The 121,896-nt window shown below is 41.2% G+C and overlaps 4 protein-coding genes and 1 long non-coding RNA gene across 11 annotated transcripts; 2 read left to right on the top strand and 3 right to left on the bottom strand.

Moving 5' to 3' along the window:
• The first annotated feature begins 351 nt into the window (after positions 1-351).
• LOC118227980 lies at positions 352-12,677 on the top strand. The gene is made up of 3 exons (XR_004765390.1): positions 352-2,769; positions 6,819-6,866; positions 12,508-12,677. It is a non-coding gene; the product is annotated as an uncharacterized LOC118227980 (long non-coding RNA).
• Positions 9,383-19,019, bottom strand: fbxo8 (F-box protein 8). The gene is made up of 6 exons (XM_035419123.1): positions 18,735-19,019; positions 14,703-15,057; positions 13,925-14,051; positions 13,355-13,473; positions 12,675-12,871; positions 9,383-11,459 (listed from the first exon to the last, which is right to left on the bottom strand). The coding sequence occupies exons 2-6, from the start codon at positions 15,047-15,049 to the stop codon at positions 11,272-11,274; spliced, it is 978 nt and encodes a 325-aa protein (XP_035275014.1). The 5' UTR covers positions 15,050-15,057; positions 18,735-19,019; the 3' UTR covers positions 9,383-11,271.
• Positions 19,020-19,061: 42 nt separating this feature from the next.
• cep44 (centrosomal protein 44) lies at positions 19,062-29,381 on the top strand. 5 transcript variants are annotated; one of them, XM_035419118.1, is made up of 12 exons: positions 19,062-19,353; positions 19,682-19,785; positions 22,135-22,282; positions 24,433-24,579; positions 25,463-25,570; positions 26,136-26,273; positions 26,633-26,833; positions 27,408-27,477; positions 27,701-27,807; positions 28,540-28,577; positions 28,732-28,776; positions 28,999-29,381. In XM_035419118.1, the coding sequence occupies exons 2-12, from the start codon at positions 19,697-19,699 to the stop codon at positions 29,015-29,017; spliced, it is 1,110 nt and encodes a 369-aa protein (XP_035275009.1). In that variant the 5' UTR covers positions 19,062-19,353; positions 19,682-19,696; the 3' UTR covers positions 29,018-29,381. The 5 variants fall into 5 exon arrangements, with proteins under 5 accessions (XP_035275009.1, XP_035275008.1, XP_035275010.1 ...); XM_035419117.1 differs by having other exon boundaries at positions 26,630-26,833; XM_035419119.1 differs by having other exon boundaries at positions 26,630-26,833; positions 28,732-28,802.
• An 8,874-nt stretch (positions 29,382-38,255) lies between these two features.
• Positions 38,256-51,428, bottom strand: hpgd (15-hydroxyprostaglandin dehydrogenase). Of its 2 annotated transcripts, XM_035419443.1 has the most exons (7): positions 51,189-51,428; positions 50,878-51,001; positions 50,192-50,298; positions 49,614-49,710; positions 42,622-42,698; positions 41,856-42,019; positions 38,256-40,218 (listed from the first exon to the last, which is right to left on the bottom strand). In XM_035419443.1, the coding sequence occupies exons 1-7, from the start codon at positions 51,279-51,281 to the stop codon at positions 40,095-40,097; spliced, it is 786 nt and encodes a 261-aa protein (XP_035275334.1). In that variant the 5' UTR covers positions 51,282-51,428; the 3' UTR covers positions 38,256-40,094. The 2 variants fall into 2 exon arrangements, with proteins under 2 accessions (XP_035275334.1, XP_035275336.1); XM_035419445.1 differs by lacking the exons at positions 50,878-51,001; positions 51,189-51,428 and adding an exon at positions 50,640-50,765.
• Positions 51,429-53,785: 2,357 nt separating this feature from the next.
• glra3 (glycine receptor, alpha 3) lies at positions 53,786-99,504 on the bottom strand. 2 transcript variants are annotated; one of them, XM_035416868.1, is made up of 10 exons: positions 99,053-99,504; positions 87,282-87,296; positions 80,081-80,208; positions 79,449-79,516; positions 75,982-76,205; positions 74,958-75,040; positions 72,619-72,756; positions 64,048-64,262; positions 63,539-63,682; positions 53,786-57,768 (listed from the first exon to the last, which is right to left on the bottom strand). In XM_035416868.1, exons 1-10 carry the CDS (start codon positions 99,121-99,123, stop codon positions 57,460-57,462), a joined length of 1,395 nt encoding a protein of 464 aa, XP_035272759.1. In that variant the 5' UTR covers positions 99,124-99,504; the 3' UTR covers positions 53,786-57,459. The 2 variants fall into 2 exon arrangements, with proteins under 2 accessions (XP_035272759.1, XP_035272760.1); XM_035416869.1 differs by lacking the exon at positions 87,282-87,296.
• Between the last annotated feature and the right edge of the window lie 22,392 nt (positions 99,505-121,896).

Below are 121,896 nucleotides of genomic sequence, written 5' to 3'. Positions count from 1 at the left end.
GAGAGCAATTCACCTCTTAGTCTTCTACCGATAAGGGGAAATCACCCTGTAATGACGCAATTAATCACCGTGCGAGTATGTATTTCAGTAGCCAAACGCCACTGCTGCACATCATCCAATGTTCCAAATCTAGATTTACGCCGAAGCTTTTGTACAAATATTAAACAATCAAAACGACCATGCTTCATTAGTTCTTACTACAGAGACATATCGGAACGAAACTAAGAGAAACAGACTTTACATAACTTGAAACCATGTAAACAAAGGATTATGCTCATTTAAAATAAAGCTTCTAGAATTGCTGGGTTGCTGTTGTGAACACTTTTCCATTACAGAAACAGTAGACAAAAAATTGCCAACTAAATTATCGCTAAAGTGTTTTTTTTTTTTTTCCTTCGGAATTTACAGTAGGAATAAAGGAGCCTCTGGTAGGCAAAATTAAAATTCCCATAATTTCCTCATTTGATTATCTCACGTTATTGTTTACATTAAGCGTGGCAATTAAAAAAATGTGAGCAATTTTTGCTGTCAATAAAAGGAAATAAGAAATAGATTTTTGAAATGATCCTGTAGTGTAAGATTGAAATAGCACGGGATAAACACTCGAAAGGGAAGACTAAATACGCCGCTCAATTGGGTCTGAGTCCATATTTCTCGAACCCCCAAAGATCAAACGGTTTGACATTGCCGAAATGTGCGCTTTTAAGTGAGGGATCTCGTTGGTGTTGTAGATGGTGGCCACGGGATGTTATGACCGAGTAATTATGTTCCTCGGACAGATGCATTAACCAGGCTCAGAGCTGGAGCCACTGGATATTATTTTAGCCCGAGGGCGCGAGGAACCAAGCCGTTCCCCGAGAGAAAGTCGGTCAGGGTCTTGCCCCCAGTCTTCTTCAAATGAGCGAGTTTGGGTCCAACTGGGACTGAGGCTGATAAACATTCTCGGTTCAGAACGTCAACTTCCGTTATTCACGGTCAAATGGAGGCTGTTCAATCCTGGTCACTATGATGCTACTCGGTCCATGCCATTTTCTTTATCGTTCTTGTTTGCTTTAATAATTACAAATAACCGAATAAATAAAAGCATGCAGCCCTTCTGTGTCCCCCTTGGCCTTCGAATGCAGAAAACTGCTGAAGAGTAAAAGCAGATCACACCTTAGATTATACTTCCGCACTCTCCAAAGAACTTCCGGACCTTTTTTTCTGTAAAAGAGCCGCCGAACAGGCCCAGTTCATATTAGGCCGCTGACGCAATGTAATGCTAACACGAGACGTTAAGGAAGCAAACATAGTATTTGGTCATTTAAGCCCAGTTGGGTGTTATAGGGTTTCAGTCAAATCTGATTTCTAGTTCTGTATACCTTGATCACATGAGGAACATCTGAGAGAATTTGCAAAGATTGTGAGACCAGAAACTTCACTCGCTTCCCTAGCCATGGTACAAGACAAGTGTTTACTTAGTAGACTCTGCCTTATACAAATGCCAAGCAGAGTGCCTTCTTTTTTTCTCCATTCAGTGCTGGGGAGGAAATGTTAAATCCTGCAGGGAGGTAGTTGCTGGCAGCACAGTTTAATATGTTTCGCTTCTAAGCATCAGTGCCTTGTGTTAGGAGTACACCATGAACCTTTCCCAATTAGTTGGTGCCCCCACCCAATCCCCTACACTTCGAAAATATCCATCCACCCACATATTGTTAGGATTCAATGCCTCTAGCAAGGACAGAAAGAGCTCTGACCCCTTAAACACTAAAAAACATTTATAAACAATACCACTAAACTAAAATGAGTAGGCCTACGGCCATCTTTCTGACCCATCAAGAATTTAACTTAATAAGGCCTGCATTCAATCTAACCTTCATACGCTTTGACCTTAACTCTACATCAGCCCTTAGCCATAATTTTGTTAGCATTTATGAAGTATGCTCAGCTTTTTCAACACTGCACAATATCACATGGTGGTAGCTGGACTAAGCAAAAAGTGTCCATTTTGCTAAAATTCACTGCGCAAACTAAAGGACAAGCACAATAAAATAAAAATTAAATTAAGTTCTATGAACTGTCATAAATGATCTTCCCTTTTGTTCTTTTCTCCAGCATTCTTTATTCTGCCCATGTGCTTGACTGTCCTGGACAGCTACTTGCTCCTGCAGAGCAAAATGAAATATAAGAAGACAGATTGCACTCGTGTTACATGGAATTGTTCAGCAGCCACAGGACGACTCTATTCCTAATCCTACAAGTGTCAGACACCACAGAACCTCGTATAAAACTCAGAGCACCCTTTGCTCACACTGTTGTAGTGAAGGGAAGCCTCATTGAGTTGTCAAAGCGATGTCCTTCCATTATAAACATATCATAAAATATGTTCACGGCACTTACCTCATAAACTGCTTATTCAAGTTTTTCATCTCAGGCCCTTAAATAGCATACATATAAAACACTCAAGTGAAGGACATTCTCAGTCAAACTTTTCATTTCATGCACACACACACACACACACACACACACACACACACACACACACCTGCATGCCCAGAGCTCATGCCCTTGCTCAACCTCACCTCGCCTCAGACAGGCGCAGCTCCAACGCTTCCACTGCTAAGCGCCCCACCTTGGCGCAGGTAAAACGTCAGTCCACAGGTTTCTGCTTTGACGGGTTCAGAGCGCGCCGGCCAAGACGTCCCAAAACAGCTGCTCCACAGCTGCCCGGAGCTGCAAGATGTGCCAGTGCCTCAATCCACTAGACCACGCAGACTGGAGGAGACAGAGGTGAGTGATGGGGCGACCCCAACTCTCTTTTATGCTGGGCTTCTATCACATGCTGTGGAGCGGCTCTGTTAGCTGCACTCACAGAGTTTGATCTCACCCCATTAAAGAAGGACCTTACAATGTGCAGCTATAAATAAAATCCCTCTGAAGATCTGAGTAATTCTCTATTGGTACCTCTTAAGTGATTATGTATGTTCTTATGATCCATTTGTGCATTCTGAGCAATAATGCATGCACGTTGTTCTAAAATGTTCTTGTTTAGTAGATGCTGTCGATGTTTATGGCACAAAACACAGTAGCGCTTATAGTGCTTGTCTGACCCCAGATTCTGTTTACATGGATATCCCATAGTCATACAAACACTAGAAGCTGTGAGCTGTCCTTTTTGCATATCATATTTCCATAGATTCCTACTTACCATTGTTTCACGAGCAATGGAAGTAACTTAATTTTCCTAAAACCTTTCTAAACCGTTATGCTGTGTCCCACTCGTGAATTAAAGGTATTTCCCTGACCTCAATACATTCTTACCTGTTGCAGACGCACGCACGCGTAACACATGCACGTGCATTACTATTTTATTGAGAAGGACAATATATATAAACACTTTTTATATAGGCCTATGACTCGTATGCAAAAAAGTCTCAGTATCGTGAGTATCGCCTACTAAAGTATTAAACTACAAATGGTTAAAATTACTTGTGTCCGTGTACTGGTGCATCTCTCACTGTCAACCCCTGACAATACCTGACATTTCAAAGAAACCAGGTCCTATATACTCACATTTGCACGCAGTTCACCGAAGAATAATAGAGAAAAATATATTGATAGGAAAAAAACTATTGGGTTATCGCAAATTATTTCTCGCGCAATAATAGCGAGACAACACTACTTATGCTTTTATTTATATTGTTTTTTTTTAAGCATTTGTGAATTCGCCGTTCGTCATACCGGAGATTCAGACTTGAAGCTCGAAATTGGCCCATTTGATTTTCATTTCAATGATACATGACTGGGGTAGTATGCCAACCTAAACAGTAATCCAGTACTTTTAAATGATGGACGTTCCGAAGGCGGATTGTAGTATAGGCCGTAGCTGAGGAGGGCACAGGAAACAATTAAACAAACAGAGGCACTCCCATTTTACCTCCTGTCTCTGGATTACATAGAGATTATGAATAAAGACACCAAGAGTGACAAACAGCCCATCAAATCAGTTTGACATAGAAACACTCGGACGCCCAGAATCACTCATACAGCTTTAGGCTACAGTTTTGTCTATAGGCTGGCCTATTTCTTGAAAAATATGCACTGGATGATTTGAAATAATTTTCGCTGATTTCCTAGAACAGCCGAAAGGTAGAATGCCTCCCTCCCCATGCAAGTCCCACAAGTCTGTTCCATACGCGTGAGGGTGTTGTCTGAGATAATACTGCTAAGCAGATGTTAGGTATGTGTAGGCCTAACCATAATCTCACATTTGTAAATATAATCCTCTGTTGAGAATGTTTCAGACAGTCATGAGGAAATCCCCCACAAAACACAAAACAAATTACAATTAATCTTTACAGTGGCTGCTATTTAATTGGTTGTGACATGATGCACAAGTGACATGCGTTGACAATTTTTTAAAACATGTTTTACTTCTCCCACTAGTAGGTCTAAATGTTAATAGCCTTAAACGGGATTATGACCACCAACCAACACAACGCATATTGCCACATAACTCCAAAACAAGACGATGGTTAGAAGTTAAACTAAATTACAAATCATCTTCAAAATTGTGCTTGCTTGACTTGCCGAAATATGACGACGCATCGCGTGAGAGAAACACACATAAAAGCTTAAACGTGCGTTTAAAATAGTCGGAATAAACCATAAAAAATGTTTCTTTACCAAATAGTTAAATAGAGATGCATACGGTGCAATTTTCCCATTTTCGACAGTGATGTAATGGACTGTGTTCCAAAATGTCCGTTGTGTTTCTGATTATGATAATGAAAGCAGGATGATAACAGTCAGAACGTGATGGTCAGTTCACCACAGCTGCCATACCTAAGAAAACACGTGATGTCACCTTCATATAATTTATCTGCATTAATAATAATAATAATAATAATAATAATATCAGAATTTTTTGGTAGATTTTAGCAAGGTGGATATAACTAAATTGTATTAAAATGACACTCGTGTGGTAAGTGTAGCCTTATATTTAAATTCAATAGCAATTACTGCTCTGTTTGCCGTATTGTGCGCAGCTAATAATAATAATAATAATTATTATTATTATTATTATTATTATTATTATTGTAGCCTATTATACTAACTGAAGTGCTACCCGCTACTGGAATAGGCATACTTGGAATTTTCTGTAATATCCGAGGATTTCGAGGCTCGATGGCAGAACTAAACGATTGGTTAAGACATATTATTATTAAGAGGAAAGCAAAATCAAATGTCATTTAAAAAAATATCTTGCGGTACATAAACTGCAATTTAAGGAGTTTAGATGTATTATTATTAATATTAATAATAATAATAATCATGCATTATGTAGATATTATGTAAAACAGTATGTAGACCACATGTTTGTAAAATATAGATGGTTGTGATACTGAGGACTGATGATGATGATGATAACTTCTGCATTAGCCCTATTTTCATATGTTTTTGCATATTTACCGGTTGGCACATTATTAGTTGTATTTATTTTTAGTGACATTTCCGAAACATTTAGTTTTGCATGATATTACATTTTACGTTCATTTTACATTATTATTATTATTATTATTATTATTATACAATTTTGTATTTTATTTTTATGTCATACAATTTTTATATTTCTGGAAATATTTTCCTCGTGTACATTCCTCAGACTTTGAAAGATCGCTTGAAACACGCTGTCAAAAAACATGAAGATATTTCCATTGACATGTACCTGGCACCAATTTCTTGGTTTATTTTTATCTTGAAAAGGCATTTGCAGACGACGGAGAGGCGTCCCAGTGGCCAGGTTGTTGTGTTGACAAACTGCAGTGATGCCGAATCCGACGACTTAGGCTGAAGCTCATCAATCATGCTAATTTAAACCCAAACCACCGTGTCAGCCATCATGAGCAAAATAATGTTACCTGTATAAACAATATCAATCTACTGAAAAGCTGACAGTTGTTCTTTTGCACAAAAAAAAAAAAAAAAAAGAATATGATCATAGAAAATGAAAAATTAATAACATTGATCCGGATTTGTACTAGAAAAGAAAATACGTAGACATATAATTGCTTATCCGATTGTTGCCATGATCTGTAATGGAATGAATGATGTATCAGTAAACCTAGTAAAAAATATAAATCACAACATGTACAAACATAGGCTACTTTAAATAAATACATGTAAATCAGGATCTTCCTTTTTATTTGTCCGGGTAGATATACTGTCTGTAAAGATTATTGTTGCTCGCTATTTTTATTCAGTTATAGCCTATATTTAAATTAACATAGTGTAATTAAATGAAAGCATATTAATAAAATAATATATTTATTGGAATCCATAAAGATACGACGTGTTAAAATGACATTGTTAATTAAGCATTGAATTGAAAACCTTTGTACGCTGTTTATTTATTTATTTATTTATTTATTTATTTATTTTATTTATATATATATATATATATATATATATATATATATATATATATAAATAAAATAAATAAATATATATATATATATATATATATTCTATATATATATATATATATATGTTAAACAATTCGATACAACACATCATAAAACATTGGAAATAAACGAACATGAATTCAGTCGAACTTTGTTGATTGTGAAGAGAGATGTATTTGTTGTATGACAAATTGATTGACTAGGCCAGTGAGTGCCAATGGATTAAGCATAATTTTAAAATAATAACGAGTTGTGCTATCGATACAGCTCCTGCTGTACAGAAATTCAGCTATATACGCACACCAGTTGTTCTGTAATTTTTGAGGAGGTATCAGTTATCCTTCTTGTAACTTGATGTACTTGTTTGTGCCACAGAGGTCCTGGTGCTGATTTGCTGGAAGAGTATCTGTCAAACTTTGAAATGTAAGTCTGATTTAAAGCTTGTGCATAGCAGACTAAGCTTAAATTCATTTGCAGAAAAAAAAAAAAAAAAACTTATCCTCCTAGCTCTGATAATCTCAATGGAAATGGTGGACTGGTGTAAAATAATCATTCAGGTCAGGGAATCTGGAAACTGCACTGTAATGAAGCAGTGATGGCAGATGAAAAGAACAGCACTGCATAGAGTATATGGTTAAAAAAATGCTTTTAAGTAGCAGCTCGGACTGTTCCTAAAAATGTCAGATGATTGACAGATGACTGCTTTGGACCGTATGCTAAAAAACAGCTGGATTATTTGAGGATGCAATGAACGAACAATTGCTGCCATCAACATGTAGTGTTTCCATGTCAGAACATTTACGTGTTTTACATTACTTACATTTTTACATGGCAACATACCAAAATGTGACATGAAAAAACAAAATAGAAAACTATATTATCTTCAGTGTTCATAAACTGATGTGCAGAAAATAATTTGTGCTACTTTCAGCCTATCATATGAAGGCCAGGATAATGCCATGTATTTGTAGTATGGACATATATGCTTGTTATCACATCAAGACATAACTGTAGATTGATAAATCAATGTCATATGATAATTTAACATACATACTGTACACCCTCATGTTTTGCACACTTAAAATCTAGACATGTTTTTTTATTATTTTTTTTTTACACAGGGGGGTTAGTGAACAGTGCTGACATGGTGGAGAATAATAAGGTGTACACCAATGCATGTCCTAGTTTTTCCTCTGCATAGAAACACACTGTCCCCTGATGCTATGGCTCGCGTGAGAGAGTACAGCGCTACCTTCATGCACAACCTTGCCCACTGCATGAGGCTCTTTAAGAGTGCTTGTTTTCCTAAAACATGAAGCCCTTATAGTGTCCTCAGGACCTTTTATCTAATGGCCGTCTGCTTGGGAACACACATCCATTTAACTAATAGCACTTAAAATGGCATGCTGCTCCGGGGGTCAAATGGCATGTTGTGTCTGGGGGCGAGGCTTTGGAATATCCATCTCACGACAGATACAAATGGCGCTCTTAGCTCCACGATACTTCAGACCGTCTCACACATTCAGAAAGCGCAGAGGGAAACTGGGGGCTATGCGCACCCCAAGATTTCCCTCCGCATGGTAAACTATGCTACTCTCAGTCACTGTTGGGAGAATCCTGGCAGATATAGGGTCATTAAAAAGTTTCAAAATTCCTTCAATGACATGTACTGTAGAATATGATCAATGTAAAATCAACTTTAGGTCCCTGTTGTATATTCATATATTGAAGTTTAGAGCTGAAATAAAGAAAGTAAAAAAAAAGAGAAGCATTTTAAGGTTGTATTATGGAATCACGATCACAAGAACACTGACACATTTAATAGTTCTGAAGCTTTCATTAGACAGGAAAGAGAATGACCGGACTAAGACCAATGATAGTCCACACCAAAACAGATCACTTTTTCCCCAAGAAGGAATGAATCAATCATTGCATTGGGCCGGACATGAAGTCAGGGAACTACGTGACGCTGTATCCCATCGTCAGACACGAGGCACAGCTCATCACCGTGCACCATATCGCACATGTCAGTGCAGAGGTTCTCGACCTGACTCAGGGGTATCTGATACAAGAACCCAGGGCAGCTAAAAAAATAAAACGTGAAGATGTTTGCTTCCTTGTTCTTTGGTTTCTTGTATGAAGTTCATTACTCAGTATCTCCAAAATACAGACGATTCCCTCTTCAAAATATGATTGTTTTGTAAGGGCTTAGGATAGCTAATATCTTTCCAAAGTACAAAAATATAGTTTTGATTTTATGTGAGGATTCATTTTATAAGAGTAGGCGTCACCTTATAAAATGGTGGATATCTTTGTTTTGCAACGAAACCCGTCACGTCGATATAAACTCCCACTTCAGGGCATAAATCACATAAATCACCCCATCTCATGACTCATTTCTGATTTTAATTGGGAGGAAAGGAGGAGGAAGTTCTGTTTTCAGGCAACCCCAGGCAAAAAATGTGGAATATATCCTTCAGGAAAATTATCCCACAGGTTTGGTAAGAGCAAGGTGTGGATTTCAGAACTTCACTTTCATATGTACTAGAAGGACGGCCTCACCAACATGGTCTCACCAAATACAGAAGTGCAAACCTGATTCTGGCAGATCAAAATTCCACTTGTTGGTCCTTTGTGAATTCAAGCTGGCATCCAGAATGCAAATAGGTGAGGGACGAAGTACAGAAGTGCCATAGTGTCAGTTTATACATGTATGCACACATGGTGAAAGGCCGTTGGAGACAAAGACGTTCAATCTAACTGCAATGCACTCCGGATTCCACATAAAGATTTACAGGTTTAAACAACCGATTTAAATCAGAGCTAACAAGACAGTAGCTTTCAATTTACACTTTTAAGAGTTAAAGACAAAATGCTTTGCAGTTAGATTTTTAATTCAGGCCAAACGTACTCAGAGTAAAGCACACAATAGGCATGGCTAACCACACTGGGGTCTTTTGTCTCATCATTTTATTAATGAATTTATTTTACAATCTAGAAAGGTTTTTTCCAGTGTTTTAATTCAGACTAATCATTCGCATACCCTTTTTTTGTTACTAGTTTTAATTAGATCAGTTAGACAAAATTCTGACTTCTCTGTCATACCTGGAGGATTCTGAATGATCCTATGCAAAAGGCAGGTTATAAAACAAAATCAAATCAAACTCATTAGGTTTCAGTTCTTTATATTTTTAGGACAAACTGCATTTACTTTACCACTTTTAAAATATGATAATAATCACAAATTAATTCTTAATGATGGTTGCAAATTCCAAATAAAGCATTTTAATGCAGTCGAGTGCTCAAATAATTGTTTTCTGTTAACAAACATCATAGAAGTGCAAAAAGAAACAATTCACTCAATTTATAGAGAAAACAACATCTTTTGATAAAATACTTCAAAATAAAATTATACTTTATAAATCTCTATACTTAACTATATACATGATGTGCAAATAAAATAGTCAGGGTTTCATTAATTAATTATTCATTGCAAAGCCAATATTTTCCTATTCCACTTTACTTGTCAGTTTTCTAATTTTCTTATTTGACTATTGGCACTTTACTGTGCAACACAGAGGAACAAGAAAAAAAAAGAAAAAGATCCACACATGGTGACTAAGGAGTCCTTCAGTCCTATGCAACAGCTAAGTAACAAGGAAAAAACTTACTGATTTTTAAATTTTTATGTGTCCGCAGGTTAAATCGGTCATTTGATGCAAAATGGACTGAGTGAAATCCTGTTTACCAAAAAGGCTGACAAAGCAGTGGGTAAAACAGAAAGCGTTCGTGACATTATCTGCACAGAGTGGCTGGTTTGTGGCTTACATAAAATAAAGCCACTATTTAAGTGCACTGGAGGAGAAAGAGCGAGAGAGGGAGAGAGAGGGATGGGGACACAGGTAGGGAGGGAGGGGGTGGGCAGAGAGAGAGAGTCAGAGAAGGGAAGAGAAGCAGAGAGAGAGGGAGGAGAAAGTGGGAGATGGAGATGGAGGAGGAGGGAAGGAGGGGGGAGTTAGACGGAGGGGAAATGGGCTGGGAAATTTGGGAGAGTGAAAAGAAACACAAGGATTGTCATCAAGACACCTCAGTGTGTGCTAGAAACCACAGCTTCAGAGATTTTAGGGTTATTAGTCCATCATCCCAAGGAAAAAATAAAAATATATCACACATTCAAATGCAAAAAATGTCACCTGATCTGCAAAGGATGATGGGAAAGACACACATTCAAAATATGCCTGTGCAAACCAGCAGTCAACTGCTTCTCATTTTAATGGTTTAGTGAGCTTCTTCATCACGGAAGGGAAAACGAAAGGTAAACAAAACACAAGTCTTCATTAACCAACTAAACTTTGCTTGTCATGGAGAATCGGTAAAAAAAAAAATTTAAGACATCAAAATCAAAACATAAAAATTTGTGGACAAAAGCATATGCGAAAACCCACAAACAGAAACAATAGTAGTGTTTACTTAAAGAAAAGTATATGTGAACCATACGTGATAATATCAGTTGCTGTAATATTAATTTCTACCTGCTTTTCTTAGCATATGTTTGGATATTGATCTGAATGCAGCTACAGTTTTGTGTAGTAAATACAAATTGATCACAGTCAGTTGCCCTGTGCGCTAGCTAGCTCTGGATATGGACTGCGTTTGTGTGCAAGCGTCGCCCCGGTAGCTGTGCTGTGCGCCGCGTGAGTCGTGGCAACGTGATCGCTCGAGTAGCTTTGGTCAAAAACGACCGGTTTAATGTTCCAACCCCGGGCCCGTTCGCAGAATCGTCCGTTTTCCGATGTCGTCTCGTCGGTCGAGAGCACGCTAGGCCGCGCTAGGCCGCCACGTGGCCGATAAGATAGATGTTGTCGTAGAGGTGACCCACAAAGTCCTCGCTGATGTTCTGGGCGGCGCGGCGTGTGTTCCGGATGAACTCCCTCTTGGACATTTTGTTTTTCACGTGCGGGCTGGTCAGATCGATGGACAGCAGGATGAGGGAGTAGCACAGCACGTACACAGCATCTGAGAATGAGTGCACAGAGAAGCAGGTTAGGAAAATACACCCACAATGCACTGTGGTCTCACCCTCACCTCTACCAACAGGTTTAAACAAGTGCTTCTTTGTCGTCGTCACCGCGTCTGTTCTGAAGCCATTTGCATGTTATTTTCATTTTTGTAAAACTCAGCGACTGCTGGGTGTGTAATATTGCATAAATAACCAGAGTTGCGCTTGCCTGGACTTGTACTCCCGCATAAACTGCAGTGTTGCTGGACCGAGGAGTTCTAGGCTCTAGGCCTAAGCGTTTTTAGCTCGCATTCCCCCCGTGGGAAAACTGCTCGAGCTCGTTCCGGCGGTCCGAGGCGGGAAGACGCGCGTCGCGTGAAGAGCGGCGCTCCGCGGCCTCCGTTTTATCGCGAGTTTACAATAAATCACCCCCCCCGTTCTCCTCCGAGGTGACTGCCCTGGCCGGGCCGCGCCAGATGTTATTACAACAAACGGCCGCGATTGGCCGGAGCGCCGCGCTCCTTCGCTAACGCTTTAAGCCTCGGAGATTACCGCGGCTTTGGAGGCCAATGACAGTTGCTAGTACGCGGATTTCCCACACGTTCCGTTCGCGGGCGAGAACGGGTCCCGATGCCTCTTGCATCGGTCCCGTGGGAAGATTCCGGGTTAACCGTTAAAAGTTAAATCGTCAAAACCCGAACCCCGCATTTTACAGTTTAAACAAATCCCAAATGAATAGCTCATGGGTGCCAAGTTATTAAACAGAGGCCAAGGCTGGAAGACAAGGGAAAGTGCAGCTCTGAATACAGGCTAATAGAAGCTTCCCCACAGATGAGATGAGATGCTTGACAAACATCATTCTATGATTTACATAATATCCATGTACACAACTGCTTATTTACTCAAACAGAAAAAAAGAAAAGAAACCCAACAGATTTATGCTAGCTGAGTTCAAAGGCTGTCTTCTGGAATATACTTAGTAGTGTGCCGTATAATTTGAACTGATGACTGCTCTAACCAAATCTTCACAGTTCTTTATTTTCACAATGTGCTTCTCTTTCCTAGACCGAGGGAAGAATCTCTCTCCCAAAAGAATCAGGCCATAAACTCCATGATGACCCAGAACCCCACTCTCTCTCACCTGGACAAAGCTAAGGTATGGTCACAGACGCAGAAACACTGGTGGCCTACAGCAGTATGTTGTCACGGCGACCCCCTCCACCCTCACTCACCCGGACTGAGGCCCATCTCCCGGACCAGGGCGGGGTTGCAGGCGCAGAAGCGGTGGGAGAACTTGGTGATGAGGGTCTCCAGGTACTCCCCGCGCTCCTCGGGGGCGTGGATGTGCCTGAAGAATTCCCGCAGCGCGTTGGGGAGGAACTGGTTGCTGAAGTTGTGCAGTGTGACCAGCTCGTCCAGGACGTCCCTCCTGCAGGAACAGAAACGACACTCAGGTTAGCGCCTGCTACAATTATTAGATGAGTCCGTCAGTCTAACAGCAAAAGCTGCAATCAATAAGATATTTATACATAGGTGAAAGTCACAGGTGGAGATAGACAACCTCAGAGAGAACAGGATTGTGTTGGAAGTACTTTACTATAAACACAAGAAACAACAAAGTACAACATATTCAACATATGGCAAAGCAAGCTAATAAAGACTTTTTTATGTCTGTTCCTGGCTTTAGCAAGCCAATTACTGCTGATGACTTCATTCTTTTCCTGGGAAGCAGATGACTCTCAAAGTGCCAATACTCTGCAAGCCCAGGTCTTACGGCGAGATGGGGAGCATACAACTAACCTGCCGCCCGCAAAACTGGACTGGTATGATATATCAAACTGCTATGCTTCAAGAGTGCATTTCCATTACCCCAGCCAAGTACCTCAGTACCCTGTATGCCACCACCTCGTACCTTTCGTCCAGGTAAATCCTCAACATCTTCCAGTTGAGCGTTCGGGTGTAGAAGATAAACTTGGCCAGTTCCTTCGGGTGGTCAACCAGGATGCCCCTGGACATGAAGTAGCCAATACCCTGCCGAGAACAAAGGCCACAAATGTAAACAGAAACGGCTTACCCATATATGCTTGCAGAGCCGGACAGAAGGCCTCCATTATCAACCAACAACCACCACCAACCACAGCCATTTCAATGTACTTCAATTAGTCATAAATGACAAAAAGGAGGCAAAATATCATATTATAAATGCTATGCTATCGTTATCGACCTGCTTTCACCTTCTTGGCAATTCATGGCCATTTCTAAGGTTTCAAGTGGAGGCCCCTGTTGTACCTGAAAGCATGAAGCTTAGCCTTTTTTCGTTAATAAGTATTCGACCGCCAAACAGCTGAACTACATAAACGCTGGAATATCTGAACCATGCTGTGCAATATAGAAGTCTGAAACACACTTTTTGCATGGTATCGCTCCATGGTAGAGGTAGCCTAGATATCGCAAAAACAGGAAACTGAGGCCTGCTATTTACCTCCTGTGGGTTAGCGTTGAAAGTCAGACTTCCTTCATCGAGCTGCATGTACAGCCTTCTATAGGAGAATCCAGAGGGAAGTCTCCTATTGTATATGGAACAGTGACCCCAAGTGGACTTGCACAGCCTGAAGCAGAGGTAGGACGGACACAAGGAACACATTCACTCACAGCAGGGGAAAAAAAAAATTCTGCAAGCTTTCTACGCAACTTGCAAGGTCCACAGACTGCAAAGTACACTGAGCACAGATTAATTTCTCCTGATCAGGTTTCATTTATTTATTCAGCAAACTAGCATTTTATTAATTCATTAGCGTAACATTTGTAAGTGCATTTAAAATCAACTTTATGTTAGTTATTACTTAAAACAAGCCATATGTTCCTCACACATTCAAATGAAAATTATTTTATGATATTTTATTTTACACTGTATTTTTCTATTAAATATATTTAACCAGAAACACTGTGCAGATATGAAGCAAGTAAATAGAATCCTAAACAGAAATAATACCATAGATGGTAGGCCAGGCATGCCTTATCGTCACTGTAACATTTGGTTTTCACGCAAACCTTTTCCTTCACTGACCATCAAACTCGTGTAAAACCCAAAAACAAACATAACCCATTTAAATTTGTTCATTGGACATAACATAAGCACAAACCCACAACGCAGCGCATACTTTATTTTCCTTAAACAAAGGCACTCGCTTAAATGGCAAATTTGCATTAACTCCGCTCTTCCGAGCAAGGGCAGAGGTGGATGACGGAGTTAAACTCACCCCTGCCAGAGGTACTCGTCGTTCCCCAGCTCCTGCCACACGCAGGAGGCCAGGCACAGGTCCGTGGCGTTCAGGTAGGAGAGGATGGTGATGCCCAGCTCCGGCGGGAGCATCTCCAGGTCGATGAAGCCGCGCTCCTCCTTGCCCTTGCGAGCCCGGAGCAGCTGGTAGATGTCCGTGCTGCCCTGGCAGTGCCGCCGGTGGTTGAGGTTGTCGGTGGCGCCAGCGTCAGCGGCGGCGGCGGCGGCCATCCTCCTGCCGCGCTCCCGCTGGAGGTACTGGCACTGTTCGCCGTACTCCTGCTGCAGCTGCTGGTTCCGAGCGACCCTCCAAAGACCCTGACCCATCTGCGGAACTGGAGAACACCGACTGTCAGAAACGCCTCGAGAAGAAACCCGACCCAAAAGTGGGGCTTCAACATACCTCAAAAAAACTCCAACCCATCTGTAACACTGGAGCACATCTGACCTAACAAGAACCTCTGAGGAATTTTGACCAATGTTTAGAGCTGGAAACTGAGAGTAATAAGACCGCTCAAAGAACCCTGACCCTAAACACACCTGACCGTCAGAACACCCTCCAAAAAAGACCTTGGCCCATCTGAGGAGCCGGAGCAGAACTGACGATCATGAGAGCCGTCTATACCCAAATGGTCCCATTGTCAGGAGGGACGTGCCCTCCTCAAGCAGGCAATGTCAGAGAGGGAATATCCGCTATCAAAACTGTCAAGCACAAGAGGAATCCAGCCTTCGATGGTGTAATCCCCCAACGGGCTGGTCTCCCCTCCAATGACCCAACCCGCCAGATGGGAAACTAACCCTTAAATGATCTAAAAGGGAAATCATTTATCGACCCTCGCAGGGTTACAACCTCCAAACAGATCCAAGACTTTGAAGATGGCAGAGCAGTGTAACGGGTCGGAAACTGGAATAGTAATTCAGAGGTTGCAGGTTTAATGCCCAGATGGGACACTTCTATTGTGCAGTTGAGCAAAGTACTTAACCTGAATTGCTTCAGTGATATCTGGCAGTACACATGGGCTTTATCTAGTAAGCTGCTGTGGAAAAGAGTGTCTGCTAAATCCCTAAATGTTATGCAATGAAGAATCTACCCTGAAATGGCCCAACCATTAAAAGCAGAACGGACAGTGTCAGAAACAGGGAGACGGGCCTGTTGGGAGATTCACCCCACATCGAGCAAGCCACAACTATCAACTCTGACAACATAGGTAGCCGCAGTCCAAGAGATTTATCACTTCATAAGGGGCAGCGCTTATCGTAATGGGCAAGGCTTATCATAATGAGCGTCTCATTACGTGCACATTTCCTGCTCCAGCCGAACCGAGATGGATAGATTGGGGAACGTTAAATAATCGCACTACATCATCCATAACCAGCGCTGGCTGAGTGAGTCACCGCAGGCACAGGCACTGCAGCTCAGAGTTCTGCTGACTGAAGCGCACGGATTGATCCGGTGTTTCCAATTACGAAGAGGCCCCATTCATGAAAAAAGGGACTCCTGCTTCACGGCAGGGAACTCTCCGAGCTGTATTAAATCCACCCCGTAATTATGGATGAAGCCAACCCCGCAATGTGAGTCATAAAAAAGAATGAATGGATGACGAATTACTTAATTAATAATTGAAGGAATGAATGAATTAATTAATAACAGTTTTGTTTACTGCAAGACATTCTACTAACAAATGACTCAGCGGTGGGTTGAGTGTGCTGGGGGCTTGGCCAATTCCGTACAATGGGATCCTTCACTACAAGTTCAATTGGATGCAAAATAAACAGTGCAATTGTGCTTGTCCTATTGACACCCTGAAGTGATTTGCGAATGGTGCCGTATGGTCACGCACAGTCATAGAGCACTCCTGACCACAACATTCTCTACCAACATGCAGGTCACTGCGCATCATCCAACACATTAATATAACAAGCGCCAGCTTGGACTGGACTACTTTGAGGTATGATGCTGCTTGCATGCTCAACCAGCTGGTTATAATAATACATGGTCAACAGAAGTGTTGACCAACTGGACACAAACACATTCTAAAAAAATAAATAGCACCACACACAATTAGAAGTGGTGACTGTGTTGATGCCATCTCAACAGTGAGTTCTCACAAGTGTTTCCAGTGGTTTTGTGTTGTATCATTAAATGATTAGTGGTCTGTGTGGCTCACAATCAGGAAGCAAAAAAAAAAAGTACATTTTCAAGGCTAGCAGCATTCGTTTTCCACTTAGATAAAATTAACTGAAACTGAATGCCTTTTCACCAGAGCACATGGGTTTTTTTCTTTTTGAATAGGATCCATATCTTTTCCCTCGTTTAGTTAAGGTTAAACCGTTTAGGCCTACATCTTCTAATGCCATCAGAGTGGTTTCCCCTCCCTTTATAAAGCACAAATAGCAGGCACTAGATTTATTTTCAGTTCACCATCACTAATCCTCTTAAGGATATAGCCTACGTCAAAACCTTTCATATTACAACCCGATGCCACTCTCACTTGCTTAATGGCATTTTTGAAGTGTTCAACCAGGTTTCCAGTTCTCCTCGCTGCTCAGAATCCAAATTACCCAGTTATCCTCGCTGGATTCCCTCACATGTTTTCAATTGTTTTCCATGTGATGTGGGCATGTCTACTGTAATGTTGTTGCAATGCCATCACACTGGTTATACAACATTCACCACAGGGGTTGGGCCTGAATGATATTCTTAATGCCTCACTCCTTTGAGCACAGCGCACAGAAATGTTGCAGATTTCCGTCAGAAATACAAACATGGTTTCATTCTCACAGATAAAATAATGTATTGTTTTATAATGCACTGCTCTCTGGCTTTTTTGGACAATGTGACTATTTAAAATATTCAAACGTAATGGATGATCAAGCGTACAAAAAAAAAAAAAAGTATTGGTGATTAATGTCAAATAGCATGAAGGGCTAACCTTAAAAGTCAAATAATCTGTTATGGGTATTTGTAATGATTATAACGTAGGCCTACAGTTTCCCCATTCAGTTTTAATTGTCACGAGATAGCACTATTACCACAGAAACTAGATGACTACTCTTACGCGTGAAAAACTGATTTACGCTAGGCACTGCGTTGCTCTCAAGGGTCTGCAGGAAAGGCAATTTCAGAGAAAGGCATAATATTGTGCGGACATTTTTGCAGAATCTGCTAGTAGACATGCGCTGTTGTGTATGTACACTCACCGTGCAGCTGGGTCTTATACTTTGGTTAACTGGGCAGTCTGCAACCTGGTCACTATTAAAAACCGTGTGTTAAACCCGGGAATATCAGAAAACGGGCGTGAGGCTGACATTGTTTAAAACAAGGCTACAAAACAAAGTTAATGAGGTGACGGCTTTGATACACAATGATGCACTAAGTAAATAAATAAATATTGCAGGCCTTGACCACAAAGGTAATGATCAGTCCAGAAACTGTAGGTTTCCACAGTAACTTAAATCAAGAGACACCACCAGCATAAACCTTTAGTACATGCCATGGTGGAAATATAAAAGTAAAAACACATGGGTCAAAATAAAACTTGGAAAAGTATCGCATACAGTTAAATCAACATTGTAACCACACACTATAATATAAATCTAATTGCTGCTTGTCAGCCTTAGCCAGAAAGCTGTTGCTGACAAACAAAAGACTTGGACCCCTGAAGCTGGCCTGGATTTTCACATCGTCAACATCCAACCATCAGAATTCAGCCAAAACCAATTACATGTTACGTGTTTTATGAAAGTGTCGAAATCTGGAAATAACGTTCAACAACATGGGACAAACGTAACTATTTTAGTTCTGTTTGCGAAACTGATCTCTCAAAGCAGTTGAACATATTTTCCCATCAAGCTTGACTGATGGAAAAACCCGCCTGTTTCTGACGTGATTGGTCAGAGCATGTCCTCAATTAATATACACGAACTAGGATTGGCTCGATGGAGTGGCATTTCAAAAACATGGGATACCCTATGCTAGATTGATTTTGTTACTAAAACCAGCGCCACCTACCTGTTTTAATGAAACTATTCTACCGCCGCCGCGACGACACAGGGAAGCACAACAACAACTTTTGCAGGAATAGTTATCCTTGGTTTATCGGTTTCAAGAACCAGTCATATTAACTGAACGAAGGATCAGATGTTCCCCCGTCGCCTCCCTTCCAGAAAGAAGCTGCACAGCGACACGAAAGCTTTAATCTCCCCCTATCAGCCCTTTTTTGTGCTTCCCCTACTCCTCCTCCAGCCTCAGCCTCGTATCACACGCACTGTTGTCGAGTTTGACGTTTCTTGTTGTTGGTGGAAATGACGTAACAACACTAGTGAGTAAATTCATCTGGCTATGCACTTTGGGGAAATCCACAGACGATCTTAAATGTGTATATTAATATTTGGAACACGCATTTCATTGATATTTTACAGTTTTTTTGTAGGTTTGATTATTTTATTAGCGAAGGACTGATTGCAACTAGCGTTGTTTTCTAGGTAGCTTTCGCTTTGCAGCCGTGAATGTGCTACTTCAAATCTGCAGATTGCATTTTTACAACCAATCGCGGCATTCCACTGTATTTCGCCGGCAAAAACAAAAGAGGGAGTTTGTGAACGTTTACTATATCGACGGTTTTCATAAGGTAACAGTATACTAGTGCAAAATTAACGTTAGCTGTCAAAGAGGCTACTTAAAAATATATATGTTTACATTTTCTTACCGACGATAATATCAGGACTGGCTATCATAGGCAACAACGAACCACGTTAGCCACCTAGATTAGCTGAGGCTTACAAATTAACTTTGTTCTAGTTGTATTATGCTAACTATGAAGTTATCTGGTTATGTTAGATAGCCATAATACAAAATAAATAATAAAAAAACTCATAACGTTAGAGTGCACTTAGCTAACTGATCATAGTTAGCGCTAAATAACGTTGGTCTAGTTTCATTTCTTTATTTATACCAAGATTGCAGTTGTAACTATGACAACTGGCGATTTAAGAGGATGCCTGCGGAAACTTGAACTTCATCTTAGATCCTTGAAGTACCCCAAAGAAGTTGATTATGCCGGGTAAGGATTGCACTAATGTTACATAATCTGTCATCCTCCTTCAAGAAGACCATTATCTTGAATTGGGTATTAACTTCTGTCATTTGCACACATTTTGGGACAATAATACAGTATTCATTCTTTCCATTTGAGAGACAGTGTGCAGGTTTTTGTTGTTACAAATACAATTTATTAAAACAATTGATTGAACAATTACCTTAACTTGTTTCTCCGATTGCAATTGTTGCTGATGAAAACATAAATTAACCACCTTGAGGTAGTCCAGGGCAGGACTGAAAACCACAACTCCAGGGCCTTAAAGGTCTAAACAACGTTGTATACTAATCCATGCGTCTCTTTATGCGTAATTCAGTCATTTATGTAATTATTCTTACCACTGTAGATTGACAATGATGCTTTTCATTAATTAAAAAAATACAGTAACATATGTTTTCTATTTTCGGATACTGTGTTGTGCATTATTTACAAAACATGTTTATGTTTTCCATACCAATGAAGCAAACTGAATTTGAATTCTTGATTGAATTGACCTACGTTTTTCGTGGTCGACATGCATATATGCCTTGCTCTCCTATGGGCTCTTTAGAGACCGTTCACTCATCTTCTAGATTGCACTTCCCCATATAAACACAGGGGTTCGCTGTTCTTGTCCTAAGATCACTGTTTAATGACCTTCTGGTCTCCTACTCAATGGATTAGTGCTAAAACTGCTGCAGCACCCAGACGTTTTAGCGCGTGACAATGTGACAACTATAAACTGCTGCTTTTTTTTCTTTTCTTTTTTAAGCAAGTATGACCGACTAAATGTTTAAGTGAGCATCACAAGTGTACATATTAGTTTTGTTGTATTTATCTGCTCGTAGGATATCTTGGAGCGGGGGGCACCTTTAATATCAATGATACAAGATACAAGAAACTTTCTGGTTTAGCTGTTTGGGTTACTTTTTTTTTTAAATAAAAAAGGGACATTGCTAGTTATTATAGTTGGCTGTTACTGCCATTGCATAAATCTTGTTATGCTTTGCTGGCATGAATTGTTGAAAGTTAACATTTGCTACTATAAAACGACTTCCCTTAAATTAAAGCCCAGAAATTTGGGCGTCTTTTAGTGAAAGTAAATTTAAAAAATAAATAAATAATTTTAAAAAATGAATTATATTTTGTGGTTTTCTTTAGGCAGTATGGGCATGACAAATAACAGAAATATTACTGTACACATGTAGAGTTTGTACACTGCATACACTAAAATGAACATTTTGCATGTCAGCACATTTTACATTTTACGTTGTTTACATCTTGCTATATTTTGCATTTGAAGTTTCAGTGTGCAAATTATCTCTGCAGTATCTGAACTGACATCTCAGTGTTTGGATACATCTCAGCGCTTGTATACATTTGCGTTCACCTTTATGTTTACATTTATTCATTTTTGTTTTTGCCGCAGCCACAAATTAATTCCAGAATAGACATATTCCTCTCTTTGAGAGAAGTCGAAATGCTGGAACAAAAAAAAATAAATACATTTTTCTTGGGGATACAATGAACTCTTTTGGCCAGCAATGTTATGGTTTACATCCCTTTAAAATCATTTTCATTTGCAGTCGACCGCAACAGTGTGCACGGTATGTAATTTATGAGACAATATTCTGGCTCGGAGTCTAAACATCTTGACTTCTGTAAACAGCCCGTTTTAGCTTTTATAGCGTTTCATTTCTCATGTTTGTTTTGAAGTCTCGGCAGCGCAGGAGTGTCCGGGTTCCTCCCGTGCGGGACTGTTTTTGTAAACAGGATTACATTAACCAGCTCCTTCGTCTGAACGGACCCGAACGCTCAGATCTCAAGCACGACAATGTGTTTGAAGTATCGAAAGCAACATGTTTGAAAATGGGGTGGGAGTGGGGGGGGGGGATACATTTGGCTCAAATATGTGGAAGACACCCCTGGAAGGATGCCAGTTTTTACGTCATGGTACACAGAGAAGGTCTATGAAACTTTTTAATCTAACATTGTATAAATTTAATATTGAAAGAAGTATTTGATCAGTTGAGTTTGGGTTTTGATGAGAATGTGGTGTTGTGTTTCTTTTGGATTGTAATTGTTAAAGCTTTGAACTCAGTCACAAAAATCTGGCTCAGTTTCAGTAGACATTTGTCATCATTTGTGAATGAGAAATGTCATTTGTATTAATGTATATACTTGTTTTACATTTTTGTCATCATTTGTTGATAGCAAACGGCACCTGATTTTCTGAAAATATATTCTCAAAACAGAGCTATAGCATATAATATATAACATCACATTTGTTTAAGCCTAAAATTGACAGTTTTTTTTAACACATTTTTTTCACAGTTTGGCCAAAGGTGATTCATCATCTTTTTTGCCAGTTCTGAATTACGCATTCCTATCCCATTCCTCATATCTTGCCGAAGAACTCATAGGATTTGGAGTTGAACTTGCCGGAAAGAATGACCATAGATTTCTTGAAGCTGTCTACAAGGTAAACATTTTAATTTTGTTTAGCTGAACGTGTGGTTTATTTCATCACCAAACACTGCCAAAATAATTCAGTTATTATAGTTCATGAGACATTATTGAACAATTATTGGACAAAAAAAAGTGCTTTTTTATTGAATGTGTTTGAATTAAATTGCTGCTGTGGTTTATATGTTGGTGGTGGAGTTTTGAGAAAATAGAACATTGAATCTGAGAGTTGGCAGTATTGTAATATTATCTTCAATTTCTGTAATTTTACCTGTGTGTAATTAATGACAAATTCACATGACTATATTCAGTTGAAGTTTTTACCATTGGAAAATATTGCATCAGAGCTTCAAAATGTTTCCGAAGATTCAAGACACAGTCAGCAGCAGGTATCATGTACAGTGTGGGGTTTTTTCCCCTTTTATTCCTAAACACACGTTTCCCTTAATTATCAGGCCCAGTGAGTTTCCCTCACAGCACTCCCACGCTTTGCCTTTGAAGGCATCATTTCTTCCATCATCGATCTCTTAAACGGCAGTCCCCCCCCCCCCCCCCCCAATTCCCCTTTTCTCCACCTCTGTTCGGTTATCTTTTAACTGTTCAATATGGCAAAGTGTTTCCAGTTGGTGCCTTGAGTCTGCGGAACATTCCGGATTCCATTTCTGGGGCCTCCTGCAGCAGAAATTCCCCGACACTGCTCTCTTCAGATGTTGTCTGGCCAATGGAAAAGCATAATTGAGCAAGTACATGGTACAACTGTAGAAATTCCGGGAAACCTGGGGTTAGAGCCTAAAAGGATTAAACATAGGTGACGTGTACATTAGGTGATATCATTTTACATCCTTAGAAAACTTTTCATTGTACTTTTCATTGCTAAGGGCCTAGCTGATTAGTAAGTGCTTGGAATGTTGAAAGCTCACTGGTCTTAATTGTGGTATTCATGTCCAGTTACATTCATTAGTTCAATGACAACAGGGGGGGTTGGCATGTTGAAGAGAAACACCTTAGGCCTACCCAAACAGCCTCAACTCAACCCATTCATTAAAGTGGAACTCTCTGTGTACATGTACTGTATATATGCATGGCCTGTTGCCATGTGTACTGTACATATCCTACATTGGTATTGCTTAAAAGAGACTGCTCTCGTAAAGTTCAATGAATTCCTCATTTCTGCAAGTTCCTTTATCTACAAATTGCAGTTCATGTTCACGAGTCCTCTAGCCTCCCCCCCCCCCCCCCCCCCCCCTCAAGATTGGAAGTGCAGGGATTTCAGAAACGGCTCGGTGATGCGTAGCATCTGTAAGCTCGCGCAACTGGATCGCGCTCCGTTCCAACTGGCAGCCAGTCGAGCTGTCCTCCAGTAATTACTCCGGGATTCACATTTCCTGCCCGGTCTTAAAAAAGCCCTTCATCTCCTTCCAAGCTCTCATCTCGGATCTTCGCTGCGCATTTTCACTTCGGCCCCGAGTGTGCGGAGAGCTATTTGTCACGGCGCTCCTCGGTTTTCCCTGACCCGCGGAGCGACGGTTCCGCGCTGGCGCGCTTTCAAGCCCCGGCTCTTCCGGCTGGAGGGATTATGGGAGACAGATTGCGCCTATGCGATCTTGCCGTACGGAGCTCCGCGGCGCGCCGAACGCAGACAGCATTTGCTAGCAATTAAGCTCGGTGTCTCGGTGGTGTCCGCGTCTCCCCAGCATTTCTGCTTGTTCAATTTGCCAAAGCACCCTTACATTTCTACCCCTTGTCTCATTGCCCCAAATGCTGATTCTCAGCCCACGTGCTGTTCTGTCCCCGTGTAATCTCTGCCTCTGTTTGACTTGATATTCTTTTGTTGCTTCTCTCTTATTCTTATTATTTTTTTATTCTGATCTTGATCACCCAGGAGTTTCCTCAAAGGCACCCAGAAATTTAATGCATTGCTATTAGGGTTCCAAGCACATAGTGCTGGAACACACTTCTTTCATTCTTAGGACTTGTGGTTTCTAAGCATCTGTAGCTTAGAAACCACAAGTCCTAGAATAACCATATTCGGCAGGTGGGGTGCTATGGACCCCCACTGCTCTGGGAAGGTATCGCACATCTATTGGCCAGATGGTGGCGCTATAATGCATATATTTTCAGCATCAGTGGCACATTGGATGCAAACCTTTCTGTGTGTTCACACAGGTGCTGCGGGATGTCTTCAATTACAAGCCTCTTTTAACTAAGGAGCAGTTTCTGCAGTTCGGCTTTGCTGAACGGAAGATCGGCATCCTCTGTGACATCATCGGCTTTGTGACTGAGAGGCACAGAGAGCTGTCTAGAAATGGCAAGGTGTGCTAAATACTTTGTGGTCTTTTTATGTGAATTCAACCCACTGCAGATGCTCATTTATTGCATCAGATTGTTACAGTTCAGAAAACAGCATCTGCTTTTGTTTTGCTCACAGATATTAGTGTAAAGTTTTCAGTTTTAGTACTTCATCAGCTTGATTATGTGCTTTTTAGTATAACCGACTTTGAATCAAACCTTCTTCAGAATTTCAGTGTATAAATAAAATGGAGCATAGAATTGTTTCTTACTACCTAATGCACCTTATATTGTAGCAAATGGCATGGTATTCTGATAAATGTTGGTAGCCTTTGTTTGGATAGCAGTGAATTCTAAAATAAAGTCTGTGAACTTAATGCTTTGCTATACATCACCCTCAGTCCAAAACTGGCCTTTTTCCCCACATACAATTTCTCTGTCGCCCTTAAGTTATTACTGATAATATCAGCCTTACTTGTTAGAAACATTTTTTTTCCTTCTAGTGAAGGGATGATTTTTCTTTGAGATGCACTGAATCCTTGCCTGAGGCAGACTGTTGAGGAGACACCGTGTCCAGACAGATAAATAACATTGGCTGCCCTCATTGGCCATTGTATGTAAACCTTTAACCTGCTGGCAGTCTTGTATATATGGGTGAAATCTGAGAGCAAGACGGGGACCTGTACACTCTGTCCACACTTGGATTATAGCGCATGACACTGTGTATTCACAGGACCGCAAGATTTATTTTTTTCTGATCCGTTTAAATATTTTGCATTTTAGAAATTGAAAACGACTTTACAACTGCCAAAAAAAGGGGCTTATATGGAAACATAAATGTTAGGAGGAAGCCAATGTTGATTGATTTATGGGGTTTTACGTTTCTTTTTTTCTGCCTAATTTTCAGACAAAGAGCAAGCCCCGTTTGCCAAGGTTTAACCAGCAAGCCGAACCCGAGGGGCCTCACTTTGAGGCCGACGTTCTGAAGCCAGTGGGCCCAGCAGTGCCGCCTCCTGTAAGAGACGCTCGCTCCGACCTTCCACTGTCGGGGCAACCTGCCCATTTCCTGTTTTGATGATATCTTTGCTGTCAGATCCTGCACTGGCTTCTAATTACCAGCTCGGCATTTGATTTATTTTCCTGACAGTGTGCTCGGTAAAATTACTCGTAGCCCAAACTGCGCTATTTGAAGCATGCAGGAAGAGCTCATTATTAATAAGATGAGGTGCCGCTCTGATACAGCCAATGCGTTGTCCTGCATTAGCGCTCAGGGTTTCGCTCAAATTGAGAAGCCCTTTGAATTGTCTCTCCTGTGAACTCTGTCTTTGTCTCTACTGTGAGCTCTGACTCTCTGTCTCCTGTGAGCTCTGTCTCTGTCCCTCTGTGAGCCATGTGTCTCCCCTGTTAGCTCTGTCTCTGTGTCTCTCTATGAGCCCTGTGTGTCTCTGTGAGCTCTGTGTCTCTCTGATCTCTGTGTCTCTCTGTGAGCTCTATGTCTCTCTGTGACCATTGCCCCACTGTGAGCCTGCGTCTGCTGTGAGCTTTCTGACAGGTTCTTTGCCTCTGTTCACCCCTGGCAGAAGCCCCTGGTAGAGAGGCACATGGGTGGCCCAGTGGCAATTGTGTCCCACTGCTCTTCTGAGGAATTGTCCTATGAGGATGAGGAGGGAGAGGAAGATGATGAAAATGAGTCCTCAACGGAGTTTGGTGCATCCCCAGTGAGAACCTGCATATGCACACACGGCTCGTAACCACCCTCGGACAGAGCTTAGCAGAACATGTATTCAGCACTTACCCCCACATACTTATACACAGACAGCAGTACACACACACAGGCAACAGCACACATACTGCATTTAAACTGAAGGCTTGCACTGTCCCTCACATTATTAAAATAAAGGCCTTTTAAAATATGAAATTGAAAAAACAAATGCACACAGCCAGTAAATACATGGTTTTGAATATGTGAATTTTTTTTTTTTTTTTTTTTTTGTGTGTATTTTTGGCTGTTAGCTATGGGGAAGATGTGGAAGAGATGTAGTGTAGGTCAAGCTGCTGGGTCTGTCTGTGCCAGCAGGTGGAGAGCAGGCTGCAGGCTCTCGAGGCCCAGGTCCTGGAGTACCAGAGGAAGCTGGAGACGATGTCCCTGCTGGAGGACAGGCTGAAGCGGCTGGAGAGGGACACGGCCGGGAAGATCGTCATCAACCGGCAGGACTGGGACAACCTGGAGAGCCGCGTGCTGCTGCTGGAGACCAGGCTAGCACTGAGCTCGTCACAGGTACCGTTATCTAGACCAGGCTAGCACTGAGCTCGTCACAGGTACCGTTAGCTAGACCAGGCTAGCACTGAGCTCGTCACAGGTACCGTTAGCTAGACCAGGCTAGCACTGAGCTCGTCACAGGTACCGTTACCTAGACCAGGCTAGCACTGAGCTCGTCACAGGTACCGTTATCTAGACCAGGCTAGCACTGAGCTCGTCGCAGGTACCGTTAGCTAGCCCAGGCTAGCACTGAGCTCGTCACAGGTACCGTTAGCTAGACCAGGCTAGCACTGAGCTCATCACAGGTATCGTTAGTAAGGGGCAGCATAATGAATAAAAACATGTATCTCACAGGAACACCACATTACAACTAGTGTATGTTAGTGCTAGTGTTGATTGTGATCTGAACCAATCACAGTGTTTTGTTGACAAAAAGTATTTTGACTGTGTCCTAAAAGTCAGTTAGTGATTACTTTGTGGTAACTTCTGACATTCATCATAGGAATGGCAAAGTCTCACTCATCAATCCCCAGTGTTTAATAGTTGTTGATTGAAATATTTTAGCTAATGCTCCTCTTTCTTTTACAAACAGAAACCCTCATCGCTTGGCCGTGAGGCTGAAAGCGTCGCTCGAGAAATTGCGACAATCCAGGAATCATCCGGTAAGTAACTTTGCCGTCGGCGTCAACCCGGCCGTTTCTGTCGGCGTTGGGCGTGCAATTTACGGCCCGGGGCCCCGCTTGGGCCGCCCCCGCCGCGCGCGCCGACGCCGCAAATCACCACGCAGGGCGGTTCGACCCGCGTTCGACGCCCAGCCCAAACAAGAGGAGCGATTAACAAACTCCACCGTGTCTCTCTCTGTTCTGTCGGGCTGTCCCGCCGCAGAGACCAGCCCCGAGCCGCCGCCCCCGTCGCCACGGAGCCCCCCCCGCAGAGGCCCGGACGCTCACGCGGCCGCCATCAATCCCTTTGTTTTGACGGCGGATCCAAAGGTGAGACACTCCTCCCTCCCCCCCCCCCCACCCCCCCCGTGCATTCCTGTCCGGGGTCAGGCCCCGTGGAGCTCGCGCACCCCTGACGCACGGGCCCGGGACGCGGCCGGCGTGTCGCGGGGCTCCCTCCCCCAAACCCAAATAACCGCAGGCCCCTTCGGGCTCTCTCCGGCAGCCCGCCGACGCGCTACGGTCCGCCCGCGCTAACGTTCGGACGCCGGAGCTTTAGGAAATTGTTTAATAGCGGCTCGTTTAGCCGCAGCGCTTTCCTGCTGTAAGCCGTAGCTTTAGGAATCCTGGGGAAAACCCCAAACCGCCCCCTGTTATTTAGCACACGGCTGATGCCTGTTTAAGCCTGCCCAATTCTCGAACCCCCAAAATAGATTATGTGCTCGTGTAGTGTTATTTTTATTTGAAACAACTGGGATAAATAGTCAGAGTAATGTGTGCATACAGCAGTTATTGCTTGTTTAAGGATTATCTGGTTAAAAATTTACGTAAAAGAAAAAAAACAAACAACAAAAAAACATTTATCCTATTTTATAATGTATAGCTGAAATTTATAAGCATGGAGATTTTCACTGATCACAAAGTCAAACTTTGAACAGAAACATGTTGTATGACACACTGCAGATTTGTAAGAAGCCTTACTTTCAGTGCACATTTTGTGTTTAATCTCATGTGCTGGCCAATGAAGTGAATAGTGATTGTGTGTTACGTCCTCTTCTGCAGGAGAATATTAAAGAGCGACTGGAAAGAATAGCCACCATGTAAGTTTACATTCAGTTCTCACAGCCCGTTTTCCGAGTGCTTTTGGTAGTGGGAACGACCTGCCGGTGGCTGTAAATATCTTGTTAAAGTGTCACTGGCTCAGACAGAGGTTGTAAAGTGTTATAACGGCCTTGTTTCCCTGCATCCTTTCAGGATGAATGAAACTTCCAGCCTTCTGAGGAGCACGGAGCCCTCCATGTAAATACGTCTCCGTTTTATCCTTGGTATGCAACCACATGTCTTAAATGTATTCATGCGTTAACACATAAATAAAGGAAATGTATTTCAAAATTCACTGTAAGCCTGCAGCATATAGTTTATGTAGTCTGTGCCCTACATGTTTGGGTCTAGATCAAAAGTTTTATTTTTTTTCTTTTCTTCTCTCTTCTCTCCCTCCCCTTTCCACGTTTTGGGATGCAGTGGGAAGTGGATAAGATGATTCTGGATCAGCTGATCATTCTCCTCATTACTGCTACTGTCCTGCAGAGGGCACTGTGACCTAAGAATGTTGCATCTTGTTTGTTCTGTGTGGCTTTGTCTCCATCTGCTGCTTAGCGCAAGCATTACATCTGTTGGTTACACTGATGTTAGTGAGGTTTTTTTATTTTCAGAATAGCATAAGCAGAAGAATAACATTTACATGGTTTCAATTTAACTGGAAACTATGGCTCGCTTCAGCAGTCCAATCCATTTCCATGGACAAGCCCTGGAAATTCTGTCCCAGTAGGCCTGTATAAATTAGGTGCACCACTGTACTGACCATTTTTTAAGATATTTATTTGCATGCGTGAAGCAATTTTTTTTTTAAAGATTCACAGAGCACTACAGTCTGATTACTTTCTGCCAATCATATTAAAGATTTATTTAAAGTTAAAGATGAATCTGTGCTTTAATAATATGCAAAATGGTCAATCTCATTTGCCTCTGTGGGCATATCGAGCAGTTTGGAATGCAACTTGGGTTTCGCTTCAGATACAGGATGTGTTGCATTTCGGCTGTCTTTCCTGTCTGTGTGATCCACAGCACCATTGAATAAATGGCAACACCCATCTGAACCTGGCCGCTTGATATTCAGTGATGGATTATTTTGCGGAAAGCAACAATTGATTATTCAGATAGCCGGTAATTGATTGTTTAGAAACACTGAGCAATTGATTCCCCAGAGAACAGAGAAATTGATTATTTGGAGTGACTCGCACACAATGCAAGACCATGTGTGACTTCAGGGCAAGGGAAGCGTGCAGTACCTTCGCTCTTTCCGGAAGAATGTGGATTTTTATCGTGGTTCCTTTCATGTCTGAAATCGCCAGGGTAAAGCCACACCGGTAATGTGATATCAGTGCCCAAGATTTCAGGAGATATCTGGAGGTTGTCGTGTTCATCGGTATTTTTTCGCTCAGCCCTCTTGGCGAGGAGGGAGCCGATGCTTCCTGCTGAGGTATTTTTAGCGTCCCCGTGGCTCCCCGAAAACCATGGAAGTGTTTGATTTTTGAATGTAGATGCATTCATAGTTGTGGAAGACGTTGGATTTTTGCACAGTGTATTATACTCTCTCATTTATTATTATATATTTCTTTGGGTTTATAGCTATCGTGGCTTGCCTTTCACAAGTCTTTATTAATACTAATAAGGACCTTGGAAACGACCCTTGAATTGCCTTGAAAAACCCTGATTTGTACATTGTAAATGCTTTTTGAACACACCGAACCCTGGGAGCGTTCTGTCTAAAGTACAATAGATTTTATGAGACATTCTTCAGTAGAACGTGAAGTGTTTGCGATTCCACATTAGAATGCAAAGCCTCTGATTACCTCAGCTGACACGGGCCTGTCCCCAGTGCTGAGGTGCGTTGTGTATGCCGGAGTTTAGCTTGCCGCTCCAAGGGGGGGGGGGGGGGGGTGGGGAGGCCCGACCTCCCAGAGGATTATCTAAACACCCTCAGAGGAGCCTGAGCTGGCATCGTGGGGGGGGGGGGGGGGGGGGGGGGGTGGGAGTGACGGGCCTTTCTGGGGGGGGTGGATTTGCGAACCCAAAAAAAGACGAGACACTGCCTCTCTGTGCCTCTCCGTAATACCCTAATACCCCACGCTGGGCCAGGTCCAGCTGAGGCTGTCTCCCCAGGGTCAAAATGCCTGTATTCTGAAGCCACCAGAGTACTAAATCATATTACTCAGAGCACACAGGACTTAACAGCTCCTCTTTTCCTTACCACCATGTGCTCAGCTGGGACCTTTTAACACTGTATATCCGCTACTGTTACGCTTAATGTTTTTCAGTGATGCGGGCTATACTTTGCAGGAATGGAACCGTCTAAATGATTTAGCCGAAGAAATGGCGTAGATGGGAACAAAGCGCCGTGCAGAGAGAGAGAGAGAGCGAGCCGGTCTCCTTTCAGTCCGAGCCATTCGGATCGAGCGCCGACGCGCTTATTATTCCACGCGTGTCTGAGACGCGCTTGTGAGAAGCGTGCGAGGGGATAGAGGCGTGTCAGGTTTGGGAGGAATGTTCATTATCCGTCGGGGGCCGCGAGGGGATCCAGCGCCGCGTCTCCGTCAGCCCGCCGCGCTTCCCATGCCGATTGTATTGGCAGGGCGCGCGACTGGAGGTCTGATGCATCTTAATGAAGCGGATTGATCCCTCCTCCGTCTTGGCGGTATTGGCTCGCGGGCCCTCGGCGGCCCTCGGAAGACGCGTTCCGATGCCACACGTCCGCTGAGCCGGACGCCTTTCTGGTGCGGCGGCGTCGGCGTTGGAATTCTCCGCCTGCGTTCCGTTTGCGTCGCAGATCGCTCGCGCGCGGACTCTCCCTTCCCGGCCCATAAGATGCCATTTTTCTAATTAACCCCACTACAGGGACTCCAATGGCGTCGTTTCCATCCTCTCGCATAATTACAATCATATGGCAGACTCTTAATTAATTAGCTGTATTTTCACCCCTGTTGACCATCTGTCTGTACTCTGGTATTGAAGGCGCTAGTGGCTACTGCTGTGTGCTATTTGGTATAATGTACCTGCGTAGCTCCAATTGAACCCAGCTGTACAAATAGCAGTTTAAGCGCCAGATCCCGTCCCGCCATCTGCTACTCTCGGCTTCATGTAAATACAGCTAGCCGGCAGTCGCAGATTCTCTCCCTAAATCCGCCAGGATTATGATTCATGGCGTAATTACGGTGTGTCGCGAGCGGGCTCCGGAGCGCCGGATATTAAGTGGTAGGCTGCTCGCGGTGATGGTGCGCGGTAATGGGGAACGCTGGAGAACGCGGCGGCGGCCACATCGGGGTCAGCGCGTCATTAGCCGCGCCTGATTGGGGCCGAGACGCGCGGATGCGCCGCTCCCGCCGTATCCCCGCCCGCCATCCCGCCAGGGAACCGCGGATGTCTCTGCGGGGAGCTGGCGCCGCCCGTCCCCACGGTCCTCTCCAACCGGACCGCGTTTCTGACGGTATTGCACCTCACCGCCCGTCCCCTGGATCCTCTCCAACCGGACCGCGTTTCCAACCGTATTATACCTCCCCGCCCGTCCCCACGGTCCTCTCCAACCGGACCGCGTTTCCAACCGTATTATACCTCCCCGCCCGTCCCCACGGTCCTCTCCAACTGGACTGTGCTTCCGACCGTATTGCGCCTAATTTTCTCTCTTAATTAGCCAGACCTCGAGCGTGTCATTGAACTCTTTACCTTCCTGGCTGGAGGAGTGCAGCAGGCACGGCCGGTGCTGGGGAGTCCTCTTGCCCCCACGGCTAATTAAGGCGATCAGTCATGATAATGGGACCGATGTGATGGATGGCCTTAAAAAAGGGGGGGTGGTAGTTTGGGTTTCGAGCAGGAGCACGGAGCCTAATTCTGGTGTGAGACCCGTGTTTCTGTTGCATGTACACGGTAAGATTAGCTTCGTTTGCCACAGTTTACCACCGCTCACATTTTGTTCTTAGAAAGATACCTGATTGAAATTTCCAGCTTTTGTCAATTGAAAGACATTGCCTGTTACTCCAAAATGTCCAAAATTGAGTTAGAGAATAGAATTGCGGCTTATGGAAAACTGATACGGTGCCATTGTTTTGTCATCGTTGCAAAATCTTTTGTCCAGTTGTGCAAACATGCTAATTGTGTGATGTGTAAATAATTTTTTTTGCACATTATTCAGTGATAAGTTCTGTTCCAGGTTCCTGATTGCATAGTTTTTTTTTTTCCCCCAGTCACAGTGGAGTTTGCTAGTTTTGGCCCGAGGCCTCATTCCCTGGCAGTCATTGTAGGCCTATGGGAAGTCATACAATAACATCTTATCAGGGCGAATGAGCACATTTGCGAATGCCGGGGCCTCTCAAAGATGTTTTTCAATAATAAACACACCGTTGACCATTCCACAAGTCTCTCAGACTCGATGAGGTTCGTGGTTACCTGTGTAGTACAAACGGTGGGAAAAAAATGCACGCGTTGGACTTAGTGGACTAGAAAGTTGAAATGCTATAAAGTTAAAATGTGCAGTTGAGTTGAGTTTGTACCTGAGTCGAGTTTGTACCTGTGAGTTTAAGTAATCTTTTTAATTTTTTTTTTTTTAATTCAAGTATAGTTGTGTTGTATTACTTCAGTTCTGTATGTGTAGAGTATTAATTAGTCTCTCACTTCATGGGCTTAATATCACCCATGTCTTTTAGTCTATAAGGCGTTAACACTTCTAAAATCACAGAATCACCCATGTAGCATTTTTGAAAGCCTCTGCAAGCCATTATTTCCTGCATTAGTTATCTTGTACACCTCTCACAAAGATTAGGCATATCTGCCGAGCTTGGGTTTACAAGGTTCATGGGATGCTGTACCAAACTGTGCCTTCCCCTTTTATTTACATTGAAGATATGTCCAACCCTACGATGCTGGAAATGAGCAGCGAATGGAACGTTGCGTGCTTTCCCACCACCAGTTCGCACAAATACATGAACTAAGCCTCCCCTTATCTTCAGCTCGGACTCCCCCCTTAACAATAACCGACTGTTTGTGAACTTCCTCTGGTCAACAGCCTACGAGCGCGAACGTGGTTCCATTTTGTTTCCATAACCATCGCGTGCCCTTTGCAGAACTGGGCTGTGAAGAAATAAAGAAAAAAAAAACTTGTGAGAGGAAGAAATTAGCGCGTGAACACTTCTGAAGCATAGCACTTTTGAGCGGTGATTTCCACACCGTGCGTGAGATTATAATGAGTAGGAAAAACTTTTTTTTTTAATGCGCTTTAGATTAGATCTATATTCACTAATCACAATGTGCTAAAGCCTTTGAGTGAGGAATTCAAGTAACTTATTTCCGGAACCGCTTAACTTATGAAGTTCAAAAACAGCAAATAATTTAAAAACATTTTTTGGGACTGTTAGATGTGGTCGAGTTTCTTAGTTCGGGGTCCTGTAAGGGGAAGCCGTCCCTTTAAGAACGTGCTCACACATGCGCCCTGAACTGAAAGGGAAAGGTAATTACTCGCACCTCTGTGCGTGCGTGACCATCAAACCGGCATTCTGAGCGAAGCGTAATGCGGAAGGCCCCTTCCACTGAGAAGGTGAATGTCATCTATCACGCTGATGTGACATGAATGCCAATGGACGTGCTGTTTCAGGGGCCAGTAATAATGGGAAATTCGTTTGTCGCTCAAGTGACTCCCGCTCGCTGTCCGGCCCGTGGCTAGCTCACTGTGCACGTGTATGATTGGGTCTCCTCTGCCCCAGCTCTCCGCGTGTGTGGCTTGCGGTGTGAAAAGAAGCAGCAGGTTGGCCAGTGTGTGTCTCAGATGAGAACCGTTCATCTTCACTCTCCCGAACCGGCAGCAGTGGCCCTATATGAGCACTCTTGTACACAGTTCGCGAAATAGAATTGTCTGTACATGGTCAAAATATGTGATGAGGTAAATATACATCCGTGGATAAAATATTTTGACAACATGTATTTCTGCTCTGAAAAAAGAAAGAAATTAAAATGAAAAAAATGTACGAATAAAGTATGCTTTGTTGGTCTGATTATGAATCTTGTTTTGTATGATGAAAACGATCATTTGAATGACTCCGATCAGACCTCAGACCGGTGTCATTGGGAAAGTGAACTTCACCGAAGAGAAGTCCTCGGGTGATTTCCTGGCCTCCCCTACCCTTTCACAGTCATCGATTTGAGCTGTTCTGAGCACTTTTGAGAAGGGATTTATCCTTGCTTTGGCTCGGTGAGAAACCGTCCCTCCCTCTGACTGTCCGTGACTTGTTTTCTTTAATTAATGCCGTGGAGGACCCGAGTTCTCCCCGTTCGGACGCTCGCAGCCTCCCACAGATTCCGCGTTCGGAATGATCTGGAAAACCCGCTGCGTCTCACTGGTACTTGTGTATCCAAGGATATTTATAAAAGGACATGTCCTCACAGAGCAGGTACACGGTATAACATTATTGATTTTCAAAGTTAGAGCACATACTGTTAATTAATGTTATATATCCTGTCCAATTATTCAGCTAGATATATGACTGAAGTAATTCAGGTTGAGAAACATGCTCAATGATACCAATGGTAATGCTGGACTTGGTGAGTTTTTAGCCCAGTTCCTCACTCACTCAGTATGCGACCATCTCATTTTTGGTATTTGCATTATTCATTAGGCTTCGCACACTCACTCAGTTGATCAAATTAACTTTTTTTCCCACTTCCACTTTGTTTTAGTGTCAGGGAAATCATTTTCTTATTTTCATGGCCCTTCCACCATCTTATCATCTCTCCGCTCCTGCGTCTGGTAAGTGCCGGGCTGCAATAACCCGATGCCTCCCGAGGTCACGAGGGGCCATTTTGTCAGAAGCAAAAATTTGCTGAGAAACCTGGGAGCAGCAACTGGGAAAAAAAACATGAAAACTACAGCATGGTGTGGAACTCACGAGTATCAGAAGAATGTCCTTCAGGCCCAGGAGAGCAGGCTGCAGCAGCTCCATACCAGTCAAAAAACATCGTTATGCGTCCCGTGAGCGTTACACAGGAGGAAGGGAAAGGCACTCAGAGCTTGCCTGGTATGACTCGTCCAGGCTGGAGAGGAGGAGGAAGAGGAGGATGAACGCTCTGCCATCTCTTGCTCGGCTGTGAGCAGAGCTATGTGACTCAGACACAAGGCCCGGTTTCAGACCGGCTCCTGCAGTGATGCCATCTGCCGCCGGATTCGGCGAAACGCTGCCCCCTGCAGGTCGGCACGGGTTTTACGGTCCCCTTTTCCCATCGGGCCTACTATTCTGCCTGCTCTGACTGCCCACATGCTGGCCTGTCCACATGCTTTTACATAAGAGCCTTTACCTGATAAGAGCACCCTGCTCACCACATCCTTTGCGATTATGTGGGTTAAGAAGATTGTTGTGCTAAACAATGGAAAATCCACTATTTCCAATGCCGGCAGAATACCAGTGAGTACTGTAGGATAGATATCCCCCCACGCTCCTCCACAACTGCAGTCAGGAGGGCCAAGCGTGCATAACTGCAGGGAGCTTGTAGCCGTCTGTTCTGGAGTGTGCAGTAGCGGATCACTAGGTGGGGCTATTTGTCCTGCCGCATGCTCTCAGCTGGGGGCTCTGGTTGCCAGGTCAGACGTGGTGATCTCTGCAGTCATACGCCCCCTGCTCCCCGCAGACACGTGCCGCACGAACGCGCATGTTCGCATTCACGCGCTGCTGCGGACGCTTTGATCTGCCTGTGCTTCAGTACTGACGCATGAGAACCATACGCATGTGTGGCCTGCTGGGTCACTGATGACCCATTGAGGGTGAGTCTGGATTAATATACGTATGCGTTCTGGATAGATCTCCCCCCCTCTGTTTTTTGACACTTTCCCTCCTGCACTCCTCACAGTCATGTTCTTTTGCTCTTCCACGCTCAAAGAAAAACACTTTCTCAGGTTGTCTCAGCATCTTGTCTTCAACAAACTCTTATGCACTGTAAAAAAAAGAAAAAAAACTGAAAAGACTAGCCACAAAGTTGGCAGTGAAAAACCTTTTAATGAAAAGAGAAAAAAAAAACTTCCCATAAGATGGTCACTAATGCAGCGTGTTTACTTTTGTGATTGGCAACAGTACAAACACCATTGTTAGTTTCATTCTTCCTGCTCCTTCAGTCCCATTTCCAGTTTTAAATGTTCATGCCATATAACGCTTTGGTGCACTTGAAAATACTGTTAGTCACAAGTTCTTCCTGGTAGTTTCTCAGTGTAGAGAGTAGTATCGCTTTGATTGTTATTCTGTGTTATTCTGGCGCTCAAATAAAGCACGGCCCAAATGTGGCCTGAGATCGCAGCTGTATCTCGTTCAGCTCCGCGCAGACCTAATCTTTAGCGACGGCGGGCCGTGGCGCGAAGCCGTACACACTCTTCACACGAGCAAACACTCGCGCCCAGGCGCCACGGGACTCATAATTCTTCCTCCCGTAACGCAACAGGTTCGCAGTTATGTCAGCCGTCGCACTTAGTCGCAGGCGCGAGCGTTCTCTCATCTGGCCTTCCTGTACGAGAAACTAATGGAGCGTTGCAAGTTAAAGGGGAACTCTGAGAAAAACGTAGCTTAGTCCTTATCGACCTTGTTTAGTAGTTTTAGCAGCTTGAATTTTCCTTGTGATGTCATGTAAACCTTTCATATTCAGACTGGAGTAAATGCTTAATTTCTACTATATTTCTCTAGCAAAGACAGAAATAATATATGACCAAACCAATACTAGATTTGTTTTGTTCATGCACTTCCTCTGGCTAGGAAATGCATCATTCACCATAGAAAAAAAAAATGAAGCTTTGAGGTTTTTCTTGCACTTTCAAAGGCCAGCTAAAGAAGCCGGTGAATGAAATGCAGAAGCGGAGGAGGTGTGCAATCGTACGTTCCTCTGAACATTTCGGGGACGTTTGTGTGTTGCGAAGACCGTAAAAGCGGTGAAGTAACGCCCATGGCTGGAGGCGCGGGGGAGAAACACTCATGGCTCTGTGGAAATGTGGGTCAGAGAGGTTGACACCCTTAACTGCTTCTCAGTGCTCAAAAATAACAAACGAACAGGGTGTTAGTGTTGGCGGCGTCGAGCCTGATGTGAGATTATTAATCACAACACAAAGTGTAGGTAGGGTGTAGCCGAAGGACTTGTAAATGTCCTTAAAAATTAATCAAGTCTATGCATATTCTGGACAAACCACTCCGTAGTCAGACTTAAATTGCACTATTTTTTTTTTTTTTTTTTGAAATGTGAAGTTAAATACAAATCAAAGTATTTTAGATGTGTATTGTTCAGGCATCCACGTCTGGCCCCAGTTCATTCAGGCAGTCTGTCAGGCAGTCCTTTTACTTGACTGAACTGAGAGAGGTGGTTGTGACCGTGCGCACGTACACGCCGAAACCACCAGCGAGACGGTTCCCTGTGTGACCTCAGAAGGTGCAGCCGTCACATGATCCACCCCGGCAGGCTCCTCGCTCGCATTCCTGATACGCGCTGGGTCTGAAAAGGACACCGCGCTGCATGTGCATGTGTGCGCTGTTTCCCGTCGCATTTTTTCGCCCTGCGAAAAACCTGACACGCCCTGTTCATTCTCTGCCCCCCCCCCCCCATGGCAGAGCTGTTTGCAGAGCTGACGTCACTCTGTTTGACCTGAAACTGGCCTAAGGCGAAGTGCGTTTAAAATGCCATTGAAATGAAGGTTCAACCCAAGCAAGCCATAATGATTTAAATGTTTATTTAAGACCGAAACATACAACATAAAAAAACACCAAAAAAATGTTGAATCATAAGAGGCAACATGAACTATTTGTCGAATAAAAGTTCAATGGTCTGATTTTATTTTTGCATCCCATTGACTTTTGAGACAATAAGGTGTGTCTCTGTCATACGGCATGTCATACAGGTTATCTGGATACTTATGGAGACTAATAAATATTAAGAAAAACAATAAATCAAACGTAATCACAAATGTATTCAGTTACAATATAGTGCCCACCAAAATCATTGGCAACCTCAATTAATATGAACACAAAGTGCAGTATTCAATTCCATTTTTTATTTATCAAATGTCTTCTATGCTGATAAAATGTAAAAAAATAAGTTTAATTATGATACCATTGATCAGAGGAAAAACATTTTTAATGCTAAATATTTAATTTGAAGAAGATGTGTGTCAAAATTATTTCCATCCCTCTATTCAGTAATAGTGCACAACGGCACTCTGTCTTCTCCTGTAATGTTTGATGAGGCTAGAGAACGCAAGGTAGAGCAAGGTACTGGAAACCATTCCTCCATGCGGAATCTCTCCAAATCACCCTGCCCCCCCCCCACATCACACATCCACCACCATACTTCATAGTGGAGATAAGGCTATTTTCTGCATAATAAGATAAGCATCTTATTACGCCCAAACCCACCTTTGGTATTATCACCAAAAATCTAAATTTTCATCTCATCTGACCATAGCACCCTGTTCTTATCTAAATTCCATGAACTTATAGCATCCTCCAGACACATGCATTTGTGGTTTGGCTACAGCAGAGGCTTTCTTCTTGCAAGCATTTTAAATGTCTTGTTGGCACAGAGGTATCATCTAATTGTGCTTTATGAGACTCGGTGGCCCCAGGATGCAACCATTTTATGCCATTCTCCAACACTGTGATCCTTGGAGAAAATGTTTGCCTCTTGAACCATCCTCTACACTGTCCACGAGAGCAAAATACACTTTTAACCTCTTCCATGTGGATTCATCACAGTTCAAATTGCCCTAATTGTGGAAATAGGTAGTTTCAGACATAACGCTATTTCTGTATCGCCATTGCTTGGTTTACTGTATGAAGTTCAACGACATTTTTTTGTCTAATTTGCATGTTCTCAGATCATCCCCACGGATGATTAAGGGGTTTTGACCACATAGTATCACCACATAGTCCAGTGAAACAGGAACTTGAGAAAGACCATATAATAGTTCCCACAGATTCAGACAAGCTTTAAGAAGTGAAATATGAATGGGGATATTCTCCAGTTACATTAAAATATTTTATTTTCTCATGAAGAATTTTTTTTTCTTTTAATAATTTTACTTAAAGATTATAAATTGTTCTCATATTTTGAGTGTAAGATCATGCCGATGAATGACAAGACCATTTTTATAGCTTTTTTGCTCATATTTTCCAGGGTTGCCAATACTCCTGGTGGGCACTGTATTCTTTTTCACATTTAAGAAAAAAAGACATAAAGAGATGCAAGAGCTGAGGATGATCCAGTACCAGTCATTTACACACATGCAGGGGTGTAAATGTTATTAAGTCCCAGGCTGGAATACAGTCAGCCAGCACTGCAGAGTGTTTGTAACCTTTGCCTTTGTGATGCGTTTGTGATGAATTTGTCCATTGGAAATTGGCAAAAAAAAAGGCACTGGACTATGAACGGAATGGCTTTTGTTTTTCAGCGTTAAGTGCAAGTCGCGCTGCGCTGGGGTTGACATCCCCCCCCCCCCCCCCCCGATGCCTCGGCGGATGGCGGTTTTGGCGGTGGCGGCGGCGGGCGGGCGGGGCTCAAGCGGAAAGGGGCTCGTAGGTGTGAAAGTGAATCCCTTTGGAGCAGGTGATCTTCATTACGGCTCCATTCAGACTGCTGTCGGTGATCAGCCTCAGCATTCCTTCCGCGATCTTCGACGGCCTGAAAGGGAGAAGTCAGACCCTGACTACTGTGTCCAGAAACATTCTGTACTCGCGGTGGGCCCTCGGGACCCCAGCCTGACTTCCTGTCCGATATAAACAGGGAAAACTCTTTAGCTTAACAGCTTTATCCTATTACTCTGAATGATGACCCTCTAACCGGGCTGCAATCCAAGCAGGTTAAAGGACATATGGGGCCTCTTTCTGTAAATAAGAAAAATAAAACAAGATCCATGGGTTATGTTTTATTGTAAGGTCCTGCTTACTGTATGCTGTTAGTTAGCGTGCATTGCTGCCTATGAAGTATAGCATGACTTTTTTTTTGTTTGTTTTTCTTTTCAGCAGTCATCAAGCCATTAGCGAAATGGAAATGAGGAATCTTAACTTTAATCTTTAATCTTTAACTTTAATTGTGAAATTGTCTATTAAGTATACGTCGTGGGTTTAGATTCGTGCTGAATTCACATCAGTTCGATGGTTGGTTGGTTGTAGTCGTGCGATTGCGGTTCAGTCTGAAATTTACAGTCTACATTTGTGAGACCAAAACTTATCTCTACTGGTTTATTTCCTGTATTGTAATTGCTTGGGACAAATCAGCAATGACTTATGCTGGCAATGGATTGAATGCAAGATAACACAACTGTGTGTAATTTTCACAACTACTTCCTGCTCAAGCAATCTAAATTTGGCACTAATGAAGAGACTACAGACCATAAACAGAACAATAAAAAAGGCTTTCGCCCAATGAGAAGACGTCAAGAGCAGGAAGGAAACAGCTTTATTAAAGAAGAGTGACGTGATTCAGCTGACTCATGATGTTTTTTTTTGTCAGAATGTTCTCATGAATATGAGGTTGGAATGTAGACTGTCAGCTTTCGTTTGAGAGTATTTGCATCCATATTGAATGTAAGAAGCGTATCTAATGCACATACATATCCATGCATATGTATGTGCATTAGATACGATTTTGTTAAGATTAAATTTGTTCCTGACTTTGGAATTTAGATTTATATAACATGTATGTTTTATATTGGGCCAATGGTATCTGAGTAGGGTACTGTGGGAGGTGTAGGAGGAAGAATTTGTATAGAGTTCATTGGTCCCATATTCTACCTTGGGCATTATAATTTAGATGCTCTCCCGCGGTGACCATTGTTGCTTATTTTCTTGGTTTTGGGCTGTTTTTCATGGGTTGGGCTAGACTCCTTAGTTGCTACAGTCACATTCTGGATGATTCCGTGATTCCCAAACAGTTTGGGGAAGGCCCTTTCCTGTTTTAAACACCTTTAAAATGAATTTCAAAGCCAATTGTGAGCCAGGCTTTAATAATTAGTGCCCAACCTCACTAATGCTCCTCTGGCTGAATGGAAACAAATACCTGCAGCAACGCTCCAACATCCATGATAAAGCCTTCCCAGAAGAGTGGAGGTTGTTATAGCAGCAATGGGTGGACAAACTCCATAATAATGGCCATTATTTTGGATGAGATGTTGGATGTCATGTGTCCACATACTTTTGGTCATGTAGTGTATCAGTAATATAGTTAACAGTAGTTACGGTTTCCATTGGAATAAAACTTGGCGAGACAAATACTTTGGAATTTGCTATAAGAATATTATGAACAGAGAATGAACTTACGGTAATACTCCATACTTGTCTATCTTCTCCTTGAAGGAATTCTTGTATTTTACAAATTTCCCCATGTTGTCTTCTTGCTCGATAGACTGGAGGAGGGGCGTGTCCACGAAGGCTGGGCAGAGCACATTGATCCTCACGCCGTAGTCACCTATGTCAGCCGCATCCTGTTAAAACCAAACACCACAGCGTGCACCCCTCTGTGATTGGTCCGAATGTAGAAAGGGGGTGTGTTAGAAAAAAGTATTTTACAGAGTGGGCTGATGAGAGGTTCAGTTATGAGTTAGCTATGCTAAAAGCTTTGGAATTTTTTAGCTTGTACTCTTGAGTGTGGATGGATCATTTAGTAACAGCTACTGAAATCCCTTTGACATACACATCATAATATCCCCCATCCCCTATCTGGATTTGCTGCAACAAGCTGGCAAGAGGAATGCAAAGCTTGTCTATGTACAGATTTTGGACAGATTATAGCTGCTGTACAGGCTTAAAAATGCTTTGATGTGTGTGAAGAGAAATTAGCCACAAGTACAGTCTATTAACGATTTCCAAGTAGTTCTGTTTGGCTGGCGAAATATTTTGCTCACCTTCATGTGAAGATTAAGTTATTAAGTGAAGATAAAGCAATTCAGGGAGCTGTAGTGAAAAGAGTTTAAACTGAATATGCTCATGGATGTTTACCAATTCAGCCATTTAAGTGGCTCAATTTAAGAATAGAAGTAATCGTCTTTCAGACCAGGAAACAAGTGTTTACAGCAGGGATACTCACAGCCATTGCTCTGGTGAATCCAATCACCCCATGCTTGGTGGCCGTGTACACTGGCTGATGCGGGGAATGGAGGAAAGCTGCAATCAAGTAAGTCATTCCAAAATTATGATATGAAATCATGGAGATCCCAAATCTAATTAATTTTCACATTTCCATGAACGCAGTCGTTGAATGTGTATCTGGTTCCATAGATAGATATTTTAGGTGCCTTCTGCGCCTTCATAAAGGTCACGGTAAAGATGGTGAAATCAAGTTTTTTTTGGTCCCACTATCAGTTTCTATTTCCCCTAATTCGGAATCCCTAGTCGTATTCATAGGCCTATCATTGTGAGGAAACACTCTCCACTCTGCAAGCCACCAAGTTTTAAAAGGACGAGCACCTAAGGTTGCTAAGTATATAACATGTCCCTTTGGTGACATCATACCATTCCACATCACTAACGGTCTGTCTCACACACACAGCGTAGGCATAACATAATTGAGTGCTTGACATGCATTTGTCCAAGCGGGAGTGGCAATGAAAACTTACAGTAGTAGTTATTACCTTGCCTTTGTGATCGGTGAAAACGTTTCACAGTAGTCTCCATGCAAAAAGGCATTCGCAAGGGAAGTAACAGCAAAAACTTGTAGACTACTGCGAAATATTTTCAAAGTGTGCAAAAAACTGTCACAGAGCCAACTCACTTTTCCTTTTTTTTTTTTGGCAAACTTGCACTTGCAAGTAAAATGTCGACGTGCTTAAACATGAGTAAATGCTTGATTTGTTGACTTACAGTGGAACTACTGTACCTGAAGTGGGTGTGAATATAAAGAATGTGGGAAACATGTTGAATTAAAAAAAAAAAAACTCTTCACATATATTGTAAGAGATGAGAGAGTAGTGCCGCAGGTTTGGTGAAGTATGTAATATCTGCTCAGGACTAAAGGTCCATGACAGGGACAGTTTATGGAGATGCAACTTATTTTCTCACCATGGTGATGAAAAAAAAAAAATTCAATTCTTCAAGGCAGTTGTTGTACTTCAGTTTCAAAATGTAAAAAAAACACTGGCTGTAAATAACATTTAACATTTAAACTGGAATGCTGTCCAGAAATTCATAGTGTGAATCCCTTGTTCAAACTGCATTCCTGATGCAATGCATTTAATAAAGCATTGTGACTGTCTTTGTTTTTTATAAAAGTGTTAAGTGATACACACAGTAAGTAATTAACACTATGGTCGCTTTCCAGAAAACGGCCATACGTGTCTTTTCAAGCAATATATTGCATCAAACATCCTGTTTTAAATGATGCAAACATAATGGTGAAGCTTATAATGACAGCGGGTTGGTTTGATTTGATTTGCATGCCGGATAATGAAAGGCAACTTTAACAGATTGAATTTTGTTAAGAAATGAAAGCTTCTATTTGCTTTTGTGGCCTGCGCCCTGATGTTCTCCTGAAATGGCACAATATTTACACTGCACTTTGACAGTAATTACGAGTTCGATCCCACCAGACTCGTGAAATGCTAACAAAGTATGATGTAGCAATCTACGCAAGTCATTCAGGGCAAAGGTCCCGTCTGTTATTAGATAACCTGAGAGCTCAGCAACTGTGCCACACAGCCAGTCTGCCTACATTCCATGAGGTTTTCTTTTTTAAATCCAAAAACCAGCTGTCAAGGGCAGGACTTAGCCATCCAATCAAAATGCACTTTGAGTACAGTGTTACGTAGAGGGAACTGACAGTGACTGAATCATCTCACTTCAGTACATAGTATACCAAAGTATCTGCTAAGGCAGAGAAGAACGGGTACTGTCTAGCTGTGGTGGCAGGGAAACAAGTTATAAATTAATTTTGTTCACATGCACATTTTTTCCATGTATTCCTTTTAGATGAGAACACATTATTATGCATCTATATACATGTCGTGTGTGCGTGCGTGCATGCGTGCATGCATGCTTTTTTTTCAGGATGATATACATGCAACTTTGGGAGCTGTGCTAATTCAGGGGATAACAAAGACCAGTATGCATAGTTACAACTGAAAACCAATACATACATTTGTCAACTGTATTGTATGTGGTATTGCTTAGTATAAAATCATTTTCAATTTAATTCAAGTAAAATGTAAGGTCTCTATGAATTAGTCAATAGTGGTTGCATTAGATCAAAACATATTTTGTGGAAGGACTGTGCATGAATCTCTGCCAAACTTTCTCTGCAACTTTCCATTCCTGACCAAATAAAACAAACTCCCACTCCAAAAGTATGTTTGCACGTCCGTCAGTCAAGAGTTCCCCAAGGACAAACCTTCGGCGCAAAAGCAGTTTGATTAATTTAATGAAACGGATCTGCCTCCTGGCAAACAAAAGTAAAGTTCAGCCTGATAATCTCTATTCTGTGGAGAAATGCTAACATTCAGATGTTTCTCCTTGCTGCTCCACCATACAGCTTTGTACATTTTCTTTTAATGCCACTTAATTGTGGTCTTGATCTTAAGGCCTCTTAACAATATGAAGACAGTGTGTCGTGGAATCCAGATTTGGCGAAAGGCACGCACACCACTCTCCAGAAGAGAGACACGCTTAGCTCTGAATGCGCACTTGACTCTAGATTTTCCAGAGCACGTTCAGGAGTTAGCGTACAACAGATCTGATATGCTTTTGCATCTCGCTGGGTGGTCTCTGATGTTATGATGTTATGCGATACCTCCATTCACTGGCGTGTGTGTGGCCAAAGTGGTTAGAATGTGTTGTCGCTGGAAATGCCTCTTGGCTACAGTTGTTGATAGTGTAAATAGAAATGTGATGTATACACTACAGTATATACACCCCTAGTCACACCTTCTACTTTCACCTACCCAAAGCCCCATACTCAGACCCTCGGTCCCACCAATGCCTTTAGCTGACCTGCATGACCTCTCCCCTTTCTGTCTCTTCATCATCCATGCACAGGAAATAATGGATTGTCATGCACTTTACTAGACACACAGAAAGACCATCCATTTATCACAAGTAGATATATATACAGTCACTGGCAAAAACAAGGATTCAATTTGATTGCATGCAAACACCAGATCTTCCTGTTCACTCCCATCAGTACTGGTGGGTCACATTTAAACACTGAAATTTAACCAAACATTCAAAAGTGTAAATGTTTAAAGAATGTACTACAAACTTGCATGGATGCACTCATCTGCATAATGTGCAAATTGCAAAAAAAAAAAAAAACTAAGCTACCACAAATGCCTCTCTCTGTTGACCTTTGAGTTGTATTAAAGTGTCTTAGTAAAATAAGTCAAGCCTGCAGTTGCGTTCTTAAAGGCTGGTTTGTTGACAGTCAATAGGGTTTATTGACTAAGGGAGGAGTTTGTGCCAGTGGCCATCTGAGCCTGTCAGAAACACAATACATTCGGTCCACCACAGCGAGTGACTGGCCTGGCCAAGGGTTAAATCAATTGTCTCGAACAAATTCACCAGTTCCGCAACATATGTCAAAGTCGTTATTATGCAAATAATTCATGAGACCAGTGATCGATACCAGCTTTGATGAAAATTAAAAGTCACTCAGGAACGGCAGTATGAGGTGCAGAAGAGGTTGTCAGATCTGTCTCTATATTCTCTCAACGTGGCTGTGTGTTTCACTAACCAACCACATGTTTATTATTCCATTTTTTAAAAGTTGGATATTTTGCAAGTTTCAGTCATTCCTCAACCAGAACGAATTCCGTGAAACAGCAGTCCACATGGAGAGCTTCCAAGGCAGCAGACCCTCTTAGCGTTACGCTGAGAAGCCCAAGCAACCCAGCAGGCTATTATTCACAAACTTCTGAGAAAAGTCAATATTTCATTACTACGTGTCATTGATTCAACACACACACTCTATCAGTTCGTAGGCCCATATCGTGATGGCGTCGCATAAGTTAGAAGTAGCTTCAATCCCCTGGTACTACACGGGATTTGAATTATGAAAACAGTTTTTTTGTGATTTACAACAGCTGGGAACAACTTGGCATGGATCAAGGCAAAGCTGATCCATGCCAAGAAGTTCTGGGCGATAGATCTTCCCTACAGGATCTCAGAAATACGCACTGACAGTATTAGTTAACTCTACTGGGGAAACAGAGAAACTGATGCGAGAATTTCAGCCAACGTTTATTGGACTACAGTGTGCTTTGTCCTCATCATTTGGTAAAATTAAACTAAGGTTTTCCCATTGTTCCTTAAACAGTACTGTGAGTTTTGGGAAGGCTTGCAGCCGTCACTCTCAGTATTCCCTTTGATTATTCACCTCAATTTTTCCAGCACAACTTCATAAAATTTGGCTCTAGGATACAGTTGTACTTACGACTTCAGTCACTGATGTTACGTCTTTTAAAATGTTGAGAGGTTTTGCTGTTTGAATTAGGAAGCATTTTGATTTTATATGGGAGAGGATATTCCACGATGCTGTAGAACAGGCGGGATCAAATGCAATAATCTTATTTACTTTTTTTAACCAACAAGGTTAACTAAAAACTTGAAATTGGGAATTAATATGGGTAGGGAATGCAAGGGATTTTAAAGCCAATCAAATGTTCAGGGATGATTAGGTGGCCAGATGCGTGTGTAAATTTGAGTAGAATACTAATATTATCTACCTCAATCTCAAGATGGGCCGTTGGATCTTTAAAGATGACAATGAGTCAGGACCTCAATGTGACGCCTTGTCCACAAGATGGTCACGTGTTAAATGCAGTAAGTTTGTCTGTGGCACACACTTTGTTTTTGCTTGAGCAGCTCAAATGCCCCTCCGGTGTTACCTTAGGGCAAAAATGAAGTCTGTTTATTTTTTTTCCCTAACCTAGGGCACCTTATTGGGCAAAAATGAAGCATGCGAGTGTCCGATTAGGATGCCCCTTCGAATAAAAAAGTGATGGTCTCTTGTGCTACTAGGGCACCCCTATAAGTGCCCCTACGGTGGAAAATACACACTTAGTTTCTGCCCCAAGCTCCTTGTGACCTTAATGAAGCATGGAGCTGTCGTATTAGGATGCCCCTTTGGATGAAAAACCGAAGGTCTCGTGCAACTAGGGTGCCCCGATGGTATAGAAACACGCTTAATTTTTGCCCTTAGGTCACTACAGAGGGGCACTTGAGGCAAAAACTAAGCACAGAAGTTTCCCTTTAGGGCATGGACCTACCCTCGTTAAATTTAGGTTTTAAAAACAACAAGGGCACTTCAGGACTCAGAGCAAAAAGGGCAGGGGCAGGGGTGGTAGCTCCCCCCACCTCCCCACCCTGTGCACGCTGTGCATAGCTGGCAACTAGCAAATTTAGAAGCTGCATGCAGAGAGGAAGATGCTGCTGCATAATCATTGCCATCTCCACAAGGATGTTTGCGGACAAAAAAAAAACAAATCATCAGTAAAGACAGAGCAATAGAAAATGTCCCTACATTTTGCCACCAAAGCCAGAGATTTGTTTGACAGTTCAAATCTACACACTATAATAGACAACCAGGAAAAGTGTAGTCTATCTAGTGTTTCCTGGTGATTCTCAGGCCTTGTTCATACTTACACACTCCTCTATGTACCTTCTTACGCACTATACGAGAGGAGGTGACAGGGGCTGGCCAGATTTTTCAGCGAGGTTTTCCATTCCATGAACTTAATTACTCTGTTAATTTAGGCTAATTTATGATTGGTTGGCTGTCGGCTGTCCTGGTGGACTTGGCTGTTATGTGTGTACTGACATTATGCAGCACATTTTCAAATGAGCCTCGTTTCATGGCCTCTGGTAAAATAAAATAAAAAGGTTTTGTGATTTTAGCCAAATGAATAATTTTATATAACCTGTTAAATGTTAAGTGCCCATGCTAAATAACCTTACATCAATATAATAAATTATTGGATAGATGCTGCAAATTAATTATTGTAATTTTTCAGCACCATTCTTATAATGTCTGCAGGGAGCCGTGTATACGTTCAAGACATAGCACAAGATTAAATATGAACTGTAGAGCAGCAGATGTGGAGTATGTTCAAAGACACAACATTGAAAGCACACAGCAAAGCTAAAATATTGGTTTTGTTTTTGATACAATGAGAAGCCTGAACCGCTAAAAACATGAATCCAGGACTGTGTGGCTCAGTCCATGGAAGCACCAATCCGGCTGGTTTCCAAACTGTTTCGAGACAACAAGCACTTTCAAGGAGGTTAAACTGGTTCAACTGAGACCTTACACATTTCACCACTTTAAACATGAATTTGCTTAAATGCAAAGTCTCCAAAAGGAATGGTGCGGTGCTCAGTTTTGCAAACAGTCTGCAGGGGGACTGTGCACATTTGCATAGCAACATGTTTACATAGAGTGGCTGACCCAGGGCTATATTCTTGCAGAACCAGATATATTGGCTCCATTTAAGTAAAACTGGGTGCCTGCAAATTGGAAAAATAGTTTTTTCTTTTTTTCCGGATTTAGTTCACGGTGTCTTATCGGTGCAACACAATTCACAGTGGATCAGCAAAAGAGATCAGCATTGTGTGCACTTAAGCACCAAATGTAACTGTAACCACCGGAGCTACTTCTACCTGCTAAAAAGCACTATACCTTTGTTATATGTGACGTTGTTTAAATGCTTAGTCAATGCAATGAAAGAGTAATCGACGTGTGAACAAATATTTCCTAAGCACGCGCCCAGCGAAAGCAACTGAAAAAAGCAGAAATGTACTCTGCCATTATATATTTTTAAAAAAATGTTTAGTAGAGATAAGCACGTGACTCCTGAAATGACATTGACACAGCCCTGCATTGGGACACGTCCGTTTACCCCCACGCGTCTGTCAACCACATAATTGTACGGAGAAACGTTTAAAGTGTGCGTGATACTACGGGGATATCAGCCCAGCTGTTCCACTAAGGGCGAATTAATCTTTACTGCAGTTGTTAGCATGGCCTCTTCTCCCCTGGAGTTTGAGCCTTGCCAGATCCCCCCAGTTACAACACATTTTCAATGACTGACTTACCTGCCATTGACGAGACATTAATGATGACACCCCCATCCTTCCCGTACTCTTTGCTCATGTGGTCCAGCCCCAGGTATGTGCCTTTTATGAGGGATGTCTGTGCAGATTTACAGACAGGCAGATTGACGTTTTCAGTTTCCATGCACTGACATTACCCTAAACCCATTTAGCCTTAAAAACGTTCACTGTGCTGTCACAGTGAAATGTTATTAATATGCAACCACATCGACGCAGGCGCAAATTATATTCAGGTTAAACAAAATGACTGGTTTACGATTCTACTCAGCATAATTATGCTGTGACATTTTGCGTTCGTCTTGGCTTGTGTTTTAGACCATATCTTACTTGTCCAGGTCTTAACATAACAAACCAATTCTAACTGGAGTAGAGGTTTGCTGTAGGTTTGACCTTAATAACTTCTGTGGCTATTTTGGCACTGTAAAATAGGAAAGCCTTGAATTTGCAGACTGAACAATTTTCACTGTGAAATCTTCTCAATATACACCAAGCATTGGCGTGTAAAGAGCATAGCATTTAATAAAATAAATTAAATGAACAAGCAAACGAAAATAAATTACCAAGTTAACTTCAATGGTCTTTTCCCAGTTCTTTTCGTTGTTGATTCCAGCATTGTTAATGACGATATCCAGTTTTCCAAATTTCGCGACAGTGGCATCGAAAGCATCTGCAAAAAAAATAAACATAATTTAATCAGTAACGTATCATTACTTGGAAATCAATTAATTATCAGCCTGAAAACTTTGCTTCGCACCCAAGAGGCTTACAACGTTTTCTACCACTCATCTTCGTGTTACAGCATTCCAATTTCTGTTTATTTTAAACCTTAAAAAATAGGCTACATTAAATGAATTATGCACTCTTTACCCCTAGAGGGAAAAACATAGCAAACGGAATTCTTCAAACACACCAAGCTGTTTTATTAACCATATTAGAAGTTACGTCGGTAAAGGACAACAGAAATTGGCATAATTAAGCCCACACTATGCTTAACGAGACTTAACCTACTTCACTTTGGACGACCAAGAACATTCCAAACATATCGCCTGCAGCGGTTTCGAAAACGCAAGTCTGTAGTGTCTAATTCGTTTTCAGACAATGAAACCGTGTTTTTGGAGTTGCTGTTTTAAATTACACGTGTTGATGGAATGGGGTGCCTTTTTTGCTCTGCTCTTCAACTCGTGGTGCTGAACAGAATGTTGAAGTTTTGCTCCAAAACAAATACACGAGACCAAAACAACGTTACCTTTCAGCTTCCCTCTATCAGCCACGTCACATTGTATAAAAATGCAGTTTCCTTCTCCGAATTCTTCATCTAATGCTTTCTTGCAGCCTTCTCCAACTTCTGTGTTGAGATCGACAAGCGCAACCTGAAAGCATAAAAAGCGAAACATGGGGAGGAAAGCATAACTTTGTACTTCTTCAGCTTCTAAGAACTCAGTCAAAACGAGTAACCTCTGAAATTTGATGCTTGCGACAGCAAATGAGGTTACAACTTTGTATCAAGTCCTATGTGTAAATCATACCGTAGCCTACTACAGGAGGCGGTAGATTTACCTTCGACTCATTCCTTAGTAGGGCTTCGGCCACTGCCCGCCCGATTCCTTGCGCTCCACCGGTTACCAAAGCCACTTTCCCGTGTAAAGCCATGCTTGTTGTCCATCAGTGAATGCTCTGCTTTAAGTATAATCGTTCTGATCAGCTGTCAAAAGGGGGCGGGTAGTGCCCTAAGTCAACTTTGTGTCCCTATATTGTGTTCTTTCGATTTCTAACTTCGCGTTTCCGAGGAAATGTGAATGAAGGTCTGTAGATTTCTACGTTCCCTCTAATGTGAAGGCATCTATTTGGTATGCTGTTTTGTTTTGCATACTTCCTGAGATAATACGATTCACTAAGCGTACACATTTCCTTCTGTATGCTAAAAGAAAAACAAAAAAACAAAAACGATTATTATCGTTATGTTACTGAATGGTACAAAGGCTGTGCTCCCTCGAAGAATCAGTGCTGAAGTCCCACTAATTCCAAGTCCACGCTTTAATGCTCTCGTTGATGGCGTTTGTAGGAATATAGAATAACACGACCATTATTGTATTTTTTAAACTACTTTATTAATTGTATTATTAGTATATTACTTAAAGGCATACATTTTGGAATATGAACTCTTTCAATTAATTTCAATGTTGAAAGTCCAATGCTGAATGCACACAGTAGATAGGCTATTCCACCCTCTGAATAGCTGTGGACATTGGAGGCCCCAGTCAAGCATTTTTACTGTCTGTATTACACTGTGATCATCTTACAGACTTCGGTGCTGGCTTATGATACTGAAAGCATGATTGAGTACAAGAAAGGAACGTATTAATGGACTCAGTAATAAATAAATAAAGTCATCCAAAACACAACACCACAAATTGGAAAAAGATGGATAAGCAATACAATTATTTGTTGGTTTTTTTTGGTAATATTATAATAGACCTGATAATGTGGACAGATGACATTTTCAATCATTATTCATTTTTAAAGCAAGTTACTTCCTTAAGTACCTTGCTCATCTATACAATGCAAATGTTTCACAGCTGCTACTACAAAGCAAAATAAATACATTTATTTATTGGACTTTCACCAAATACACAGCTGGCTTTCAAACAACTGAATATGTGGATTAGTGAAACAATTTTAAATTTATAGAATGTAAGAAAATGTTTAGAAATACTGTACATACAAATCAAATCAAGTGTGAATCACATCAGACAAATGGTCTTTCAATTGTGTATCTATGTACACTGACTCAACCTTTTGGTGACATTTTATGAAGAGCTATTTAAATGTCAAGACCAGAGTCCAAGGTAATAATTGGCAAGGGATAACTTGCGTGCTCTGCCAAGTTGGTTTGGGGCAGTGTGCTAGGAACTGTGGTGAACGTGCATTGGCCCGAACTACATCTACCCGTTGTCACCTTTGCAGTGTGTGACCCTAAGATGGTGGCGCATGTGTATGCCCAAGGGAACTTGTCCACAGCTCTTTAATCCTCAAAAAGAGAAGTTGACAAGGGGCACACATGATCAAAGACTTACTTCCCGTCAAGGAGGAAGCTGGGCGGCAGGGCAGCCTTCGATTCATTCTCTTTATTTTTGCATTCCACAGCAGTAAATAATTGAAACAATCATTCACATCCAGAAGCACAGTGAATTTGGCTATGTGACACATTGACCAGGAAATTTCATCAAAGTTTCTCCTTTTGACCTTGAAGAAAAAGAAATGCCCATAATTGCTTCCTTCATTATTACAGTTGGGTGATTTAAGTTTTGGTGCCTGCGTGACTTGCCGGACTGTAACAAATAAATGACTAAAAACCAGTTGCGCTTGGAATCATGAGTCAATGAATTAAACAAGTGTTGATGGAATCTTCGGCATTGTCTCAAGGAACAATGAACAGGTGTTCACTCATGTTGGCCATCGGCCATCTTTCTGTCTCCCTGAGATGTTCATTTCCTGTTTAATCTCTGGATGTTAAGCCTTCTATACTGGGGTATGGTGTATGCATGATGTCACTGGGACCTGGCCGCATACTGAGTTCAACTTTGGTTGTATTTTGCATCACGTTAAATTTGAATTTGAAGACCAAAATCCCAAGCCTGGGTGCAACCGCAATACTGAGTGCAGCTCAGAGTTGTCTGTGAGGCCACGCCCCTTGCAGACTTCAAAAAGGAACAAAGGAAGGCAAGAAGGAACTGTATAACTGCATGGCTTTGTGCTTTTCCAACATGTGTGTACGTGTAACAGTCACTTTTGATATTTCACCATCACACAAGATGAAGGAAAAATGTTTTTGCAACGTTCGCAAGAATCAATCTGTGCCTGTAGCAAGCGTAAGCATATAAATTCCAGAAAAGTCCACCACAGAGCTAACCAACATGCTGCAACAGTACAAATGATAATCATGATTCTAGGTCGCCATAACCAACATGCTGGAGCAACAGAACAAGTAATAATCACGATTGTAGGTCACTATGGTTACAACAGCAGGTCGTGTTTCCTTGGAGCTGAAGAAGATGGTTCGATCTTTCATCTTACGCATCTCACACACTATACATTAGGTGTACTTGATTTTTTAAAAGCAAATAATGACTGTCTTTAAGCACTGGAGAAAGCCCTTTTACTTTATAAGGAGCTTTATTTGGTATATGAAAAGTATTTACAGATGCACATGAAATAAATCATGTTTCTGCAAACCATGTGTACAGTCCATGTGAATACAGGAGCACCTGGACAAAATGACACCATTTTTCAAAAATAAAAGACATCAAAATTGACTTAAATTCATGCATAACATTTAATAACCCTTTCTTTTGTACAAAATAAATAATTTAAATACACTTGCATTAGAAATGTACATCAAAGTATTGATTTTTTATATATATTTTTTATTATTATACACAAACATCTTTAACACTGTATAATTGTGTCCAATACTCAAATGAAGAAGTGGTATTAAAATCTAACAACTATCAAAGCTTTGTTCTTTTAAGGAATGTGTGAGTATATTGATATGTTTTACCAAAACATATGGCACAGTTTTATTCCTTGCTTTTTGATATGCTTGATCAATACAGTATATTTTCAATGTGATCTTAACATCATATCCAAATGAACATTCTCTTTCAAAAAAATAGTTCACTGCTTTATAACTGGTTCTTGAATCAACCAATAATGGTACTGTTTCAAAACAATATGATTTAACCTGTTGCCTACTGTATTATAATGGAGAACAAGCAGCATACGTGCATTATTGTTTCATGGCATGGTTGAGTGAGGTGTTCGACAAGAGTTTCTTAGGTCATTCATTTTTAATTTTTAAAATGAAAGCTGTTGGCAGTTTTCTAGAGTAAAACGACATATTAAGGTACTACTGTCCTCATCTCAGTTTTATGAGACCCAGATTAGCTTTCGAAACCCATAAAATAATGTTAAAACAATTAAATTCCATCAAAACAAAAGCCCATCGAAGACTTCATATCAGCTGGAATAGTAAATTTAATTAAGGAATGTATTTTTTTAATGGCATTGCTATTGAGTTTACACTTCAGATATAATTCATATGAAATTCACACAGTGTATTCCTTGCTTCAGAATAGATTTATTATTGGTTATTGGTTATTGGCTGAGAAGTTTATTAGAGGTCTTGTATTGGTCAATGAGGGACATCTAGGATCACACACAGTATGACTACGTGACATTCCGAGCTGAATTTAATAAAACAAACTTCTTTTCTGACTTAAAAATATGAATCGGCTATACTCTATATTAAAAATAAATACTTCATGAGTAATTTACATTTCAATATCCTTTTTTTATTTTTATTTTTTTACCAGGGGCTGTAGGCTAAAACACTGCTGTGAGTAAAGTGACAGTCGTTTCAAGTATAGGACACTGGCTCTGTTCTGTTTCAGAACAGAAATGCTGATTCCATGAAAGGGCTGGCATGTGACCCTAGCAGCATGGCTATGTAAAAGGTCATCCAGGGGTCAGGAGAAGCGTTACTCAGACTCCCTGAAGGTTCCGGAACCACTTATTCTTCTTCTTTTTGCAGTTGGATACACATAGATTTGTGCTCTTTTGAGCCTTGTGGACCTTCGTATATCTAAGATGCCTTGTGCTTCCATGGCCACATGTAAATAAATACATTTATGTCATTCACAAATGTAATGGAAGACTATATAAATGATATTAAATAAAGCCTGACTAAATGTTAGCCCCTAATTGGCTATTCCAGTATTATTATTTATTTATTTTAATTATTCTTTTCAAATATTGGTAAATGTAAACTATTATCGGTCGAGACAATTCCATTCACCCATGCAGTTAATCAGGACAGAAAATCACCCACTCCTGTACAATCCTGTACAAACTAGATCACATATATACTTTCTTCTTTCCAGCTTCTTCTATCAGCTGTATCAGGAGCTATACAATCTCCAGCCCCACCCATTTATAGATGGCACTGCAGTTTTTAGTTGTGTCTTTCTCATGTAAGCATACAGTTTGGTATCAGGAAGTAAGTTGGCAGTTATAACTCTGACGTAAGCTCTACATGTTTTACTTGCATAACCAGAATTCTTGTTCTGAGAAGCCAGGCAGAATGAAGTAATAGGACCCAGCTGTTGTGGATTTTTGATACGATTGGCAAGGTTTCAAAACAGAATGGAATTAACGTGACCTGGCACACATATGAACAATCTTGTTAGAGCCTGAAGCCGCCAGTCAGTAGTAGATGTCGGATAAAGGTGTCAAGGGCTTGTGATTTTTAAAAAATGCATAAAAAGGAAGCCCTGTTATGAGAGACTCAATAAATGATTTCATGTTTTTTGATTTCTTCAAACTCATCAATGAATGACAGCATTTGGCAGCTCCACCCATTGTGGGTTGTGACAAGCCAAACTCAGTCATCACAACCTACTACGTAGGGTTATGTTTGTTTTGATCTCTCTCTTCATTAAAGAGACGATTTGTTCTGAACCATCATTTGATTAAAGATCAGTTTCTATTTAGAGGGCTCAGACAATAACAACAGAAAGATGAAAGTGATGTACATTGTTATTCAGGACTTCCTTGGGTATACAATCCATCCCACTAGCCCAGAACCAAAGCTATATGGGGAAACTATGAAGTGCTGTATTATATTATTCAGAAGCAACATGAAATTTAAAGAGTATCTTCATAAAGAGTAGGTTGTAGCCAATGTATATGAGCTGCCTGAGAAAGCTAAGCAAGTATCTGCAAGAGAAACAATCTTTCCCAATCTATGTGTGATATCAGGCAAAGGGGAAAACAAAGAATATCCACTTGTAGCTTCCAAACCACCAACCCTCCCCCTTCCACCCTCTGTCTGCATTGCTCATATATTATTTGTATGGATCTACTGTAATTATTATTTTCACAGTCCTCAGTTGCCATTTCATCACAGTTCAAAGAGTGCACGGAGAACACACCTGCAAAAAGCACCAGGCCTTGACTCGTTTGCAGACATGACAGCAAGCCCCAATCAAAAAGTTTGGTCGTAGGGAAACATATGGATCTGAAGTAAAACAACCCTCGTTCCAATGTAAAACTGCAACATCTCTTTGAATTTGGCCCCATTTTCCTTTTCGTGGCACGGAACCACAATGTATTCAAAATGTGTATAAACATTGCAAAAAGTATTCATATTTTTAAATATTGTAGATACCAATTTCCCTTGTACAAGATTGTGATTGGATGCGGATGAATTCATGAGGGCTGAGAGCGGTGAGTGTTTGTCTTATGGAGAGTTACATAAGGTGTGAAGGGAATATGGCTTTCTGTGAACAGAACTGAGTTTTTTTATTCCGAGAAAATCATTAACGCACACTGTCTTGTTTCTTGAAAAGGATACATGTCGTAACAATACAGCCAAAGTGCTTGAAATATAATGAAGACATCAACATGTTTTCTTTATCGTGTCATTACAAGTGGTGTATCAAAATCACATATACGGAAACCATTGGCAGTAAAGCTGTAAGACACAAGAGTTGACGTAACCCACAGTATCCTGGGGTCTCAGGTATCTGTCCCCCTGAACAGCTGGAAAGCTTTGGCGAAGGTTACCGTTTCCTGTCCGACAGCCGAGAGCTTGGAAAACAACCTACACCTGTGTCCTTTGGCTTTGCATAGTGAGCTTAGTGTCTTCTTTGATGGTGGATGATGTGGAAAACAGCGCTCTGTACATACCTACATGTTCGTTCTTGGTTCAGCCAGTTTGACCGGACAGGACCACGCGTGCGCTCCTGTTCTATGGTTCGTAAGGTGGCCTTCACTGCTGGTGAACATCCTCGTACCACAAGATCTTGTAGAGGACCCAGTAGAAAATGTTAAAGCACAGGAAAGCTAGCGGGAAGCCTGCCCGTGAGATGGTGTCAATCTTTTTGGCCCTGTCGATGAAGAGCTTCCTCATCTCCTCGTGCGTCTTGGCCGCAGACAGCGGTGGCGCGGTCGCGACGGCGGCCGCCGGCTGGGCGGCGTTGTTGGCGGCCTTCGGGATGGCGCCATCCTTTCCGCCGGCGTTGCACGCAGTGGCCCCGCCGGGGGCGAAGCTCAGCCTGCTCTCACGAACTTCCTCCTCCTGCACAACACAGAACACAGCGCTTAAAGGCCATCCTGTTCCCCTGCCCACTCGTATGTGAACTGTGAACTGGACCATGGGTGCTATCACACTGGGGGCCTTTCAGAACTTAGAGTAGCGTTGACCATGGAGGGTCCTTGCTCTGCTGTGGGAGGCTGTTAATTAATTGGGTGCTATTAACAGTAGCTTCTGATTGGATCAGCAATGGATCCACCGGCGGTTTATCACCTTCTACGGCTCTAAAACCACAAAGAAACACTGCGGATGAGTCAGAAAAAAAATAGGAAACCACCGTTGCCTCGCTGACGTCAAAGCTCTGTGCCCTATAGTGAAACCGTTGCGCAATCAATTTACAGCCGAAGGCCTGTCACAGAAAAGACGTCCTACTTTCCGCCCTTTGCTTTTACGTGAATCACGGTTTTATGGCACCCTTCATTATCCATATACCGCGTGTCTCAGTTTGTATGTGATGCGGGAGCCTTTGGTCTGTTCGCTGAAATGTTTGAAAGGAAAAAAAACAAAATGTCAGGATAAAATGGGAGGGCAGACAAGACAGCAAAAAAATAGAAAAGGCCTGCTGGGGGATAAAATGTATTAAATCAATATGGAAAATATTTCCACAAAACAAAAATGGGGAAACCAAAACCCTAATCACAACATGGCAATCTTCAAGCTTTTTTTTCCGTAAACAAAGGCATGTAATGAATGACACATGATAAACTTGGTTTGTTGGAGAGGAAAGTAAGGGCAAGTCCAGAAATGCCTTTTTTATCCTTGAATTTCTTTCCTCCTAAAGACAAGAACAAAACCAATAGCAAATATTTGGAAAGTAAGGAAAACTGCAATACTATTAAATAAAAGATGAAAACAAATGAGACTTCATTAGTATGAGGATGGAAAGCCAGTCACTCTGTAAATTATTCATTGGCAATTCAAGTATAAACAGCAAAAAAATAAAAATAAAAACTGAAATGAAGTTGTTCGCTTGCAAATAATCACATAAGAACTACTACTGTACATTTCTGTACAAGTATTGTCAAGTTTTAAAAAAGTATTCTGTTGAGTAATCCTTGATTCTAAATTGCAGGGAGAAAATAAACTAAACATAATTAAGAATGTCTGAGTGGTGACTTCATGAAAATCTCTTCCAACAGACTGTTCCGCCCAACTTTGCCTGTAAATTTGCTTATACCATCTACAATATCTTTCGCAAATTTTCAAATTGCAAATGATCTGCACAAGATTAAGCCCTTCCTTTTTCTGTGCATGGTCTTTTTCAGCTGCATGTAACACTTGATAGTCACGGAGATTATGCTGCACATTAAGTTTTGGTCATGTAAAGGGCATTGCAGAAATAAGGCCTTTAATTTGCCATAGACGCTGAGAATGTTACATAAGGAACAGTGAGCAGATGAGGCCTGGCTGAATGTGTCTGCGTGTATACACTTTATCCAGTGCTTCATATCTGCTCAACTCAACCAGCAGCTTAACTTTAGCTGCTAATGTTTTTCATGCACTCATACATGCACATCCTCGCACACACATATGTGCTTATATGCATGCACGCACATGCTTGCACATGCACACGTGTGCACCTGCATACCCATATGCACAAACATGCATATATGTAATACCACGGAAACACACGCATGCATGCATATACATACTGTATACATGCATACACACATCCATATGCGTGTGCATGTGTACATGTGCCTATGTGTGCATGCATCTGCGTCTATGCATGGTGTGTGTGTGTGTGTGTTTGATAGAAATGCATGCGGTTGTGTACATGTGCATGCATGCCTGAACATAAACATGCGTGTGTTCACGTGAGTGTATGTGTGCCTATATATACACATGCACGTTTGCACACATCATCCAGCCACATGCCTCACATGAGTGTGAGAAGTCTGGTTCGAAGGAAACAAAATATTCCCCCGGTTGGAAATCCTGGAGATTTAATTTTAAACAGAGAGATTTCAAATTGACTTTTTTTTTACTGACGACACTTACTAAAACTTTTTTTTGTAATCACTGTGGAGATGTTTCCCAGCCACTGGATTTTGAATTTGCATTTAAATGATCATTGAAGTGTCATTTCTCCATCACAAATTTTATTTTGAGTGTCATTTGAATAACTCTCGTGGGAACGGATAGATAGAGCCGCGCCTGTGAACGGACGGGTACGCGGGCCACTGTCTCACACTGCGTTTAAGGGGCCTTGTCGTGGTTTCATGTCCCCTCAGTCATCACTGAGGCTGTTTTCTTGAAATAGCTGAGAGTATTTGACGAGAATGAAGATGTCAGATGAACATTGTGCTCTCACTTAAGTGGCCTGTGCTACAGTCAACTGCTGTGGAGGTGGGGGGGGGGGGGGGGGGGGGGGGGGCACAGAATTCTCAGAAATGGAGGCACAGATCCCCCTCCTGGTCTTGTGGTGAAAGACAATGAAAGACAAGACAATGCAGATTTGGTGGCACAGTTTGGCACGGCATCCATATGCGCATTCATCAATATAATTGCCTTTTGACCTATGACCTTATAAGTGCTGAACAGTAGCTGACTGCTAACCAAGTTTTATTATATTTAAACATGAAATATGTTTCAATATTCATATTCAGATACCATATTTAGGCTACCTGGGCTGTAAATCTCCCCTACAATGAATTAAAATGAAAACAATATTTCAGAAGTTCAGAAATACAGGTAATACCTAAACATGTTAACACAGACATGAACATTAAGGACAGTCACTTGAGATGTTTGCTTTTTTCACCCTGCAGTTGCAAGTGTATATTTGACCCAGTGATCTGTATGAAGGCTCATGCCATTCACGTGTCATTACTACAGAACACTGAATGAATGTTTTTTTCATTATGTATTTATTAAAGAAGCTTACACAGAACAGAAAAATTGGTTAAATATGACCACATATGGTGATTATGCATAAATGAATTACCAGGGATGTATGCAAAAATATGCTCAATGTATGTCACAATATGAATTATGAATATGAACATGAATAAAATGACCAAGACTATCTGTAAAAAATACAAAACAACCAGGAGAAAATATTAAAACAGCCAAGTGCATATGAGGCAGTGAATATACAAGGGTGTCTGACTACATTTAAACAGGGTTATATGAGGTTACAAATAACCAGAAATATATTGGGCAGTATACAGTATAACTGGTTTTACATATGTTACAATAAATATCCAGGGTTATATGAGGCAGTGGATAACCAGTTGCATCTGTGGTAATGAATGATCTGATATATAGTGACAGTATATTACCAATAGTGCTGTGTACTTACACCTGGACATTTATTGTACATATTACAATACATTCACTCCTAGGTTTATGCATACATAACGTGGAGCACAGGCACTCTGATGATGAATTCAGTGAGGGAGGTTTATTGGGGCTCTGTAAAACAAATGAAATGTGTTGCCGGGAGACAAATCAGAATTATAAGGGCAGCACCGATAGAGCAAACATTGCATGCAAAACACAGCAGCACAAAAAATAATGTGATGAAGGAGAAAATAATGAAAAAGGATTTAAAAAGATGTTCATCATGAAAATTCCCCTAATATTGCCTTGATTGAAATTATTCCTGTTATACCCATGTTTGTAACTATTCTACGTGTGCTGTAATTCTGCACTGCTCATCTGGTATCAAGGCATCCCAGAAAATTAATGGGTATTATATAAACTATGCCAGAGCCGGATGGTAAATCCTTTGTTTTTACTAGCATGGTTTCCTGTTCTAAGGTCACATGATCAATAATTAATGTTATGCACAGAGTCTTGTACCAATGGCAGGATCCTCAGTTGTGTTGTTCGCAATCAGATTTCAAAAGGAGTACCAAGTCTCCACATTGCATCAGTTTTTGCAGGGCTAAATCTTAATCATCTTTCCTCCTACTTCCGACCCAAAACATTGCGCATACAAGGTTGTTAGCATGCAATATTAATGCTCAGAGATACAAACAAATCTACTCTTCACTGTCCTTCACTCCCTGTGAAAAGAGCTAGCTATGAAATAAACATTCCAAGCATGAAACCCTTATCTCCTTATTCACCTTTGCAGTACCAATAGCATTCACTAGGTGGGGAAATGGAGCCCCATCCACAAGCCTTGCTGTGCATCTCACAAACATGACTGCATGCCAAATACTGCTCCCCACTGCCCAACACATGGTATTGCAAGGAGCAACATGGATTTTCCTTGTCTGTGTCCCATGTAAGTGCTGAAAGCACAGCCTCTCTTAGCTTTTCGGCAGTGCTGTAAAGGGCATAACCACTAACATGGAAGAAGTGAATAATCATGACGTGGATGACTGAAACCCATACTGCTGAGCTAAAATAATGAAAATGGTCTCCTTATTTTCAGAGAGGCCTTTTCAGGCTTGTTAGCTTTCTTTCTTTTTTTTTCTATTCTTTTTTTTGCATTTCAAGTGGCAAACTGAAGCTTGACTGAAATTCAGGAACTAGTGGATCTATTTTTAGAATCTTTAATGGTGTTGAGTGCTAGATCATTGCATTGCTCATTCAGCTGCAAATTCTCTCTCTCTCTCTCTCTCTCTCTCTCTCCCTCTCTTTCTCATTTTTTGTTTTTAACTCAATCTGAGGAGAAACCTTTTCTAAATGCCATTATACAAAAAGACTATGGATATGATTTTTATTTCTGCCGATTTGTATTTCTATTTGGCAACAATGCTTGCCAAAAATATTGTGACATATGAAGAACTTTTTAAAGAAATAAAAACCCAAAAGATAGCTTATTAGCTATGCCTTACAAGTAATACTCGTTCTTTAAAGGTCAGTTCCGAGTCAGGCAGAAGTAGTCATGTTTCCGTCCCTTGATGCCTATGTCTTTACTTCAAGCCCATCGTGGGGTGACCCGGGGAATCTACAGGGTGGTGTCTATTTGGACTTGTCATTCTAAATTGGACCTCAGCTACCAGTTACAAATAAATGCAAGTTTATTCCTCTTTAGCCTCATTAGTCACTATCAAAATGCCGGAATCATCATCACATGGATGAATATTTCACACTTGAGCACTGCATTTTACACTTGACATTTAAGTAAGAGTCAAAGTTAAGGACAAGTGCTGAGTTATTCCTGGCCAGCGTTGCTTTCGTCAGAAGAGCTGCATGCCCTGACAGGCAGTCTGAACACAATACAGAGTTTAGTGATTTTTCATCAGAAAAACAGCTCAGATCTATCATCAATGCACAGTTCTCATTCACGCAAGCTTATCAGTAAAACATTAAATCTCCCTACTAATCCAACTCTGGCTTCATAAAGCCCAATTTGGCTGGCATATTTCAAAGATGAGTTTTGGAGCAACCTCATTCCTTGCTTAAGATAAGAGAATGCTTTCAAATGTAAGCTTACACAATGTCAAAGTACCTTTTTGTTTTGAGCAGTATGTGATTTTAGGGACCATTCATGACCCGGTTCAATGTGCCTGCTTCAATCTAAACACTCCCTGGCAACTCAATGGTCAGTTATAGACAGATAAAATCTTTTGAATTGAATTAGGCTACTTTTTCATTTTGTCATACATTTTAAAACAGTGCTATGCTGAAATATCAGTGTTGGCAGACCCCATCTCTTTGACTGAATCCAGTAGCATGTGAATCCCTATTTGTGTCCGTATGGGTGTGTTATATTTTTACACAATATCTGTCCTCACATTGCAACATTAGTACAAGAGCCACATGTACTCGTTTGTTTGTTTGTTTAAGATCATACCTTCCTCTTTTTTCGTCGATGTAATCTTAAGAGTTCCTTGTGTTGCCTGGAGACGAAGTTGACGGCAGCATACTCCAGTAGCGCGGAGAACACAAACAGCAAACAGACAGCCATCCAGATATCAATGGCCTTCACATAAGACACCTAAACAAGGCAACGGAAACAAACACATCAACTACCCAGTCTCCAAACGACCATTAGCTCTCCTCTGATATTTTCAGTTATCACCATAGCGAGCAAGTTACACCAAGTATAATTAAATATACACTCAAGAACCTGGATTATGGACAAAGCAATACGGCTCATTAAAGCTTGCTGACTTCTTACGTAATGGGTCACACTATATATAGCTTTTTTATGCGCACGGCAGTCAAGCAATACTCTGGGGTGACCATTTCTCCACTGATCTTACACACGGCTAAGCTCCATGTGTGTTGCGTGCGTGGATAAATTATGAAGGAGGAGGAGGAGGAGGGGCAGAGGATGTGGCCCCGAGGTCCGCCGCACACCTTCGGGAGAGATGTCCTGGAACCTGAGCTCTGGGTCGTCATGGTGAGCACCGTGGTGATGCCCAGGGCCACACGGGCGGGGGCGGCGTCCATGTTGATCCAGAAGGAGACCCAGGACAGGATGACGATGAGCAGGCTGGGGATGTACATCTGGATCAGGTAGTAGCCCATCTGCCTCTCCAGGTGGAAGCGCACCTCTATGCACGTGAACTTCCCTGGAGTACCACAGAGCAAGAGGACAACAGGGAGCCGTCAGAACTGAGAAAAGATGCTCCATTCTGCGAAACCAGGGAGATCAGCGATGGCAAACAGGCTCAGCTCAGGGAAGCTAGGCTGGTCAACGCAGGAACACACGCTCAACTGCGAGACACCAGGTGGTCCGCATAGAAAGCACAGGGGAAGCCAGGGTGCTATATCTAGAGAGAAACATGCTCACCATGTAGAAACCAGGTCAGTCGGAACAGTATCCGTGCAATAAAGGTCAGAACGTGTACAAAATATATTAAAGAATATTAAAAATGACTTAAATGATTATTATGTATTGCAGATGCAGTCAGTATGTATGCCATTAAACCTTTGCCATTAGTGAAACATAATTGAATTCCTTTTCCATTGAATCAGGTGGGCTGGGATGCTGTCATCCATTTACATTTCAACGGATGTCCCTTTTAGAAATGTCAGTCGGCCTCTGTTGGTTCCTGTGTGACTGAGTTAGGCTGCAGACAGGAAGTGATATGATTGGTCATGCTGCTGAAAAAAAAAACAGCCTTGCCTTGCCTTTGAACTACTCCTGTAGTGACTCTGCTGATTGCCCTCTGAAATATCTGTAGGTTACTATTTTCATTTTACAAATTAATTTGTTAACTTATATAACATACTGAAGTGAAATACAGAGGAAGTGTCTAGTTGGACAGACCGAAGCAAAACAAATCTAGTTCCCCATAAAGGGGTGATTTAGGAAGGCTTTTAATGTCCAAGCATAAATTCTCTGGGGCTCATTTCCTCATAAAGTTCTTCTTGGCCCATGATGAACCCAGTGTGGTCAAAGTGAGGAAATTGGTGCCTGAAAAGGCTTTGCAGCTGCTTTTTAGCAGTATGTGCGATCACTCTTTTAAAAGACACTTCCCCTTTCTCCCTTACCCCAGGCAGACATCCAGACTTTTTTTCAAGAATAACAACAGTGTTTGCTTATCATGCCTCAAAGATTTTGAAATGGCAAATCTCTCTTTGCTTCTTTGTCATACAGCAATCGACCTCTCTCTCTCTCTCTCTCTCATATATATAGGTATACATACGTTGCTCAGGGAAAATCCCCATTCTGCATGCATTGGTTTGTGGACTCACTGGGCCATTGCCTGGGCAGCGAGCTGATAGAACCTTCCAGCACCTGAGAGATTTTTTAGGGAAGGCTTTATGGATCCTGACACCGTTTCTCGCCTGGTCGGCTCTAATTGTGACAAGCTGTCATTGGTTGCCCCAGGTGGACACCTGGGAAAAAATTCCATTTAGTTCCGGGCATTTCCAAGAGCGAGGCGATTTCCGAGATGTGGCGACAGAGCAGCCAGGGTGGGGGGAAGGGAGCGAGCCTCATTATTATGCCATTTTCCAGGAAATACAAACATCAATCTTGAGATGACAGACATGCTAAATCCAATTACGGTTTCATGCCTTACAAATTCCGTAGTCCGTTTATACAGCTGGACATTTCCTGCAGGATTTGTTGTAAAGCAGATGGTTCAAGGATTGACATTACAGTGTCACATGGGAATTAAACCCGCAGCCCCTGAATCCATTTCTCTCGCTTAATGAGCCAGTTCTCACCAAAGTTCAACCTACAATGAAACTCGTACGAAGCTGTGAATCCTATTAATTATGACATTACTTCCTGATGTGATAGAACTGACCTTATGGCGTTATTAGTATAAGCTACTGTATTTTGTGGTGTTGACACAAGTAAACTCAGCTTGTATAGACAGCTGCTGCTTCTCAGGTGTTGCCATGCCATCACAAAGTCTGACCAAACAGACTACGAAAATTTAGAGCTTCCTTGCATAATTTTGATGCTTTTTTTTTGGTTGCTCACAGTAACCATGATTCAGAACATAGAAGGAAAAGGAATGCGTTCTAAATGACTGAATCAGATGCACCAGGATCCACCCCCCCCCCCCCCCCCCCACCCAGTCATCAAGCCTGAGGAGATCTCCTCCATTTCCACCTCACTGGAAACAGAGAAAAAGGACCTCGCTGTCTGCTCGTTTGGAAGGAACTCCATGAAAACTTGACTGGCCAATAATAATTACCAAAGCAGGGGTAAGGGGGAGGTGGGTGGGAGGTGTGACCTCAGTAAGTGATATGAGACTCATAACCCCGTTTCTGATTTTTAACTGTGTGGCATTTGACCGGCTCCCCCAGTGTGCAGACCCCAGGCCCAGCTGTGTGATTGACAGGTCTTCTCAGGGCCTGAGGCATTCTGGGCTCAGTGCACTGACGCTAATTCATGCTCTCCATCTCGCAGTTCTCCACACATCCTCAGTTACTCGCTCTGCAACATTTCCGCCTCTTATTTTCATAAATTTGCAATAAATATTCCAGAACGAGCAATTCAGTTTGTGTTTATGTCATGGTTTTGGGTGATAACACCATTTATTTCCCATTATGCGTCATTCTTTCGTTTATTACGGCCATTGGTTTCTTTATGCGCCTTTTCTTCAGTTATTATGGCCATTGGTTTTTTTATGCGCCTTTCCTTCAGTTATTACGGCGATTAAGTTTTCTTCATTTCCTTGATTGAATCATACGCGTGCAAATTTATTTTTACAATTTGCACTTGTTGGCTTTCTATTTAAACCACCCGCAAGCCGGTAATCTGTCAAGTGTGGTAAAGGTATGGGATTGAGAGTTTGCGGTATTGGAATGTTGTAGCTACAAAGTTGGCACAACAGTCTTTAGCTTAATGGGTTGTTGGTAACAAGTTAGTGCCACAACCTAAACTCAGAATTCTTCTTTTAGGGGGTTACTTTTTCATCCTCGGTTCGAGGTCTGTTTTCTTTGAGTTACCCCGTTTAATGCACAGGCAGTTTTGTTTTATTTTCAGAAAGTTCATACTCCTTAAGCTTGTGTTTTGTACCCAGTACGCGGGTTGTTTAGAGCTTTTCTTTGAGATACTCTCCCTTAGAAGTATTGTTTTTCTTTTCGTTCTTTTTCCTCTGTCCTTTTGTGTCTTTCGAGACTTGGTGGTTATTCTACCTCAGGTGAATAGCTTGAAGAATCCCATTTCAGTCACGTTTGGTCTCCCAAAACCCCCACTCATCACAGTTTTGGGTACAGCGGTTTTTCTCTCTCTCCGCTCAACAGTTTCTACTGAAATATCACAGAAAATGGGCGATGGACACTGATATAGTTGACTTCACTGACAGGTGAGGTCGGTTGTACAAGATCATTCTGTTCAGGACACGGTGATGTCATCTGGTCAGTCAGCAACGCTGTATTTCAGTCTTAGCCAGTGACCCGGAAGAGGAAGGTTCGTCAGCCGCTGACATTCTGGAGAGAACAGTTAAACGGCACCGCAAGAAAGTACCAAGTCTCAGGCACATAGCAAGGTGTGGTAGCGGAGTAAAGAAAATATGAACATGTTATTAATGCATCTAATGTGGCTAGCCCAAAGTGATGAGATAAAATAGTCTAGGAGCTTTCTGCTGTTTGGATCCTACAGGGTAGACACAGAATTCAGACAGGGCATGTGAGGTAAGCTCTCATAAACTAGCCTGTTCACTCAAGTGACCTTTACTGCTGCCGCTGATCATTAACACTTCTGGACAGTTTGTAGTTAAATCATGCAGACAACTATCTCAAAATAAAGAGAACAAGCCAGCTAATCACTGAATTGTATTGTGATGATGTCTTTTGTTGTTGCTGATGATGAGGATAATGTTCATCATACCTATCACCGTATCTTATTAATAATGAATAATTTAGTTCTTTCATTTTCTTTCTCTCTCCTTATTCTCTCTCTCTTTCAGCCTTCTTTCTTTCAGCTTATGTATCCGCTTCCCTATTTCAATACATTAAGGAATGGGAAGGAAAAGGAAATAAATATTTTTTGTTTTAACTTCAGTTTTGGATGTAATATTTTAGCCACTTATGTTATAGGCAGGCATTAAATTATTCAGTACAGTCAAGGGAGCCAGGTTAAGAAATCCATGCAGACATTTTAACAAATCTTTAAAATGACCTCCCATTTGGACATTTTGACACTTGACATTTTGACCTCCAATTCCAATCTAAACATTCTGCACTAGTATTATAGTTTTAACCTTAGCAGATAGAGTTCAGAGAGGGAAAGCATGCAGCAAAAATGATCAACTTATGAATTATATGAGCTGCTGTGAGATTTATTAAGGCCAGCTGCATTTGCAGGAAAGATAATTGTGCATGTTTAGCAGTCTGGGGGAAAGAAAGTCTTGTCTTCGTGTCAGGCATGACAGCAGAGACCAGGCTGCTCTAACTGTTGCCAAGGAGACATCGTCAGCATCAGAGAACTCAATTTTAGAATCAGCTTCGAGAATGATTCTTCAGAATGAAGTGGAACTCTCACATTTTGATTCCCTGTGTCAGGTTCTGAAATCAACAGGCTACTGTTTATCCAGAAGACAAGCTTTTAAAGGCAGCAGCAATATTTAAAGAATTTTTTTAAATTGTTTTAATTTTCCTAATTGCTATTTGTAAATGCCACACTAAATGGCAACATTGCACGCTATCATTTTTCCTCAGCAGTAATGGTAATATTAGGTGGCCTTAATAAATTCCCCCAGTGGTTCTTCATTGTAACAGAAGAATGGTATGCTGAGGGTGACCCTCCAGGGTCATCGATTGCTGAAATCAATAGGTCTTTTCCAAGCCACAACCAAGCAGTGAGAGCTAAAATTGATCCAATTAAAAGAGAAAAGGATTAATATTTTGGCCCCACAAGGCTGGTCTGAAGGCCATTTTCTACCAGTGGAAACCCGGTTCCCACAGCATGGCCACTGTGGGATCCTCCATTAATCAGGGAAAATGGAACCAATCTCTGCTTCTCCCTTATTCTGGCTCTTAACGTGATTGGCCGGTGGGAGATCCATCACAGGGACGTGGACGGACTAGGCGGGCCACGAGAGAGCTGGCTCCCTTGTGGCCCACCCTCCGTGACTGACGCGTGTTTTGTCGTGCTTTGTCCTGTCCTTGACCCCAAGCACTCATCACCATGCGCACAGCAAATACACAACAGGGAGTGTGACGGGAACAGCCTAGCAGTGCATGCATGACTGCTCAGCTCTAAAGCCTTAAGAAGATAGCACAGAAGCAGCCTAGCTTTGCTTTTTAAAAAAATAAATACTGTATGGGGAAGAGAGAGCCAAAAGTAACCTTCTATCTTTAGAAATCAGCCAGTTTCTGTGGGGAATTAAGATCACCAATATGTGATTGGAATGCTCTTAACTGAACATTATAATGCTGATGTAAGAAACTACTGATATTTGAAAGCAATGGAGTTCCAAAACACTGACTTCCAACTCAAAGGGATAAAGCAATATTTGGGGAAAAAATGTTGGGTTACTGATCACATTACCAGACTGTGTGTGATAATCATTAAGAAAGCGGTCACAATTTTACTGCTTTTTATGTCGAAAGCAGCCTATAAAAACAACTGCAAGTTCACCTAGATTGTTTTTTTGTTGTGAAATGTTATCATGAGAATATTTTCCAGTTTTAATATTGTATTTAAAACCAGACTTCTAAAGTTCTATCAAAGTCACAAAATAATTTTCCAGGCATGTTCCATGCAATCTTACCAGAATTATTACCTCATCATTTAATTATTAAAAACATCATGGTAAATATGTGCAAAAGCATTTTAAGAAGATTAAGATTAGTGGAATAACTGTCCTGATACAATTAACGTGAATGACCATCCACAATTCTGGCATCTGAGGCTTCCAAGCCCTTTGAAACATAAAAAAGCAAAAAAATAAATAAATAAATAAAACAGATGTTTTGAATTTGTAAGCAAATTTTGAAGATTATATGAGCTTCAGATCAAGCAGAGTGTCTAAAATTCATGTGAAATGCATAACGACAAGTTTAATGCTGAATCCAAATTTACATTTACCATAACTTTTTGTGAAATTCTGAAATCCAACTATGTTTATTGTTAGCTGGGAAGGCAAGTCAATCTGCACGATATTCACATAGTTTTAGAGGTGATGTGCTGAGATTAATTTTAAAGCCATGAAAAAAGTGTGCCAAGATCAAACTATTTTAACTGGATTACTTAATCCTGGGAACACTCACATAGCCCTCCTTTGGAGAGCTTGCCTAACATCACTTATATTCACTGCGTTTTTAATTCAGACCTTTGACAACAACCTCAACACAGACCAAAAAAAAAAATCTGACCAAGTCATGAGCTAAAATATTTTAGTTGTTCACTGTGGGTGTTGCAATACAATTTATTCCCCATTCACTGGAAAGAAACGTTAAACCAGACTGCCATTCCCAAAACTGACATGCCCAAAGCAGATACGTGAACCTTTGAGCACATCAGCACAAGAGCTTTCGCATTAAATGAAGTCATGAGCTAAAATAATTCAGTGAATGTAGGTCATGCTATAAATGTATTCTCCATTCACTGGGAAGAAACCTTCAATTTTAAATTAGACTGCCATTCCCAAAATGTACATGCCCACAGCAAAACCTGTGAACTGGATTAAGGACATGCTATATGACATAAAAATAACGTCTTTAATTCAGCTAGAACCTGAGAGAGAGAACTTAATTAACAAAAAAAAACCTATTGAAACACAACAAAATGACCACTGTGACACATGAATGTCACAACCTTGCATTTAAATGCCAGTTTTTGAGAGGAAAGGACAAATTAGCTTAGAGTACGTGCATAATTGAGATGCAGAGAGGGTGGAAAACAATTTCCAACCGCAAACTGAAAAGGGCTGCCATTGATTTTGTTCTCATCTACTTTTTCTTTTGCTCTTTTCTAAATTTCCAGCATCTGCAGATACTCGTTGGTTAATTAATTTTAACAGGACATATTTTTGGTCTGGAAGAGACACAATGAACTTCATGAAGCTTGACAGCTCATAAAAAATACAAGGCTTGTTTTAAACCGCCAGCTCACATCCCATTTACCACACGAAGCAAAAATGCAACTGTACACTCCACGATGGAAATGTGACCAAGACGTCAGTAGTTATTCTGCAAATCCGACAACATTACTTAAGAACAACCACGGTTGCACTTTTGTGACCGATAGTGTCTGCAAGAGATTTTGATGCCCAGATGGCTCGTAAAACCTCAAGATCCATATATTGCATTACTAGACTGGGAGGGGCTACAATGTGTCTCTTGACATGCTGGTTAAATCTTTCACACTTTTTAAATAAAACGATTTCCATGTCCTGTTTCTAGAACATTGCGATATTCTCACTGCTCTGTCTATAATGAGCTGGTTTACTACACTGAAACACAATTTCCTGAACAATAGAACAAAAGCTGAATTGTGACACAGTTCTTACTTTTGATGAGACACACACAACCCAGGCAATCACTTCTCGGGTTTCAGCCTCTTTGACCTAAAAACAACTCCATGTGCGCGTACGATTTCAGAGCGAATATTTTTTCGCATTTTTACCACAGAAATCCATGTTTTTAATCAATCAGTGATGGCATACTTTCAATAATGCTCCCAGATCTGCAAGCCTTTACCCACGAAGAAAGGATCACGATTTAACAAGGAAAACAGATACACTGCTCGATAAGCACTGAAGGTTTGGGAGTGAACTAGAGGGCTTATTTTTATCCTTTCAGATCAAAGGTACTGTAGCGTATGAAACAAGGTAAGAGCACCACATTGCAATGAGGCCATGTTTTCCTCTCTAGAGTTATCTAACACACATGAATATTCTGGTTAATGCACTCACCAATAAATTCCCAGAGACTAAGGCAATATTTAATATACTTCTTAAAGGGCTTCTTCTGTTGATCAAGGGTGAAAATTAGATTCTCTGAAAATCAGCTATATCTCCCAGGGGACATTAAGGCAATCAGGTCCCACCTTAAAGGAAGATGTTGACTGCTGAAGGCATTGTGGCAGTACACCAGAGGATACAAATGTATTTGTCCTTTCAAATGGAAGCAGAAAATCTGTTATCTGTGCTAGTGAGGGGGAGGATGGGTAGTTTTGAAGTTCATCATAGCCGCAGGCTTCCTAACCTTCCCTGACATTTTTCTTATATCTGCAACTTAACCACAAGATTACAAAATAAGGATAAAAGCCCAACACACCCTTTCACGTTAAAACATCCAGAAGGAATGAATATTGACTTTTTTCCAAATAATTTAAATATTGAGCTAGAAGTTAATTCTATTCCCACAATTAACTGGCAGGTTCTGAAACTGGAGACATGATGAAATGAAGATATGAAGAACAGTAAGCCTTCTCAGTAAACACTCCTTTCCATGCGGCATGGCATCACTGAGTCAATGCCCTGAAAAGCGGGAGCGTGGCTGTGGTTTCCTCACCTGTATTGTAGTGTTTGGTGCAGTAACGTAAGTCAGACTCGTCCTTCAGGATGAACTGTGGAAGAGTGAGGCCTTCCGCAACCTGCACCGGGCCCTTCTTCTGCCACTCAAAGATCAAGTCGTTCATCGTGTACCCAACTGTGGAGAGAAACAGGCAGCCATTAACTGACACTCAAAGATCTAGTCATTCGTCGTGCACCCAACTGTGGAGAGAAACAGGCAGCCATTAACTGACACTCAAAGATCTAGTCATTCATCATGTACCCAACTGTGGAGAGAAACAGAGGGGGGGGAAATAAAAAATAAATATTTGCATACATATATAAGTTACATATCAAATGATCAAAACGCTACATAAATTTTATGGTTGATTAGTAACCCCCAAGATCACTTTTTAAAAGCGATATGTGTAGAACGACAGGCTTTCTGTGATTTTTGGCTTAGTAACTTGCTATTTTATAGGCCTGCTTGAATAATCATCCAATTTGTGTCCATAACCGTGTGACCTTCACAACAAGGAAAGAACAGCGAGCGAGCAATTTCATTCTGGAGTAATCAGGTTCAACACAAATACATGACTGATGTTATTTAGATCCAGGATATTTACCTTATGGACACAGGAATTAATTCATATACAAAATAAACATCATGTCAACCTTGATACAGGAAACGCTATGATCTAGCATGTACATTACTTTGGTATAGCAAATGTAACTGTAAAGAGAATTGGGAATTATATAAAGGGCTTTCTTCAAATTGAACAAGCAAAAGCTCTTTGAAAACAATATAAAAAATACATGAAAGTTGTTCAAATGGTCGTGCAACCATTGATGTGCAAACATTTACTTGATTAACAATCTGGCAAAGCATATATTCTGGATGATATAGGGTTAAACCAAAAGTTACCAACTTTTTGTTGTCTAATTCAAAATATATTTTTATAAAGTATAAAAGTTGGATATATTAAAAATGTTTTCAGTTATAGCACAGAAAATATCATGAAAAAAATTAATTATAAATTAGACCAAATGTTTGAAGTTTGATATTCTATTTTAAAGGTTTTACATGAGAGAATGATGTACCTAAGTTTGTTACTAATGGGCCACTATTCGCCCCTGTGAACATGTGGCAAATCGCTCAAAACACTGAGCTCTCGCCCAGAAACCACATAGAGTAGAAAAAGGACAGCTGTTTGAAAAAATGGTCCGAGGTATTTTGAGAAACCAATGGGCACAGCGATAAAAATTTATTAATAAAAGAGAAAGCCAATCTCGTAACTGTGTTGGTTAAAAGCCCACATTGTTCTCCTGTGTACCCACCAGTTAATCCTTGCGTGCTTTTTACCATCTATTTAAGTGGGAGAACATTTTTCTCTGCGCAATATTCCATTTGTACCACGGTCCAGAATGGGAACACCAGAACACCTTGCCAACAGTGGCGCATAATAAAATAATATGAGGCCCACAAATGAAGACAGATTATCTCTGGAAGCATTAAACAGTGCCAGGGAAGCATCCCCCAGGCCCCAACCACGCTGGAAAGGAGACGGTGTGTAAAAATGTTTAAATAAATTATAGCAGACATAATTAGAAGGAATTTCTGTTTCTTTATATAGCTCCAGTGGCCATTTTGTACCTTTGGACATTTTAGAAGTAAGAGAATGTGTTGGGTGGGCAAGGGGTGTGCGTGTCTGTGTGTGTGTGTGTGTGTGTGCGGGGGTGGGGGGGGTGGTTAGGGTTGGGTTTACCACACTACATTAATATTACTGTTGGCACCAAATCTAAGGTATTGTGGAAAAGATGGATTTTCAGCCAATTTATTTATAAAGTTAATAAAGTAACTTTTAACAACCTCATCATTTTAAAGATAAGATGATATTTCAGATTTTTCATTCCTTTTAACTGTCTGATACATAAATCTTATCTGGTAACTCTGGTAAATACATGAATAGAAAGTTTTCCCTAAAATAATAATAATGATACTTTAAATGCTTTTAATATTTAATCTTATTAATCTTATTATCTTCACTCACAGTGCTTTAGTTCATCAAAATTTACTTGCAAATCTGTGAAGGTCATGCTGAACCCAGTCGTAGTCTTGTAAACAATAATACATTCTATACACAGGGGTCCTGAAGCAATATTTCAGCTGAATGCCTGTACAACATGGCAACATTACATCAGATGTGGTACTATAATCATTTAGTCAACTCTGTGGCTAAAGTTAAGCCCTAAAGTTATTTTCTCTGATGTAACAATGCCTCATTCAATCTACAGTCTAAATTTCAACTTCCATAACATGGCTTCAGTGGTGATGAGGGCAGATATGCTTATACTTACAGCTTTCAAGCTGCATTATACAGGTCTGCACGTCCATAGGGAAGTTTTTTAGATTCATGGGACAGGACAGCGTCAATGTTAATCTGGAGGAAAAATAAATAAATAAATAAATAAATCAAGAAGAACATGATTTATTTACTCTATACAAAATAAGACTTGGCATTGTTCAATAGCAGTAACAGATTTATTGGCTTTTCTACCCTCTAGTGGCAAAATGTTGTTACTGTTGTTAACCCTAGGGAGCCACTCAATGGGCCTCATTCACAGAACATGTACCATCACATTTGATCATAAACTGTGTGTAAGAATGTTTCCAGGAACATTTCAGCATTCATATTTTTTTTCTTATTTGTATTTGTATTACTACAGATGATGGAAGCTACACTTACTGACATATTTTAATTGCACACTAACCAGCGGCACAGCCGGACTGCATTAGTGTGAATCTCCTGTCATGTCACATCTCCACAATCGTCCATCAACATCATTACAGCCTCCATATTTAAACTGTCCCAATACTCAGGTAGGCCACACATGACACGGTATAGCCCCCATCCATTTTTCTTTATTATACAGGTTTCAAATATGTATACTCCAATAATGCATTTTCCGTATACCGTATAAGCAGTTTTAATGCTACCCTGTGGTCCCTCTCAGGGTATTATCCCACCAGTACACAGAATAACTTGTAGTTCTCAGCTCATAATGTCTCATTCTTGAAAACTACAGATTTTGACCTGCTCATTTTCCCCAAAAGTACAATCATATTAACTATCTGTTTAGGCATGAGGTCTAAGGTCACCCAACGGCACCATGAGCAACAGACAACAAAGTGGATATTATTTACATTCATGCCTGCCTCTTAAGAAGTTTTTTTTTTTCTTCTTAAAACCATGCCATGTTTTTATTTTATTAACTGACTATCACTACCATGTTCTTGTATTCTTGATGTTTTTTTTTATTATTGGGGATCTCACACAATTATGTATTTTGCATATGTACATGTAAAACCCTGCACACTCACCTTATAGAGTAGAGGACGTTACCGTTCTTGAATATTCTCAAGAGCTTGTTGTCTGTGGTGACTTCGTGAAAATGGGCACCCTTCTCGTTGGCAAAGAACAAGTCTGGTTTCCAGATGGAGTCCAGCATAGAGGGGTCCAGGTCCAGAGAGTCATCAGGGTACTCGCTGTAGGCCAAGCGAGGGTCGTTCCACTGCTGCCGCAGAAATATGTTCACTCTGTAGTCCTGCAAAGGAGGATACTCAGCTGAAACACCCTGCTTACACAGAGCTGCACAGATATCTGCACCTGGGCTCACATTCCTTTAATCTGCAAAGCCTATACGAGCACACTTGTGCTTCTTGGTCATTCATCGCAAACCAACTTAATGTATGTTGCTTTAAACAAACAGAAGTACAAAGATTGTCATGAACAAAAAAAAGTGCAAAGATAGTCTAGCACCTGTTTTCATCACTGAACATTGCCAAGTTACTGTATCAGGATGTTTTGTTTATTTGTTGTGTGAGCTCTCTCTCTCCAGCTAATTACTAAATAAATGCCAATGAAAACCAGAATTTTGCAGAATTATAGACATCAGATTTGGAGTGATTAAATTGTTAATTTCTGCAAACCTGAAACATGACATCACTAACTGAAAACACTTATTTTCCAAAAAGCATCCACACACTTTGCACTTACAGTAATGCTGCAAACATCTGTTGATTGAAAGGAGACCACATCAATTCCTCACTCAGAGCTAAGGATAAAACCTGTTTCACTTAGACCGAGCTCAGACACCAGAGTTCATTTTTATTAAATGTTCACCGCCGGTGGTGCTCCATAAGCCCTGAAGTTTTTATTTTTGTCTTGTTCATGCATTCAGAGTCAACTGGCACTCTCCAAACTGGGACTTTCACTCCCAGTTCAGAAATTGTGTTCCAGTGATTTCCACACCATCTCATGACAGCTGGCATGTTAAAGCCCATTTGCACCAACGCACACAGGGACTGGCTCCCCTGCCTGACTCACGCATAATTAAATTAAGCGCATGCATCTCCCGCAAGAGCTCTTACGACTGTCAGTTACACACTTGGTGAAAAAAAAAGAAACCTTTATTGCTCATCTCTGAAATATTAATGAAGGACAAAAAAAAGTGAACATGTCAGTCTCGTTTGTTTTCCCAGAGACCACACACACGACAACGAAAATCAATCACCAAAGCCCAAAACTTGTATATGAGTATCATGTACCAGCCCTACCAACAGTTCCATTGTGTAATCCCTCACCAAATGTCACAGTGTGCTCTCATGAATTTAAATAACGCCTAGCAGCAGAACCATGAATACTATTATGCCTCTCTACTCGGTAAAGTACCTTTTCATGTCTGTGTCACCCTGAACATGGTTGGAGCACAGTTGCTTTCAGCCCTATGTTTATTTGATCTAAGCTCGAAAACCAAAGGTAAATGATGTGCAGGTCACAAGAGAAGTTATTCAGATTTGAAATTGAACATTAAGTCTAACGCTTGAAGTAGGGAAATAAGTGCAGGAACTAGGGTGACCAGATTAAAAGGGAATACAATCTTGCCAACCATGTGATGGAGTTGGACACTGCAATTGGACACTCAGGGAAGTGTGGGGGGAGGGCGGAAGTACTTATATGAGCAAACCGTAGAAGTCCCCCGGTACCAGTCCACTTCAGCCCACTTCAAACAGTGGTCTAAGAACCAAAACTCTATCTCTGGGGACTGACACTAATGCAGGCATCGTCCCTTGTTGCTAGCAGAATCTGGGAGTATTTAGTTGTCACAGCTTTGTTTAATTAAAGCAACTGATTGCACAGATAACTCTCCTCACCTGGTTTCTTGGTTGTTGCTGATTTTAAAGTGGAAATGAATGAATGGCTGCCCATTATTCACTATTCATGACATTAGATTAACTCTGCCATGGAGGCCCTCATATCCAGTGAAAATTAGAAAGCTTACGCGTAAGCAATGCATCAAGCAGGATACTCAATTTGTGAACTACTACTACTATTACTACTATTATGATTACTATTCTTATTATTATTAGTAGTAGTAGTTGTAGCAGTGGTAGTAGTTGTAGTAGCAGTAGCAGTAGTAGTAGTACTATTGTTATTGTTATTTTGGAGTATTTTATCATATTTTATGTTACTTATAAAATGGGCCATATGACATTAAAGCCCACCGTTGTTCTTCCACTAGACTGCGTTTGTTTCTGCGGCATGCGAAAGCCAGCGCTCCAGCTCTGTTTTCCCCTCACGGTGAGCGAGCGCGCTGCGTGCCAGATGGCCAGGCGTGCCCAAGAGAAGCGCTCCAGTAATCCAGCTCGGGCATATGGAGGGAGTCGCTCCACTGGAGAATCCCTCGCACAACTGTTATTCTCTGTCTCGCAGAGCCAGCGCCCGCTGCGGGTTGCATAATTCCGGGGTCCTGCGGATGTGTCGGAGCCAGTACCTCGTCCAATATGACCATCTTACACCGACTCCGTGCCCGTCTGCCAGAACTTTCGTTTCGTTTTGAAGCACAAATTAACTGAAGAAATCTTACTATGCAGTTGCAGGTGACAAAGCACATACGTATTGTGCAGCGTGCATATGATTTGACAACTGGAAGTGCTTAAGATGTGCTTGAGCCTTGCTTTGAATTAGTTTAGCCAGTTGGTGTGAGTCTCGCTTGATGACTGGCTTAGAAGGCACTGAGACAGAGGAACAATACATTAGGGGATTTTCTTTTTCTTTTCATGGTGTTAGAAACATACTTTGAACTACATATTTCACACATGCTTTTACTGTATGTCAATGTGGAAGATAGTCATCTTGTGAGGGATGTCAGATCAAAATGAATGATTGAACCACACATGGTTTAGTAATGTTAGCTGTAGCTAAAACTTTTGTACGCAGTGGTTCACCAGAACCAGTATTAGAGAAATCCGTGGTAAATCATTTTGAGTTGCTGTTAGCACACTCTAGTATTTATACATTGTGTCTTTTCAACCTAATCAAGCACCCATGTGTGTAATTCTTGTAACAAATATTTCCTTCAGAAAGGAATGCCAGTCCGAGTGAGTGGTAACTAAGACATGAGTCTTAGTTGGGAGGCAAACTGTGCACGGTGTGAGGGTCCAAACACCCCCTAAAATCAGGGACAGGGAATCTGGCACATCTCTCTGTGCTTCTGTTATATGTCACCGCTGAAGCTCACACCATTGGCATGCAGGGAAGACGGAGGTTCAGCCCAGAATCGTGACTGCGGGGTGGCGTGTGTGCACACATGACAGGATAATACATGCTACATCCACGCCTCTGAGCTGTAGGTCGCCGTCTCTGTATGCCCTTTGCATTCACCCTTTCAAAAAAATTGTTTGTTTTTGCATGCACCAACATCTCAAAAAGCAGCCATTACAGCCCAATTTTTCATGAGTGTTTGCATAGTCCATAGTAAAGATGTAAGCTTTGGACACATACATACCATTGTTGTTTCTGCAATTGAACCAAAGCTGTTGATGAATATGTTGCATGATACATTCACTGGAGGGCCTACAATGGAACAGAAATATTATATGAGTAACAGAAATGCTTGAATGTATTTTTATTAATATTTAAAACATGCATTAAGATCCAGAGGCAGTTTTTTTTGACCTCTTTGAATTTTACATCAATCAGAAACATATATGGATGATGCTTGATCTAACCAAATGGAATATTTCATTAAAATGAGACCCTCTATCAATCAATGATGCAGAAATGGTGAAGTTCTTTTTATTGAAGTAGATAAAGGCAGCTCCTTACATTGTACTGTGAATTTTCTCTTAGAGGATCTGTGTGTCCCTGTCAAAATGGATTTAAATCTTTATACGCCTAATGAAAGAGATTCACCCCTCTCACCCCTCCCCCTTGCTGGTTTCAGACACTCTCATCAATGTGTGGCTTGGCTCGCGCAACATCCACTACAGACATGTTGTTTATCTGGACCGATCGCCCCTTTGGTGCTGTCTGCTCTCTGTCAACCAATGTCTGCACGCGACTGCCCTGATGCTGGTTCTGTGTGTGGTCGGGGCAGAAGGGCTATGAGGCGAGGGGGTGAGGGGGTAGTGATCGCACCTTTAAAATTTGGCCTGATTCTCGCGTCGTAGCCAGAGGTCCGACCCATGAGCTTGTCCAGGAAGTCGGAGGGTGACATGGGAGTGCTTCTCCCCCTGGGGCCCTCCGGCTCCTTCGATGCGACCAGACTGAAAAGAAGCAGGAGAAGAAGAAGAAGAAGAAGATGAGGGTCCGCCCCTGTGACCTGGGCCATTTGTACAGGGCTGCATGCAAGCCCCACGCTCATACATATTTGATCTGTATTATATTCACACTTATGTGTGAAAAAGACAGGGAGACAGAAATTGAGAGAGTGAATGAAGACAAAAATGACAGCAAGAGGAAGAGAAGAAGAGTGGAAGAAGAAAGGGGAGAGAGGGAGAAGTGGACAAGAGGGAGACAGATAAAAGGATGTAGAGTTTTTTTGGTAAACAGCATGAGACAAAATCCTTTGACATACAGTGGCATCAATCTCATAAGGGAGTTGAGAATTTACTCGCATTGCCAACATAGATTGAGGCTTAGTGTCATTCTGTCCTGCAAAATAAGCATATCAGGATAATCAACACAATCAAAGTATCTCACCAAAACACACACCCAAATTTTCATCTTCCTTATAACGAAAAAGCTTTGTTTATTTCAAAGAAAGATCTGTACTGAAAGATAGGATATTAACTGCAGATTGTGGGTACTGGAGTGAAAGTGAATCTGATATGTTTTTTAAAGCAAATTGACAGTGTGTTGCAGCTGGGTAGAAACATAATTCTCACCATATTGTGGGTTTGTCAGATCAACCTTAGCGCTGATATCTCTGAGGAAGGACCTTCATTCTACTGCAGACTAGTGTATAATAGCAGGCAGATACCCTACTAAGACCCAGGAATGTTTTTGTTATCCAATATACACTTGTATCATGTCAAACAACTTAAATTACCTAAATGCATTTTTTTTTGTGGTCTCCTAGAAGTGCATGGAGTAGGATTTTCTACTCCATACTCAATAGCATTCTCTATTGTCTCTAAGTTATATTTCAGGGCAACTTTCATTAATGGGGAGATATAGTATAACATAACATAGTAGCAATATTCTGCCTGATTGCTGGACTTAGGTCTTCAGACATATTTCATATAGACAAAATAGATTTTCAAATTATATTATTAATTACATTTAATTGAAAGTACTCTTAAGAAAATGTTATCTTTTGGAACACTCAGTATATAGGCCTATCTAAAAAGGGATTTGTACCAAGAAAGCATTATCATTGGAAATTATGCTGAAATATGCATAATTGAATGTTAATCAAACGTTGGTGAAGCTGAAATTGGTGCTGTGTTTCAGCTATAGATCTGAGAGATAATCATTCCGTTTGAGGCCGCTTTCTCATTTCAACGAACTGTAGAGGCAATCATTGTTTCTGGTTTACTTAGAGAAGGATGTGCAGAGGCTATGCGTGTATCTATGTTCATATTATGTTTTACAGAAGAGTAGTCTCCTCTTTCATTCAAGTGTGCATCTCGCAGCTCCTGTGATCTTCCGAGCATCGGTTTTTTGTCTGGATGTTCACTGCCTGTCGGAACACGCAGAAGCCCCTTATCACCCCCACCGTATATTTGCGCACATCAAAGGGTAAGTAAACGGGACACGCCGCGGAGATGACGTGCTGTGTCGAACACACCAAAGCCTCCCTGATAACAGAGCTCCTGGGCCATCTGGTCCCAGCGCGAAAATCGCATCTTCCTTTTATTTCAGTTTACACCACGGAAAGCACAAAGCGATTCCCGGCTCCCACATGCCCGCCGTGGACGGGCGAAGTGGAATCAATCGAGTCTAGAAATCGATGTCCCGGGCTGATGTGCTGGGTGAATCCCTTTCATTAAAAGAGGGGTCTCCATGACAACTGCTGGTCTCCTGCGTGAGTTGCACCTGCTACTGTTTCTAACCTATACTCAGATTCAGAAATGCATAACTTTTTGGGAATACAGATTAGGATTATGCCAGTATGAAACCATAGATCGCTGACACAAGATTGCTGGATCAGAAATATCATAGTAAAAAAAAACATGCCAAATATGAATCAGTTTCAGTTTCTGCATTTTTGACACCTTTTCAAGCAACATTTTTATGTTGATATATTTGAAGGAAAAAGACAAAACAACATATGTAATTTATAGTTGTAAATTTGACACCATGAGACAATGTTAATTGCTGCATGCACGCACAGCTAGCAGGTATTGTCTGAAATAAAAAAATTGGTGTTTGCAAAAATATGCAGAACATAAAAACCCTACGTTTTTGTGCATGAATTTGAAAATGCTTGAATCCTATATCCATTCCCCGGGAGCAAAAATACATCAAAAACAAAATTTTTCTGAATATTAATTAATGTTGTGAAAAAAAAAATCCCATAACCCTAATTGCCAACCCCAGTCTGGATTGTTAATTTTTATTATCGTTCTCTTTTTTAAAGAAGAAAAATAAGTGGGGCACTCAACCCGGGTTTCGAAGGGTTTTTACGTTAATGAGTGTTCTTAATAACGCTTGTAACCAGTGCTGGGGAAACTGCTCTGTAAGCGTTGTTGTACAAACTACCAATTACTCCCCACTTAAAGTCTTTGAACTACAGCAAAGCTGCCCTAAAGAGAAATGTAGCTTGTGAGACTACAGTTACAAAAATGACAGTAGATCTAGCTGTGTTGCAAAAATATCAAAAACATTCTCATGTCCCCCAGACATGACACACATGAGCAATAGATCTTTTTTTTTTTTTTTTTTTTACACATGGGGAGAATCGCTATACAGCAGAGTGGGAAGAACCAGCAACGTGTGTCAATTTGCATTTGACTGTTAGCAACAGCGGAGTGCTTCTCATCAACATGGATTAGGGGGAAAGAGCGAGAGGAGGTGGTATTTGGTAAAAGGAAATTGAGAAAATAATTTTTTCTGGGTCCAAAAGAAGTTGGTAGTCCCTGTAGTTAACTACACAAAAAATAACAAAAAAGTAGTTGACTGCTACAACTGATGCACAATAAGCTGAACTACCAGCAAACTACTGAAAAATGTGATTAAACTATTAGTTTAACTACTGTTGGGTTGAAGTATAATATTTATATTATGTACAAATGTCAAATTATGATAACAGTGATAACTGTCAATCTTGACAATGGTTTACTGAACTGGAAACCCAGAGACTAACAGTGCATTTGTTTTCTGGGAGCCCTAACATCAAGAGTAAACCTTGTGTTGTGTCAGCACACTGTTCTGTGCTGAGGCCCGAACCCCTCCCCCATCCCCTCAGGATAGAGCCCTCCACCGAGTCCCTGGCCTGCTGCAATGTCAATGTCGACTTTCACCTGAGGCCGTTGGCACGGCGACCCTCGTCCTACTGCTGCCAGCACCCTGAGGCAGGCTGTAAGGCCGCATCCCATTTTAAAATGTTACTCCACACTACCCAGGAATGTCTTAACCCCCCCCCCCCCCCCGCCCCCATTCCACACACACGCACCAATCCCTTCGCCATCACGAGGCAGTCGTCATGGCAACCACCCAGACCTGTAGCAACAACCGTGCTCAGGTCAACAGACTGGAACATCACGCTGGCTGCCTTCTGCGTCCGATCAAACGGAGAGTGGGATTGAGGCGAACACGACGCGACACGTGAGCGAGCTCCTTTCTCCTCATTGATTGGATTCCTCTCCATTGTGCTGGTAATCAAAAGACCCAGGTGTTGCAAATTCCAATAAACGAGGTCTTCCCCCCCCCCCCCCCCGCCCTGATCACAAAAACCGCCGTGCTGTTGGAACACACTGGCCCCCAGCTTGACTCAAAATACACTTTCTGATTTGGGGGATTATGTTTCCCCATCAATGATTATGTCAGCCAGGAAAACACCCTGAATTTTAAATAAAGAAAAATGTTCCGGTGAGTATGAGCAAACGTAGCCCCATCACCGTGTGCAGTGGATTAATGGGGCTGTGTCAGAGAGCTGCACATTCGAGAAAGACACTGGCCTTGGTTACCCTTGCTGTTGACTGCACCCCGACTGGCAAAATATCCCACAATGCCTCTCTTCAAAAGGCAAGGTTACTGTAATGTCCGGATAGCTCCCGCTTTCAGAGCTGAAAGGCATGTCGTAGCCTCAGGGGAATTGGTCCAACAACCGGGAGGGGGGCGGCGGCTTCGGCTGGCAGAGAGGCCGCCGCGGAAAGACGTGAGTCAGAGTCGCTGAGGCGTTCACGGGGACGCTCTGTGACTCTTTGCGAATGGACAGTTAAGTGAGATTAACTGGAAGCAACAGCGCACAGTTAGGCGGGATGGAGCGTATGGGGGAGGGGAAGAGGGAGGAGAAAGGGGAGGGGAGCTTTCGGCTGACTCCCATCCAGCCTCATGCTCCAGAATCCCCAACTGGAAAGCATCCCTATCATCTCTATCCTACTCTTATTTCACTTTTCCAAGTGCCTCACACTACTGCAAACATTAATAAATAAATAGGCACTATTAATTGGACTTACAAACCCTAAAATGGGCGGTGCTAGTACAAACTTCAAACCCACTGCTTTGAATCAATCGTGGTGTTTTGCTGTTAAGAATAAAGTCTTAAAAACATTCACATGAATCAGCAATTAGCAGCATATGATAGCTCTGCTCATTACACAATAAGATTCCCGAACCCATTTTGGTACCACTTTACCATACTGACAATTACAACATAAAAAAAAAACATACAGAAATGAATAATTAATTAACGTTTTGTATGTTTAAAAAAAATAAAAAGTAGGAATAGTAGGAAGAATATACAACTGCATTCTTATGGTCATCATTCTGGACTGCTTATTCCAACTGCCAAACTTTCTTGCAACATGACTTGTTATGATGAATTGAATGATTCATGGCTTTTTGCATCAGTGGAAACATGCTGCCCATGTTTAATAATAACCATGAGTGAAATTTAGGCATTATTTAATTCAGTTCAATTCAATTATTAAAGGAACTATTATTATGTTATGTAAGTTTAACATTGCATATTTCTGCATAATCTTATCAAATGCTTCCACATAAAAAGCTAAGACTCATTTGGTAATTATGATACAAAATGATAATATCCTTCTCTTCCACGCTGTATTATACCAAAAGACAATGACTGCTGTTCTCACAGAATGCCTTAAATTAAGAAGATATTTCAAAAAAAGACTTTCAAAGATGAATAGTTTTGTATCGCTCAGGTTTTGATAATCAGTTCTATTCATTCAGAAGGGATAACAGTTTCCTTTCAGTATCATTAAAGATTCACCCTAAAGCATTAACATTTAAAACTCATACAATATCATTTAAGCTCTATGTGTGGTCACAAAAGCACACACAGGTCTCTTTTTAATCCACTTGACATATAACAATCTTAAAATTCAGAGATTCACACTTATTTTACTCAATAAGCACCGACAAATTTTCATTGCTTGGTCTCCTCTCTGTACATAGCCTATTTAAATGAACAAGGTCTATGAAAAATATATTTATATTAAAAAAACCATACCATAGATAGGTGAAGATCCATTGAGACTACTCAGTTTCATCTGGCTCTGTAGAGCACAGTTATCATGGGCTCGTATTTGAATGGATTTTACCCGCTCCCCTAGGGTCCAGCTCACATTGGAGTGCCATTGCTCCCAGACATATTCTCCCCAGAGAAGCGTTTTCTTTTTTTTTTGTACAACATCCCCAATCCCCACGGTGCACAGCAGCCGATACATCATTCATCATCGTTTGCATACTAGCTTTGCCGTGACTTTATTTTCCTTCTAAACGTCGCTCGCTATGACCCTCTTGTTTCACGCTGTGTCGTCCATGGCTAAGCAGAGCACGCGCTCTGGTGTTAGCACACCCCCCCTCTTTCGAGGCCTCGCGCTCCAGGCTGAGCGGAACGACTCTTTAGACCTTATTCGGCTGGCACCCGCGGCCGCCGTCCGTTCACATTAAGTTACGGGGTGGGGCACGTGGTCGCCGTGACGCCGGATTTGTGTGGGGAACTGAAAAAACGAAAGCCTCTCCGTCAAGCGACCGGCACGTATCGACACCTTCGGATCTGATCACGCCTACAATCAGCGTCGAGCTGGAAGGCCCGGTCATGCAGTCATCACCTATACGCTATGGATTTGCCATGGGGCTCGACAGTTTCCAGCTTTGCTCACACTACTGGTTTCTTCGAGCATTCACATGCAGAACATGCTCATATAAGAAATATTCTCATAATAATCTATTCACTGAACCATGGACTCAATACTTTTTACTTGCCTCCATATTACAATGTATAGATTTTTCTAATGTGGTTGACATGCAGCTTTATTTCAGGATAAATAGTATAGAGCAGTGCCATAATGACCATTAGGCTAACTCCGTTCCTGCTGATCCTATGCTTACCCCCTCACAATACTCCCCCATATTTGTTCCACCCAAATGTTGAATGCATGGTTGCACCCTTTTATTTATGCATGCATGCACGTACAGCATGTATGTATGTATTTATATATGCATGCATGTACAGTATGTATGTTTGTATGTACGTATGTGTGCATGTATGTATGTATGTATTTACAGGTAAATATGTATACATATGTATATGTATCCAAGTGTCTACCTAAAATTTCATTCTTGTTTTCTGTAAATATTCTGCCATTCCACACATTGCTATCCTGAAATGTTAAAGCCATTCCAACATTTATACAGTGTGATGGACTTTAATGAGTCCCTGTGAATGAGAGTGATCTGCACCACAAATCATTGTAATGGGATTCCACCGAAGCACCCTCAGCTGCTGAAGGGTGCGGAGGCGACGGTTTTAACAATGAACCTGAAAAGAGCGGAGTGAACCTGAAGAGTCAGGGAGCTCTTCGAGCCTTGTTCTGTCCTGAATGATTCTCCCTCTGCTTTTCACCGCGCCATTAATTGTCTTTCAGCAAACTTTTCCAAGACCTTTCAGAAATTATATAAATTTCATATACTACCTTTGCTGCCACACACTCTTTGATTTTCACTAATGGTATTGCTTAATTTCTGGCCATAACTACTGGTTCAGCTGCTTTTTTATGTGCAATTGAGGCAGGTTCTGGGAGCATATGTCTAATTACAGTATATTATTTTCTACTCTTTTTTTTTTTTTTTGCTTTTATTGAGAATGCAGAAGCAGGTGAGCGAGACAGGATGATTGATGTAATAAAATGATGAGACCTACCAGACAGTATGGACTCTTATGTCCCATCCCAACACATGGAGCATGGAGAAAGAGAACAGAAGAAATTAAGCCACAATGAGAGATGAGATGGAGTCAGACAGAGAAGCCGCTCTTTCGCTCTCTCCCTGCGGCCCGGAGAGAGAGGCGAAGCGAGCGCCGGGCGGGTCATGCGTTCGGCAGAAGCTTCCCCACCGTTTTGTTGCTGTGAGAGGCGAAGGGGGAGTGTCCTCCGCGGCGCATGCCATGCTTCCAGGCTTTAGCATCCCCTTAATCTCCCCCCCGAGCTCCGCCATCCATCCTCAAGGCATGCTTCTGTCATGCGGGGGTACTTACTGTCGAGCGCATGGAAATGATCATGGTTATGGATGAGATAAAGAAACGAAGAGGCCTTCCTTAGCGGGCTCACTTATGTGCCGCTGTGTGCATTCTCCATTAGAGCAGGGATGTCTGGCTCCAGTTCAGTACTCTTTCTACGTCTGCTTTTACTGAAATAGTTCTCATCTGCCACAGGAAGCTTCACCTGTGCTGTCCTGACTGTTGTTTGTTTGAGACAGGCGGTAGTGTACCTGGCCACTGGAAGATCCAGGGTGGGAGTTGTCCTCCTCTTAGATTAAAGTTGAATCCACGGACAGAGATGGTTTAATTTCAGGGGTTAATAAGCAGTGTGTGTGTGTGTGTGGGACGGGACCTGGGTTTTGGATTCAAATACTTTATATGGCTTATCTGATCTTGTCTAGAGTATTGGAACCAATGAAATACTCTCAGAAAGTGAAAACCCCACCTTCTGGTCATATTGGGAGGCTCAATGACATCAGGCATGATCAACAGAGCACAGAAAAGTATTTGAATCCAAAACAAATACATATTTGACCCAGGTCTGGTCTGGGATTCCCAAGTATTTCTTCAAAGGTCCATAGGACTTCTATTGGATAGCAACGCCACTTGTTTAAATTTTGTCTTCAATTCAATACTACACATTTATGCATAGCTCTCATGGGACCTTGTAAGACCTCATGGGGCTTTGTGCTGATCTCAATCGATGCAAAAATTAGCTATGCTTTGTCAACAAAATCAGTGAGGAACCCACTCACTATGAAAAGGCCCGGGGAATTATGTCACTTCCATCGTTACGGGCTCAGACAGGATGTGCTCGTCTTAGACATGCTTCTAATAGAGAGCTTATTTGGATGCAGACAAACATATTTTCCTGTCAGGGCTCATCGAAGCGCTCATTACCAAACAGGCAGTACGCATGCACAAGGCTGACACCCATCACTTTGAATCTAGCAGAGGGTTTCCAAGGCAGGTAGAGCAGGTAACATTCTGTATTGCAATGGTGCATTCAGTAGGTTCTACAATAAAGAGGATGGCCATATGTCATGCGCACACACACACACACATACATGTGCGCACACGTATGCACACACACACACACACACATGCACACACACACATACACACACAAACACATACTCATGCATGCATGCATGCACACACACTGACACATAAGCGCACACACCCACTCACACGTATGTGCACACACACACACACACACACACACACACATACACACACACACACCCACACAGACTGCGGCTAAATTACAGGCTTGAAACATCTTCTGCAAATAATGCCTGGAACCCGGACAGATATTTGTAGTAGGAAGTATATGTACATGTATATATGCTACACAATAACAAACCCCTCCCCCATCTTCTAATCCTTTACAACTGCACAGTGCGGGTCGAAGGCAACCTGTTCATTGCTGTTTTTGCTAGATAGGTCCAACCATTTCTTCCGTGAGATATAAATTCTACAGAGAAAATTCCCAAAAAAGAAAAGATGGACAGACAGCACAACATTGCATAATACCACTCGAGCGCTAGGCCGAGCAATGAAGTCAGGAGACCATAAGCAGTCATCAGAGTTTAATAAAGGGAAGGAGATTAAAATACAGACTAAGGTCTGTGGACATCGTGCCCCGAGGGGTCCCGTCAGTAATTAGAGCAGATGGAAGTAGAGTATTCAAGCCTGCTCATTTGCAATTAAAATCCTTTAAATATTCCTCCTTATGTTTTTCATTCATCTGTGCCCAGATTATAATTACACAGAATTCACTGCTTGGCAGTTGTATGCAGAAGTCATTACAGCCGTTGTTGTATAACTTGATGCTTGGGTTTATTTTTTTTTGTTTTTTTTTTCCCTTTGGCTCTGATTTTCATCAGGTTCTCAGTTTGCTGGTTGAATCTTTCAAAATATGCCAGGAAGTAACAACCTTTCAAGCACAGCCCAGTCTTTCTGCAAACCAGCAAGCAGAAAATAGAATATGGATGCATTATTCAGTTCAGATTTTGTCTGACCTGTTCCACCCACAGATTTTCCTCATGTTTGTATATTTAACCAAGGCATCTCTTTGTTTAAGGTTTCTTTAGAGGTTTCAGTGTTGAACTGAAATTTCTGTATAAAAAGGAAATAATTGTATTTACATTTGCAAATTTGTATGATAAATATTTGTAGAATTGCACTGGAATTTAATCTATAATGGTTCTGAGGTTTTGTACATACATTTATGAGAAGTTGTCTCATCTTCTTTCTGCAACCTTACTGAAATGGAAGCTTGAATTCATTTCTAAATAACTACACATTTCAGCCCACTGGCTTTAATCACATTAGCCACAACGTTTTCTGTCCAACCTTGTGGCCTACTTGGACTTTTTCCTTATTTTCTGCAGGGTTCCTGTGATCTCAGCCTCCCAGATCATTACAATAGCCTCATAAATCTGTCAGCGATAGCATTATTAACTTGTCCCACCAGATGTCGATCGGTCTCCGAAACCTACATGCCCTCCGTACCTACTGTGCATGAATCCACAAGAGACCTCATTGCGAACCCTCTTTTGACACCCCCCCCCCCCCCCCCCGCCCCCCCGCCTCGCCAACCCCCCAGCTCCTGTAACCTGGGACCCTGTGACCTCTGTCTCCTTCATGAATCCTGCCTTCCTTGGCTTTGCTCCAGGTGATTCAGATGCTTGATAAGAAGCAGAGGGGAAAAAAAATGAAAATGGAAAAGCAGAAGAAAGATGACAGCACCCTTCACCAGCTTTAAGGAAGTCGGTTGGAAACGCACATATGCTGCCTCCCGAGTCTTGGAGCACGTGCTACAGGTCCTCTCTGCTTTCATTCCATTTCATCCATTTATTTAATAGCCTACTGCCTGGCCCTTCAATCCTCCCTGCCCAGTGCAGACCAGTTACACTGTACAAAGCCATTATTATTCTGCTGTATAAAATGGACAACATCGATGCACAGGACAAGATCAATCGTCCATGCAAGACGGGCTTTTCCGGACATCAATACACTCGCCATTCATCATATTTCTCCATAATTTAATGTCTCCTCTAAGTTAATTTAATGTCCATACTCTGAATTATAAAGCATGCATTTAATACCCATGACTCATGGCTGAATTTGTCCTGTACTGAGATGGACTGATTTACAGAATGTGGACCGATGGACGGTGCTGTGGGGCGGGGGACAAGAGGAAGCCATGTATAGTGAGCAGCATTGCAGAGGTCAGCTTTAACAGCCAGTCAGTTCTAATTCTCTGGTGGACAAAATGAGAAAAGGCACTATGCCCTACAGAACATTTAAACACACTGTAAAACTGTGCATTTGTGCATTTCCATTTCTGAAACCAGGCCAGATACTGCTTTGCAAATGAGGAATTCTTTCCCAACCTGCTAGTGATGCACAACAGATTGTCAAACATCATTCAATCTTCGGTAATTCCACTGATGTTACATAACAAGTACGTAGAAGATATACATAGCATACCCCAGACGAGACAACAGCCTGTGGAAAACTAGTAGAAGACTATAATAAGAACTTAAATGATGATTTTTTAAAGTATGCTGAGAGGAATCCTCTCAGCTCAAACTTAGACCTCCTTGTACTACAATTGCCAAAATACTGACTTTATGCAGAACATGATGTAGCCTATGGCTTGAATGCATAAAACACTTGCTGTCAAAGCCTTTATTTTCTATCACTTTCAAGATCATCGGCATTTGCAAAGAAATTAATTACAGGTTTATCTTTTTCAGACCACTCCCAGTTTAATCTCTAAGCCTGAAAATGAATTTTCGTCTCTCAAGTTCTTGCTCTGAACTGTGCACCAAGTTTTGTTTGAAATAAGTTATAAATCCATATCTTTGTTCAAACAAATATCAAACCATGTCTTTGAAACTTTCAAGTCAGGGTTTCAATCATAGCATTCTACTGATACTGCACTTGTCAAAGGTTGTAAATGAACTTAGCTTCTACTATGGCCATCAGACTGCAACTCTATCCGTACTTTTACTTTTTGACTTAAGTGCAGCTTTTGATACTCTTAACCATGAAATCTTATTGAACAGATTTGCACTCTCCAGGCTTAAGTCATACTTGTGTGGGAGGAACTAGTTTGTTGAACTAGATGAAGAATTTTCAGATGTGTCAAAGGGGAAATATGGTGTTCCACAAGGATCAGTGTAAGGACCACTTCTCTTTTCATTACATATGTGGCTCCTTGGCAATGGTGTTCTGAAGCAGTGTTTCTCTGTATTGCAGGTGACACACAGTAATATTTCTCAATGAAGCCAGGTAAATCTCTGCAGATCTCTGAGATAGAAGCATGTGAACCATGACTCGCTGAAAGTAAAGTCTGGATGAAACTGACAGGTCTCAAAAACTAAGATTGGAATTTCTCTGACCTTTCTCTCTTCTGCTCAGATGCCTCGTTGTTCCAAACGTGACTGTGATAGAACTTGGTATTACCATCGACCCTCGTCTCACTTTCAATTCTCATATCAAATTAACATCCACTGATAGATTTCCTTTCAATTGAGGAATATTGCTGAACTCAGGTACTTCTTTTCATCAGAGGACACAGAGAAATACATGTATGGGCATGTGAAGTTAGCACCCACAACTTTTGACCTCCTCCCATTATTTTTTTATTTTCTAGCATGAATTGTGCTGTTGTCCTCCCCGCTCACACACACACACACACACACACACACTCCTCCACCCTGGTGGGTAGTTGATGCTTCACACCCCACTTCAACAGTTTGTTGGAATAGATGTTTTCCTCCCTGTTTGGCCCCCAATCCCCACCCCCCCCCCCAATTGCTTAATTACTCCTGCTGCCATTATACAGAGCACATGGCTTGGCATGTCAGTTTTGTTGATGATTGCTGGACAAAAATGTCAGTGAACATACAAAAATGGAATAACTAAAATTCATTGTATTTAATTGTGTTGTCGCCAGCAATGCATTCCACCCAGCAGTGCAGGGGAGTGTTCAGTATTTATTAAGGGAATGCCCCAGGGTCTACAATCCACTACAACTTTAATGTTACCCATTATCCTGTAGGTGCAGGACAATGCGATCACTGTAAACAGTCCCTTAAGAGGCCAGTAGAAGCAGGATGTATCGTGCTAGCTATTAACTATATATATATATATATATATATATATATATATATATATATAAGCAAAGCTAAGGGGGAGTCCAAAGCAAGCCTGTTCATAATGCTTTCATGTGAGAACCAATTCTATAGTTTTTTAAAACCCCTGATTGCGATCTAACACTGCAGAATGCGATGCTTTTAGTTCCCTCGTGCCAAATGCATTGTCGTTACTGTCAGGCAGAATTAGTGGTATGCCTTTTCTGTCCAAGTTCTGCTTTATGGGAATAAGTAAACGATAGTGAGTCATTCCTTAATGCTAAAATAGGCTGCCATACAATAAGCTCTCACATGGGATTAACATTGCGCAGGCCATTGAGCATGGCATTAGGTGGAGTGTATTCGCATGCTAGTTTTTTTTGCTTCTCCATTCCAGTTACATAAACCATTGTTTATTTTTGAACTCAGCAATACATGCTTTGCCATTTTCAAAGGTATGCTTGACCACTGACCCTGTACCTTTAGTATCAGTTGGGTTGAGCAATTGTTTTGGCAGGCTCTGGTTATTGCAACAGTCACGGTAGTGAAAATGTTATGCACATTATTATAAAAATGACTGAACAACGGCAATTTGGGAAACACAATTGGATATTTTTAGCACAGCAGATTGTTCCAGTTCTTCCGTGCAGGCATGACAGAAGCTCTCGTGTGTGTCTGTGATGTCTGGCCCAGCTAGCGAGCAGCATGCGCCCCTGTACCCAAACAGTCAAGCTTGTCTGCACTACACATGGCTGAATTCTGCTTAGACAGTTGCTCAGGTGGTGAATGTGTCCTTGCCAGTCCATGGTGTAATGCCAGAGACCCCAGGCATTGCCAACTGATTGTCACGCATCAACATTGACATTGACAACATCAAGCCTGACAGTATCAATGTTGATAGCTAATTCGGTATAAATCCACTTTTTTTGGCTGCTAAGGCCAAATTGATATGTTACAACAAAATGCATTTGGTGCCATCTGAAACTGTGTGGACGTTCTGTTCCTCTCTGGCACATTCCTCTGAGCAGGTGAGGTCGACAACGGTTGGCAAACGCAGACGTTCCCCCAGGATACCTGGACCTTGGTCCAGTAAACCATGGCACATAGTGCTTTATGCTGAACTCATTTAAACAGGTTTCAGGTCAAAGTCAGCATGTTTCATCCTGTTTCCTGAATAGCTGCTACCGTAATAGTAGCATGAGTTTCCTTGTTTTTTCCCTGTCTGTCTGTCTGTCTGTCTGTCTGCCTGTCCGTCTGTCTGTATGTCCGTCTGCAGAATGCTGTATCTAAAAAATAAAAATAAAAAACCCTATGGATTATGTTGTACTTGGATGAAGGCAAATGCTGTTTCTCATGGCTGATTTAATGGCTCAAAGGTGTCTGAGGCATGCACTGTCCCCAGAAAAAATACACAAATAAATAAAGCAAACTGGCTTAAACATCTCAGTCCAAATGAAGAACAAAGAACTTTAGTTAGACTGTATGGAGCCATTAGCTTTAATGCGGATGACCCACAGAGAGTGTCCTGTGGACAGCAGTTCCCCAGAGGGAGGAGATTTGTGTGTCTTAAGGGTAATAAACAAGGACTCAGGCGCCTCTGGGTCAGTCCGGAGCAAGAGAGACATCAGGGGATTCCCGAGGAAAATAATCTCCGCATCGAAGCTCTCCGCCAGGATTTACTGCAATACCTACACATACAGAGCATCATATTGAAGGCACTATATTTATGGATCTACATTTGAAGAAGAAACATGGACACCTTTGGGATATTGAAAACTGTTTAAATGCTTTGGTGGTTTTTTCTTGGTTTGATTGATTTGACTAATGGACCATTTGGCTAATTGATTAATTGTTGTTGACCTGTGATGCACCCGGGTCCCATTGGTTCCTCAGTTACTCAATCAATCAGAGCAGTGGCAATACTGTGGTGACTGTCATTGGACAAAATGAACCCATAAAAAAATAATAATGGTGAATTTGCTTTTTCACATAATAAAATCAAACTTTCACATGAGAATGCGACATTTTCATATCAAAATTAAAATATGCACTTGTCATAAGAAAATGTAACATGTGAACTGGACATTTTCATACGATTGTTTTTTTTTTTTTTTTTCCACAAGCATAAACTTGATTCGAAATTGTGTGAAATTACACATTTTCACATGACTGACTTTTTCAAATGTGAAGTACAATTTTCACACGTGGAAAGAAAACATGTGACTTCAAATAGCATAGGTTACCTTTTCATGCTCTCATTTTATGAGTAGGATTATTTTTTATAGCTCTTCCATGTGTACTCTATATGTTGGGTGTGGTTTTTGGATATATGACTGTTTCATAGGGGAATACTGTTTCAGTGGTGACAAGAAAAGACACTATTCAGCAATGTTTTCACCAGGCTTTTTCGTTTCATATGTGCATGACTTCAATTCTTGCTGCAAATTCTTCCTGTTCGAGAGGTTCTGCCCCAAATACACTATAGGCTTAAGCTGAAAATCCAAAAAATATTTTTAAGCTGCTTGTGAGGGAAAAAACTTTCACTATCCAGAGAATCTCACAGAAGCTGTAGAACTTTTTACTTCACACCCTTTTCCTGTCCCAAACACTTCTTTATTTTAAGCATTTAAGAAACCCATCTGAAGTACATGTGGCCTGCCCTTTTCACTGCCATAAAATGTGTCTGACATTTGTTCATTTGGGATTGACTGAGCTGAAAATGCACCTCAGCTGATGTTGGCATTATGCTGGCCTGACAAGACAAAGCATGGATCACTGTGGCCATGTTAGAGAAACACCACCCAGCCACCACTTCCCCCGCTTTCCTCCCCGAGGGTGGCACTGTAGCATAATGGTTAGCGACCTGGGGTTGCCACTCCAAGGATTCCCATTCAGACCCAGGTGCGTCACTGCTGCTGTACCCTGAAGCAAAGTCTGAACCTCAACCTGACCTGCTTCAGCAACTTATCCAGCCATATAAAATGATTCCATGCAAAAATAATGTAAAATGCACAAGTCATTCTTGATGAGCTGTCTGCAAAAAATGCTTAAAATTTAAATTTAAGAATAGGGAAAAGACAAACACCATTAAGAAAACAACACACAAAAAATCTGCTGAAATGGGTATGAGAAATGTCACAAGTCTCAGCTGCTATTCTTGCTCCTGATTTCTCCATCCATCAGTTTGCCTTGGTGGTGGCTTTGCAAAGTGCGGGCAGCATTCATGGCACAGACACCAACCTACCCTCTGAGAGACATAGTAAGAATTCATTGCTCTGGACAGGGCAAACATTTGGAGTGGACAGCCTTATTGTACCCATTGCAATAAGTAGGAGAAAGCATAAAACCATCTGCAAGTCCTGAAAGAAATTCTCTAAGGAGGGAATTAGGAGGCTAATCTGGAAAGTTGCTGGAATTCATGTGATTTCAAGGAACAAAGCCTTTCCTTCCTCCATAGGAGCTTTTAAGAAAAAAGCACAGTGATTAGGAAAGATCTGAGCTAACACATTTTAGTCTTGTAATGTGGTTCTTCTTCATCTGCCGGCTCAAGACAGTGGCCAAATAACAAAATCTGAGGAATAGAGGCCTGAATAACATTCCCGTGGAATAAACTTTGAGGTGCCCACAGCTGGCATAAAAATAAATAAATAAATAATGATGGAAGTGTTCTCGCCATGTCTGTGTGGATTTTCTCTGGGTACTCCGGTTTCCTCCCACAGCCCAAAGACATGCCGGTAGGCTAATTGGACACTCTAAATTGCCCTTAGGTATGAGTGTGTGAGTGAATGGTTTGTGTGCTCTGTGATAGATTGGCAGCCTGTCCAAAGTGTGTATTCCCGCCTCTCGCCCAAATGCACACTGGGATAGGCTCCAGCACCGCCCGCGACCCTGCCCAGGATAAACGGGCACAGATACTGGATGGATGGATAATGGAGACAGGAGAAAAGAGAAAACACAGACAGCATGTCCATAGCTACTGCACCAGCTTTGTGAAAAAAAAAAAATCTATATAAAGCTGTCACACAACAGACATCAATGCACTGAGCAATACAGGCACTGACAAGCCCTCAGTTTTGAGAACAACAGACAGCCTCTTGGCATTACACCAGCAGCATCATGTCAGAAGAGGGAATTTCAGACCACTTGTGGCGTTTCCATCTTTTGTACAGTTTGGAGTGCACGCAAGTCAGCTGGTAAATCACTTTACAAGAGGGAACGGACCCCTTCAAGACATCCTACGAGCTACGTTATTCAGAAGATATATCAATCACCCTGCTGACACTCCCAAGGTAATGTGCAGCGACATACAAGATGCGATCTGACCAATGGACAGCAACTAGCATCCGCTGTGCTTTAGAAATGGCAGCATTTCCTGAAATACGAGCTCAAAATATTTCAATACAAGACAATATGTTTTTCATACGGGTGTAAAAAATGTTTATTTGCACTCTCATACTTTCAGGCATGGGATTGCGTGCCTGAGTATTGTATGAATATATATGGCCCAATGTCAACCTACCAATCTGCAGGACATTTGGCCAAGTCAATAATCTGGCTGACCAACAAATTTCAAAAGTGACAGGTTTATGTCAGATTCAACCTTTACATTCCAATTAATGTCAATATGCCATTTTATAGATGTGTTTAAGGTGACACATTCGGAAGTGGAGAAAGCAACTTTAGCCCTTGCTTTTTGTATTGATATGTTGATCTCTGGCCATACTCACATGAGATTAGGCTGCATAGTAAGTATACATATATAATTTGGGTTTCAGGCAGAAGCTTCTTAATGGCCCAGCGAGACTACATTCTTAATTCACTTGAAGCAATTATTGAATACTCACAATATCTGAATCCCACAAATGCATTATGCTCAGAAGCAGTCTCTGTTGAGTCGTTTCGAATCCCAGCAGAAATGCAACAGGGACATGGACATCACTACCATCATGTCATCAATAATGCAAAACAACATGTGAACGTACCACAATTATGGATCCCTATATCACAGATAAATGAAAGTTAAATAATTCATCACAGCGCCAACCAAAAGCGACTCGCGGGACCTTTAATGTAGGAAAGGAATTACGACGAGAAGCAAAGACCTGGTGAGAGCTTGTTTTCTCATATACGATATTATTATTCCAACGTAGAAGGAGGGTGTCCACGTGTTGATGAAGAGAAGATTAATAAATTGGCAAATAATACAAAATCCTCACTTAAATTGAATTGCTTAAACCTGCTGACCTTTACCGAGCAAGCAAGGACCTCAGACGAACTTGATTAACAAATCATTCATTTTCAGGTAAATCGAGTGTCTCTGAGGTCTTAACACTAGGACACGCGCTTGCCTTGAAGTCTCGTCTGTAAGAAGACAGGTTTCACCCGAGTAGGCTATCCATTCGTGCATTCTGTACATTCAAATTTCAGTAATACACTGATAAAACTTTATTCTCACCAGGGCTTGGCAAATCGGTTGTCATTCTTTCTAATGTTGCATACACCATTGATTCAAAACATCATATTGTTTTAGATGTTTCGAACAGTGTAATATAAATATCATTTTAAACAGTTCACAAACCGTAAGTCCCATATACTTCAGCGGGGCAAAAACCTCGTAGCTCATTAATTGGTAAATGATTGTGTGTCATAGAAAGCCTCTTTTGGATATTTAGAATAGGGTGGCATCGCAACGGAGAGGTACGATTTTACCTGTTACGCACAACGAAATTAATTGATGAATTTTTAATGTGGGGTATGGCGCATTCAGGATTCCTACCTTTGCTGCTATGAGGTTTTCGAAAAAAAAAAAAGTTGTACACACACGATACGTTTGTTACGTACACGATACAATGTCAAACGCAGATTTTATGAGAAATATTTGGAGCGCAACATACTATGTCATTAAAAATTAAGGTAAACAAAATTCCATAACCTTAAGCATTGTCGTTTTGGGTAAGATCACAAAGTTCAAGCCTGTTCTTACCGAAAGTTGAACGACCAACCAAGAAGCTTTTTAATTTTACCCAGCATTTCACCAGCAAACAAATAGTATTAATATCCAATCGACTTTACCGAAAAGTGCAGGGGGCTAATCTGTACTCCATAAGTATAAATGGCCAGCATAAGAGTATTTATATTAATCAGCATCGATAGATTTGATAATTGTTACTCCACCATTCCCAGCAAAAGCGCTGTTCTCTGTTCCATTTGGAACTGAAACTCCAACGTATCGAATTCGAATGTTTAAAAAATATGGTTATTGGACTGCCTGGTTAACTTACTTACCTCAATAAAACTGCTATTTCCCATGCGAAGAGTCCCCAAACAGCTACAGAATGCAGCCTTTTCCGACTCATCTCAGGACTTCGATTGCGAAGACATATACTCGCGACAGAATGACTGCTTTCCCAATCTCCGCACTTCTTGGTTCTTGAGTTCAGCACTCAGGACAGCGCTCCAGCTGTTCTCGCCACAATCCGCTGAGGCACTCTCGTCGTTTTCGGCAAATACAAATTCATATCAGTTTTTAAATTCCACATAATCTAAAATGGTGTCTGCTACATAATTGGAAAAGCGGAAAACAATAGCCTAGATAACCTACAAAGAAATGCCAAGCATCGCAGAGTAAAGCCACAGAAATGTTAAACACAGCCAGAATATTTCTTGACTAGCTCAGTAACAGCAACAGTACTTAGTAGTGGCGCTGACATGCACCCGCCCCTGACTGACTGACACAACATTCATCCATTCCTCCATATACGTGCGAGAAGAACACGCGCTTGAATGAGAAACCATCGAAGTGAAACGGAGCGTTTTTTTTTTTTTTTGTGAAATATATTATTCCTCGTGTGCTGTGGAACGTGCGTCGAAATTCGTCACAGGAACTAGTTGACTTCGGCAGATTTCATTCAGCTTTAATTTATTAATCTGTGAGCTAATGTAAATTTCCTGACCTAAGTACTCAGCCTAAGGTTTAAAGTCAGTGTAAATGGGCTAAAATAGTTAAATAAATAAATTAATAAAAATAAACATGAATTATCCCAGAGACATGCGTCCACTACACATCCACAAAACATATTCAAAGTATGTCAATAACTATAATAACACATTTCAAGTCATAAATAAAATCCGTAGTGAAAATAGCTCAGCACTGTATGGGAATGGTTGGGGCATGGCGGTGTAGCCATGGCTTTTAAAAAAGCGCTACCATTTCTTCTGAATTGCATCACGGAGCACTGGGAGTGCACATACTCGTGGCAAATCTGGCATGCTTGCAATGCATAAAATAATGATAACTAAACAAAAACTATAGCTCTGACGAAAAGTACAGAGAGTGAAATATTACATTTAACCCTGAGGTTGAGGTACAAACTTGGTGCGTGGTACACCTAACAGTCTTAATAGTTTTAAAAGTTAACACAAAGTAAAGCAATTCATACATTTCCATGTTGTTGTTGACAATGATTCTTTATGACAAAGGAGTGTTTCACTCAGACTTGAAAAGAAGCTGCTTCAGCAAGACAGAATACTTTTATTTGCCTCAAACTATGGGAGGAGATATGCAACGAGACTAAAGCATTTATTGGCCATTACATCAGGTCCTTCATGACGTCAGTTGGAATGTTCTCATGAGGATATGAGGATTTTGCAGTACAACTGATTTCTTGTACTGTTCCTGATGCTAAATACATACCAGTATAATCCCATACAATGTAGTCTGAAGCATTTACCGATTTACCTTAGAATCACTTAAATACATTTCATTTGCAACTGCAGTTTATGATCGTATTTGCATTTCACCTCAAAATGAGTGCTAAAAATAAAAAGCATGATTATCATTCCAGTCCAGTATATTTACACTGCAAACTATAAAATTTGAAATGAAAGTGCATTGGCTGTGCAATTAGTGTGTTCCTCGATGAAAGCAACTTTTCCAGCTGAGAACATGCAATCATACACAATCATGGTTTAAGTCATGAGCAATAGTTGTAAATAATATACGATCCAGCACCAGGGATTTGATAGGGAAAACGTAACAGCGTCATCCCAGTCCACTCCCAGAACTTGTCATTTGAAGTGGCTTGTGTACTCAGAGATCGACCCCAATTTTAATATTTTCAGTGGCATATTTTAGGGAGCGTATGGAACAGTGTGAATACACACTTTTCACCCTAAATGTTCGAACAGATGAGCCTGATGACAGTACAAGCAGAGATACGTACAGACAGGCAGAGATGCGATGAGCGATTAGAGCCGCCATTGGCTGTCTCCAGGCAACGCGTTTGCCGCAGCTGCGGTCGCGTGCATCTGCGCGAGGGCCCCACGCATTTTGATCGCCGCGTTGACCCTTTTTTCCCGGGTCCGCAGCTTCGCCGAACGTTGAAAGGCGAACCCTGGAGGCAGGTGATGAGCGTGGCGACAGCACCCGCAGGTTCCCAACCCGAGCGCCACGCTCCCGTCGGACGCGAGGCTCGTTTTATCGTTCGGCGAGGAGGACCATTCCGCGAAAATCGCCAGCCGTTCGGAACGTCAATTTGATGTACAGCTGACATTTAAGGAATCCAAGCGTGCTTAACACGCTTGACATACGGAACCTCGTTGCCATAATAGGACACAGTAAGGAAGTGATTTTCTCCTTAAACAGTCACAGCAATGAGGCATTGATGTGCGTGATTCACGTTTGGACCCAGAAAAAAAAAAAAAACATCACATGAAGTAGCCTTCATTCCCAAAGAAATAACTACAGGAAAGACACTGATTTGTTTCCCAAAATGACGTTTGTTGCACATAATTACATCCGTGACGACAATTAACATTGTTTTATTCTGTAAGATGTTCAGTTAAAGTGGCATGCCCCATCGTGGTATAGCTGGCCAGACAACCCAATGAGTCTGTGAAGATCTGGCCCACATTGATCACAGAGATGCAGCTCAGATGCCGCATTGAGTGATGGTAAAGATGTTGCAGAAATTTGGTTGCCACACCCAGTCCAGAGCTAAGCCATAACCAGGCCAAATCTCAGCCAGCCAAAATAAACAAGATTTTGTTTTCTCTGGGTCATTCCTCAGTGATGGATGTGGGCCAGATGGCAACAAATTGGCTATCTGGGTCACCAAACATGTCAAGAGTCATCAGTGACACCACGAAGATGTTTTGTTGCAATCACACTTGTTTTTCCTTCGTTTTTCCACAAACTCTTTTTTCTTGAGATGCTTGGCATTCCATTCCATGAGAACTCACCTGTTACTGGACCTACGACATCAAAGAAGACAGATTCATTTTCTTACTGTATAATCTTGCTTCCGTCTTCTTACTGGCCACAACTAATTGCTTCAAAAAGATTTACGACTCTTATGCTTGGACAAATAAGACAAATGCGCACCAGCAGGTGCTGTGATGGAACCTCCTTGAAATCAATGTGATTTGCCAAGCACTGTGCCTAATTACGTTTCAACTCGATTAGTCTGGGCTGAGCGTGTGCATGGATAAACATGCTATTTGCAATGACGATAATAAGGCTGTGTCTGAAACGCTAAAATATTGCAGGCTGAAACTACTACCCAGATATTTAAGATGCCCGCATACATGCCTTCCAAAATATGACATTCATTATTCATTTCATAAATGTGATTAAAGTGGGAAAAGAAGAAAGCAAGCAACCATGACAACATTTGCAATCGACTCCATATGTAGAGATTATAGGACCGTATCGAGTGGCAAAAGATTAATAGCTCAATTAACATTTTGTGGTGTTCCATTATTAATCTCTCTCTCTCTCTCTCTCTCTCTCTCTCTCTCCTCTGTCAGTGTAAACTAATATCAATGCACAACAAGAACAGGATTTATAGTAAATATTAGACAGCTTTGGCCTCTGCTAGTGTAAAACAATACAATTGTAAATTGACAAGAAGCTTTAGTTTTAAATGATCTAATTTAAACAGTGGATAGTGATTATTCAAAACCTGTGAGCTAGCTAGCACATTAACTTACAGAAATTATTGGAAAATTGGCCTCCTTTACATGTATTAAATTATCATTTCTGCACTGACAGAGGACCGGAAGTAAGATCGGAAGGCACAACCAGGCGTTGGTGACTGTGAACAACCAACTTTGATGTTCATAGCTTTTGACACCTGACACCATACAGAAAGCAGTATGGGTATGTGGGAACTTCAGAACGAACAAAAAAATTCAATACAAGCAAAAAAAAAAAAACAAACATACATATGCACACACACACATACACACATGCTCACACTGCACACACACACACACAATGGCATAAAGTCAGAAACCAGTAGATTAATGCCATCTGCTGGAGATTTAATTGTAAGTAAGCTCCAAAATAATCAATCCTAAAATACATTACATATGTATGTGTGTGTGTGTGTGTGTGTGTGTGTAGTAGTAGTAGAATAGAAATAGAAACTTTAGTTTACAGGCATTGAGACATTTACACTATAAGTATATGAGTATAAGTCTACTTGAGACAAGATTCATAGAGATTGTCATAATCAATTGCCATTAATTGCCGTGAATGGCATACTTGCTCTATTTTGGCGTGGACATGCAATGGGTTACATTGTACAAAATTTTTCTGGAATGAGCAGTTTTTTTTTTCTCATCAGGAAACACAGTGAATAATACTGGTGCCTTATGACCCTTTCGAAGGCATAAAGCAAATTGGTTAGTACTTTCATAGTACTTTCATCGTCGCCTCTCTCAGTTCTCTTGTAATTCAATAATCACAAAGGGGAAATCTGGCTCAGTAAAGTGACTGCAAATGGTGGCCATTATTTCAGACAGAGCCTTTTGGCATTGGTGGCACTCTGCTGAGGCACAGACCCAGTGAAATAGTCACTCTCCACTCTCCACTCTCCTCTCCCTCCAGGTTATCTGTGTAGGAAAAAGCAAAAGAGGGAACAAACTCAGGGTTAGGACCTATTGCATTTCATAATGACCTCACTCATAACACCTCGGCTTCAAGCAAAGCACAACCCCCACCAGGGAAGGAATGGGCGAGGGGGGTGGGGGGGAGTAGGTGATTCTGAAAGCAGAATCGACAGAGAACTGGTGGCTTACCTGTGGGCTATGAAAGGATCGCACCGCCAAAGTCTTTTGACGGCCAATTTCGGACTTTTGATTGTTGGATTTATAATGGGGAAACACACCCATTTTGTTATGGTTTTGTGAGCTGTGGCAGAGGCATAATGTAACTGCAAGAAGAAACATGAAGTCTTTTTGACAAATCGGTTTAATCATCGGAGAGGACTTCAGGCACCCAGGCGGTCCAGCGTCTTTGAAAAGCGTACATTAGCTGACCACGTTATATGGGCCTGTTTGTTATCCATTGCTGAAACAGAAATGCACTTCAGAGAATATGCTAAACCAATTTATGGAGGAATTCATATTCAATATAAGTTTTCAGTGGTCACATTAAGCAACATATTTAATGCAGCCACGGCTCCCTCTGGATGCTAATCTTTGAATTTTTAATTATACTGCAGCGTTTATAATATTCATGTTCTTCCATTAACCAATGCTTAATTTCTGAAAGTAGCTGCATTTATATCTTAAGAAGCAAAAAAGAAATAAATAAATAAAAATTCTTATCCGAGAGTCTTCACAGTCAAAAATAAATAAGATATGTGAGCATACATTCCAGGGAGCCCGTACAATATCAGTGAAGACATATAAACTAAATGCATGTCAAAAAGAGAGTCGTTCAAACTGCTGGTCTGGAAGTTTGTATAGGCTTCATGTACTCCGGCACTTTCAATTTCTACTTCATTCTACACAGAACCATGGCCATTATGGGCCATTGATTGCTGAGATAGATATATACCAGAGGCTTATTGTTTGGAAAAGAAATATTTTTCTGAAAAGATATGTACAGATTCTGTCTTCGCAATGGGTTTCACAATATCTTTTATCATGGGTATCTTTTATCATGGCCCCTCCCCCAGATTCCAATTAGCATAGAGTATGATTTTCCCAAAGGTAGCCTAGCTAATGGAAAGCACACTGCTGTCACATCAAGAGTTCACCAATCACAGAAAGGGTCACCTCACCTCAACCCGCCCCCTCGAGCACAGTATCAATAAAGACATCCTCTCCGTCATCCTGACTGGCGCCTGAGGTGCCATTTGAGTTTGTGAATTACGTGCGCAGATTCCCTCGAATGCACATGTCACCTGCTGCCAGCACAAGCCCATTCTTTTATGGATGACACCAGAGACATCTCTCGGTAAGAGCTCCACGGTTTAACCAGGATGGTTTGTTGGGCTGCAGGCGTCGGTAATCTCTGTCCCTTCCATGTTTCTGATATCTGGCGCAGTTAAACATGCATTTTTAATCTCTGTGCTTTGCCTCAGCGACATGCCTCGGAGGCGCATGACATGCAACCTGACATTCCACGCAACCTGCACGATGCGCTCCATTGGGTAAGAAGTGAATGCATTACAGAAACAACATACTGTAGGCAGCTAATGCCACAGAATGTCGACCTCATCAAGTTCCAAATGGCCTGAGTCCCGTCTTTTAAAATAAGAAAAATACCCCATTAGCTCTTAACTTTAATCTGATTTTTAATCTCACTGTAAATATAAATTCACACGTTTGTGTTTAATTCATGACCTACCTATAACCCTCCTTTTTTTTACATATTTTTTTTAAAGCAGTAAAACATGCAACAAAGATATTTTAAACAGCAAGATTATACTTAAAGTGTGGGATGGGGCTGTAAATTATTTTTTACCAGAGCGCCATCCCCAACAGATTTCATTCCTGTAAGTGTGAATACAGACAGCGTGTCAGTTCGACACAGAGGACTATCTGATATCATTCAATATCCCCAGGGGAACAGTCACCAAGCCCAGCCACTTTGTAGACACAGCTTGCCTAGTCTTCACTTTGAAGAGAGAGCTTTAATGACAGTAATGGTGCTCAAGTTAGTCTGTATTTCAAACCCTGTTTTCGAGCTGTCAGGTACTCCTCAGCCACAGATATGACGCTATCTGTCGAGCACTACTGTCACGAAACAACTGTGCTTTCTGGAAAATAAAGACGGATCTTCAGCAAAACACTTTTCCTCCAAGGTTTGGGAAAAAATAATTGGATAATGGCCCGACAGGTTTCTTATAGTGGGTAATGCATTGGCATTTGGATTCAATGCATGACTGCATTGTAGTAATTGCCCTCAGATTTGCTGATAATGGTTATTTTGTTGAAGCTTGCTCTTTGAAATGAAACCCTGTCATTATGTTTTTTTTCCCCTAAATAAGAAAACATGGGAAGGGCTCTTTAATGAAACATCGAAGAGGTATATCACATTAATATGTCGCGCATGAATGAATCCTCTCCACAGCCAGTAAGACGGAATTCTTCTTTCTGGGCTGTCGATTTTGGTTTGAGTGACATCTCTGTTCATGCAGGATCTTACATTCTCAGTTTCCGTCCACCCTAAAAAATATGTTCACATTAGGTTCAACGTTGTGTGAAGGATGACTCCTTTCACCTCAGGATTCACGTGGAATAACCACGACCCTCTTCAGGCATGGCAGTCAAATGCTTGTGCTTGCCTTCACTCCAGTAGCATATGAGTCACATCTCATTTAAAAAAAAGTTTCTTAGAATTTTTTTCCCCCCACACTGAAGTCAGTGTTCTGGAATTCCATTGCTTTCAATTACAAGTAGTCATTGTTACATCAGCATTAGAATATTCAGTTAAGAACATTCTAATCACTTTTGTGATCTTACACCTTAAAGGGTTAACTCTGTTTAATGATAAGGTGGATATTTCGTTTTTTTTTTTTTTTTTTTTGTATTAGTCTCAAGTTATCTATGCAGCAGCAATATAAATACATCGTAAAATGTGCAGTGTAAATTATACTACAACCGGAGGCATAGGTACTCTTTATGAGCAGATTTAACACTGAACCACTGACTGTGTAATGTACTACAATTGTGCTGCTATGGGTAATATTTAATAATTTCATAAATTAGCTTATTGTAAATACACAAATGGAGAAACAAATGAAGGGTAGGCACAGTCTGCTATTGAATGCAATCAGAAGTAAATTATTGTTGCCAATTAGTGAAAGCAAATCCATGATGCTACCATTTGACAAGGGTGGATACTGATTTGCGATCACTAATTGGACCAACAAGGCTTTGTCTTGTAGCCACAGTGGGGTCTTGTGCGTCTCCGGCTCAAATAGCCCTATCGACTGCTGCTATATCAGACGTATATGTGCTGCCGAACCCGGGCCGCATGTTTGACACTGAGAACATGTTTGTATGCGCATGTCATGGTTTTGGGGTGTTTACACCATTTATTTTCCATTCTGTGTCATTCTTTCGTTTACTACGGCCATTGGGTTTTTTTTTCTGCGCCTTTTCCTTAGTTATTACGGCCTTTTAGTTGTCTTCATTTCCTTGATTGTATTATACGCGTGCAGATCTCTTTTAACGATTTGCACCTGGTGGCGTCTATTTAAACCCCTAGCAAACCGAATAGCTTTGCTTTAGTGTCACTTGCGTTGCACGAAAGCCGGTAACTTGGTCTGTTTGGTAAGTGGTATAGTGTATTGTTCAGTACTAGATCAGTTCCTCTTCTGCGTCCTTTGTTTACCCGAAGAGTTACTGCGGAACTGAACTTAGAGGTTATTGGATGGCAGGCTACAAAGTTAGCGCTACTATCCTTTCTCTTTTCTACAACTCTATTTGTTCTTTTGGCAGTCCGCTGTGCGAGGGCTGTTTACTTGAAGTTCTCACGTTCACCATTTTTTTTCCAGACTTGTTTTGGTTATTTCTCAATATTACTTGAGCCTTAGTTTCTTCACCCTGTACTCGGGTCACTAAAGCTTTTTCTTTGGGATAGTATCCCATATAGGAGTATCGTTTTTCTTTTCGTTTATTTTTTCCCCTATCCTTTTGTCTCTCACAAGACTGCTCAGTCGCGTTTGGTCTCCGAAATTCCCAACTCCCTCACTGCACCAGTGCAGAACTGCGATGCAAATAAGTGAACTTTAAATGGCCTTCAACTAAAATAAAAGGTGTGAATGCGTAAATTTGGCGTCTCAGGAAATAGAAAAGAGAACGCAATATTTTCTCTATTTGACATTCGGTAGTTTTATTTATCTACAAGCTGCCACCTGCTGGTTCTGAAAGTTGGATAAAATCTCTTAATGGAGAGATCTGCTTAGTGTGCAGTCGTGGCAATGAAAGGAGTGAAATAAAAAGCTGAGGACTGCGAGTGAACCGCAACCAGGTCCCGCTGCCACTCTTCACAGTAAATCGGTATTGGCAGCGCACCAATGAATCGGAGCGCACCAAAGTGCGGAAGTGGCAGCGTGATCTATGTATAGCCCGAGTCTGGCTGGAGAACGGAAAACAAAATTTTACAAATGCCTAGCACTCAGCACAGTGTCATTAAACAACATTTCTGCCTTCCAAGTATAATTTAAGGATTTAAATATCCATCACGCGCATTGTTCCCGAAGTCTCATGGCATCGCTAATGAATCTCGAATGAATAAGAAATGACCCAGCTTGAGTGTAACACCGTAAAATATGCAGCATCCTGAATCCCCCTCTGTTTGGCAGTAATGGCCCTGGGTTTAAAAGCTGTGTGTAATCAGGATGGATGTTTATTTGAGCCTGTGCGGCATGAAAAACTATATGAACTGAAATATGTGTGTGTACATGCGTGCATGCGTGTAATATAATGAGGGTTGTAGTAAAGATTGAAACAAGTGCTAATAGCTTCCCTGCTGGAAGACCACCATTTGTTGAAAATGTTTTATATCAACATTGGTAGGGTATTTTCATACTTTCTCACTTTTTTTTATTTTTTTTTCCCCCCAAAAAATTAGTTTTCCCTAATTCACCACTGCTGGAAGAAACAACTGTGAGAAACCTTGGCTGAACTGAGCCCAATCCTGCATTGCCATTAGAGAGTAAAACTGTTTGCACCCAGGTCATAGCTGTCTAATGACATACTCAAGACTCCAGCCTGATTCTGAGCCTGATTGGTGAGTGCCTCTTTGGAACAATCCACTTGGAAGGTTGTTTGAAAGTATATTCAGATAGTGAATATGGCATTTTCATAATGTCGGCAAATATGTAGCATAAAAAGAATATATGACACTTTCTTTTTTTTTTTTGAGCCAATCTTGCTACAAGACTTCATACAAGACAAACAATTAAAATTCAAGTAGAAATACCTCCCAAACTAAAGCCAGGTTGTGCCCTCAAAGGTGTATTGTCTAAAATCCCTGTTGATATATCAAGTAAAAGTAAATTTCAGCAAACTAACCCCAAATGACTGACAAAGTTATGAGACGTTTTTACGCCACCTATGAGATTTAATTTTCTGTGAATGTACAGTATGTTCTTTGCTATGTTCAAGCTCTAGTGAGAGATCGTATTGAAACTTTTAGCCTGGCAGATATATATGCCACAACTTGCAGCTCAAAAAATTAATTCTATAAAACACAAGTAACTCGACTCCCTTCTTATATCCAGTATAGCATAGGTTTAGTACACTGTTTGCTTCTGGCATTACCATTTAGTCTAGTTAAAATCCATGAATTAATAACCATGTACAATGATCTTGAAATGCTTTTATCAATATTCATGGATTACAATTAACAGTGGTAGCTGGAACATTGTAATATATGGGACAGAATCACAACAGCATCTAATTTGTTCAAATAAATAATAAATTGATGCTCTTTTCAATTCAAAAGTCGCTTTGTTGTGATTATAAAGCAATGCTTATTTGTTCATTTTTTTCCACAACATTATTTAGTATTCATATTTTAACAGATATAAGCATATTCAAAATGAGTTTTTGTAGTTATAAGTGTAGTCAATATCTTAATGTAAATATTTGGCTAATACATTGACTTAAAAAAGCTAGAATTATATACTTTATACTCCTCAAACAAAGATTGACACAATTGAAGTTAACAGTTAAAAAATTTGAATGCTACTCATCAACAATCAGAAATATTTAAATTAGTTAAATTGAAAAGAACACACACAAAATGTGTTTTTAAGTGAAAGCTTCAGTGTTCTCCAGCAGGTATCCATAGAAACTGCCAGGGGACAGTTTAAGAATCACAGGGACCAGAGTAAAAAAAAAAAAAAAAGCTTGAAAAAAGTTTAAATCATAAGCTGTAATGTCACTATTAAGCCAACTCTTTATTCAGTGACATACTAATACACACTCATGCGCATCTGTGTGAGTGTGCATGTGTATGCATACATTACTTATTTGCTATTCACAAATAATTAGTTCATTTTGTCATTGAAGCTTCAACCCAAGGAAGTTAAGCTGTAAAATGTAATCAGGTATGATGCATTTGATGCAATGTCATAATTTCAGAGCACTGAAGGGAAAGTCATCCTGGCTAAGTGCCTTAAAATGTCACTTTGCTGAAATTACACGATGATTGAAATAAGAGCCATTTGTATTTTAGAATAGTACCTGTGTGGGATGATATGATTTTCTTACTTTTCTTCTTTCAAGGAGGGAGTGATCACTATGGAAACAAAAAAGCATAAAATTGAGGCATTCAAGGAAAATGTGGAATAATTGTTAACCTTGAGCTTTGTTATTTAATGGTTGTGATAATGCAATTCCAGGCAAAAATTCCATAACCCCACAGACTGGACTTTAATGTGACTTTGAAGAATAAATAATAATAATAATAATTGTCGTTGTCGTCATCATCATCATCACTATCGTCATCATTCCGAGCAATTCAAGCAAAGTTGTCATGGAAGGAATGATAACTAATATCTGTTAGACAGTTCGCATTGGCTATGCTGCACATTGACATGCATTTAGTAAGATATTCTTCCATATCTACTGCACCCAAGAAAACTGAATCAAGGCCATCACATTGACTTAAAAATGACCAAACATTCAAGAAATTATGATGCTGAAAATACTGAAATAGTCAATGATTTTATTCCAGTGAAACAATGTAGTGCCTGCCAGTATCATTATGAATAAAAGATTACGAAGTCAGTAAGTGGGTCCAAAGGTTTCATTTCAATGTCTATTAGTAACACTCATTGCATGATTAACTTACACGTACTATAAATATAAGCACTGTTTGAATTGCATTTAAGCATACATATTAATGCTCCTTGATGTCTTTCCCCAGATGGTAAATGACTGTAGGTGATTGTTAAGTTCTTTACTCAAATACCATTTTAATACCTAAGGCTTACTAGGTCTAAAACATTATAATCTTGATGTGAGATCAAAAGATCATTCTCATCCAATCAGAGCACTTTTTCTTCTTAAAAATGAGCTCAGCACATATATGCATGTCAACTGACAGGGGACATTTCCTGGTCATGTTCTTACTGAACAAAATGCTATCACTGATTATAACTCTTACTGATTATTTCCCTGTTTCCATGCAACAGTAGATGGCTCCAATGTGATGCTATTTTCAGGGGACAAACAAACACATTCCTACTCAGCTCTGCTGTTCATAATGACTGTATTATGCAAGACAATTCATTACAGTCATAGGGCTATAGCTTTATGTACAGGTACAATTGGCTGGCATGTGCTATTATTTCAATTGGCAAATGGACACCCCTACTGGATTTGGTATGTTATATTTTTGAACACTTACACCAACCTGGTCCTCAAAACCAAGTTGCTTATACACTAGGTTGTACCACTGAATGACTTAAAAGTTGGGGGAGCAAAATCTGAAGAAATATGAAGAGGGTAGGTGTTGAAGGAAGAAGGAATCTGGGAGGGTAATGACAGACCTAAATGTTGCTTTATATTTTCACATTGCTGGGAGAATGTAATATGCTACACACACTACAAACTACTAATTGAAAATCATTTTTTTTTTAAAGTGTTATTAGGCCATTATTGGTAACAAAGCAATGCAAGGCTTGCAATTCAATAAAATGTACAATGATATAATACCATAATACAATCATGAGATGTTGCCAGAAAAATGTGATTATGGGACTTTTCAATTATTGTAAAAAAAACAAAAAAAAAAAACATTTAATTTCACGATGTACATATATCACTCATGTTTATGTGACAACTGAATATGTTGTAAAAAGAAATCTGGAGGGTTTACTTTGGAACATCCCTCGGTTGTCATGGTAACAGCTATCAGAACCCCTCAACAGCCTCTGGTCTGGTCATCCCCCTCATATTTTGTGTTTCCTGGCACAGTGGTGCTTTGGGTCATTGTTCGATGAGGGTGGTTCCTTAGAGACAATGCAAACACTACACATGAAACGAAGGGTCTGGAGCATCAGTTTATATCCTCCATATCACCCACGGCAGGTAAATAATGATTTTTTATGATCGATTAGGCATTTGTTCATCAAACCTGAAAATATAATATTATATATTACACAAGTTAATTCAGACATGATCAAAATTATGAAATGAGAGGCATATGAAATGGAATTTGTAAATCAAGTTTGATTAAATGTATGAATGCTTTTCATGAATGTAAATTAGTTAATAAGTTGAAAAAATTCCAGTCAAACACTTGAGGTGACCCATGAACCAAACCAGCCAATTAGTTGGCATTAAACATGCAGTGTGGGGAAAAAATTGAACAAAGCCATATATTGTCTCAACAGTCAACGAATATGTCCTTTTTTAGTAAGGTATTACTTCTACAATAAGCTAATTGAGGGATTTTTAAAATGAAAACAAAAGCAAATTATCTTCTCCATGGGGTGTATATATATTTCTCATTTATTCCATTTCACAATTGACAGTGACATGCTTTTTATAGTTTTGACTAACCTTCAATATGCAGGACATAGATGTCTTGTCTGGTCCCTTCAGCAGTCAACAGAATTAACCGTATTGTTTGTACTGGTATTGAATAATTTCACAGTTACTGTATGCTTGATATACTCTATAAATGAAGAGAAAGATGGAGAGAGAGAAAGAGAGAGAAAAATAGAAGAAGAGAGAGCAGGAGAGAGGGAGGGAGAGAAGGAGAAGAAAATGAACTAGACAAAGATTTCACGATTTCCAGGATAAGTTCTTTCCTGGAGAATCTTATTCAACTGTGTCATTTTTTTTCAAATCGGTGATGGCTGTGGTCTTCCACACCTATTAGACCGAGTTACTGCTCAGGCAACCAAGAGATATCAAAACATGTCAGAGGAAGGACTGGTGTAAAAGGTTGCCAGGGCTGCACAGCGAGAAATGAAAACCCAGGGAGAGTGTTTGGTTATGCAGCGTGGAGAAACCTCTGTCTGCATGGACAATTTTATTTTAAAGGGATAGTTCACTTTCTGAATCTCTGGAGGCATAACGCCACCACACAAGCTTTCTTTAAGTTTATGTTCTTGCTTTAGAACAATTATTCCTTTAGGTTGCTACATTATTAAATAGCATGCAACTCATCTGCCTTGAAAACGGGAGCTAATTGAACGAGAACTCGTAATTTCATGACAATTCTAAGAACACGTGCAATTATGCTTCTAAATAATTTGTCAATAATACTGTCTGTTTAACTTCCAAAGAGATTGTGAGGCTTGAAAAGAAAATGAAATTAAATAAACAACAGCCATCTGAATTTCAGCCTGGAGCAGCTCACGCAGACTGCATGACTCTAATCTATGTTTATTAGGCAATATCTATCACTATTACGCAGCACAGCTTAGACCAATAGACCAACACTACAAATTCAAATGCATGCAAATCAGCGAGTCAGTGAAACCCATATGTGAACAAGACAAAGTGTGAGACTGTCGGATTTCACAGGCAGACCCTGTGAATCCCCTGTTCATTCCAATGAAAACCACTGTGATTGATTTGGTAACCCTCCAACCTTCAACTCACAAAGCTCTTATTTGAACTGTTACCAAAGGCCACGTCGAACCCGAGAGAGGACGGCCGCTTTCTGCTGGAAATCGATATTTGTGTTCGAGAAGATTTAGTGCGTTGTTTTAGCTGGGCCGGCCGCTCTGATTTTGGATTATTGTATTTAACGTGCTTTTTCGCGTTTCAACTTGTAATCACAACGGCAATAGCAGAAGTGAGGACCGAAGGGTTGCATCCACTTCGATGCCATGTTTCAGCCTCGTATTTACATGAACTGGGCCATTAACAGTTTCACTAAATCTGGCATTTCGAATTCTGTCACTACGCTCAATGAGGGACGAGGAATAACAAAGCCCCAAGCACATTTCAGCGCCATTTTCCCCCCTTTATTCATTCTTAAACAGGAGAGAGCTTATGCCACCAGCTGCAGCGTGCTAATCTAATTAAGTACAGCGTGGAGATCCAGCATGCATTGCATTTTAATTAGCAGGGCGTGCAAGCTGACTGCTGCGCAATCTTGTCTTTAATTTTGATTAATGCATGCAAACGTGATATTTATTCTTTTACTATTTTATTTATTTATTTTATTATTTACTAACTTACTGAAGCACAAAATTTAGAGTGTAGATGGACACAGCTCATGTCCTCTACAGTGGACACAACATAAGTATCCTGTCAGGACATGGGGATGGGGGAGGTGAGGTGTAATCCCACAGCTATTGTTACTTAGGCCTTTTCTAATCACTCACCCTGGGTCGACCAGAGGGGAAGATACTCGTTATAGCTGTCTGCCCTGGGGACAGGGTAGAGGGGTAAAGTGACACAAGCACCCCATCTATTGGACGAGATATCAGAAAACAGGGCTAAAGAAATGGTGGCCATGCCCCAAAACCTTCCTGACAATACTCGCAAGCAGTCACAGGCGTGACTCAAAATGTCTGACCAAATCATCAGCGCTTCTGTATCTGCAAGCAAGAGGACAGAAATACACCCTTGGAGATGTGATTGTTTTGCTGCTTCTTAAGGTCAATAAAAATAAAGCATTTTACTGTGTGACAGAAAAAAACCAACAAAGGGAATCAATGGCTGTGAGGCTGTGAACTGGCTGTGTCTATGTCTTGTCTCCCAGTTTTTGCAGTTACAGTACATTGACTGATATCATGGTAGATGTTATCATTATCAGCACTGGTCTACTCAGGATAAAATACTACTTGGATGAATATTTTTGGTTTGGTACTGTAATGCTAATAGGTTTTAGAGCAATCATTGGAAGCATTTCTTCAGCAACATATTTGTGACTAATTACCAAGCCATAGCAATTACTGTTTGTGTTAGCAAGCCATTGCAATTAGTGTTTGTTAATGAAAAGGCCCTCAATACATGCCATCACTCATTACTTAGCATAAATTAAGTTTTTTCACTAACAAGCACATCATTATTAATCATTCCAGTCCCATTTTGCCTGGAAAATGCACCCTTTAATGTGCTTTATTAGTCAAACATTTCATTTTTTAAGGGTCATCTGGCCACTGGACATTGTCATCTTGATGAAACTGACCCCAGTTAAGAAACCACAGTAACACACATTTCTTATTATAGCCTGTAAATTAAACTGTGTATACCTGCACTCTGCTACCAAGCATGGAGACACACGCACACACACACAAAACCACTTCTGGGCTTTGTGGTCTTCATTTCATAATGAACCCCATTGCTGGAAGAAATAGCCCAATCAATCAATTAGTAAGTCCTCAGCAAACATTTCCATTTAGACCGAGGTAGCAAGTGGCCCTCTAAGTGAAGGCGTATAGTGTTTGTACAACCGATTGCCTGCTTCTTCCAATGAGGGGTCATATATAAATCATATGATGAAACCAGGACATATAACTGGAGGCATATACTACCTTCACTGTCATGAGGGAAAAAATTGAATGAGTTTTTGCCCTTTTTTCATCCTGTTTGTTTCTGTTTCACTATCCTGATACCAAAGCTCAATCTGCTCACAGCAATCTCTCCCTGGCAGTGTGAATGGGGGATGGCATTCTTACCTGAGCAGTCTGGGGCAGTTTAACATTCTGATGACCATAAATGTCACTCAGAGAGCCATTTCGCATATGACACATCTGCTTTGTCAGTGCAGAGATTAAAATCTCTTGGCAGCTTCTGACGCTTAAAAAGACGGGCACCGCGTGAACTAGCAAGTGGCTAATGTCCAATCGAAAGGAAATGAGTTAATAAATGAATTGAAAATCTTCTGTAGAGACATAAATGCTTCTCGGCGCCTGACGGGCAGATGCTGATGAGCCGAAATGGCGGAAGGCTGGCTCGGGGCGACGGGGAGTCACACTCCATCACACTCCGAGCGGCGATGACGCCGTCGTGCGAAAGCAGCAGAACCACGGCTAAAAACCACCGAGCTTTACCAAGTGTGGGCGTGCGGGGGGAGGGAAAATGACAGGGAAAGAATAAAAATGAATGAATGAATGAATAAAAACGGGTTCCCTTTCTGGTTGCTGCCTGAGGTCACCGCAGCAATCAGGCCCTGACTGGTAATTTAGGGCTGCCGGAATTGGCAACAACCCTACTGGGCCAATCATGCCCAGCGGACACGCGATCAATCTCTCCCTGATTTGGACCTCCTGATCACCTGTGACGCTGGAAGAGGGTGGGTGTGCGGGGGTGGGAGGGGGTCTGGGGGTCTGGGGGTCTGGGGGGTGGGGGGCGCTAGTTCAGGCTGTGAGCAGGATGTGAGAGCTGTGGGAAGATGGAAAGCCTTGCGGTTTTTGCTTCAGAACTCTCTGTGTAACCCCTTTAATCAGCTTTTCAGGAAACTGCTACAGAGAGTGTCACCTGTCGCCCACTCATCCAGCCGCCCACCTGCCTGACCGTTCATCACAACATCACTTTAATCAACAAACTCTTCATCCATCTCTTCTGAGAGCTCCATGACCGTCTCGCCTGAAATCTTGGTCTAGTTCATTTTCTTCTTCGTCCCTCTCTCCCTCTCTCTCTCTCGCTTTCTCTCTCTCTATCACTCTCTCTCTGTCTGCCTATCTTTAACAGTGTGCGACGGGTTGTGTGATATTTTTAGAGGGGTGCTGTCCTCTTGAATTGTCATGCTACCCCGTCCGCTCCGGCGCTATTTCGCACCCAGCTGTTACAGAAGCTGTTGCCCATTTGTACTCCGCGGCTGTGTCCGCGTTCCCTCTGCACCGATTAATCCCCTGCAATTTCGCTATTCCTTTCATCGAAGGTCAGTTTAGGTGAAGAGTCTCCACAGAGGTATCTGCGTCTAGTATGCCTTGCCATTGTCGAAAATCAATTTTCCCCCATTTTGAAAGCATTGACTTAATGCTGAAGCTGTTCAAAATGAGCGATAGCTTCACACACACGAATGTTAAGGACTCTCCAGGTAGTCTGTCAAGCACATGCATTCGTGTAAGCCGTAAAGCCTAATGGATGGTAAACAAGACAGATTGCTAAAGCCTCCAGGTGCCAAAATCTATATACACTTTGTACAAATGTAACATGAATATAATTTTCCCTGATATAATTAATAAAAATGATCAAAATAAGTTCAGACTAGTGAAATTATACACGGTTTGCTTATAACTATTAAAGCGTGAAAGCGTGAAAGCGTTTTCATGCAATCAATGAAGCCATAATGCGACGGCACCATTATAACCAAGGAGGATGCAGAAGAACTAAGTAAAGGTGGCAGCCCATGAGAGCTGGTGGCATTATTCGTGAAGACGTGAATTTCATGGGCTGTCCATTAATTCCACTCTCAGGCCAATTTAGCACACGGATGAGTCTCGGGACTGTTCTCATCACATGCCTGTGTCCAAGCATGACCGATGAAACTTAACTACTGTGATATGAGTTATGACTGGCTTCCACTAAGAGTGGAATTTTATGGCCAGGCTACTCTTGGCCAGAGATAATGACTGAGGACAATGTCGCTGCATCCAACAGAACAAAGCAAAGAATCCAAGGGAAAAATTGGAACATTAATAAAATTGTCACTTTGTATGTCCATGAACTCAGTAAATATAAGACAATGTATTTCCGATCTTGGGGTAAGTTTGGATGGACTTTCAGATATGCTTTCCAAAAATAAATAAATAAATAAATAAATGCACTATTCTGTATCAAAAGCACAACATGTATATAGTCAAATGTATATTTTCAATTATGATAGCAGTGCATCAGGGGTAGTATGGGAGAGCAAGAGGGAGAGACAGAAAAAGAAAGAGAGAGAGCAGGACAGTAAGAGAGAAAGAGAAATGAGGGTTAAGGCCATGGTCTTTCTTTTTTCTCTGTAGCATTCCATAGTGATGTAGAAAGCTACTATGTATGGATTTCCTGTTCCTGCCACACTACCCTAAATGCAGATACCTCCACAGCCTTAGAATATAAAACGCAGGAGAAATGTGAATTCAGGCAATTGTTTGTCCATAATCAACTGACAGGAACTTTCACAAACCAGATATTTTCCTGTCCAAACTAATTTTGATGAGTTCCACAATTACCAAGCCAAGAAAACAGCATCTTCACTAAGGAAACAAAACACTTGATTGTGATTAAAAACGAATGAAATGTGGAATGAATCCGGGCCATGGTGTTCTAATCCAGACCTAGCTAGGACTCTCAGATCAGTGTGTATTCTGTGTGCACTTTAAATGCCCACTAAACCAACACTATTTACTTAAATGATTCGCTATTGCACAAACCCATGATTTGCAGTGAGCAGGAATACAATACTTTGTGAGGATAGTTTAATGTAGTTCTCTGAGTTAATGGGTTTTCTTTTAAATATGTTTGAATACAGCCTGACCACATCCCACATCTGCTACAGCATGCTCTGCTCTTAACTGTGAATGTAGGAAATTTATAGTTATATTTCATTAATTTTGTCTTTTTAACATAGGATTTTGATGATCTCATGATAAAAGAAAAAAAGTATAATTTGCATGCATAAAGAGAATATGCATTGGAATTGATATCTGCTGCCTAGAGGAAAATTCCACTGAGGAGCTCAGTTTAAGATGCGGCTGAATTCATCGGCAGTTCCGCCACCCATTGTTGTTCACTGCTCCCTCGAATCACTTTCAGAGCAGAACGAATTACAGAGGTAATTAGGGTGTCATATTCCGCGCCGTAACTGCAATTTCGGCTGGGGGGGGGGGGGGGGGGGGGTGCCAGGGTGGCGCAGAGACCCGCCGCATAAATAATTCAGCCGCCGCGCTGTCTCTGAAGGAACAGGACCATCTCGCCGTCCCCTGCCGAATCCAGACCGGCGAAAAAACGCTGAAAAATGCGCCGCGCTTCAGTGCGTGCGTTATGTCACGGCGTCCTCTTCTCCGGAACGTTATCGATCAGTCGCTGGTGCTCTGTCCACAGGGTGGGTCTCATTGATTAATAAATAATTAAATAAATAAATAAAGAACAAGGGGAAAAAAACACTTCACCTTCTGGTGGAATGATCAGCCCAATACCAGCGGATGGATGAGGACATTAACAGTGAATGAAGAGGGGAAAGATGTGGAAATGAAGGCCGTTTCTGTTCTAGACCCATTTGGTTGAATACCTCTCTTTGAATCTGTCCATGAACATTATGGAGAAAGCAGGCAGCAGTTAGAGTTTAAAAAAAAACAAATCTTTTTAGGAAATTAAGCCCATGGCTACAAAAGTCAGTACTGTTTCTTACATCTTCACTTGCGTATAAAATCACCGAAATCCCATCTTTAAAGTTCAGTTCAGTGGTGCTAAAATGAAATGAAATAAAAAGATGAATACGATTTAGGAAATGTGTAAAAAAAAAAAAAAAACTAATGTAAAAAGAAGAAATTGATTTAACTTTCTCAGCTGGCATTGCTGCATAATATTACCAGATTAGAGTAGCAGTGAATTATTAAAAAGCATTATAAACACACCCTTTTTTTCATTTGGCTATAGTCATGCTAGTAACGATAAGGCAACCTATTTACAACAGTAACCCATTACTAAAGAGGGGCACATTTCCCCCCACAAAAAAATTTGACGGTAACACTCAACAGTTGAAGTGCAATATATTATAAATGATAGAATGTATTTATAGCCTTCACTTGCAATGGTTATTTAAAGTGCTTGCATAATAAATGCTGAGTCTTGATCTCTTGAAAAATTCAATAGACGATGTAAGATGCATTTCAACTTCAAATCATTTGCGATTTCAGACAAGCTAAGCCATGAAAAAATGACAGCTCAACAGAAACCAAGGGTTACCAGTTACATGCTTTTTTCATATTTCATGTAGATTTCAAATATGCACAAAATATGAAAAAGACATGTTATGTATAACCCTTGTAACAAAAGCCTGTGTAGCAAATTCCAGTAAAAGCACCATTATACAGCAGCTCAAAGCTAATTCAATATGAATAAAGAAGAGTTTGTCCATAACTTCACTTATGGAAGCTTTACCAGAGACATATCTGGCTCTTTGGTGAGAGGTCATCATAAACTCTGCCTGGCTGTTGCCGGGCAGACGTGCACTTCCTATAGAGAAAGGAAGTGGGAAAAACTCCCGACATGCCAGGTCCTATTAGTCCTTCTTATAAGCTTTAAAACACTTTCTATATTCCCATTTCTGTCCTGTCCCACTGGAGAAACATCTTCCCTCAGGAGGACACACATGTGCTCTTCAACGGATGTGCAACCAGCTGCCCATACTTTTGTTTCTAGAATCCTCCAACCAATGCATGAATGACAACACAGAAAGAATGACATCACTCAACACCCCAACAAAGCATATCTCCATGTCAGTGAATGTTTAGAAAAATACAAAATGAATAAATTCTAAAGCAGTGCCAAGAGAAGTTTGCCTAATTGATGCATGTGTGAGGATTATAGATCAAATGTGGGCTCCTCACCTTATTCAGGGTTACCTGGTTTAGAGTCAGGGAGGGCAAGGGGGGGGGGGGGGGGGATTAAATTAGGGGGAGGGCTAGGTTAGGATTAGAATTGGGTTGGATAGGGTTGGGGAGTTATGTTAGGCTTGGGTTTGGTTAGGGTTAGGGTAGGGCTAAGGCCCACCAAATCATACATGAAACGTCACACTGTGTAATATGATAAGGATTTTATCACAAAAGTATGATTCTGTTTTGTAATTTAGGCATGGCAACGCAACCCATTTACCAGCGTAGTCAGGCGATGCACAGGGAGGAAAGAGGAGGGAGCTGGTTCCGTGTATGCATAAATGTATTCAAAGCACTCAGGATTTCCATCCCAGCAGGAAATCTGCAATGCATGCCTGGGAAAGGGATGAGAAGCTCATCCAGTGATGAAACCGCTATCCGGCTGCCAGATGTCAGTCAAAAGGGTTTCCATGGCAAATTCTGAATTTCCAGGAGCCATTAATGTCTGGATAATATATCACTACCGAAGGCCGGATATCCATTCTCCTCTGCAAATGTATATATCTTTGCTCTCGTAAAAGGCATGCTATTTTGACGCCCTCGCACACGGGTGCTTGAAAGACCTTTGCTAACCCACGGAACTGGTTTATTATCATGAAGCAGACTCCTTGGAATATGAACATGTGCCGCAAGCACATACAAATACATCAGTTATCCAGAATGATGTGTTTGAGATTGAATACTGAACTGGAGACTAAGCGAAGGGGAAACAGACAAGAAATAGAAAATCCTTCTTTTTGATGTTTTATTGCATGTACAACATATCCAAATTGCAGTCATCTGTCAGAGATACTGAAGGCACATCCCTCACACCGGTTAATCCAATCATCTGGCAGTATTTCACATCTATAGTAGAGCTGTATTGATACATTGCAAAACAGAAAAGATAATCTAGTGACATACTGACATATGAAGATGAGATTGGAAAACTGTATTTAATGTTATGTAACCTGCTGCTTTATCAGTTTTATGAATTTAATTTTTTATACATTTAAAAATATATATCATGTACTATGTTTTGTATTGTATACCATATTTCTCAGCATAGTTTGTTTATGCTGTTTAAAAAAATAAATAATTTGCTTCAGTTAGAAATTTGAGATGAGTATTCAGTTAATTTAATATGATTTTAGTTGAATTCAAACGCATGGTTCAGATTAGCTTTGTAACTTACATATACCTGCTCCTGAGATTGTTGTACTGCAGAAACCCCACTTCATGAAGAGACCTTATCTGTTTCCTCCCCTCCCCCCACCCCCTTCAGATTTTCAGTTCCAAATCTTCAGTTCCAGCAGGAACGTGTCATAGACCTTGCCAGGGGTA

This window comes from Anguilla anguilla, chromosome 5 (assembly GCF_013347855.1).
Source record: "Anguilla anguilla isolate fAngAng1 chromosome 5, fAngAng1.pri, whole genome shotgun sequence".
NCBI classification, from domain to species: domain Eukaryota; kingdom Metazoa; phylum Chordata; class Actinopteri; order Anguilliformes; family Anguillidae; genus Anguilla; species Anguilla anguilla.
The sequence above is the reverse complement of the archived record's forward strand: the minus strand, read 5'-3'. Positions and strand labels throughout refer to the sequence as shown.

What these genes read in the sequence shown, in the direction of transcription:
- hpgd (XM_035419443.1), bottom strand. Translation starts at nt 51,281, where the DNA reads ATGGCTTTACACGGGAAAGTGGCTTTGGTAACCGGTGGAGCGCAAGGA. An exon ending in AGACCATTGAAGTTAACTTG is followed by an intron (nt 49,711 to 50,191) that starts GTAATTTATTTT and finishes AAATCTGCACAG; the next exon opens with ACATCCCTCATAAAAGGCAC. An exon ending in GATTCACCAGAGCAATGGCT is followed by an intron (nt 42,020 to 42,621) that starts GTGAGTATCCCT and finishes TGGTTTTAACAG; the next exon opens with GATGCGGCTGACATAGGTGA.
- cep44 (XM_035419117.1), top strand. Translation starts at nt 19,697, where the DNA reads ATGACAACTGGCGATTTAAGAGGATGCCTGCGGAAACTTGAACTTCAT. An exon ending in AAAGAAGTTGATTATGCCGG is followed by an intron (nt 19,786 to 22,134) that starts GTAAGGATTGCA and finishes TTTTTTTCACAG; the next exon opens with TTTGGCCAAAGGTGATTCAT. An exon ending in AGCTGTCTAGAAATGGCAAG is followed by an intron (nt 24,580 to 25,462) that starts GTGTGCTAAATA and finishes CCTAATTTTCAG; the next exon opens with ACAAAGAGCAAGCCCCGTTT.
- glra3 (XM_035416868.1), bottom strand. Translation starts at nt 99,123, where the DNA reads ATGAGTCGGAAAAGGCTGCATTCTGTAGCTGTTTGGGGACTCTTCGCA. An exon ending in AATCAGGCCAAATTTTAAAG is followed by an intron (nt 79,517 to 80,080) that starts GTGCGATCACTA and finishes GTTCCATTGTAG; the next exon opens with GCCCTCCAGTGAATGTATCA. An exon ending in ATCGACGAAAAAAGAGGAAG is followed by an intron (nt 57,769 to 63,538) that starts GTATGATCTTAA and finishes TGTGTTGTGCAG; the next exon opens with GAGGAGGAAGTTCGTGAGAG.
- fbxo8 (XM_035419123.1), bottom strand. Translation starts at nt 15,049, where the DNA reads ATGGGTCAGGGTCTTTGGAGGGTCGCTCGGAACCAGCAGCTGCAGCAG. An exon ending in TCAACGCTAACCCACAGGAG is followed by an intron (nt 13,474 to 13,924) that starts GTAAATAGCAGG and finishes TGTTCTCGGCAG; the next exon opens with GGTATTGGCTACTTCATGTC. An exon ending in GGAGATGGGCCTCAGTCCGG is followed by an intron (nt 11,460 to 12,674) that starts GTGAGTGAGGGT and finishes ACTCATTCTCAG; the next exon opens with ATGCTGTGTACGTGCTGTGC.